Below are 135,864 nucleotides of genomic sequence, written 5' to 3' on the forward strand. Positions count from 1 at the left end.
AAGGAATTATGATGTTGTAGCCATTAGTGAGACCTGGTTGCAGGAGGGACAGGACTGGCAGCTGAATTTTCTGGGATACTGTTATTTTAGACGTGATAGAAAGAGCGAGGGACAGACAGATATCATGAGTGACAGAGAGAATAAAGAGCTATTGAAGAGGCAGTTTCTGGCATTATTCATTAGGGAAAATGTCACAGCAGTGCTCAGAGAGGACATATTGGAAGACTCACCTCTTGAAGTAGTATGGGTGGAATTAAGCAGAGAGAAAGGGATGAGCACATTCATGAGATTATGTTATAGACCTGCCAGTAGTCAACAAGGTTTATAGCAGCAAATCTGAAGCTGTTGTATTTAGCTCCCCAATTCCAAACATGTTTTGGCCACACTGATTTGGCTGATATTCATAAGTGTGAAACTATCTCCATAAATGTCACCGATTCCTTGCAATAAATTGTAATAAGTTGGGGCAACAGTATTACAGCTCGGGGCATTAGAGTTCTGAGTTCAATTCCAACATCCTCTGTAAGCAAATTCGTATGTTCCTTCCTGTGTGCATGTGAGTTTCCTCCGGGTGCTCCAGTTTCCTCCCACAGTCCAAAGACGTACCGGTAAGCAGGATAGTTGGTCAATGTAAATTGTCTGTGATTAGGTTAGAGTTAAATTGCTGTGTTGCTGGGTGGTGTGACTCAAAAGACCAGAAGATCCTGTTCCACGCTGTATCTCCAAATAGGTTAATAAATAACTTTCTAAAGTGACAGCAGACAGTTGCAAGAAAAATAAGGTTGTGATAGAAGATGAATTTACCTTTCCACGTATTGACTGGGACTCCCACACTGTAAAAGGTTTGGATGGAATAGAGTCTGTCAAATCTGTTCAGCAAAGTTTCCTTAACGATCAATGTGGAGAGGTCCCATTTAGAGAGGGGGCAATACTGGGATCTCCTATCAGAGAATGAGATAGGGCAGGTGACAGAAAATGTGTGTTGGAGAACACTTTTGATCTATTGATCATTATTCCATTACTTTCAAGATAATTAAGGCAAAAGATAATCATACCTTCAGTTCTTATGAACAAATTCCAAACTTTGGCCTCTGTACCTTCCTCTGCAAGTGGATTCTTCTCTTCCTCACTGGGAGTCCATAGTCGGTGCGGATCAGAAATAACATCTCCTTCTCACTGGCAACCAACACTGGTGCACCTCAACAGTGCTTAGCCCTCTGCTCTACTCTCTCTATACCCACAACCGTGTGGCTAAGCACAGCTCAAACACCGTCTATAAATTTGCCAATTGTCATTGTTGACAGAGGTTCAGATGGTGATGAGGAGACACACAGGTTTGAGATAGATCAGCTGGTTGAGTGGTGTCACAACAACAACCTTGCACTCAACATCAGTAAGAGCAAGGGATTGATTGTGGTCTTCAGGAAGGGGAAGTTGAGGGACACACATCAGTCCTCATCGAAGGGGTCAGCAATGGGAAGAGTGACCCTGGTTTTCCAGCTATATTGAGGCCCTGGTTAAGAAGAAAGAGGAGGTGTGTCTGCATTTACTTAGAAGTCAGTCACAGAGTCTACAAAACTGAGGCAAAAGATTAGTGATGTCATGTGCCATATCTGGATTACCAAGAGGAGATGCTTCCTGTCCAAGTCATGCTTTCTTCTCACTGCTACTTTCAGGAAGAAGGTACAGGAGCCTCAGGACTCACACCACCAGGTTCAGGAACAGTTATTAACCATCAACTATCAGGCTCTTGAACCAGAGGGGATAACTTCACTCAACTTCACTTGCCCCATCACTGAACATTTCCCACAACCTATGGACTTTCAAGGACACTTCATCTCATGTTCTTGGTACTTACTACTTGTTTGTTTATTATTATTATTATTATTATTATTATTACTTTGTTCTTTTATTTGCGAAGTTTGCTTGTTTTGCAGACTGGTTGAATGACCACGTTTAGGTGGTCTTTTATTGATTCGATTACTGTTAATATTTCATTATGGATTTATTGAGTATGCCCACAAGATAATGAATCTCAGGATTGTATATTTTGTGACATATATATATTTTGATAATAAATTTATTTTGAACTTTGAAGCAAGTTAGAGTGGACAGATGTCCAGGGCCAAGGTGACCCCTCAGAACTTTCAGGAGGCTATTGCAGAAATTGCAGGGGTACTTAAAATGGGTAGTTATTGAACATGTCTTTAGCCACAGATAAGGCACTGGGGGTTAATAAATTTTGTTCTGTCGTTCAATAATGCTCTAAGAATAAACTGGAAAATTATAGGCCAGTGAGTCTGATGTCAGTCTTTGGCAAATTATTGGAGGGTGTTCTCAGAGACAGGATATTTCAGAATTGAATAGAGAGGGTCTGAATAGAGAATCAACATGGCTTTGTGGGTGTGAGGTTGTGTCTGACCAGTCTTACAGAGTTTTTTGAAGAAATTACAAGGAATGTTGTTGATGGAAGGGCTGTAGACATTGTTTATATGGATTTTAGCAAGGCCTTTGACAGAGTCCTGCTTGAAAGAAGGGGCCAGAAGGTTGAGTTGCTTGGTATTCAGGATGAAGTAGTAAATTAGATTCAGCATTGGCTTTGTGGGAGAAGCCAGCGAGAACATGGTTATCTGCCTGACTGGAGACTGTTAACTGGTGGCGTGCTGCCGTATCAGTTCTCAGTAAGTTTAGATGACAATGTGGTAATCTGGATCAGCAAATTTGCTGATGACACCCAGGCTTGGGGTACAGTGGACAGCAAGGAAGGCTATCAAAGCTTGCAGTGTGCTCTGCACCAACAGATAAAATTGGCTTGAAAATGTCAGAAGGGGTTTAATGTAAACAAGTCTCAGGCATGGCAATTTGGGTTGTCAAACCAGGGTTGGACTTGCAGGGTAAACGTTAGGGCACTGAGGAGTGAGTTAAATCTGAGATCTGGGAATACAGACCCATAATTCTTTGGAAGAGATGTCACAGGTAGACAAGCCATAAACAAAGCTGTTGGCATATTGCCCTTAATTGTCTGCTGGTTCAGGATCACACTGTAAACTTTAATAATTCAAAGCATTTAATACAGGAGTTGGGGCGTTATTTTGAATCTGTCTAAGACACTGGTGAGGCCTAATTAGGAGTATTGTGTGCAATTTTGTTCAGCCACGTACAGGAAAAAATATCAATAAGATTGAAGGAATGCGGAGAAATTCCATAAGGATGTTGCCTGGACTTTAGAACTGAGTTATAAGGAAAGGTTGAATAGGTTTGGTCTTTATTCCTTGCAACGTAGGAAAACAAAGGGAGATTGCAGTGTGATCTGCACCAACAGATAAAATTGGCTTGAAAATGTCAGAAGGGGTTTAATGTAAACAAGTCTCAGGCATGGCAATTTGGGTTGTCAAACCAGGGTTGGACATGGTTACCCATGGTTAAATTGCATGAACTCATTCCATGTCTCATCAAGGGGAGCTATTGAGCACACTGGCTGCTAAGTTTTGCATTCCCAATAACGTCTGTTTGGTTGATAAGGTCAGCTGAGTTTGCTGAGCTTCAGACGCTATCTGACGACGAGTGCTCAGTGACAGCAGAGCTGTGGTTCTTCCCGTGTTCCAGTGCCACATCCTTTTTTTAGAAGCACCTTCTCCACTTACAGTCGGTCTGGTCTGGTGTATCAAGTTTGGGTCTCTTGCGGGCAGTACCACCCCAAATGGGTATCACTGATCTAAGTCAATCCTCACATATGCAGTTTACCGGCAATCTAATGGATAACCAGAGCTGTAGGACCAGAGTTCTAAGGAAAGATTTTGTAATCCTCTCACCAGGACTCTTATACAAAATTGGCTCGTTAGCTAATTCTACTAGTAGCCTCCTAACTAAGCAGTGAGAAGGGCACCTTTCGTAAGCAGTATACATCTAAGATCAGTATGATTTAGGATTCAACCAAAGAGGAAAGATGGGATGTTCGAAGGAGGAACACCGATTGCAGAAAATTGTCTGTATATATTTCTCCATGCAAAGTTGTCATTTACCAAAAAATTAACAGATCATTTTCAGGCATATAAGTACAAAGGGAATATAATTACTAAAGTTTCAAATTTAACCACAGTTGAAGAAAGGGAAAAGAAAATTAAAAGGGGTTGTTACTGTTAAACCAGTCCAATGTGCACATAAATGTTGGGGCTCATTTGTGGAGAAGTCAGGGATATTGCTTTATTCACGCGCTGAACCCATGTTCTGCATGAAGGACACCAACTGCAGGCCAACCTTCCCTCCAAGATCATCTCGAATGAACTGGCTCTCTCAAGAATATTGAGATTCCTCCTTGGAGTGATTCATCTGCACAAAGCACTTCTTACAATGGGGTGTCTCCTTTGAAGGGTATTCTGTGGCATCTTCCCTTGTGCACCTGCTTAAACGGCCCCAAACCAGCCAGATTTCTTTAGAAATCTTAACCCATCCAGTTCTCTCAAATCTTACTCAGTGTAGAGTTCCAACTCTTACTAAGACAATGCTGATTGGCTGAAACAACATACCGTAGTACAACAAAATCCCTCTTTACCTTTAGGTGAAGGCAAAACAATGTTACTAGCAGTACATGCTGCTTTTGCAGGCAACTGCTAAAATTTTTAAAAAAAGCACAGCATAGCAGTAGAAATCTTCACCAGAGTATTATATTCTCCCCGAACAAAAATAGTCATTTCCTCATGACTTTAGAACTTATTAATCCATTATGAATTAATTTTGAGATTTCAGAACCGCAAATCCATCTGTAAATGGAACTAACATATCTCACTATTGGGATGTACGCGACACTTTGTTTCTCCGGTGCATCATATGGCAGCCTATCTAGGGGTTTCCTGACTCTCTGAGACCTTTTTATCTCATTGTCAGCATCTGCACTCCTTGTGACTGTTTTTGTTTACTTTGGGATGCTTCCCCCTGTCTACCACTGGTACCTTCCGGTGACTCAGTTCCCCTTGCCCGCTGACTGAACTCAGCTTCCTTCAGTTTAAGCAGATGCTGCTGAACATCTTCAACATCCACTGGTGCTAACTGGCGAGACCTCTCTCAGAAAGGGGTGGGGGGGGGGGTTCTCTGTCACTCTAGCTACTCCTCAGGATGTAATTTGACAGGTTTAGACAGGTTTAAACAGTTCCTTGTTTATTCTCATCATTCTGCTTCGGAGGAACTCACACCTTCTCAAAAACTGCTCTGGATGGACAACGTTTTCAGAAAATTTTCTCCATTTCTCTCTTCGCATGTTCCCATGAGCCTTCTCACAATAGGGGTATTCGTTCCCACAATAATGGAAGCTTCACCTTTTTCAAACGGATCTGGTGAACATTGTTGTATCAATCGTCTCAGTAACTCCAACATCTCCTTCTGGAAACTACATTTTCAATGACAAGTAACCATCATACAAGTACTCATCAGTACTGAGCCCCCAAATCTCAAGGGCACTGAGTAGTGTCAATAGTAAGAGCATTAAATACCATTGTAAAAAGATCTGTAAAGCAAGGTAACTTGAGAACCTGTGTCAAGTATGGCTCCAGCAATAATGCCTTCAAACCACATGAGCACATCAGAGCTTGGTTCCACTGAATCTTGAGGAACAGGGTTTTACACTTTAGTATTTGCTTTGATACACTGATTGAAACGTGTTCTCTCCAAGATGCCAGGCTATTCCTTTACTTCCTTGTTTGATTAATCGCTGACTTACTTTCTGAAGATTTTTCTGTCCCTCACAGTCTCGCTTGAAATGTCCATTGTCTCCACTGTTGTGACAGAAAATAGCTGTCACCTATTGTGTACAAAAACCCTTCACAGCAGCATTGCTCCGCTAAGGAAGTCCTACAGGTGGATTGGGTTTCCCAACAGACGTGTCACGTTCAGCTGAAACATTGGCAGATATCCAACGAGTCAGATCAGCTCAAAATGCTTTTACCTTATTTCTCAAAAGCCCTATCTCTGTGGCATCAGGGGTCACTTTAGCAGCAAAAGCTACCACTGAAGACACTACTTAGGTTTTGGAAATGTTCCACTTCTCAGTCATGTTTACCCCTCTCTAAACTTTCACAGTAACTTGGTAAAAGATGGTACGGGTGCATTTTGTGGGTCATTCAAATATGGAGAGCAATCATGTCATGCGACAGCATGCCCTTCACCACTTGTTCCACCTTCAAGCAATTTCTCTCAGACAGTTGAATGTCCCCTTTGTGACAAAAACCGTGGAGCAGTTTCTCCAACCTGAAAAGGTAGGCAGACAGCTTCTCTCCTTCATCCTGAAATGTGTGCTAAACTTCATCGTAAGATCAGCTGAACTTTGAGTAGTGCCAAAAGCATCTTCCAGAACTTGCAGGTAATTAGCTGACATGGCTAATGCCTTTTCTGTCTTTAGGAAATTCATTCTACTTTGTATTAGCCAGTGGACCCCTTAAACTCTCTACTAGTCTCTTTTTTTCATATTATCTGACACTGTTTTTCATCCTTTAACTGCGATGTCTGCTCAGCCAAAGCTTCATATTCTTCTTTCCTGTCAGGTGTGGGCTTAACTCCAGAGAACATTCTCAGTGTATGATAACTTTGGCTCTCTGCAAGTACACTTTGGCGTTTATCAACCTGTGATGTAATAGCCAGATTATAACTTAAATTAACAGCTGATGGATGTATTAGGCCTCTCAGATCAGACAACTTATTTCCCTCTCTTCATAAAAACATGAAAAACTTGTCTTTAAAGTCTTCACCCTCAGCTACATTCCCCACTTCTCCAGTGATATGAACTGTCATGACCCGGCCTTTAAGGTGCCCCTATCCCATTGGGCAGCACAACTTCAGTCATGTCATGTCACTGGAAGTCTGGACTAACACAGCCTCGATACTAGCAGATTGGTCAAAACACCATTCAGTCAGGGTAACTTTCCCCTCCCCTTTTACAGAACTCAGCGCTCTCAGTTGCAGTTCGTTGGGAATTCGAATATCCACCCCACTCAGAACAAAAGAGTTACTTGTGGATATCTTCGTAAAATTGCAGCAAATTTTAATCCCTGTGACATCCCTTAATTACCACATACCTGACTTTCAACAAACACTAGTTTAAACTCTGGCTTAAACACACAAATAAACTGCTTAATTAATCCTTATACACCATTCAAGTATTCACACAACTTCTGAATCCCGGACGAGCCCTCACAAATATACCCCTCTAATTGGGTCTCATATGCAAACTAGACTCGTTAGTAATTCTGTTAACAGGGACCTGACTAAGCTGTGAGAAGGCCACCTTCCATAAGCAATATAAGTCTAAATTCAGTTGGTTTTGCATCAACCAAACAGGAAAGTTGGGATGTTCCAGGAGGAACAGTGATTGTCGCAAATGCTGCTCAATGCAAAGTTATTGTTGGCCAGGAAATTAGCAGATCATATTCTGGCATAAAATTACAAAGGAAATACCTTTACCAAATGTTCAACTGTAACAAACAGTTACCGAAAAGAAATAAAAACAAATTAAAATGGCCCAATACTGTTAAACCAGTCCAATGTGCACATAAACGTTTGAGCTCTTTTCTGGATAGTTGGGTGCTTCAATTTAATTACTCATATGCTGAATCCACTTACTGCATGAAGGGCACCAGCCACAGATTGAACTGCCCTCAAGGACTATCTCAGAAGTATTGGTACTTCCGCTTTGGAGCCATTCATCTGCACAAAGCACTTCCTACAATGGGGTCTCTCCTTCGAATGGCATTCGAGTGGCAACTTCCCTTGTGCTCTGCTCAAAAGACCCCAAACATTGCTACTATCCTTCAGAAATCTGATCCCACACAGCTCTCCTGGATCTACCACTGGACAGAAAATTAGAATATGTACCAAGATAATCCTGATTGGTTGATACAACATTCCTAATTTGGACAACGTGGCTTCTTGCCTTTAGCCAAAGCCAAAACACTATTACTAACAGGACACACTGCTTTTGCAAAAATAAAAGCTTAAATAAAAATACCTCACAGCAAAGCAGTAGAAATCTTAACCAGGGCATTACAATTGAATAGATTGGGACTGTATTCCGTAAAATGTAGAAGATTGAGAGGAAATCTGATAGAGGTTTACAAAATTATGAGCGGTACAGATAGCGTAAATTCAAGCAAACTTTTTTCACTGAGGTTGGGTGGGACTACAACCAGAGGTTATAGCTTAAGGGCGAAAGGTGAAGTTTAAGGGGAAATTGAGGGAAAGTTCTTCACTCAGAAGGTCATGAGTATAGAATGAGCAGCCAGCACAAGTGGTGCATGTGAGCTCGACTTTATCAAAGTTAACTCCTTGTTTCTGTTCACAGGTGAAAAATCTAAGAGAAGTTTGGATTCTTATGTAGATAGTAGGGATATGGAGGACTATGGTTATAGTTCAATGGGCGTAGGCAGTTTAAATGGTTTCAGCATGGGCCTAGAATGGCCAAAGGGCCTGTTTCTATGCTGTACTTCTCTGTGGCGCTATAACTGGAAATGCTTTTCAAACAGAAATTCAATGTATACCTAGCGGTGAATAGTGTTGGTGGGGCAGAGGGAAAATTGGAAGTGTCTATATTTCTACACATAGTTTATGAAGATGCTTTGAACATGTACAACACTTTCAAATTGATGAGACAGACTTTAAATTGGACATGCTGATGATAAAATTTGAGGAGTATTTTGTCACAAGTAAAAAAATCACATTTGAGAGACACAAGTTTTTCGCCTGTGAACAGAAAGAAGTTGTTAACTTTGACCAAAACTTAGATGAGCTTTGCACACTGAGTAAGTGCTGTGAGTTTGGAGAATTGAGAGACTCATGAGTCAGAGACAAAATATTTTGTGGAATCCCAGATAATGGGCTCAGAGAAAGCTTGCTCCATGAAAAAGATTTGATGCTAGAAAAGGCTGTGAGTATGTATAGGGAACTGGAGAGAACATGATCACAAGCTAAGGAGCTGCACAGAGCAGAAACAACAGTGTATGCTGTGAAAACAGAGGGGCAGATCACAAGGTATTTTCCAAAGCAAAAGCATAGCAAAGAGGGAGGCTCAAACAGCAAATGTGGAGTTAGGCACATCCCAAAGACATGTCCTGCTTAGGGTAAGTCCTGCAATAATTGTGGGAAGAAGAATCATTTTGCAAAGTGCTGCAAAGCTGGGGCTAACAAGCGGAAGGTGCACACTGTTAATGAGAAAATTGAGAAGGTCTTTGTAGGTTCTCTGCAGACCACTAGTGCTGGTAAGACAGAATGGATTGTTCCAGTGACTGTGAACGAGACAGTAATTCCATTCAAGATCGATACAGAAGGCTGGATGAATCTGTTGTCTATGGATGATTACAAGACTCAAAACATTTGAAACTTAATTTTATGTCAAAGTAGCCATGTACAATAGAACTCTGATATTTGTTTTCTCCAGATAACCATGAAATATAGAAAGACCATGAGTGTTGTTGAAAGAAAGGACATTTACTGCACGACCAGCATGAAAAAGAATAGAAACAGAACTCACAAACCCCAAATTCCCTAAACCCTCCCCCACAGAAGAAAAAACAGCGACAACAGCAACATACCTCAGCCCCTCCTCGCAGAAAAAAAAATCAGATAGGACAGCGGGTAGTCAGGGGAGACTCTCTTTTGTACAATGCCCTTCTTTTCATCAATCGGTTATTGAGTCGAATTGTCAGGTCCATGAGACTGACTAAATCCTCCACTAGGCCTGAGGCCACAAGGGCATCCCTTAGTTCATCATCCATTATGGAATAGATCAATCCATATTCCAACTGCTCTCTGTGATCAAGGTAAGAAACCCTATAGAATAATCGGCTACAGACTGATTCCCCAGCTCAAATTGAGGAGCTTTGTCACAGACCCATGTCCTCCAAAAGGGTGATACAACACCCTCCTCAATGTCTCTGAAAGATATCTGCACTGTTTTGATGGGGGAACACTTCTCCCAGAGTGCGGGGACCTGACAATTGTTCATCCAGGAAGCAGTGAGATGATACAAGCATTCTTACTGAGTTCCGACAGGATCTTGAACAGCTGTAACTTGAAGGCCAAGGAGCATTTTTTCCAGAACTCCACAGCATACTTTGGGGTTGCTGTTGCACCACCTGGGAGCCGGTAGGTGTAACGATCCCTCATGAGCATTAAATCACAAAAACAAAAAAGTTTGCAGAAGCTGGAAATCCAAAGCAGCACACACAAAATGCTGGCAGAACTCAGCAGGTCAGGCAACATCCATGAAAAAAAGAGTAAAAAGTATACATTTCAAGCCAAGATCCTAGTTCAGGAGAACAAAGGGGAGAAAATGCCTAAATAAAGCGTGGGTTGCGGGGAGGAAGAGACTTACATGGAGGTAATAGGTGAAGGTGGGTGGGTGGGAAAGGTCGGGGTCTGGAGAAGAAAGAATCCAATGGGAGATGACAGTAGGCCATAGGAGAAAGGGAAAGTGGATGGGCACCAGGGAGAAGTAATAGGCAGGTTAAAAGAAGTGAAAGGTCAGAGTGTGAAATAGAGGAAGGGAAAGGAAATTTGTTCACCAGAAGGAGAAATTGATATTCATGCCATTAGCATGCAGGGTACTCAGATGGAATATAAGAATTTTGCTCAGCCACCCGGAAGGGTAGCTTCATCTTGGCCCAAGAGGAGGTCGTGGATAGACACGTCTGAACGGGAATAGAAATTTAAATGTTTGGCCACCGGAAAGTACCGCTTCTGGTGGATGGTGTGGAGGTATCCCAAAATTTACGATGGCTGTCACCAACAGAGAGGAGGCCACATTGGAATAACCCTAGATGATATGCAGATGAAGTATTGCCTTATCTGGAAGGACTATTTGGGGTCCTGAATGTAGTTGAGGGCGGAGATGTATGGGCAGGTGTAGCATTTAGGCCGCCTGCAGGGATAAATGTCTGGAGGCATATTGTTGGGTTGGGTTGGGTTGAATAGACAAGTGAATCACAGAGGGAGTGATCCCTGCGGAAAGTGGAAAGCAGCAGATAAAGGTATGTTTACTGGTAGGATCCCTTTGAAGATAGCAGAAGTTGTGGAGGATGATGTGTTGGTTGCACAGGCTGATGGGGTGGTAGGTAAGGACAAGAGGAAGTTATCACTATTATGGCAGTGGGAAGTTGAGGTGAGCAAGGATAGATGAACTAAAATGGAAATGCAGGTGAAGGCAGCATCAATAATAAAGGGAGGGAAACTCGGTTCTTAAAAGGAGGACAACTCTGATGTCCTGGAATTCAAAGCCACTTCCTGGGAACAGATGAGGCAGAGGCAAAGAAACTGAGAAAAGGGAATGGTATTTTTAAAAGAGGCATTTTAAAACAGGTATAGAACATAGAACAGTACTACACAGGAACAGGCTCTTCAGCTGATAATGTTGTGCTGAACCAACTAAAATGCAAATCAAAAACACCCAAACACTAATACCTCCTACCTACACCATGTCTATATCTCTCTCTCTTCCTTACATCCATGTGCCTACATAAATGTCTCTTTAAAAACCTCTAATGTATTTGCCTCTACCAACATACCAGACAGTGCATTCCAGGCATCCACCACATTTAATAATAGAATTACCCCTCACATCCCCTTTGAACCTACCCCATCTCACCTTCAATGCATGCCATCTTTTTTCAACCCTGTGAAACAGATACTCTCTGTGTATGCCTCTCATAATCTTATAATTACCTATCAGATCTCTCCTTTAGTCTCTGCCATTCCAGAGGAAGCAACACAAGTTTGTTCTGAACAGGCAGCATCCTGGTAAACATCTTTTGCACCCTCTTCAAAGTCTCAATGTCATTTCTATAGTGGGGTGACCAGAACTTAATGCAATACTCCCGATGTGGTCTAACCAGAGTTTTATCAAGTTGCAACACTGACTTTTGCACTCAGAGCCTCGACTAATAAAAGCAAGCATTCCGTCAGACTTCTTAACCACTATATTGACCTGTGTACCCACTTCGAAGGAGCTATGAACTTGGATCCCCTGATCTCTCTGCTCAGCAACATTGTTAAGGATCTTGCCCTTAACAGTAAACTGTCTCCTTGCATTTGTCCAACCAAGGTCCAACAACTCACATTTATTTGGGTTAAACCCCATCAGTCATTTATCAGCCTGCAATGGATCTATATCATGCTGTGTTCTTTTCCAGTCTTCTACACTATCCGCAAGTCCACTATTCTTCATATCATCTGCAAACTTAATAACTCACCTATCTAAATTTTAATCCAGGTCATTTACTGTATATACATCACAGACAGCAGACGTCCCAGCACAGATCCCTGTGGAACACCACTAATTACGGACCTTCAGCTTGAGTAAATCCCTTCAACCATTACCCTCTGTCTCTTATGCTCAAGCCAGTTCTGAATCCAAATGGTTAATTTGCTGTGGACCCCATGCAACTTAAACTTCTGGATTAGCCTCCCAAGAGGGACTTCATCTTGTCAAAAAATCCATGAAGACAATATCGACCGCCCTACCCTCATCAATCTCTCTCTTCACCTTGTCAAAAAAAGTCAATCCAGTTAGTAAGACACTATTTGCCCCACAGAAAGCCATGCTGGCTCCCTCCGTTTAGGCCATGAGTATCCAAATGCTTATATATTCTATCCTTATGAATTTTCTCAAGCAATTTCCTGACAACCAACATGAAACTCACCACTCTATAGTTCCCAGGTGTTTCCTTTGTTCCCTTCTGTGATTGGCACCTGATTAGTTCCAAGGGTTTAGATGGGGCAGAGTTTGTTAAGTGTGTCCAGGACGGATTCCTGTCACAGTATGTGGGCAGGCCGACCAGGGGGAATGCCATACTAGATCTAGTACTAGGTAATGAACCAGGTCAGGTCACAGATCACTCAGTGGGTGAGCATCTGGGGGACAGTGACCACCACTACCTGGCCTTTATAATTATCATGGAAAAGGATAGAATCAGAGAGGACAGGAAAACTTTTAATTGTGGAAAGGCAAATTATGAGGCTATAAGGCTAGAACTTGCGGGTGTGAATTGGGATGATGTTTTTGTAGGGAAATGTACTATGGACACGTGGTCGATGTTTAGAGATCTCTTGCGGGATGTTAGGGATAAATTTGTCCCGGTGAGGAAGATAAAGAATGGTAGGGTGAAGAAACCATGGGTGACAAGTGAGGTGGAAAATCTAGTCAGGTGGTAGAAGGCAGCATACATGAGGTTTAGGAAGCAAGGGTCAGATGGGTCTATTGAGGAATATAGGGAAGCAAGATAGGAGCTTAAGAAGGGGCTGAGAAGAACAAGAAGGGGGCATGAGAAGGCCTTGGCGAGTAGGGTAAAAAAAACCCCAAGGCATTCTTCAATTATGTGAGGAAAAAAGGATGACAGGAGTGAAGGTAGGACCGATTAGAGCTAAAGGTGGGAACATGTGCCTGGAGGCTGTGGAAGTGAGCGAGGTCCTCAATGAATACCTCTCTTCAGTATTCACCAATCAGAGGGAACTTGATGATGGTGAGGACAATATGAGTGAGGTTGATGTTCTGGAGCATGCTGATATTAAGGGAGAGGAGGTGTTGGAGTTGTTAAAATACATTAGGACAGATAAGTCCCCGAGGCCTGACGGAATATTCCCCAGGCTGCTCCACGAGGGGAGGGAAGAGATTGCTGAGCCTCTGACCAGGATCTTTATGTCCGCGTTGTCCACGGGAATGGTACCGGAGGATTGGAGGGAGGCGAATGTTGCCCCTTGTTCAAAAAAGGTAGTAGGGGTAGTCCGAGTAATTATAGACCAGTGCGCCTTACGTCTGTGGTGGGAAAGCTGTTGGAAAAGATTCTTAGAGATAGGATCTATGGGCATTTAGAGAATCATGGTCTGATCAGGGACAGTCAGCATGGCTTTGTGAAGGGCAGATCGTGTCTAACAAGCCTGATAGAGTTCTTTGAGGAGGTCACCAGGCATAGAGATGAGGGTAGTGCAGTGGATGTGATCTATATGGATTTTAGTAAGGCATTTGACAAGGTTCCACACGGTAGGCTTATTCAGAAAGTTAGAAGGCATGGAATCCAGGACGTTTGGCCAGGTGGATTCAGAATTGGCTTGCCTGCAGAAGGCAAAGGGTCGTGGTGGAGAGGGTACATTCAGATTGGAGGATTGTGACTAGTGGTGCCCCACAAGAATCTTTTCTGGGACCTCTACTTTTCGTGATTTTTATTAACGACCTGGATGTTGGGGTAGAAGAGTGGATTGGCAAGGTTGCAGACGACATAAAGGTTGGTGGTGTTATACATAGTGTACAGGATTGTCAAAGATTGCAGAGAAACATTGATAGGATGTAGAAGTGGGCTGAGAAGTGGCAGATGGAGTTCAACCCGGAGAAGTGTGAGGCGGTACACTTTGGAAGGACAAACTCCAAGGCAGAGTACAAAGTAAATGGCAGGATACTTGGTAGTGTGGAGGAGCAGAGGGATCTCGGGGTACATGTCCACAGATCCCTGAAAGTTGCCTCACAGGTGGATAGGGTAGTTAAGAAAGCTTATGGGGTGTTAGCTTTCATAAGTCGAGGGATAGAGTTTAAGAGTCGCGATGTAATGATGCAGCTCTATAAAACTCTTATTAAGCCACACTTGGAGCACTGTGTCCAGTTCTGGTCACCTCACTATAGGAAGGATGTGGAAGCATTGGAAAGGGTACCGAGGAGAGTTAACAGGATGCGGCCTGGTTTAGAGAGTATGCATTATGATCAGAGATTAAGAGAGCTAGGGCTTTACTCTTTGGAGAGAAGGAGGATGAGAGGAGACGTGATAGAGGTGTACAAGATAATAAGAGGAATAGACAGAGTGGATAGCCAGCGCCTCTTCCCCAGGGCACCACTGCTCAATACAAGAGGACATGGCTTTAAGGTAAGGGGTGGGAAGTTCAAGGGGGATATTAGAGGAAGGTTTTTTACTCAGAGAGCGGTTGGTGCATGGAATGCACTGCCTGAGTCAGTGGTGGAGGCAGATACACTAGTGAAGTTTAAGAGACTACTAGACAGGTATATGGAGGAATTTAAGTTGGGGGCTTATATGGGAGGCAGAGTATGAGGGTCAGCACAACATTGTGGGCCGAAGGGCCTGTACTCTGCTGTACTATTCTATGTTCTAAATAGAGGTACAATATTAGCCACTCGCCAGTCCTCCAGGACCTCACCTGGGGCTAGAGAGGACATGAAGGTACTGGTCAAGGCCCCAGCGATTTTGCCTCCTTCAAGTACCTGAGGTAAATCCCATCAGGTCTTGGGGACTTATCCAGCTTAGTACTCATTAGGAGACCCAAAACTTCCTCATCCTTGACCTCTAAACATCCTAACTGATTTGTACACTCAGCACTGATCTCCCAGTCTTCCATGTCTTTTCTTTGGCAAATACTCAAGCAAAGTAGCAATTAAGTACCTCATTCACTTTCTCCTCATCCAAGCAAATGTTCCTTCCTTTATCCTTGAGTGGTCCCACCCATTCCCTAGTTATCCTGTTGCTCTTGATGTCTGTATAGAATGGTTTGGGATTCACCTTAATCTTACGTGCCAAGGACTTTTCATGGCCCCTCCTGGCTTTCCTAACTCCTTTCTTCTGTTCTTTTCTGGTTTCTTTATTCTCCTTATGTGCTTTATTTGATCCTAACTTCTGAGAGTTTACATTCTTTACCCTTTTCTTCTTAAATAAAATAATCATCTCTCTGGACATCCAAAGTTCTTTTATATTTCCATCCCCATCCTTCCTTCTAACAGGAACATGCCTTTCCTGTACTCTGTGCAATTGATCTTTAAGCACCCTTCACTTGTCTGATGTGGACCTGCCAGAGAAAGGGTATTCCCAATTGTTACATATCTCATGAATATCTTGTGACTGTCATATGATCATGATGTAATTGAGCATCTTATGATCATGAGGTAATGGTCATGTGATGATGGGGTGATGTAATTTTCCCGCCAGTGTGAGGTCACGTGATGACATGTTCACAACAGATATAAAAAGACCGCTGATGTGACGCAGTTAGTTTAAGTTTACTTCGTTATTTAATTCGTCAGACGCTCCATTATGCTGCGTATTCGTGACATACATTGGGGGCTCGTTGGATCATTCCAATTTTGAGTTTATGTGCTTGTTCAATTATCAGTCTGATTTGGAAAAGGGAAATGCCTGATTCTTTTGTTTGATTGGTCTCTGGGTGGGTGGTGTGGTAGCTTCTACCTTGAAAAAGGCACACTCGACAACTTCATGCCAAATAAACAACTTTATCTCGAACTTACTAACCATTATGTATATACAGAGGTTTTTTTTTTTACAACCCGTATGGCATGGCAGGCACACTATACACAGAGCCCACCGGAAACAAAAAGAACGGAAGTTGAACCCTCTCTCCCATTATCCTAATTAGTATTAACTTACTTTTAGTAATGCTCACGTTACAACACTTCTCCCCCTTTAAAATCCAACATCCCCAAATGTAAAAAAAAACTAGGAAATCAAAACAGTGGTGTTATTAACTTGCGTACCCCTGAAAACCTATACCAGTATCTCAGCAACAGTTTACCAATACAAAACATCTGGAAAATGTGACAGATTCAACATTCAATCTAACAACAACAAAAAAGAACTGTCCCATCAAAGATTCAGTCTGTCAGGAGGTTTACGTGTGCGCTGTCATCTGCGCACTACCCCCGGTGACCCAGCAGGTACCGCTGGTGAGTGTGTTTTGGGTGGATCTGGTTTTGGGGGCATGAGAGGGGTCTGTGTGGGGGCATGAGAATGTCCGTCCTCTTCAGGGGACCCCGACCCCTCTGTCAGCGTCTCGCCCTCTGGAAAAGTCACTGGTGGACATGCTTCCACCGTAGTCTGACTCACAAGTGGAAACTCCATGGAACTGTCAGCCTCTGAGCCGGTGTCATGACGCAGACGCAGATGGTCCTGATGTCTGCGGAAAACACGCCCATCAGTCAGCTTAACAACATAGGAGACCGGACCACTCTGCTTAATAATAACCCCAGGCAGCCATTGCTGATTATTTCTCACATAGACTGTATTGTCATCCAGTTTTAACTGCCTCTCTCGTGCATGTTGATCATGTCCCTCCTTCTGCTTTTCCTGCTTTCTCTCCACTTTCGCCTTCATGTCCAGGCACAGCAGGTCCAATCTTGACTTGGGCCTACGCCCCATCAGCATATCTGCTGGAGTGCAGGCAGTCGTAGTCTGTGGTGTGAGGCGGTATTTAAACAGGAAACGTGAAAGCCGTGTGCTAAGAGAGTCCCCTGTCATCCGCTTCAGGCCTTCCTTCACTGTCTGAACAGTCCGCTCAGTCAAACCATTAGAGGCTGGGTGGAAAGGGGCCGTCCAAATGTGACGAATGCCATTCTGCTGCATGAACTCACTGAACAGTTCACTGGTGAACGTCAGGCCATTATCAGTGACCAGAGAGTCAGGTAACCCATGGACTGCAACCACTTGCCTGAGTTTGTCTATGGTTGAGGGGGCTGTGATGTTGCTCACGATGTGAGCTTCGATCCATTTAGAATGCGCATGTACCATGACAAGAAACATCTGCCACATAAAAGGGCCAGCAAAGTCCAAATGTAGCCTAGACCAGGGGTGGTCTGGCCACTCCCATGGGTGCAAAGGAGCTGGTGGTGGTATATTCTGATTAGTTTGACATTGTGTGCATGTTTTTACCTTGTTCTCCAGATCCTGATCCATTCTTGGCCACAAAACATAGGATCTTGCAAGGCTTTTCATTCGAGACACTCCTGGGTGAGTCTCATGAATTTCCTCCACAATCTGTGAACAGCCAGGGGGAGGCACAATGACCCTCGTCCCCCAGAAAATGCAGCCATCCTGCAGACTGAGTTCTGTCTTGCGTTTGGCATAAGGCCTCAGTTCCTCTCCTTCCTGACATGCTGCACTGCCGCCGATTGTGAACCCCCCCCCACCCCCCACCCCTGTGTCCTTTCTGGCTATATTTGACATTATTAGCAGCCAAATCCATGCCTTAGGCAATCTCTAAGGCTTTCTTGAAAGTCAACGGTGGGGTTTCTCCTAACAGGCGGCGTTGTATGCCGACATTATTAATGCCGTGTACCAATCGATCACGGAGCACGTCATTCAACACCACTCCGAAATCACAATGCTCCAACAGCTGCCAAAGCTCAGCCACGAAATTGGCCACAGACTGACCTGGCTTCCTGACACAGCTGTCAAACTTACACCGTTGGACTATCACAGAAGGTTTCGAATTGTACTGGTTCCCCACGAGCTTGACCAGTTCGTCATATGGAATGTTCCCCAGTTTCCGTGGTGCGGCTAAATTCCTTATTAGCTTGTAAGCCTTTGCCCCACACACACTCAGGAGAATAGAGTGCTTCTTAGCCTCCTCAGTAATTCCATTAGCACAGTAAAAGTGTCCCAACCTTTCCTCATATTCCAGCCAGTCTTCGATTCCTTCCAGGAATTCACAGCTAGTTACAAACGTAGCCATCTGAACGCAAAGATCCCGTTCGAAAAACGTGCCGATACGTTCACAAAACCAGTTCACCTCGTCGCCAAAAATATGTGGTAACTTCTACCTTGAAAAAGGCACACTCGACAACCTCATACTAAAGAAACAACTTTATCTCGAACTTACTAACTGTTGTGTATATACAAAGGCTGTTTTACAACCCGTACGGCATGACGGGCACACTATATACAGAGCCCACCGGTAACAGAAAGAACGGAAATAGAACCACCCATTATCCTAATTAGTAATAACTTACTTTTAATAATGCTCACATTACAACAGGTCGTATTCGGCAGCAATGAATATTGACGAGTTTATGGAATCGTCAGACCCGGAGGTATTAGCGAAGGCGAAAAAGGGTGAGGTATCCGAGAGTGCTAGAAAGTTGGACCTTAAAGGAATTATGAAGATTACAAATGGCGGCACACTATAAAGAGTCGGGTGTTTTTGATGAAGTGTTAGATATGTTTCCATTGAGTATTCTAGAGATACAGTTACATATCGAAAAAATAACGTTCAAGCAACTAAAAGCCGATTTGGAATGAAGTCGGTTAGAAGCTGTAAATAAACAGAAGGAATTCAAGGTTAGAAAAGCGCATAGGAAGAGGGAATTTGAAGAAAGAGATGCAGAGAAACAGAGGAAATTTGATCTAGACATAGAGAAATCAAAGTCCGAGAATCAGTCCTCTGGTTCTAGGTAACAGTTTGTTACTAGTCGAGAAGTTATTTTTGCTACTCCAGCGGTCCCCAACCACCGGGTCACAGACCGGTACCGGGCCGCAGGGCATGCGCTACCGGGCCGCGAGGAAACGATATGATTTGGCGATAGGAGTCAGCTGCACCTTTCCTCATTCCCTGTCACGCCCACTGTTGAGCCATTACGCATGCGAGTTCATTACCCGTGTGTCATTCATTTCAGCGCGGGAAGAAGATCAACTCCTCGAGCTTGCAAATGACGGCGGGCTGAAAAGTATGTTTGACATAACATCTCTGCCGGCAATCCGGATCAAAGTCAAGACTGAATATCCTGAGATAGCCACGGAAGCACTGAAAATATTGCTTCTATTCCTAACTTATCTCTACAATGAATGCAACGAAAACTAAATTGCGGAATAGACTGGACATAAGGAACCCCGTTCGAGTATCGCTGTCTCTCATCACCCTTCAATAGGACCGTCTTGTTGCAGGAAAACAATCCCAGGGCTCCCACTGTTCCAGCGATATTGGTGTGTTGCAGTGATTTTATATGTTCATACGGGGAAAATATGTGCTGTGTGTTTAGTATCCAAACGATACCTAAAATGTTATGATGCTATTGACTTATATAACTATATAACAATTACAGCACGGAAACAGGCCATCTCTGCCCTTCTAGTCCGTGCTGAACACTACTCTCACCTAGTCCCACCGACCTGCACTCAGCCCATAACCCTCCATTCCTTTCCTGTCCATATACATATCCAATTTTTCTTTAAATGATAATATCGAACCTGCCTCTACCACTTCTACTGGAAGTTCATTCAACATTTACTTCAAGCTCCCTTGTCCTGCCCTGATAATTGCCTTATCATTATATTAATGCGAGGAAAATATGCGCTGTGTGTTTAATATTAAATTCGTTAGATAATCCCTTTTAGAAACAAAATTGAGTGTATTAGCTAATTATCATCTGTATTCCAGTCGTGATTAACACCCTCCCCGCCCCGGAAAAGATCGCCAAAAACGATTTGTGGGAAAAAAATCGTACACACAAGAGCAAGTTACGCATGCGCACTGGTGCCCGCGCAAGGCTTCATAGTCATTGTAGTCTTTCTCGGGGTAAACCCAGCGTATTTGACTGCTACTCTTGTCCATTGGCAACCCCCCACCCCCCAGTTGGCCGGTCCACAAGAATATTGTCAATATGAAACCGGTCCGCAGTGTGAAAAAGGTTGGGGACCCCTGTGCTACTCCATTTAATGAAACAGAAGTGGACAAATATATCCAACATTTTGAAATTGTTGCTCTGAGTTCAGGGTGGCCGAAAAATAAATGGCCAGTGATATTACAAAGTAAGGCACAACAGGTTTATACCACTTTAAATGCTGAGGAAGCACTTGATTATGATATTGTATAACAGCAGATATTGAAAGCGCATGAACTGCTTCCAGAAGCTTATAGAGAAAGATTCAGAAATTTGAAGACATCCGTGGCAAAACTTACGTGGAATTTGCCTGCGATAAATTTGTGAATTTTGAGAGATGGGTTTCCTCTAAAAATGTGAATGGGGAGTATAAAAAATGAAAAGAATTGATTTTATTGGAGGAATTTAAAAGGTGCATCCCTATTGAAGTAAGGACATACTTAAATGAGAGGGACGCTGCTACATTGCAGGAGTCAGCTAAATCAGCTGATGAGTATGCTTTAATCCATAAGAGTAAATTTTCTCCGGGTAGAACTTTTAAAAGGAAAAATAGCACAGAGAGTCAATGTAAACCAGAAATTAAGTCAGAAGTTAGTGAGAAAGGTAAGGATGAAGGGAAACATGTGAACAAGAGACATTCTGGTCCTATTTGTAATTATTGTAAGAAACCTGGACATGTAATAGCTAACTGTTTTTGATTGAAAAAGAAAGAGAAGGAAGCAGTCTCAGATACTTGTGTGCAACATATGGAAACACCTGTAAATCCAGAGAGTTCAATAAATACAAATGAAGCTTTGTCAGAGTCTGACCAAGTTAAGAGGGGAAATGAACATTTTCTAACTGAAGGATTTGTATCCTTGAAAGAGAGATCCACTCCAGTGGCAATAAAAATACTTAGGGATACTGGAGCTTCGCAGTCACTTACATTAGACAGTGTTCTAAAGTTTAGTGATGAGTCTGACACTAATGTGGTAAACTATATACGAAGTGTTGGGAGTGTCCTTATGCCTGTACATCTGCATAAAGTAAATTTAAGGTCAAGGTTAGTTACAGGACCTGTGAAAGTAGGACTACATTCCAGTTTACCTGTGAATGATGTTTCTTTTGTTGGGAAATGGTTAAGCTAATGGACAAGTTTTTCCTGATGTACATTTGACAATAAAGCCCATTTCTGAGGAACCAAAGGTGGATTCTAACACGGATTCCTCCTGTGTTGTATCCCAAGCTATGGCTAACAAGATTGATGTGCTGGAAGAGGTTGTTACCCCCGACTGTTCAACTCGGGATTCGGATTTTGAGGATGTGTCAGAAACTTTCTTACCTTCATTGTTTGAGCAAGATTCTGGTAGTAAGTCTGACCATGAAGATTTGTCTTTATCTCGGAAGGAGATGATAGCAGAGCAGAGTAGAGAGTCTGAGATTATCAAATTAAAGGAACAAGCTCTTCCAGATAGTGAAATTGGGAAGGTGCCAGTAGAGTATCATTTTGGAAAGGGAGTATTAATGAGGAAGTGGAGATCACCTACAATTCCTGCAAGCGAGGAATGGGAAGTTAATCACTAGGTAGTAGTTCCTAAAGTTTAATGGAATGAGATTTTGACTATGGCTCATAGTATGCCTCTGGGTGGCAATCAAGATGTAAAGAAAACTGTGAACAAGGTTTTAAAACATTTTTACTGGCCTAGTTTAAGAAAAGATGTGGCGACATTTTGCAGAATGTGCCATACGTGTCAGATAGTAGGTAAAGCTAATCAAGTTACTCCAGTGGACCCACTGCAACCTATTCCCGGTTTTGGGGAATGGTTTTCCAAAATTATTATAGATTGTGTAGCCCCATTGCTAAAAACTAAAACTGGGCATCAATATTTGCTGACCATCATGTGCACAGCGTCTAGGTTTCCAGAGGCAATACCACTTGGGAATGTAACAGCCAAAACCGTGACAAAGGCTCTTATAAAATTCTACACTTACTTTGGGTTGCCTACGAAAATACAATCTGATCAAGGTAGTAATTTTATGTCTGGATTGTTCCAGCAGATATTTTATAAACTGGGAGCAAAACAGATTACCTCATCTGCATATCATCCAGAATCACAATAAGCCTTGGAGAGATTCCATTCTACCCTCAAAATTATGATTAGAACGTTTGTGTGGAAAATGAAATGCATTGGGATGAGGGCGTTCATTTACCTCTTTTTGCAGTACGGGAGTCAGTGCAGGAATCACTAGGTTTTAGTCCATTTGAACTTGTGTTTGGGCATAAAGTTCGAGGACCTTTGGCCTTGTTAAAAGAACAGTGGATTAATAAAGAGGTACACACTAATTTGCTGGATTATGTTTTAAAATTTAAAGAAAGATTACATAAAGCTTATCGCTTAGCCAAGGAAAATTTAAAATCGGCTCATGAGAAGATGAAAATTTGGGATGATAAGGAAGCTTGAATGAGGTCATTTAAACCTGGAGATAGGTGTTGGTTTTTGTCCCCGTGCAAATGAACCTGTTACAAGCTAAATTTCATGGTCCTTATGAGATTATGAGAACCACAGTAGCTTCACATGATGTAGATGCTGGAGATGCAAAACCCATAAAGCAATATCCATATCGGATGCACAGGGAAAAATCTGAACTTGCTGAACAAGAAATTAAGTATATGTTAGAGAATAATATTATTAGACCTTCTAATTCAAATTGGAGGTCACTGTATGTAATGGTGCCAAAGTCAGATAATAGTATTCGATTTTGTACAGATTACAGGAACGTGAATGCTGTGACAAAACTGATGCGCATCCAATCCCTAGGTAGATGATTGTGTGGATAAAGTTGGAAAAGCAAAGTTCCCTACAGTGATTGATTTGTTAAAAGGTTATCAGTGTGTTCCACTGACCCGATAGAGGTAGATAAATTTCTGGGTTTGTGTTATATGAATAGAGTGTCCTTCAATTTGGAATGAAGAATGCACCAGGTACTTTCCAGCTGATGATTAATTATGTAATTCAGGGGTTAAAAGATACAGATGCCTATATTGATGATTTAGGTACAAGACGTGATACTTGGGAAGCACATAATACTGCGGTGGAGAAACTATTTGAAAGGCTTTCAGAATCTAACTTAACTATTAACTTAGCTAAAAGTCAATTTGGTCATGCCACAGTGACCTGTCTTCGTTATGCTGTAGGTCAGGGAAAATTAGCTCCTGTTCAGGCAAAAGTTCGGGCAATTATAGTGGTAACCATTCTAATTGGTAAAAAGACTCTCAGAAGATTCTTGGGAATGGTAGGATATTAACGTAAGCATTGTAAGCATTTTGCTAATGTTGCCCTTTCATTAACTAATCTCTTGAAGAAAAGTGGAAAGTTTGTTTGGACAGAGCCTTGTCAGGAGGCCTTTGATAAGTTGAAAACTATGCTATGTTATCAACCTGTGCTCAGATCCCCCGACTTTGGAAAACCATTTTCATTACCTGTAAATGCTAGTGATGAAGCTGCAGGAGCAGTGTTACTTCAAAGAGATGAGACTGATGAAGTTGATCTTCCGGTAGCTTACTTTTCTAAGAAATTTAATTCACATCAAAGAAATTATTCAACCATAAAAAAGGAATTATTATTTCTTGTTTTGACTTTACAGCATTTTGATGTACATGTTGGTACAACTCAGAAACCGCTCATAGTTTACACCAATCATAATCTGTTAGTATTTTTGAGTAAGATGAATAATAAAAATAGAAGGTTACTAAATTGGAGTTTGATGTTACAGGAGTATAATATTTTGATAACTCATTTTTCAGGTAAAGATAATGTGATTGCTGACTGTCTATCTAGATGTTGAATGTGCAATGAAATTTTTTTATGGAGTGGTATCCCCATTGTAACACTCCTACTCTATGTTAGTTTGTCAAGGTGCTGTATGATGATATTGTGTATGTTGTAGATTTTATACATTTGTATTTTTTTTGTAATTAATTGTTCAAATTTTGCTGCTAACAGACCAATTTTTTTTGTAGGGAGTTGTTACATACCTCATGGATATCTTGTAACTGTCTTATGACCATGATGTAATCAAGTATCTTATGATCATGAGGTAATGGTCATGTGATAGGAGGGTGATGTAATTTTCCTGCCAGTGTGAGGTCACATGATGACATGTTCGCAACGGGTATAAAAGGGAGACCCTTGATGTGACGCAGTTAGTTTAGATTTAGTTCGTTATTTAATTCATCAGATACTCCATTATGCTGCGTATTCGTCTCATGACGCAGTTTCGTTTGAAAGTGGAGTTCTCCTTTCTATTGTAAGTAGTCTGGAGAGTGAAGACCTTCCTAAAGTGTGAGGACCTGAAGAATAGAGTAAAGCTGATACCCTTCAGCGGTTTAATAAAAGATCGACCTTATTGAGTATTCATTCAGGAAATAGTTAACTGCATCTGAGGTAGCCTCTGCAAAAGGAGGAAGGCTTGTGCAGTGTCTATACTCCAGGGGAAAAGGTCAGTTCCTTTAACACAAAATAATCTGCAGATGCTGGGGTCAAAGCAACACTGACAACACGCTGGAGGAACTCAGCAGGTCGGGCAGCATCTGCTCGACCTGCTGAGTTCCTCCAGTGTGTTGTGAGTGTCAGTTCCTTTAAACTGTTTTATTTCTGTCATCGTGAATCCAGTGGACAAGGCAGATTCCAGCTGGGATCAGCAGTAATGTAAGGTCTTTGAGGAATACTTTACTTCAGGAAAGTCTCTCCTAATTGAATGTATAAATCTCTTTGACTTTTGAATTTACCACTTTAAGACTGTGTTTGAATTTACCACTTAAAGAACTATTTCTGAGTTTGAAGGTTTGTTAAATAGTCGTAGAGCAGTTTACTTCTGGTTAAGTTTTTCGTTTGTTTAGATTTTCATTATTGTTGAGCAGAGTTTAATAAATGTTTGTTTGTTTATAAAACCTGACTCAATTAAATATTCATTGTTGCTGTTGCCGGTCACGTGACACAATTAACTCTTCTTAGTTCCTGCCTAAAGCCCTTGTAACCTGCCTTACTCCAATTAAAAACTCATCCACAAGGACCATACCTGCTTTTATTTATAGCTATCCTGAATGTTAAGGAGTTTTGGTCACTGTTCCCTGACTGTTCACCCACTGAAAAGCCAGTCATCTGCCCAGGCTCATTATCCAACACCAGGTCCAGTGCAGCCCCTCCTTTCACTGGACTGACTACATATTGATTTAAGAAACCTTCTGACTACACTTTACAACATCTTCCCCATCTACACCCCTTATACTTAGAAGGTCCCAGTTTACGTTAGAGAAGCTGATATCCCCCATTACAACAACCCTATTACTTTTACACATTTTCTTACTCTGATTACATATCTGTTCCTCAATTTCCCGATGGAAATTAGGGTGTCTGTTGTACAATCCCATCAGTGTGGTTGCTCCCTTCCTTTTCCAGAGTTTTATCCAAATGGAATTCAGTTCTGATTGCTCCATTATGTATGCTCTGAGTTTAGCTTTGACCTGGTACATTAATTACAATTCCTGCCCATCTCTCAAGCAATGGCTACAACATCGTAGTCCCATGACTGATCCATGCTCTAAGTTCACCATCCTTACCCATAATACTTCTAGCATTAAAATACACACACTTCAAACTATCCGACCCATCATACCTGTTATTTCGTTTTTGCCTTTCAATACTTTCCCTGACATCTACCTTCTGGTCTGATGCTTCCCTTACAGACCTGATGCTCCGGTTCCCAGCCCCCTGCAAAAGTAGTTTAAATCCCGCCCACGAGTGGCATTAGCAAACCACATGTCCAGGATGTTGGTTCCCCTCTAGTTCAGATTCAGCAACTTGAAACCCATACCCCTGCCCAATCTCCTCAGCCACTCATTTATCTGTGCTATCACCCCATTCCTACCTACTCTAGCCCATGGTACTGCTGGTAACCTTGGAGATCCTTCTCTCCAGCCTCTTTCCTAACTATATACACTCACTAAGTAGGATCTCTTTCCACTTTATGCCTCTGTCACTGATGCTAATATGCACCACGACCTCTGGCTCTTCACACTCCGCCTAAACAATATCCTGCAGCCGCTCCGATATATCCTGGATCCGAGCAGCTGGCAAGCAACACACAATTCAGGTGTCTCTTTTGCACCACAGAATCTCCTTTCCGCCTCCTAACTATTGAGTCCCCTATCACTACCACACTGCCTGGCCTTCTATGTTGGCTGTTTACTCTTTTCTATAGATGCTGCCTAGTCTGCTGAGTTCCTCCAGCATTTTGTGTGTGTTGCTTTGTTTACTAGCATCTGCAGACTTGTTTCTTTTCTCTTAAGCCAAAGCCTTCCCACTTTATCTCTGGTACACTCCAATAATAGCTACTCTGCTTAATCCTATCTTCCCTTTATCTGTAGCTGAGTTTAGGCCTCTGATGTCAACACTTACCACACCTATGAAGCCGAAAAAGATTGGCCTTACCCGCATCTGCTCCTTTTATACCCTCTCCCTGCCAACTTCCATAGGGTTCTGACACTGACACTCACCATGCCTGAGCCACTATAAAAGTAAAGGTGAGCATAAAAGATGCCAGTTGTCAGTTTCTCTCAAGAGATGGAGACAGAGAGAGAGCAAGAAAGTGAAGGAAGGAGTCAGAGATGACCAAGTTAAATTAAGTGCAGAGTGGAAGTTCGAGGCAATATCGATAAAATTGCTGAGCTCAGCATGGGTGCACGAAGCAGCACCAACACAGTCATCAGTATAGTGGAGGAAGAGTTGGGGAGTAAAACTGGGTAAGGTTTCACACATCAACGGTTCTACATAGCTGAAAAAGAGGCAGGCATAGCTTGGACCCATGTGAGTGCCCATAGGCCTATTGGGTTTAGAGAAAGTGGGCATTCAAAGTTCAAAGTAAATGTATTATCAGTGTCACCATGTACAACCCTGAAATTATTTTCCTGCAGGAATATTTAGCAAACCTATGGAACAATAACGGTTAACATCAGGAACTGGAAACTGGAGGAGCAGAAGGAAAATAATTTCAAGGTGAGGACCAGTTCAGTCAGGCAGAGGAGGGTGCTGGTGGAAGGAAATTGCTTGTTTTTTTTGTCAAGAAAGAAGAAGAGAGCTTGAAGACCTCCCTGATGTGAGATAGACAAGTAATGACAGAGTCTCCAGCTTGAACGTGCCCGGAGCTGTCAGTCACTCTGGCCAAATGTAGATCCTACCGAATGTAATATGAGAGTTTCTGAACAGTGGTGAGGATCTTGCAAAGGATGTTGTCAGGTCTGCTTACAGTTGCTCCCTGGTAGGCCAATGTGGTTTGCAGACATTTGTACTCTGCTGAGTTTATGATGGCTCAAGCATTGTATAATGAGAGACCTATCGATGGTGGTTAATCCAAGTCCAGAGTAGGGCCCAGAATTAATTCAGACTCAAAATAAACAAGATGGTATAAATAAAATCCAAAGGTAAAATCACAAACAGCAGTAACAGAAGTGGAACTCCTATGACTGAGTACTGAGTGCTCAGCATGAGGCCTTTAAGTTATGTGGTCAGCAACCATGGATATATAATTGAGTCAGGATTTTATAAACAAGACAAACACATTTATTAAACTCCGCTCAACAATAGCAAAAAGTATTCAAATGACTAACTTAACTGGAAGTTAACCGCTATATGGCAACTCTGGTACAGTTCTTAAAGTGGCAAATTCGAACACAGTTCTTAAAGTGATAAATTCGAAAGTTCAAGTGATTTACACAGTTAATAAGGAGAGACTTCTATGTAAATGGATTGCTTCGCAGACGTGACATTACTACTGATTCTTCAAAGGATTCATGATGAAGGAAATAAAACAGCTTAAAGTAACTGACCTTTATCTTGTGAGTGAACACTGCAGAAACTTCCCTGATCTTGCAGGAGTTATTTCAGATGCAGGTCGCTATTTCTGAACCAGGACTCAATAAGGTCGATCTTTTATAAAACGGCGAATGACTCCAACTTTATTTGATCCTTCAGGTTCCAGTACTTTAGTAAGGTCTTACTCTCCAATACTAGATGAAAAGAGTAAATCAAATAAACCCCAAACAAAACTGGCAGCGATTGTTGAAACTAATGGCACAACGATTTTACCTTACAATAGGAAGTAAAACTCCACTTTAAAACTAAACTGCGTCATGAGACGAGTACGCAGCATAACGGGGTAACTGACGAACTAAACAACGAACTAAAACTTAAACTAACTGAATCACAGCAGGGGTTCTCCTTTTATACAACATTGTGAACATGTCATCACATGACTTCACACTGGAGGGAGAATTACATTACCACACCATCACAAGACCATTACATCATGCTCACAAGATACTTAATTACATCATAGTCATAAGACAGTCACAAGATACCTATGGGTTATGTAACACCTCCCTCCAAAAAAGGAAAACTTTGGTCTTTTATAAGCAAAACTTTTAACAACTATTTACGAACAAAAATACAAACGTATAAAATCTACAACTCACACAATATTATCATAAAGAACCTTGCAAACTAATATAGGAGTGTTACAAATGCTAAAGTACCACTCCATCAAAAAAATACATTGTATATTCAACATCTAGATAGACAGTCAGCAATCACATTATCTTTACCGTTAATATGAGTTATCAAAATATTATACTCCTGTGACATCAAACTCCAATTTAGTAACCTTTTACTTTTGTTTTCATCTTACTCAAAAACACTAATGGATTATGATCGGTGTAAACTATGAGTCGTTTCTGAGTAGTCCCAACATACACATTAAAATGTTGTAAAGCCAAAACAAGAGATAATAATTCCTTTTCTATGGTTGAATAATTTCTTTGATGTTTATTAAATTCCTTAGAAAAGTAAGCTACTGGACGATTAGTCACCCTCATCTCTTTGAAGTAACATTGCTCCTGTAGCCTCATCGCTAGCATCTACAGCTAATGAAAATAGGTTTTCAAAGTCAGGTGACCTGGGCACAGGTTGAAGACATAGCATACTTTTCAATTGAATAAATGCCTCCTGACAAGGCTTTGTCCAAACAAACTTTTCACTTTTGTTCAAGAGATTAGTTAAAGGAAGAGCAATGTAAGCATATTTTTTTTGCGAAATCCGCAGTAATAACCTACCATTCCTAAGACTCTTCTTAGAGTCTTTTTAGCAGTTGGAGTGGCTGCCTCTAAAATTGCCTGAACTTTTACCTGAACAGGACCTAGCTTACCTTGGCCAGAACATAACCAAGGTAAGTCACAGTGGCATGACCAAATTCACTATTAGCTAAATTAATAGTTAAGATAGCTTTTGAAAGTCTTTCAAATAGTTTCTCCACTGCAGTAATATGTACTTTCCAAGTCTCATTACCTGTAACTAAATCATTAATATAGACATCTGTATCTGTTAACCCATGAATCACAGAATTAATCATTAGATTAGATTACATTGGATTATGAGGACACGCAGTCCTCGTTTATTGTCATTTAGTAATGCATGCATTAAGAAATGATACAATCTTCCTCCAGTTTGATATTACAGAAACACAAGACAGACCAAGACTAAAAAACTGACAAAAACCACATAATTATAACATATAGTTACAACAGTGCAAAGCAATACCGCAATTTGATAAAGAGCAGACCACGGGCACGGTAAAATAAAATGTCTCAAGGTCTCGATAGCCCCATCATCTTACACAGACGGCAGAAGAAAGAAAACTCTCCCTGCCATAAACCTCCAGAGCTGCAAACTTGCCGATGCAGCACCCTGGAAGCAACTGACCACAGCCGACTCTTGAGTCCGTCTGAAAATTTCGAGTCTCGGACCAGCCCTTGGACACTAAGCGCCGAGCACCATCTCTGCCGAACGCTTCGACCCCAGCCCCAGCCGCCAAGCAACAGGCAAAGCCGAGGATTCGGGGCCTTCCCCTCACCAGATTCTCGATCACACAGTAGCAGTGGCAGCGAAGCAGGCATTTCAGAAATTTCATCAGATGTTCCTCCATACTTATCACGTCTGTCTCCATCAAATCAGACTGTGCACGGCACCCTACTTGACAAATAACAGATATTCATCGCGGAGCGGCCACTGCGCGCTGCATCACGCCGCCATCATCTCATGCTGGAAAGAACCTGGGGCATTCTTCATCCCAAATGGAGGAACATGATATTCATATAACCCGGATTGGGTTACAAATGCAGAAATCTCTTTACCTCTTATCTGTCAATGGAACACACCAGTACCCTTTTAACAAATCAATCTTTGTAAGGAACTTTGCTTTTCCAACTTTGTCCACACACTCATCTACCCTAGGGATTGGATACGCATCAGTTTTTGTCACAGCATTCACCTTCCTGTAATCAGTACAAAACCGAATCCTATTGTCTGACAGAGGCGCCATAACACACGGTGAACTCCAATATGAGTTAGAAGGTCAAATAATATTATTCTCTAACATATACTTAATTTCTTGTTCAGGATGTTCACCTTTTTCCCTGTTCATCCGATATGGATGTTGCTTTATGGGTTTGGCATCTCCAACATTTATATCATGTGAAGCTACAGTGGTTCTTTTAGGAACGTCTGGAAATAAAGCCTTATATTTAAAAATTAACTGCTTCATCTGCTCACGCTGCTCTGGCTGTAAATGAGCTAATTGCTCATCAATATTTTCCAGAACTGTTGAGTTTAGAAATCTGGCAGAAATAATGTTGAGTTTAGACTGAGTTTCAGATGAATCATCCATTAAGTTCCTAGTGGGATCAGACTCATTATTATTGACCACAGCAGTCATAGTAGCAGATTCTTTCTCATAATATGCTTTTATCATATTTATATGGCACAGCTGTGTTGGCTTTCTTCGATCTGGTGTTTTTATCACATAATCCACATCATTAACTTTAGATTTAATCTCATAAGGACCATAAAATTTAGCTTGTAATGGGTTCATTTGCACCGGGAAAAGAAAAAAAAACTTATCTCCAGGTTTAAATTACCTCATTCTAGCTTCCTTATCATACCAAATCTTCATTTTCTCCTGAGCCGATTTTAATTTTTCCTTGGCATAGCTTCAAGCTTTATGCAATCTTTCTTTAAATTTTAAAACATAATTCAGCAAATTAGTGTGTACCTCTTTATTAATTCACTGTTCTTTTAACAAGCTCTAAGGTCCGCTAACTCTATGCCAAAACATAAGTTCAAATGGACTAAAACCTAGTGATTCCTGAACTGACTCTCTTACTGCAATTAAAAGTAAATGAACGCCCTCATCCCAATCCTTTTCATTTTCCACATTATACGTCCTAACCATGGTTCTGAGGGTAGAATTGAACCTCTCCAAGGCTCCTTGCGATTCTGCATGGTATGCAGACAAGGTAATCTGTTTTGCTCCCAGTTTGTAAACTATCTGCTGAAACAATCCAGACATAAAATTACTACCAGGATCATATTGTATTTCCTTCGGTAATCCAAAATAAGTAAAGAATTTTATAACAGCCTTTATTACAGTTTTAGCCATTATATTCCTAAGTGGTATGGCCTCTGGAAATCTAGAAGCCGTGCACATGATGGTGAGCAAATATTGATGTCCAGTTTTGGTTTTTGGCAATGGGCCTACACAATCTATAATAATTTTGGAAAACGGTTCACCAAATGCGGGAACAGGTTGCAGTGGAGCCACTGGAGTAACTTGATTTGGTTTACCCACAATTTGACAAGTATGACACGTTCAAAAAAAAAGTTGCTGCATCTTTTCTTAAACTAGGCCAGTAAGAATGCTTAGAAACCTTGTTTATAGTTTTCTTCGCACCTTGATGGCCACCCGATGGCATACTATTGGCCAAAGTTAAAATCTCATTCCAATAAACTTCAGGAACTACTACCTGGTGATTAACTTCCATTTCCTCACTTGCAGAAATTGTAGGTGATCTCCACTTCCTCATTAACACACCATTTTCAAAATAATACCTTACTGTCACCTTCTTAATTTCACTATCTGTGAGAGTTTGTTCCTTTAATTTGATAATCTCAGGGTCCCTACTCTTCTCTGCTATTATCTCCTTCTGCAATAAAGACAAATCTTCATGATCAGACTCACTACAAAAATCTTGATCAAACAATGAAAGTAAGAAAGTTTCTGACATATCCTCAAAATTCGAATCCTGAGTTGAACGGTCATGGAGTAAAGACACATTCTGCACAGACCCATCCGACGCTGCAATCGTTTTGGCCATAGCTCGGGTTATAACACGGGAGGAATCCGTCTTCGGTTCATCAGCAGTGGGCTTGTCAAATGCACTTAAGGAAAAACTTGTCCATTTGCTAAGTCATTCCCTAACAATATAAAGAAACATCATTCACGGGTAAACTGGGTTGTAGTCATACTTCAACAAGTCTTGTAACTAACCCTGACATTAAGTTTACTTTATGCAAATGTACAGGCATAAGGGCACGCCCTTACCGTTTACCTCACCAATGTCAGACTCATCACTAAACTTTAGAACACTGTCTAACATTAGTGATTGAGAAGCACCAGTATCCCTAAGTATTTTTATTGGCACCGGAGTAGATTCCTCTTTCAAGGATACAAATCCCTCGGTTATAAAATGTTCATATCCCCTCTTAACTTGGTCAGACTCTGACAAAGCGTCATTTGTATTTATCGAACGCTGTGGATTTCCAGGTGTTTCAAGATGTTGCACACAAGCATCTGGGACTGCCTCCATCTCCTTCTTCTTCAATCGGAAACAATTAGCTATTACGTGTCCAGGTTTCTTACTGCTACATTCCTCATGGGTAGCTTGTGACTGTCTTCTGACTATGATGTAATTGAGTAGCTGATGAGCATGATTTAATGATCTTGTGAAAGACACATGATGTAATTTTCCCGCCAATGTGAGGTCACATGAGGACATGTTCACCACAGGTATAAAAGGGATACCCTGTGATGATGCAGTTAGTTTTAAGTTGACTTTGTTATGTAATTCGTCAAATACTCCATTGTGCTGCATATTCGTCTTATGACGCAGTTTCGTTTTAACAGTGGAGTTTCATTTTCTAATGCAAGTCTAGTCGTGGAGAGTGAAGACCGTTCTAAAGTATGAGGACCTGAAGCATCGAGTAAAATTGATATCGTTCAGCGGTTTTATAAAGGATCGACCTTATTGAGTATTCTTTCCAGAAATAGTGACCTGCATCTGAGATAACCTCTGCTAAAGCAGGAAGGGTTTGTGCAGTGTCTATTCTCCAGAGGAAAATGTCCGGTCCTTTAAACCGTTTTATTTCTGTTGTTGTGAATCCTGCTGACAAGGCAGGTTGCGGCTGGGATCAGCAGTAATGTCAAGTCTTCGGGGAATTCTTTACTTCAGGAAAGTCTCTCCTAATTGACTGTATAAATCTCTTGGACTTTCGAATTTACCATTCTAAGAGCTGAGTTCGAATTTACCACCTTAAGAACTAGTACTGAGTTAAGAGGTTTGTTAAATTGCCGCATAGCAGTTCACTTCTCGGTAAGTTTTCCGTTTGTTTATATTTTTACTATTGTTGAGCAGAGTTTAATAAATGCTTGTTTGTTTATAAAACCTGACTCAATTATATATTCATTGCTGCATTGTTGCCGGCCACGTGACACTTACAATAATTACAAATAGGGCCAAAACATCTTTCCTTCACTTGTCTCCTTTCATCCTTACCTTTCTCACTAACTTCTGACTTACTTTCAGGCTTACCTTGACTCTCTGTGCTATTTTCCTTTTAAAAGTTCTACCCAGAAGAAATTTACTCTTATGGATTAGAGCATACTCATCCGCTAATTTAACAGACTCCTGCAATGTAGCAGTGTCCCTCTCATTTAAGTATGTCCTTACTTCGACAAGGAGGTTCCTTTTAAATTCCTCCAATAAAATCAACTCTTTTAATCTATTATACTCCCCATTCACATTTTTAGAAACCCATCTCTCAAAACACACAGATTTCTCGTAGGCAAATTCCACGTAAGTTTTTTCCACGGATTTCTTCAAATTTCTGAATATTTCTCCATTCTTCTGGAACCAGTTCATATGCTCTCAATATACGCTGCTTCACAATATCATAATCAAGTGTTTTCTCTGCAGTTAAATCCATATAATATTGTTGTGCTTTCCCTTTTAATACATTTGTAACATCACTGGCCATTTATTTTTCGTCCACTCTGAAATCAGAGCAAAAGTTTCAAAATGTTGGAAGTATTTGTCCACTTCTGTTTCATTAAATGGAGGAGCCAAGATAACATCACGACTAGCAGCAAACTGTTTCTTAGAACCTTCAAATGATTCTCCATCTTTAACTTCTCCATCGCTAGCTCAAATTCCCTCTTTTTATCTACTTCTCTAGCCGCCACCTCCGTCTTAAATTTCTTTAACTTTATTTGTTCGATATGTAACTGCATCTCCAGTTTACTTATTGGAAACATATCTAACACTTCTTCATCAAAATTTCCCGAATTTATATAGTGATCCGCGATTTTTCTCTGAATTACTGGCTTTGTTGTAACCTTCGTAATTCCTTTAAGTTCCAACCTTCCAGCAATCTCGGATACATCACCCTTTTTTGCCATCGCTAATACCTCCGGATCTGGCGATGCCATGAAGTCGTCAATATTCATTACTGCTGAAAACCACCGGCTGAGCAATCAAAAAAAAAGAATCGGGTATTTCCCTTTTCCAAATCAGATTGATAATTAAACCAGCACTTAAGCTCAAAATCGGAACAATCCGGACGAACCCCCAATTTCTGTTATGTAGTCGGCAACCATGAATATATAATTGAGTCAGGATTTTATCATAAAACAAACACATTTATAGCGAAAAGTATTCAAACGACTAACTGAACTGGAAGTTAACTGCTATACGGCAACTCTGGTACAGTTCTTAAAGTGGTAAATTCGTAAGTCCAAGTGATTTACACAATCAATAAGTAGCGACTTCTCTGGAAACGGATTTCTTCAAAAATGTGATGTTATTGCTGATTCTCCAAAGGATTCACGACGAAGGAAATAAAATGGCTTAAAGAAACTGACCTTTTTCTGGCAAGTGACACTGCACAAATTTCCCTGATGTTGCAGGTGTTATCTCAGATGCAGGTCACTACTTCTGAACCAGGATTCAATAAAGTCGATCCTTTATAAAACGGCCGAACGACTCCAACTTTATTCGATCCTTCTGGTTCCCATACTTTAGTGAGCTCTTCACTCTCCAATACGAGACTGAAAATGGTAAATCAAAGAAACCCCAAACAAAACTGGCAGCGATTGTTGAAACTGCCAGCGCATTGATTTTACCTTACAATAGAAAGTAAAACTATACTTTAAAACTAAACTGCGTAATGAGACGAATACGCGGCGTAACGGATTTACTGACGAACTAAACAACGAACTAAAACATAAATTAACTGTGTCACAGCAGGGGTTCTCCTTTTATACTTGTTGTGAACATGTCATCACGTGACCTCACACTGGCGGGAAAACTACATCACCCTACCATCACATGACCATTACCTCAAGGTCATAAGATATTCAATTACATCATGGTCATAAGACAGTCACAAGGAAACCACGGGGCACGTAACAGTACAGACTTTCCATGAAGAATGCGGCAGGCAATAATTGGCAGTCTGAGTCGCGGAGGGACAGTGGCAGTTAATCATACTCTGGGGAATTGGAGCACGGGATCTTAGATGCCTGCTGCTGTTCAGTCAGGACCATGACAATATCACAGCAGATCATTTGGACTGAGTAACAGAAGGGTTTTTTGGGGTGTTATGTTATACAGCAATAGATTTCCAGGAGTGAGCTACAGGCTGATACCTAATCCAGGTGTTTTGATAGTTTATAAGTAAGAAAAAAAGGAGAAAAGGGGGAATGCTTTAGAGGCTTGGATCTAATGCAGGGATCTGTGGAGATTATATGTTGAATAATAGATTCCCAGGAATGAGGCCCAGGCCATCATCTATTCCAGGTGTCCAGAGGAAGTATATATAAAATAATAGAATTCTGGGGGTAATTTAGAGGCTGGAATACAATCTGTAGTATCAGGGGTGGGTATGTACTGTATATTACAGATCCCAGTGAGTAAATTAAAGCTTGGGATCTACTCCAGGGGCTCAGGATTGAGATGCCTGATCCTTGTTCATTCATGGAACCCTTAACTGTGTGTCATTTTTACAACTTATCCTTGTGTCATTTAAAAAAAATCTGACTTTATTCAAAGTCACAATATAAATTGTATATCGGCTCCAGTTGTGGTTTTACCAATTTCCTGTAGATTGGCAAGAGGAATTCCCTAATTCCCTAATCTTTTTCTCATTTGCGTAATGAGAGAGGGTAGCAATCTTGTAGTCAGAGATAATCTTGGAAAGGGTGATCAGAGCATCACTGAATTTCTCATACAAATGGAGGGTACAACAGTTCCATTCAAAACCAGTGTACTATGACAAAACAACGGAGAATATAACTGGATGAGAGAGGAGTTGGATAGTGTAGATTAGAAACACAGGCTACATAGAACATACAACATAGAACAAAACAGCACAGTACAGGCTGTGTGGCCCACAATGTTGTGCCGCCACTTAAAAAACCTGCCTCCCATATAACCCCCACCTTAAATTCCTCCATATGCCTGTCTAGTAGTCTCTTAAATTTCACCAGTGTATCTGCCACCACCATTGACTCAGACAGTGCATTCCATGCACCAACTACTCTCTGAGTAAAAATCCTTCCTCTAATATCACCCTTGTACTTCCCACCGCTTACCTTAAAGCCATGTCCCCTTGTATTGAGCAGTGGTGCCCTGGGGAAGGGCGCTGGCTGTCCACTCTAACTATTCCTCTTAATATCTTGTATACCTCTATCATGTCTCCTCTCATCCTCCTTCTCTCCAGAGAGTAAAGCCCTAGCTCCCTTAATCTCTGATCATAATGCATACTCTCTAAACCAGGCAGCATCCTGCTAAATCTCCTCTGCACCCATTCCAATACTTCCACGTCTTTCCTATAGTGAGGCGACCAGAACTGGACACAGTTATCTAAGTGAGGCCTAACCAGAGCTTTATGGAGCTGCATTATTATCTCGCGAGTCTAAAACTTCATCCCTCGACTTATGAAAGCTAACACTCCATAAGCTTTCTTAACTACCCTATCTACATGTGAGGCAACTTTCAGGGATCTGTGGACATGTACCTCTACATCCCTCTGCACCTCCATACTTCCAAGTATCCTGCCATTTACTTTGTACTCTGCCTTGGAGTGTGTCCTTTCAAAGTGTACGACCTCACACTTCTCTGGGTTGAACTCCATCTTGCACTTCTCAGCCCACTTCTGCATCCTATCAATGTCTGTCTGCCACCTTCGACAATCCTCTACACTATCCACAACAGCACCAACCTGTGTGTCATCTGCAAACTTGCCAAACCACCCTTCTACCCACATATCCAAGTCGTTAATAAAAAACACGAAAAGTAGAGGTCCCAGAACCGATCCTTGTGGGACACAGATAGTCACAACCCTCCAATCCGAATATACTCCCTCCACTGCGACCCTCTGCTTTCTGCAGGTAAGCCAATTCTGAATCCCCCTGGCCAAACTTTCCTGGGTCCCATGCCTTCTAACTTTTTGAATATGCCTACCGTGTGGAATCTTGTCAAATGCCTTACTAAAATCCATGTAGATGACATTCACTGCTCTACCCTTATCTATATGCCTGGTCACCTCCTCAAAGAACTCTTTGTGGATTGTTAGACATGATCTGCCCTTCACAAAGCCATGCCGACTGTCCCTGATCAGACCATGATTCTCTAAATGCCCATAGATACTATCTGTCTATCTTTTCCAACAGCTTTCCCACCTCAGACATAAGGTTCACTGGTCTATAATTACCCGGACTATCTCTACTTCCTTTTTTGAACAAGGGGACAACATTCGCCTCCCTCCAGTCCTCTGGTACCATTCCCATGGACAACGAGGACCCAAAGATCCTTCCAGAGGCTCAGCAATCTCTTCCCTCACCTCGTAGAGCAGCTTGGGGAATATTCCATCAGGCACCGGGGACTTATCCATCCTAATGTATTTTAACAACTCCAATACCTCGTCTCCCTTAATATCAACATGCTCCAGAACATCGACCTCACTGATATTGTCCTCACCGTCATCAAGTTTCTTCTCATTGGTGAATACCGAAGAGAATTATTCATTGAAGCCCTCCCTCACTTCCACAGCCTCCAGGCACATCTTCCCATCTTTATCTCTAATCGATCCTCTCTTCACTCCTGCCAACTTTTTGTTCTTCACATAATTGAAGAATGCCTTGGGATTTTACTTTACCCTAGTCGCCAAGTATTTCTCATGCCCCCTTCTTGCTCTCCTCAGCCCCTACTTAATCTCTGTTCTTGCTACCCTATATTCCCCCAATGTCAGCCTCAGGGTCGCTCAGCTCGCTGTCGTCTAGGGAAACAGCCCACGGCCCCGCCAAACTGGGTAATTAGTTTGTGGGGATGCTGTGTGTGGTACCCCACCCCGCCCAAATAACAGGCATCACACCGGATACGATTAAGTGATTTACAGTTTATAGATATTACTGGAACTATATAATTAATAGAGAATAAAATATAAAATGAAAATAAAAGGCACCACACTTATCAAAGTTCGATCTCTTCGTGCACAAACTGTTAGAGGTCAGGATCCTCCTTCATCACCCTGCGACCCCTCGGACCACCTCGACCTGCCGCCTGAGACCAACTGTGGTGGTCGACCAGACGCTCCACACGAGTCCGTCTCCGTCTCCTCTCCTCGCCGAACACCCTGGACCTCAGATTCCTGCTCGGGGTCCGACCCCGTTAGAGGATTCACAGCACCTGGTCCATGCTCTGTCTCTCTCTCCCGTCTTCTCCCCAAAAACCCGCGCATCACAGTATATTACAGACATACAGAAAGCATAACAACTATCCCACATGGTTCGTACAGACCTCTTATCAGTTACATGATCCAAGCAAACTGTTAGCGGGAGCACTTTCGCAGCAGTTAACATAACAAAGAAGCTATTTCAATTATAGCATAAAAGAGAAGCCATTTTAATTAGACTACACAGTAACATAAAAAAAGAAACCCTTTACACTGTCCCCCGCACCAAATAAAGTCATGTCCTCATGACTTCTAAATAACTCGCCAACCAGTCCTACCGACACAAAAAACCATCCAGCTTCACACAGTGACGTTGCTCCCCAAACGGTGGACCTTCCACCCATCCACGGGCGCTACATAGGCCAACCTATCTGGGAGCTTCCTGATCCTCCAAGACCTCCGTACCCCCTCAACTAAACTCTAAAGGCTCCTACACTACTAGGGATACTTCGGGTCTGCTTGCCAACTCCTCTCTCGCTCATGCCGCCACTAGAAATCGGAGCGCCCTGTCCCGTGTCCGGGGCCTCGCTTCTTTTCCTTCCGGGTCCTGCTGTAACCCAGGCTGCCCGCAGCTAGCCGTCCCCACTGCACCCGACTCAGTGGGAGAAGGGCCAAAGTTCTCTTCCTCAATCACGGGGAAGTTAGCGAAAGGCAGCATGTACCACATGTCCAGCACATCATCCTTCGAATCCGTATTTTTCCTCATTCCCTCGATCGGTAGCTGCTGTTTGAGATTCTCCAAACTGAAGCATTTAGCCAGGGCTACCCCTTCAGCCTCCTGCAGTCGAGACGTCAGCTTCTTCGGGGACTCCTTCAACTTTCGCCACAGCCTCCGGAGCTCTGACTCCTGCTTCCTGGCCATCTCAATCTGGGATGCAGTTACCCCACCAGCTTCTTCCACCCTGACCCGAAAAGCAGCAGTTAAAGAATGTTCAGCCTCCAGTTTTTTTCTTCCTGATGAATTCTTCCAGGTCAACTTTCAGTTTTTCTACTTCATTTAAACTGTCGATAGTCATTTTAGGTTCCATTCAAGCGTCCGCCTCCCTTTTCCGAGACCTGTCTTCCATTGCTTCACCTCCTCGGAAGCGTAGTCAATCTCCCCTCCCTGGGCTCTCGGTTTTCTGTTGGCCTTAGTCAGAACACTTCCTTGATCTTCCCCAACTCGTAAGTCTTCCAATCTTTTCTGGATCGACGTCTTGAGTTTCTGCCGATCCATTCGAAGGAGGTCATTGTCTCGTCTCGCTGGATTAATTCATCAGTACATGAACGCAGTGTCGGCTCGGAATTCTGTTGCTCCTTCTCCACTTTGAGGAGCGTGAATTCCAAGTCTGCAATGGTCGTCCCGCAAGAGCGGCACTCCGTCTCCGTCCTGAATTTCTGAGCGTTCAGTTCAGCGGTGCAAATCCCCTCTCTCCCCTGTGTCTCATTCCGATTGACGACTTGGGTTTCCATCCCCAGGTCCACTACCGTCTGTTCCAACACCAGGAAGTTCAACTGGTATGTCGGGTCATTTTTCTCACATTGCACCAAACTCCTCCACATTTGACACTTCGCTTCTGTCGCCCGGGCTCAGCCACTCGTCTCGTCTCATAGTCCTCCCAGGCGAATCCAAGCTCTAGGCGGTCATCCACATACGCCAAAACTCTACAACTTCACTTCCCCCATGGTCTTCCTCATGCCCCGTGGGAAGGTTGCAGGGGCTCCAGATATGCCCTTGGGCATCTTTTCGGATCGGAAGAATCCTAGGGAACTAATAACGGCCGTCTTCTGCTCATCAGCCGCACTCCTCGGGATCTGGCAACATCCACTCCGCAGATCCAGCACATTAAACTACGTCGCATAATCGGCACACAAGCTGCCTACGTCTTCCACGGCGCCAGGGTCCAGTCGCCGCGACCTCTCTCTCACTGAGCTGTCTTCAGCGGTCAACTCCACTCCCTCGTGGTATTTCGGAGCGTCTACTAAGAGGGTCTCACCCTCAGATACTTCCCCCAGGCCGTACCACAGTTGGGTCTCGTTTAAGTTCGGTACCGGCCCAAGGCTGCTACACACGTCCTCAGAAGCAACTCGACACGTTGGCTGCCCAGACAATGACCCCATGAACTCCAGGATCATTAACCAATCATCGTCTTCTGGATAATTACTGGCACTGGTGCCCCAAATCTCCGGTGCCCTTGCGGTTGTAAAGGACAAATGCTTCAGACACCGGTTGTAAAACGAACCGTACAACAACTTGACCTGCACCCCAGGGTCGAGGATGACTTTAGCATCGCTCCCCTCTATCCGTAACGACACACTGGGGGCGTGGTCCCTCTAAGCCTTCAGGAATAGGGTCTTTTCCTTTCGGAAGTTCCTTGGTACATTGCTGGGAACGTGCTTCCTCAGAGACCCCAAGCCGTTCCCCCACTGGGCCTCCACTAAATTTCCCGACACCTCTCCGATCAGCTGAACAACTGAGGGAGGAGCTAACCCCCTGAAATTATCCACCTGGCACTGCAAGCAGTTTAGCTGCCCTCCTAGCCAGAGAAGACACACTGAAAACTTTTCCCCCTCTTTCAAATAACTGGCAGTTGTCACAACGGTGTAATTGAACCTGACAGCTCTAACACCGTTACTAACCCGCCTACTCAAACTTTCAACCAATCTCTCTCAACCGAGCACTGCCACTCATCTAACAACTGAGAGATCCGCTCCGCCCACGCCTTGCACGCCTCCGCCCCTCTTGGGGTGGACACTGTTCCAAACGCCAGGCGGAGCCTGCCAGAGCTAGAACATTTATTCGAAGACACTACCTCCGAATCAGCCCACTCTCCCAACAGCATGGACAGCCCCGAGTCCCACTACCAAATCGTCAACGCTAGTCTGAACTCGAACAGAGATCTCAGCCACCACGCATGCAGCAATAACCAGCAAATAACCCACAGAAACACACATTACTGATTTAAACAGGGCAACCACACATCATACCATTGGATCCAATCCTGGACAAAAGCCTCCAAATGTAGCCCCCTGACCAGCCTCAGGGTCGCTCGGCTCGCTGTCGTCTAGGGAAACAGCCCACGGCCCCGCCAAACTGGATAATTAGTTTGTGTGAATGCTGTGTGAGGTACCCCACCCCGCCCAAATAACAGACAATACACCAGATACGATTAAATGATTTACAGTTTATGGATATTACTGGAACTATATAATTAATAGAGAATCAAATATAAAATTAAAATAAAAGGCTACACCCTGCTCCTGCAAGAGATCCCTAAACATCCACCACATGTCCATAGTACATTTCCCTGCAAAAGCATTATCCCGTTTCACACCCGCAAGTTCTAGCCTTATAGCCTCATAGCCTCATAATATGCCCTTCTACAATTAAAAATTTCCTGTCCTCTCTGATTCTATCCTTTTCCATGATCATGCTAAAGGCCAGGGAGCGGTGGTCACTTTCCCCCAGATGCTGACCCACTGAGGGATTGTGACCAGACCCAGTTTGTTACCTAATACTAGATATAGTATAGCATTCCCCCCTAGTTGGCCTGTCAACACACTGTGACAGGAATCCATCCTGTACACATTTAACAAACTCTGCCCCCTTTATAAGTATGCAGATGATACTAAGATAGGTGGAGTTGTGGATAATGAAGTAGGTTTTCAAAGCTTGCAGAGAAATTTAGGCCAGTTAGAAGAGTGGACTGAAAGATGGCAGATGGATTTTAATGCTGCTAAATGTGAGGTGCTATATTTTGATAGGACTAATCAAAATAGGACATACATGGTAAATGGTAGGGCATTGAAGAATGCAGTAGAACAGGGGGATCTAGGAATAATGGTGCATAGTTCCCGGAAGGTGGAATCTCATGTGGATAAGGTGGTGAAGAAAGCTTTTGGTATGCTGGCCTTTATAAATCAGAACATTGAGTACAGGAGTTGGGATGTAATGTTGAAATTGTACAAGGCATTGGTGAGGCCAAATTTGGAGTATTGTGTACAGTTTTGGTCACCGAATTCTAGGAAAGATGTCAACAAAATAGAGAGAGTACAGAGAAGATTTACTAGAATGTTACCTGGGTTTCATCACCTAAGTTACAGAGAAAGGTTGAACAAGTTGGGTCTTTATTCTTTGGAAAGTAGAAGGTTGAGGGGGGACTTGATAGAGGTATTTAAAATTATGAGGGGGATAGATAGAGTTGACGTGGATAGGCTTTTTTCCTTTGAGTGTAGGGGAGATTCAAACAGGAGGACATGAGTTGAGAGTTAAAGGGCAAAAGTTTACGCGTAACTTGAGGGGGGATCTTCTTTACTCAGACAGTGGTAGCTGTGTGGAACGAGCTTCCAGTACAAGTGGTTGAGGCAGGTTCGATGTTGTCGTTTGAAGTTAAATTGGACTGCTATATGGACAGGAAAGGAATGGAGGGTTATGGGCTGAGTCCTGGTCAGTGGGACTAGTTGAGAGTAAGAGTTCGTCACGGACCAGAAGGGCCGAGATGGCCTCTTTCCGTGCTGTAATTGTTATATGGTTATATGGTTATAAACCATTGGAACTAATCATGTGCCAATCAATATTAGGGAAGTTAAAGTCACCCATGTTAGCAACGCTGTTATTTATGCACCTTTCCAAAATCTGCCTCGCAATCTGCTCCTCGGTATCTCTGCTGCTACCAGGAGGGCTATAAAATACTCCCAATGGAGTAACTGCTCCCTTCCTGTTCCTGACCCACCCATACTGACTCAAAAGAGGATCCTGCTACATTACCCACCCTTTCTGTAGCTGTAACTATGAAAATGGCAAAGGGGAGCCAGTGGATGTAGTGTACCTGGACTTTCAGAAAGCCTTTAATAAAGTCCCACAGAGGATATTAGTGGGAAAAATTAGGGCACGTGGTATTGGGGGTGGAGTACTGACATGGATTGAAAATTGGCTGGCTGACAGGAAACAAAGAGTAGCGATTAACGGGTGCCTTTCGGAATGGCAGGCGGTGACCAGTGGGGTCCCACAGAGTTTAGTGCTGGGACTGCAGCTGTTTACAATATACATTCATGATTTAAATGAAGGGATTATAAGTAACATTAGCAAATTTGCAGATGACAGAAAGCTGGGTGGCAGTGTGAAATGTGAGGAAGAAGTAATGAGAATGCAGGGTGACTTGGACAGCTTGGGTGTGTGGGCGGATGCATGGCAGATGCAGTTTAATGTGGATAAATATGAGGTTATCCACTTTTGTGGTAAGAACAGGAAGGTAGATTATTATCTAAATGGAGTCAAGTTAGGAAAAAGGGAAGTACAACGAGATCTTGGTGTTCTTGTACATAAGTCACTGAAAGCAAGCATGAAGGTACAGCAGGCAGTGAAGAAGGCTAATGGCATGCTGGCCTTCATAACAATGGGAATTGAGTATAGGAGCAAAGAGGTCCTTCTGCAGTTGTACAGGGCCCTGGTGAGAGAACACCTGCAGTATTGTGTGTAGTTTTGGTCTTCATATTTGAGGAAGGACATTCTTGCTATTGTGGGAGTGCAACGTAGGTTCACAAGGTTAGTTCCTGGGATGGCGGGACTGTCATATGTTGAAAGATTGGAGCGACTAGGCTTGTATACACTGGAATTTAGAAGGATGAGAGGGGATTTGATTGAAACATATAAGATTATTAAGCAATTGGACACGCTGGAGGCAGGAAGCATGTTCCCGCTGATGGGTGAGTCCAGAACCAGAGGCCACAGTTTAAGAATAAGGGGTAGGCCATTTAGAACTGAGTTGAAGAAAAACTTTTTCACCCAGAGAGTGGTGGATATGTGGAATGCTCTGCCCCAGAAGGCAGTGGAGGCCAAGTCTCTGGATGCTTTCAAAAAAGAGATGGATAGAGCTCTTAAGGAGAGCGGAATCAAAGGTCATGGGGATAAGGCAGGAACTAGATAATGATTGTGGATGATCAGCCGTCATCACAGTGAATGTCGGTGCTGGCTCGACCGGCCGAATGGCCTACTGCTGCACCTATTGTCTATTGTAATAGTATCCCTGACCAGTAGTGCCACACCTCCTCCCCTTTCCCTCCATCTCTATGCCGTTTAAGACAGTGAAATCCAGGAATAGTGAGGTCCATTTTTGCCCTAGTGCCAGCCAAGTCCATAATGACCATAATTCCATGCATGTATCCAAGCTCTCAGTTCATCAGCCTTGTTCCTGATACTTCTTACATTGAAGTACATGCACTTTAGCCCTTCTACCTCACTACCTTTACACCCTTTATTCTGCTTCTCTTTCCTCAAAGCCTCTTTACATGTTAGATCTGGCTTTACTCCATGCACTATTCTTGCAGTTCTCACATGAGCTCTATCCTCACTATCTGCTCTAACACTCTGGTTCCCCTCCCCCAGCAAAACTAGTTTAAAAGCCCGGCGCAGCACTAGCAAACCTTCCCGCAAGGATGTTAGACCCCCTTCAGTTCAGGTGCAACCCGTCCTGTCGGAACAGGTCCCATTTTCCCTGGAACAAGGCCCAATTGTCCAGGAACATGATGCTCTCGCTCCTGCACAAACTCCTTAGCCACATATGTAGCTGCATTATCTTCCTATTTCTAGCCTCGCCAGCACGTGGCACGGGTAGCAATCCTGAGATTGCAGCCCTGGAGGTCCTGTCTATCTCCATCAACCTTGCACATAACTCCCTAAATTCTCTTTGCAGGAGCTCCTCCTTCTTCCTATCCACATCATTGGTCCCTACATGGACCACGACATCTGGCTGCTCACCCTCCCTCTGGTGGATACTGAGAACTCGATCTGAGATATCGCGGACCCTAGCACTAGGGAGGCAACAGACCATCCGGGATTCTCGATCTCATCCACAGAACCTCTTATCTGTCCCCCTAACTATTGAATTCCCCCATCACTACTGCTCTCCTCTTTTCTCTCCTTCCCTTCTGAGCTGAGGGTCCCATCTTGGTGCCAGAAACGCAACCACTGCTACTTGTCCCTGGCAGGTCGTCCCCACCAACAGTATCCAAAACGGTATACTTATTATTGATGGGAACGGCCACAGCGGTGCTCTGCTCATTCTGTCTGTTCCCCTTCCCTCGCCTGACAGTCATCCAGCTACCTGCCTCCTGACTTTTAGGGGTGACTATCTCCCTGTAACTCCTGTTTATTTCTGCCTCTGCATTACAAATGATCCGAAGTTCATCCAGCTCCTGCTCCAGTTCCCTAACTCCATTTGTCAGGAGCTGCAGTTGGAATCACCTTTTACAGGTGTAGTCATCAGGGACAAATGTGCTCACCCTGACTTCCCACACACTGCAAACGGAGCACTCGACTGCCCTAACTGCTGCCTCCATTACCTACTCCTAATTTAATTAGAGTTATTAAAGGAGCTTACCCAGCCTTACCTCACTGGGAGCAAGCTTGTCCTCAGCCTCTGCTCACCAAAGCCTCTCGAGCCAAAGCCTTCCTACTCTGTCTCCCACTACTCTGTTGCCTGCTACTACGTCGCCCACTCCGTTAATCTGCTCACTTTTTAAACTCTCCTGCTGTCTCACGGGCCGACATCTACGCGCTTGTGCAGTTGTGACCGGTTCAAACTGCCGAAGACAGTTTGGGACAGTGGCTGCAGGAGTGGGACTACAACATTTACGCCAATCATGGCTGAGGGTGATGAGAATAGAAAAATTTGGTGGGACACTGACTCCACTCGTGGGCAAAGTAAGAGTGCTCCAGTGGTTGGGGGGCCTCCCAGTGTTGCTGCTAGGGTAATGAATAGGGTAACAAGGAGAACACTGTCCATAATGGTTGAATTTTCTGTTCACAAGTGAAGGAGACTGAGAAGGAGGACAGAGATTAGATATGAGCGGCCAGTGAGTGAGTGGGCCAGTGAAGAAGTGGAGCTTTGAGGCATTGACTCTAGAGGCTTCGACGCGATGGGGCGGAGGACAAGCTTGCTCGCAATTAGTCTTTACAATGCCTCCTGAGACAGTGATGTGCCTCTCATGTGAGATGTGGCAGTCTTGTGGTAACGCCCCTCTCCCGCAGAGTCACATCTGCCAGAAGTGCATACGGCTGGGCGATCTGGAAGACCATGTAAGGAATCTGGAGCAGCAGCTGGATGACCTTTGACTCATAAGGGAGAATGAGGCAGTCATAGATAAAAGCTACAGGGAGGTAGTCACACCTAGTCTGTAGGAAGCAGGTCATTGGGTGACAGTCAGAGGGGGGAAAGCGAAGGTGAGCAGACAGGTAGTGCAGAGCACCCCTGTAGCCATTCCCCTGAATAATAAGTTTACCGTCCTGGATACTGTTGGCGGGGACGACCAACCAGGTGTGAGACACGGTGGCAGGGCCTCCAGAACTGAGTCTGACCCGACGGTGCACAAGGGTAGGACGGAGAAGAGGAGAGCTGTCGTCATTGGAGACTCTATAGTCAGGGGAGCAGACAGGAGATTTTGTGGATGTGAGAAAGACACCCGCATGGTTTGTTGCCTCCCGGGTGCCAGGGTCCGGGATGTCTCTGACCGGGTGCACGACATCCTCGAACGAGAGGGAAAGCAGCCAGAAGTCGTGATACATGTTGGTACCAATGACATTGGCAGGAAGCGGGATGAGGTCCTGAAGTGTGAGTTTCGGGAACTAGGCAGAAGGCTGAAGAACTGGACCTCAAGGGTGGCGCTCTCAGGATTGCTGCCAGTGCTACGTGACAGTGATGGTAAGAATTGGAGCAGATGGCTCTTGAATGTGTGGCTGAGGAGTTGGTGCAGGGAGCAGGGATTTCGAGTTTTGGATCATTGGAATTTCTTCTGGGGAAGGTGGGACCTGTACAGATGGATGGGTTGTACCTGAACCTGAGGGACCGCAATATCCTTGCAGGTAGGTTTGCTAGCACGGTTCGGGAGGGCTTGAACTAATTTGCAAGGGGGATGGGACCCGGAGTGATAGAGCAGTCAAAGAAGTGCATGGAGTTGTCATGGTCTGGATCGAGGTCCCTTTAAAATTACTTCGTTTATGTTACGATCCGGACCGTTGACTCCCTGCTTCCCTTTGGTTCCCTGTTTCCCCATCTCCCTCGGCCGTGGTGATTGGAGGCAATTAACTCTCAGCTGAACCGGTAGTTTACAGTCTCCGGCTTTCAGCCGTTCGGGCGAGAGCGTTTGGAAAGTCACCAAGGTACAGTATGCCAACGTTATCTGGCCGGAGCAAGCCTAGTCTCCGCCCGAAGCGAGTGCCGGTAATTTGCCTTTCCTCACTGGAGCAACCCTGTCAAGTTTCCTCGCCAAAGTGAGCCTGCGAAGTTCCTCACCGAGGTGGGTCCATTAGTTAACCCACTGGAGGGAATCAAAAACCGGTGTCTACTGTTCCCGGGCCGAGTCTAGAGCTCGCCACTACCCGGAGGCTCCAAGTCAAGTCCTGCCTCCGCAGGCATCCAAGTACTGAGTCAAGTCCCTTCCCTGGCGGCATCCAAGTACCGAGTCAAGTCCCGTCCCTGGCCGTTTGTGATTCCTGTCCTCCCCCACTGTCTGAATCCCTTCTCTGCCCCTCTCCCCTCTAGCCCTCGTGTGCAGCCCTTGCCTGCACTTCGGTCTAGTTCTATCGCCGGAGCTAGATAGATACTGTCTGGTATTCCTTCATGTTGGTCTTGTCTTGTCCTCGACTCCATGGGGTAAGTCAAGCCGTCTTGCCATTGACCCGCAGGGGTCACGTCTTGTCTTGTACTGTCCTGGAGAAGGTGATTCCCGGCCCTATGACCTGTACTCAAAGAGGGGTCCCGGCTCTCTGCTCTGTGTGTGAGTCCCGGCCCTATATCCTGTACCCAAGGAGGGGTCCCGGCTTTCTGTTCTGTGTGTGAGTCCCGGCCCTATGTCCTGTACCCAAGCAGGGGTCCCGGCTCCGTCCTGTGTGTGAGTCCCTGCCCTATGTCCAATACCCAAGGAGGGGTCCCGACTCTGTTCTGTGTTTGTCTCCGTGGTTCCATGTACGTGCTCTCCCAAGACCGAGGCTCTGTGTTCCCATGTTCCTCCTCTCCCTAGCCCATGTCATGTGCTTGCCTGGTTCTTGGGTCCGAGCCCGGGGCAAGACCCAGGTATTGGGTCCTTGCCCAGTCTCTGGCTCGGAGTCCATACCGTAGCCTCTTCACGTCGCCTCTTGTTTTCGTATCCGATTCCGAGTCCTAGCCCAGATCCTTAGTCCCAGCCTAGTCGTAGTCCTGGGTCCTCGTCCAGTTCGCTATTCCTGCTCCTGCCTTGCTCTCCTGGTATCGAACAATAAACTGAATTTAATTAACCTCACAAAATGTGTCTTGCATTTGGGTCCACCAATGCTCCCATTGTGAGAGGAGTAAAGCCAGATCTAACATATAGAGAGGCTTTGAGGAAAGAGAAGCAGAATAAATGGTGTAAAGGCAGTAAGGCAGAAGGGCTGAAATGTATGTACCTCAATGCAACAAGCATCAGGAACAAAGGTGATGAACTGAGAGCTTGGATACCAACATGGAATTATGATGTAGTGACCATTACAGAGACTTGGCTGGCACCAGGGCAGGAATGGATTCTCAATTATCCTGGATTTCACTGCTTTAAAAGGGATAGAGAGGGGGTGGAAAGGGGAGGAAGGGTAGCATTACTGGTCAGGGATACTATTACAGCTACAGAAAGGGTGGGTAATGTAGCAGGATCCTATTTTGAGTCAGTATGGGTGGAAGTCATGAACAGGAAGGGAGCTGCTACTCTATTGGGGGTATTCTATAGGTCCCCTGGTAGCAGCAGAGATACAGAGGAGCAGACTGGGAGGCAGATTTTGGAAAGGTGTAGAAATAACAGGGTTGTTATCAAGGATGACTTTAACTTCCCTAATATTGATTGGCACCTGATTAGTTCCAATGGTTTAGATGGGGCAGAGTTTGTTACGTGTGACCAGGATGGATTCCTGTCACAGTATGTGGACAAACCGACCAGGGGGAATGCCATTCTAGATCTAATGCTAGGTAATGAACTAAGTCAGGTCACAGAACTCTCAGTGGGTGAGCATCTGGGGGACAGTGACCACCGCTCCCTGGCCTTTAGCATTATCATGGAAAAGGATACAATCAGAGAGGACAGGAAAATTTTTAATTGGGGAAGGGCAAATTATGAGGTTATAAGGCTAGAACTTGCGGGTGTGAATTGGGAAGTTGTTTCAGCAGGGAAATGTACTATGGACATGTGGTCAATGTTTAGAGATCTCTTGCAGGATGTTAGGGATAAACTTGTCTCGGTGAGAAAGGTATGGAATGGTAGGGTGAAGGAACCATGGGTGACATGTGAGGTGGAAAATCTAGTCAGATGGAAGAAGGCAGCATACATGAGGTTTAGGAAGCAAGGATCAGATGGGTCTATTAAGGAATATAGGGAAGCAAGAAGGGAGCTTTAGAAGGGGCTAAGAAGAGCAAGAAGGGGGCATGAGAAGGCCTTGGTGAGTAGGGTAAAGGGAAACCCCAAGACATTCTTCACTTATGTGAAGAACAAAAGGATGACAGGAGTAAAGGTAGGACCGATTAGATATAAAGGTGAGAAGATGTGCCTGGAGGCTGTGGAATTGAGCGAGGTCCTCAATGAATACTTCTCAATGAGAGGGAACTTGATCATGGTGAGGACAATATGAATGAAGTTGATGTTCTGAAGTATATTGATATTAAGGGAGAGGAGGTGTTGGAGTTGTTAAAATAGATTAGGACGGATAAGTCCCCGGGACCTGATGGAATATTCCGCAGGCTGCTCCGTGAGGTGAGGGAAGAGATTGCTGAGCCTCTAGCTAGGATCCTTATGTCCTCGTTGTCCACGGAAATGGTACCGGAGGATTGGAGGGAGGCAAATGTTGTCCCCTTGTTCAAAAAAGGTAGTAGGGATAATCCGGGTAATTATAGACCAGTGAGCCTTACCTCTGTGGTGGGAAAGCTGTTGGAAAAGTTTCTTAGAGATAGGAGCTTTGGGCATTTAGAGAATCATGGACTGATCAGGGACAGTCAGCATGGCTTTGTAAAGGGTAGATCATGTCTAACAAGCCTAATAGAGTTCTCTGAGAAGGTGACCAGGCATATAGGTGAGGGTAGTGCAGTGGAAGTGATCTACATGGATTTTAGTAAGGCATTTGACAAAGTTCAACACGGTAGGTTTATTCAGAAAGTCAGAAGGCATGGGATCCAGGGACTTCTGGCCAAGTGGATTCAGAACTGGCTTGCCTGCAGAAGGCAGAGGGTCGTGGTGAAGAGTGTACATTTTGATTGGAGGATTGTGACTAGTGGTGTCCCACAAGGATCTGTTCTGGGACCTCTACTGTTCGTGATTTTTATTAATGACCTGCATATGGGGTTAGAGGGGTGGGTTGGCAAGGTTGCAGACGACTCAAAGGTTGGTGCTGTTGTAGATAGTGGAGATGATTGTAGAAGATTGCAGAGAGATATTGATAGGATGCAGAAGTGGGCTGAGAAGTGGCAGATGGAGTTCAACCCAGAGAAGTCCGAGGTGGTACACTTTGGAAGGACAAACTCCAAGGCAGAGTACAAAGTAAATGGCAGGATACTTGGTAGTGTGGAGGAGCAGAAGGATCTTGGGGTACATGTCCACAGATCCCTGAAAGTTGCCTCACAGGTACATAGGGTAGTTAAGAAAGCTTATGGGGTGTTAGCTTTCATAAGTCGAGGGATAGAGTTTAAGAGTCGCGATGTAATGATGCAGCTCTATAAAACTCTGGTTAGGCCACACTTGGAGTTCTGTGTCCAGTTCTGGTCGCCTCACTATAGGAAGGATGTGGAAGCATTGGAAAGGGTACAGAGGAGATTTACCAGGATGCTGCCTGGTTTAGAGAGTAGGCATTATGATCAGAGATTAAGGGAGCTAGGGCTTAACTCTTTGGAGAGAAGGAGGGTGAGCGGAGACATGATAGAGGTGTACAAGATAATAAGAGGAATATATAGAGTGGATAGCCAGCTCCTCTTCCCCAGCGCACCACTGCTCAACACAAGAAGACATGCCTTTAAGGTAAGGGGTGGGAAGTTTAAGGGGGATATTAGAGGAAGGTTTTTTACTCAGAGTGTGGTTGGTGCGTGGAATGCACTGCCTGAGTCAGTGGTGGAGGCAGATACACTAGTGAAAGTTAAGAGACTACTAGACAGGTATATGGAGGAAATTAGGGTGAGGAGTTATATGGGAGGCAGGGTTTAAAGGGAGACACAACATTATTGGATGAAGCACCTGTACTGTGCTGTACTGTTCTATGTTCTATGTTCTATGTTTCAATCCTGAGTCCCGGGAGTAGGTCCTAAACTTTAATTTTACTCAGTGGGATCTGTTATCTGAGAGTATATAGCAACCCCTCACACCATGGATTGTAACCCAGCCTCTAAATCACAGGATTCTACTGTTGTATAATATAACACCCCAAAGAAATCTTCTGTTAATACTCTAAGGGATCTGTCGTGACATTGTCATGGTCCTAACGGAACAGCAGCAGGCATCCAAGATCCAGCACTCCAATATCTTGGAGTATTGTTGTCTGCCACTGTCCCTTAGAGACTCAGACTACCAAATATTGCCTGCCGCATTCCTCATGGAAAGTCTGTACCTGAAGGCCTTTTGCCGAGTACTCAGTGCTGAATCATAGGAGTTATATTTCTCATACTTCTGTTTGTAATTTTGCTTTTGGATTTTGAACCCCCCTGACCTCCTACTAATTTCTGACCCGTGCCTGTAGTGATATTTCGCTGAACCCTGATCCCTAAGATGTGTCATGGACACACATGCAGAACACAGCGGCGAGCCAGATGCTAGTACTGGGCACAGTGAAGATGGCGACGCTGAACCTGTACCAGATGTTGTCCAGATCACTGGGGGAGGCTCCCTCACTAACCTCCACCAACACTCTCTGACAACTCCAGAAAGTGAGGGCACGGCGAAGGAAGGGCAGGGTGTGGAGGAGGGAGAAAAGAGGGGGGGAAAGACAGGAGAAGGAAGGACAGATGACAGAGGGAGATAAGAGTGATGAGGGAAGGCGAGTGAGAGAAAAGGGGTATGAGGAGAGAGGAAATGAAAGAGCAGAGGAGAAGGAGAGAGAGAGGAAAGGGAGGGAGAGTTGGAGGAGAGGGAAAATTAAAGCAGGGGAGAAGGAGTGCAGGTGAGTGGGAGGAGGGAGGGGAGTTGGTTGCTGGGATTGGTGAGAAGAAGGCTCCCTGCGGGATGCTCACCCATTCTCACTCTCCACCGACAAACTCCGGCTGCTGCAGAAGTCAGTGTGGTGGGGAGGTAGGGTGGAGGAGCAATAGAAGAGATGTGGGAGCAGAGGGAAAGGAGAGAAGGATAAAAAAAGCATGGGAGATGAGGAGAAGTGATGGAAGAGGGGGGAGGAGTGATGGAAGAGGGAACGGGGATGGAGAATGCAGGAAGGAGTGAGGAGGACCAGGAAGGAGAGTGAAGGGGGAAAACGAGGAAAGGGAGATGCAAGAGAAGGATGTCTACTTGCCAGAAGCTCATTTATTGCCCTCCACCCCCAGCCAACAGTTTCTGGCATTGAGAAGATAGGATATGCGTGGAGAGGAAGGGCAGTGAGGTAGGGAGGCAAGGGGGGAGGGCTGTTGTTGGAGGCGGTTGCGTGTAGAGGGAGAAGGAAGATACGGAGTAGCAGAGGAGAAGGAAAGTGGAGTAGGTGGGAAAGGGAATGGGAGGGAGAAGATGGAAGAGAGGGGTGGGTAGGGTGTGGTGGAGGGGAGTGGGGTGATGGGAGAAGAGGAAGTGGCCTCGCTACGGGATTCTCCCTCACTAACACCCCCACCAAAGATACCGTCCAGCAGCTCCGGAAAGTGGCCTGCATCAGCGGGGAGGTGGTGGGTGGGGGCGGTGGAAGGAGAGATGCAAAAAAGTCAGAAGAAAGGAAGCGAGGGTTAGAGACGGGAAAGGTGTGGGGGGAGGGTGTCAATGGGAGAGTAGATGAGTGAGGGTCAAGATGGGTGGGAGCAGAGGCGGTGAGGGAGGAAAGAGAAAACGGACAGATGGGGAATAAGGAGGGAAGAGGAGGTGAGAGAAAGAGGAAGAGGTATGTAGGGTGAGGAAAGAGGTGGGAGGAAGAAGAGTATGGGAAATTGTATCGTATGACTTCACCTGATCATTCCTCCTCTCTACCACTCCTACCGAACTCGGAATCGTCTGATGAAGTGAGGGAGGAGTTTCTCATTACCCCTGACCCCTACCCTCCAGAGACACGTTTTCTCCCCTTGACCCTCCTCAACCCCACCCCAACCCATAGTATCCTTTTAATGAAGTTTATTTCACAACCAGGAAATGTTTCCGTTCAATTGGTAGAGAAGAAATGCGTGAAAGTGAGGATGGTGGAGTTGAGGGAAGGATGTGTTGGGGCGAGTGTGAGCAGGGGCAATGAAGAATTTTCACAAAACCTGGGAAGAGGCGTGGTCATTGGGCGTGATTTTTGTGATAAACCCACCCGCCCCTACTCTACTACGCCCTATAACCACTGCTCCGCCCTCCGGCTGTCCCTCTCCCTACCCCAGCCTGTCACCCAATCTCTCCCTGCACATCTCCGGGCAGTTCTGCCTGGATATCTCAGCATCGGAGCATAATTAATCACTGAGTCTACTTAACCCTCAAAGTACCATACAATTAACTTAACCCCTACTGTCTGCAGAGTCTACTTAATTCCATTGACTTAAAATCTATTTAAAGCCTTCTGTCTAGATAATTTTCTTAATTCTATTTGTCTACAGAGTCTACTTAACCCCTGCTGTCTACAGAATCTACTTAACCCCATTGTACTACAGAATCTACTTAACCCCCGTTGTCCAAAGAGTCTACTTAAGCCCATTGTACTACAGAGTTTGCTTTTTCCCTGCTTCTCCAGAGTCGACTTAACCCCACTGTAATACAATGTCGTCTTAAACCCATTGCAATACAGAGTCCAATTTAACCCCTACTGCCTACAGAATCTACTTATGCCTTTTGTATTAAGAAATCCACTTAACCCCGAGACTGTCCACTTAACGGGATTATATTACAGACTTTAGTAATCTCCATTGCACAATAGTGCCTACTTAGCCTTCATTGTAGAAATAGTGTCTAATTGATCCCTGGTCTATTAGAGTCTATTTAAGCCCTCTGGCTGCGAAGGGGGCCGCCGTGGCTACTTGCTATGTACGCAGCTATCCGTAGTCTGCTTAACGTAGCATCAGTCAACAGAATATACCCCACAGAAGATCCTAACATTGACGGTGCAGAGTCTATTTCACCATTGGTAGAGCTGTGCTCCCCAGCCGGAAGACAGCGTGAGCAGGTGCTGACTGGGCCAGGGAAACAGCTCTGACTTGTCAAGGGAGCTCCAACCCCGCAAATCAGAAGTGATTCGAAACAGCTATTCCCTTTGGAGAGAGGGGACCGTGATGGGAAGGTTGGGGCTGGCTTCGAATCGGCTCACGAGGCAGCACAGCCACCCCCACGCTAGTTTTCAAATCCCCGAGTGTTAATGTATTGAACAAATTGGATGTGCTTTAGTGGGGTTAAGAAGGCGTATTGAGTTCAAGAGCATCAAAGATCCCACACCATTAGCGCCACACCATTTTCTCGCACCTTCCATCGGGCAGGAGGCATCGAAGCCTGAAGTCTCATACCACCAGGATTTGGAACAGGTACTTCCCTTCAACCACTCGGTTCTTGAAACATCTTTATACCTCCCTTGCATGATGTCCCTGTACTCGCGTTTAAAAAATCCAACCTAACGAAGAAAAATAAACAGCTGCATTAACTTCAGTGTTGTGCGGTGGGGGCGGGGGTTAGTGAGAGAGATGGATTAATATAAGGGGGATACAGACAGCTTTACGGCGCTGTGGAGAGGGACGGTGCGACAGAGCTGGTTTAATATCGATGCGGCTAGCTAAAATCAGCGAAACGGCGCTGGGAGAGGGCGGCCTGAGGGATGGGGTGTGGGAGCTGGATTAACGTCAATGGGAATACAGGCAGCCACGTAGTGCTGGTGGAGAGGGGTCTGAGGGACGGTGTGTGGGTGCTGGATTAACGACAGTGGGGAAACAGCAAAATGACGCTGGGAAGAGGGATCACTGTAGGATGCTGTGGGGATGCTGCATTAATGTCAGTGGGGATATAGTCAGTGACACAGGGCGCTGGGTAGAGGGATCACTGAGGAATGGTGTAAGGGAGTTGGATTAACGTCCGTAGGAATACAGTCGGTGACACAGCCCGCTGGACTGAGCGGCGACACTCCGAGAGCAGGTGAAATTCACAGCAAAATTGCGGCTAAAAGGAGACCTTGCAGAAAACAATCCCAACCAGGAGGAGAATTACGAATCCTACAACCGCCCCTCCGACGGTGTACAGCAGAAAATCCAATTCGACCAGAGGTTCAATGACGGTCCCAATATGAAAGGACAGGAGAACTCACAGTCAATATGAATATGATATCAGTGAGCCTGGAGTCTTCACAGGTCAGAGGGAGGTAGGAAGGGAGCGGGTCACGGTGTCGGAGAGGGTACAGGGACGGTGGAGTTGGTGGCTCACGGAGATCGGAAGGGGTGATTGGGAGGAAGGGGATCACAGAGTCGGAGAGGGGTATAGTGGATAGATTAATGCAGAGGATGGAGAGGGTTGGGAGACCAGGATTCATGTAGCAGACAAAGATGTTAACGGAGCCGAGGAGGAGTGTTAGATAAGGAACCGGTCACTAGAACGGGGAGATGTGTAGGGAAAGGAGGGAGGCAAGGAAATTGGGAGGGATATAGGGGAAGCTAGTGCGGGCACCGAGATTGGGAGGGGGTGGGTGCCGACAACTAATCCCGCCCTGTTATGTACCCAAGTGCGCTCGGAGCAGGGTCTCTCCCTCGGCTCCCTCCTCGCCTTTGTAGTACTTCCGCCTGTCGAAGTCCAGGATTCCCGAAGTACACAGCTCATACTTCCCCATCCTGTCTTGGAAGTGAAACAGGAGTTGGAGGGTGATTCCCTGCCAGGGTGTGTCCTTGCCTCCCCCTCTGGAAACAGGACTCACTGCGCCCAACCGCTACAGGCCACGGGTGTGTTGGATGTCTCCCCACTTCCATGCACACAGCACCTACCACGTTACCCATAGCACACTCCCGCTCTCCGCTTCCTTGGTGGTGGAGAGGGTGGGCTGGTGGGTGTAGTCCATACACACTGCAGACGCCGTGTAGAGTATCCAGTTCACCGTCTAAGGTCAGGGTTGTGATGGGAGATGTATAAGTTTGTGAGGGGAGATGGGGTGGGTTGAAGATACTGGGAATTACCACTCGCTCAGGAACTAAACCCCCGTTGATCCCTTCAGTAGTCACCAACCGCCCCACCCCTCTCCCGCTTTACCTTGTTCCGACCATCAATGTAGAGTTCCCCTCTGAGAACATGGGTTGGAGCCGCCTGATGGCTGAGCGGATCGACAGTACAGTTAATCACCTGATACTCCACTTGATCACTGCCCTTTGGGGAGAAGGAGTGCAGGTTGGCTCGAGATAGAAAGTACCCCATCCACAGACCCCATCCTCTTTACCCGTCACCGATCAATCAGCCATCCAATGAATACTCTCCAACAGCTCACAGACATTCTCGCTGACTCTGCCCCAGTCTACCGCATCCCCACCCACTCTCCACAGACACTCTTCCCCTGACTTTGATTCATCCCACCCATCCCACCAAACCCTTTTCAATAGACCGCGGACTCTCTCGACCAGCATCGTCTCTCCCGCCGCCCACCCACCGACTCCCCTCTCACAACCCATGGCCACTCTCCACATCACCGACTGTCCCCCCACCCACCGAATTCCCTTCCATACCCCATGAGCACTCTCCCCCACCTATCGAATCCCGCGCCAACATCCCATGGGCATTGTCCACATCGTCAACTATCTGCACAGACACTTTCCCCCATTACCGACTCTCGCCACCCACCAAATTTTCTCCCGCAGTCAACAGAAGCACACCTCCATTATGGTCTCTCCCCGTACCCATCCAATCTCCACCCACAGCTCAAGGGCACGTTCCACCATCACCGTCTCCCCCACCCACCGAATACCCTCCCACAGACCCAGGGACACCCTCCGCCATCACGTCTCTCCCACCCACAGCCCACAGACATTGTCCGCTATCACCGTCTCCCCCGCGCACCAAATCTCCACCCACAGCCCTAGGAAACCCTTGTCATCACCACCTCTCCGTGGGTTATTGGGCTGAACAATAGAAAGCGGAAATTAATTTAGATGCACGCGAGGTATTGCATTCCGGGGTGACAAACCAGGGGAGGGCTTTCACAGAGAACGATAGGACCCTGGGGAATGTTACAGAACAGAGGGACGCACGGGGTACAGATACATGGTTACCTGAAACTGGCATCTTTCGGTAAACCACATGCAGAGCATTAACAGGGCGGTGAAGAAGGCATTTGGCACATTGACCTTCGCCAGACAAGGGCACTGATTACAAGAATTGGAATGCTACTCTGGATCGCACTTGGGGCATTGTGTGCAGTTATGATCGCCCTGCTCTTGGAAAGATGCCGTTAAACTGGAAAGAGTGCAAAGAATATTTACCAGAATGTTGCCGAGACTTGAAGGACTGGGTTATAAAGAAAGGTTGGACATTGTTGGGACTTTTGTCTCTGCAGTGAATGTGCACCGTCTTTTCCCCCAGGGCCGAGATATTATGAACCAAAGGGGCACAGGTTTAAAGTGAAAAGAGAGAGACTTAATAGGGGCCTGAGAGGCAATACTTTCACCCAGTTGGAGGTCCATTTGGAACGAGCTGCTAGAGGAAGTAGATAAGGTATGTACAGCGGCATGCAAAAGTATGGGCACCCCGGTCAAAATTTCTGTTACTGTGAATAGCTAAGCGAGGTAAAGATGAACTGATTTCCAAAAGGCATGAAGTTAAAGATAACAAATCTCTTCCATATTTTCAGCAAGAAAACTTTTTATTACCATCTTTTACAGTTTCAAAATAACAAAAAAATGAAAAGGGCCCGAAGCAAAAGTTTGGGAACCTAACATGGCAGTAATTAGTAACACCCCCTGCGGAAAATATCACAACTTGTAAACGCTTTTTGTAGCCAGCTAAAAGTCTTTCAATTCTTGTTTAGGGGAGTTTCGCCCATTCTTCCTTGCAAAAGGCTTCTAGTTCTGTGAGATTCTTGGGCCGTCTTGCATGCACTGCTCTTTTGAGGTCTATCCACAGATTCTCGATGTTGTTTAGATCAGGGGACTGTGAGGGCCATGGCAAAATCTTAAGCTTGCACCTCCTGAGGTAGTCCATAGTGGATTTTGAGATGTGTTTAGGTACATTATCCTGTTGTAGAGGCCATCCTCTTTTCATCTTCGGCTTTTTTACACACGATGTGATGTTTGCTTCCAGAATTTGCTGGTATTTAATTGAGTTCATTTTTCCCTCTACCAGTAAATGTTCCCCGTGCCATTGGTTGCAACACAAGCCCAAAGTATGATCAATCCACCCCCGTACTCAACAGTTGGAGAGGAGGTTCTTTTCATGAAATTCTGCACCCTTTTTTCTCCAAACATACCTTTGCTCATTGCGGCCAAATAGTTCTATTTTAACTTCTTCAGTCCACAGGACTTGTTTCCAAAATGCATTAGGCTTGTTCAGATGTTCCTTTGAACCTTTGGAACAGAACATAAAAGAGACGAAATCACAACACAGTATAGGCCATTCGGTCAATAATGTGTGCCTATCTAAGAGTTTCTTAAATGTCCCTGAAGTATGTATCCAGTACCATCCCCGACAACGAGCTTAACGCACTCGCCACTCTATGTAATGACTTGCACCTGATACTCCTTCTCCATTTCGTCTTCCTCAATCAACTCATGTATAAACATCACGTAGTGTACAACTCCCAGAACAGATCCCTGTGGAACAGCACTGGTCACCGACTTCCAGGCAGAATTCGCTCCAACTACGACCAGCTCTGCCTTCAGAGGGCAAGGAATTTCTGAATCCACGCACCCAGCTGTCTTTCCCTGGATTGCATATCTCATCGCTTTGTGAATGAGCGCAGCATGGGGAATCTTACCAAACGCCGTACTGAAATACATATATACCACAACTACAGCACTACCCTCATAGAGTCATAAAGACAGTACAGAAAAAAATGTTTCTCGACCCACCTAGTCCGTGCCAAGCTATTTAAGCTGCCTACTCCCATTAACCTGCACCTGGATTATGGCCCTCCATAACCCTACCATCCACGTACTATTCAAACTTCTCTTACACGTTTAAATCGAGCTCGCATGCTACACTTGCACTGGCGTTCGCTACACATTCTCACAACTCTCTGAGTGAAGAGGTGTCTCCTCATGTTCCCCTTAAACTTTTCACTTTTCCTGTTTAACTAGTGACCTCGAGTTGTAGTTCCACCCAGCCCCAGTGGAAAAAAGAATCCTACTTGCACTTACCCTATCTATACCCTTCATAATTTTATATACCTCCATCAAATTTCCCCTCAGAGCTGGATCTTCTACGTTCCTAGGAATAATGTCCTAACAATCAATCTTTCCAAATAGTTCAGGTCCTCCAGACCAGCAACACACTTGTAAATGTTCTCTTCACACCATCAAACTTGCTTACTTCGTTTCTATCGGTAGGTGATCAAATTTGCGCGCAACACTCCAGATTAGGCCTCACCAACGTCTTTAACAACTTCAACACAACATCCTAACTCCTGTACCAATACTTCGGTTTATGAAGGCCAATGTGCCAAAAGCTTTCTTTACACCTATCTACCTGTGACGCCACTTTCAGTGAATTATGGTCCTGTCTTCTCAGATCCCTTTGTTCTGCCGCACTGACTATCTCAGTGATCAGATCTCTCTAAATGCTCGTAAATCCTGTTTCTAAGAATCTGCTCCAATAATTTGCTGCCCACTGTCGTAAGGTTCAGTGAGTCTATAATTCTCAGGGCTATCCCTTCTCCCTTTCTTGAACAAAGGAATACAATTTCCCACCCTCTAAGATATTCCTCTACTACTCAAGTATTACTCCTGTGGCCAATGACAGTGTGGTTAGTAATGGCCGAATGCGAGCAAATGAGCCGAGCTGGGATACGGGAAGTGGACCAGCAGGTAGGGGTGAGAAGGGATGACCTGCCTCCGTTCTGTTAGACCCCGGGTGTCCTGTTCCCTGGCAGATGGACACTTGATGACGGTATTTTCCACACTTCCCACCCTCCGTCCCATACCATCACCGCCTCAGTGACCCCTGGCGCTCAACAACCAACCCAGTAACGGGTCAGCCCTGACCATACCTGTTTGCCCTCGGTAACCGAGGAGTTGGTTTCCGACACTCGACCTTTGACCACAGCTAGAGGTAGGCAGTTGACGACATTCGCCAAACGTTCCTGGGGAGGTGAGAGCGGGAGAAAGTTATAACATCTGACCTAGTAGCATGAGTAGTGGGGAGAAGGTGTCATTCGATGTCTGACCCAGTACCTCAAGGATGCAGTGGTATCACGATGCTCCCTTCCTACACGGCCCTCTCCCTCCCTTCCTGTGCCCTCCCCCTCCCTTCTTGCGCCCTCTCCTCCATTTTTGTGCCCCTTTCTCTTCGCTTCACGCCCCTTTCGTCCCCCTCCTCGCAAAGTCTCTTCTTCTATGGTCCCTTTCCTACCTCGCCACCACTTGCTTCTCCATCTCTCCCTCCGCCTTCCATGCCCCTTTCGCACTGACCTCACCTTCTTCTCTTCTCGCCCCTTTCTCTCCCCTCCCAATCCACCCCTCCTCGCCCCACCCTCAAAGAGAGTTTGGGGGGGGGGAGAAAGAGAAGAGGGAGAGACGTGAGAGGTTGAGGGAAGAGGGAGGGAAGAAAGAGGGGGAGGGAGAGAGGGAAGGAAGAAAGAAGAGAGGGAGAAATGAGAGACGGAAGTGGGAGAGAGAGAAGCGGGTGTGAAAGGGAAGAGAGAGAAGAGGAAGAAAGGAAGGGAAGGGAAGAAGGGAATGTGAAGAGGGAGAGATATGGGGAGAGAAAGAGAGGAGGGAGTGGAAGGAGGAGACTGGGGAAGTAGGGGATAGAAAGGGAGGAAGGGAAAGAGAGGCAGAGATGAGCAGTGAGGGGGCAAAAGGTGTTACAGAGGGAAGTGGGGAAGGTAGAAAGGCAGAATCAGAAGGAGGCGGGGAAATACATGGAGAGGGTGGAGACGTGGACGTGGCGGGTGGGGAACAATGGGGGCGTGGGTTACCTGGTATTTGTGAATGAGTTAATACGTAGAGGTCCGTCCCAGAGTGAAGTTGAGATATCCGGGGGAATGCACGCTGGGGGCACAACAGATAGTCAGAGTAACACAACTCCAGTTTGCGGGAAGGCGGCGGGTGAGAGAGGATGATGGGTCACAGAGCGGGTGGGTAGAAAGGAAAGGGGAAGATGTACTCTACTGCAGGTCATGTTGTGCAATGGAGAACGCTGCGGGAGGTGGGGGGGGAGGAGACGAAGGATGAGTAAAGTACGGGGGTGGGGGATAACGGAGCATGAGGTGAGGACGGTAGTAGAGTCGGATATTGTGAGGGAGTGGGAAACGGCGGAGAAGTGGCAGAATGTGGGTGACGGGGGGAGATGGGTGATTCTGGATAGGTTCCCAGGATCGTTACCTGCAGACGGCGAGCTTCACTCGGTGATGGACACTGATGTTCAGACTCAGTCTGTTGTCCTCGAGCATCTCCGGTGCCTCATTGTCACTGCGGTGGGGGAGGGGAGGCATAAAAAGACAGAAAGATAGTGAGAGGGGGCAGGGAGCGAGAAAACTTGTTTGGAGAAGAAAAGGGCGAGAGAGATGTGCAAGAGAGAGTGGGGGAAGGAGGCGGCAGATGCAGGAGAGGGGGAAAGAAGGGAAAGGGCAGATGAAGCACAGGCGTGGGAGGGAGAGAGCAGAGGAACGAGAGTGGGGAAGAGAGAGAGGAAGGATGGAGAGAGGGGAGACAGAGTGAGGGAGGAGAAAAGGGAGAAAGACAGTAAGAGAAGGACAGGGAGGAGAAGGCGACTGGGGGATGGATGAAGAATAGGAGTGGGTCAAATCTGGGTGGTAGAGGGAGATAGAGAGTTTGGGAGGATTAAGAGAGGGCAAACGGGCGAAGCGAGATGGTAAAAGAGTAAGAGGGAATGACGTAGTGGGAAGAGTCTGGAGAGATAAGGAAAGAAGAAAGGGCTAGCAGAGAGATGGTGAAGGAGGGAAGGAGAAAAAGACTCAGAGAGGATAAGGTGATTGCAGAAAGAGGGGAGAGGGAGAAAATAAGGAGAGCATAAGAGAGAGGGAGAGAAGCTTTAATGAGAAGGGTGTTACAGAGAGGAGAGGGAGTGAGGGTACTGAGGGGAGGAAGACAGAAGGGGAAAATGGAAATGGGTGGGAAAGCAGCGGAGGAGGAGCGGTGAATTCATGTAGGGTGAGATAGACAAGAACCAAGCAGCATCCTTACCTGGAGAGATTCATATTCATCAGAAAAGAATCACTCAAATTCCCAGTGTCTGCTACATCAAAAGTCACCAACAGTGAAACCAAGAGAGGAAGAGAGAGTGAGAGTGTATTGTATACTGACCGGTGCCTCTCAGTCCCTCTCCCTCAGGGAGATCTGTACACCGACCTGTGTCTCTCAGTCCCTGTCTCTCAGGGGGAGTTTAGAACACTGACCGTTGTCTCTCAGTCCCTCTCTCTCCGGAGGAGATCTATACACTGACTGTTGCCTCTCCATCCCTCTCTGTCGATGGTCTGGAATGTTCAGCTCACCTCTGTTTTCTCTCTGAGGACAGGCTGACTGATGTTACATCTGGTGTAGACGTTGCCTGCGACATTCCCCCGTCTGTGTAGGTGACTTGAACTTTTCAGTTTAACTGGGGGAAGCAATGAATTTTCGTTAGATATGAGTGAATCAGAGGACGGAGGGACGGCGAGGAGGGAAGATGGCAAAGGGACGGCGAGGAGGGAAGATGGCAAAGGAACGGCGAGGAGGGGAGATGGCAAAGGGACGGCGAGGAGGGAAGATGGCAAAAGGACGGCGAAGAGGGAAGATGGCAAAGGGACGGCGAGGAGGGAAGATGGCAAAGGGACGGCGAGGAGGGAAGATGGCAAAGGGACGGCGAGGAGGGAGGTTGGCGGAGGGACGGCGAGGAGGGAAGATGGCAAAGGGACGGCGAGGAGGGAAGATGGCAAAGGAACGGCGAGGAGGGGAAATGGCAAATGGACGGCGAGGAGGGAAGATGGCAAAGGGACGGCGAAGAGGGAAGATGGCAAAGGGACGGCGAGGAGGGAAGATGGCAAAGGGACGGCGAGGAGGGAAGATGGCAAAGGGACGGCGAGGAGGGAGGTTGGCGGAGGGACGGCGAGGAGGGAAGATGGCAAAGGGACAGCGCAGCGGGATTATTGATGTTGTGTCGATGTTACCTTCACGACTGTAACTTTGCGGAGCGAAATTCTCGCTGGATATTGGAAATCCAGAACAGAGAGGCGGGCGAGTTCAGCTTTATTCTGCAACTGGATTGTCATCTCGAGCACATATCCCGGTTCTATCAATAAAACGCCCGAATATAGGAGATAGCGAATTGGTTTGCCAGGTCGCAAACAGCAGGAAATCTGCAGATGCTGGAAATCAAAGCAATACACACAAAATGCTGGATAGACTCAGAAGCCAGGGGGCCTCCATGGAAAATAGTAAACAGAGGACGATAGGGGCCGAGACTCTCAGGATGTCTGTCGACAGTTTACTTTTTTTTTATAGATGCTGCCTTGCTGTTCTGGTCCTCCAGCATTTTTGTGTGTATTAATTTACCAGGCGTCGGGCACCGTCCTGTATCCCTCTTTCCCGTCTGGGACCAGGCGTAGAGCACAACGTCGTCTTCCACCATTAAAGCCCGTGGAAGCCAGCATGAGATTCACTGCTCTGTCGCCCGCCCCCTTCTGGAATTGGGCGGCCTCTCGACCCCCCCAACTCTACCCTCTAGGATCAGGCATCGGGCGCATGTTCTTCCGACACCATTCTCTTTGGGATCGAGTTTAGGACACACGGTCCTCTCCTCACCACCCCCACCCCCGACACCGGGCATCGACACACCGTCTGCTCACCCCTGGGAGTGTTGTATGCACCTACATTGGTAAGTCAGCAGCAAGGCATCCGTGCGCACCTCTGCAGGTGTTGTTGAATGGGATCTGTGAGTTTAGACGGAGAACGTCTTATTTTCTGGGACAGAATTCCGGAGGGAGAGATGAATCGGTCCCCAACTTCCACGTTCCCATCTCCCACCTAACTCCCGATGTCTAGTTGTCCAAACATTCCTGTCTCATACTTCAAACAAGAGAAAATCTGCAGATGCCGGAAATCAAAGCAACACACACAAAATTCTGCAGGAACTCAGCAGGTCATCAGAACTCAGTCTCGGGCCGAAGCGTCGACTGAACTCTTTTCCATAGATTCTGCCTGGTCTGCTGAGTTCCTCCATCATTCTGTGTGTGTTAATTGCCCCATACCTTCTGACTCTGGACCAGTCACATCTATCTAGAAAACAGATCTCTCTGTCACGGAATTTATTCCTTTTCATCATTCACAGATTTGCACAGCAAGGCAACAGGCCCTTCAGTCCATATAGACGTTATCGACCCAGATTCCCATCTAAACTATTTCTAGTTGCCCGCGTTTAGCCAATATCTCTCTAAACCTTTCCTATCCACGTCCCTGTCCAAGTGTTTTGAAAATGTTTGTATTAAATCTGATTTAACCACTTTCTCCGGCAGCTCGTTCTATAAACTGATTACTCTTTGGGTTAAAAACTTGCCTACGAGGTTCCTGTTAAATCTCCCTCCTCTGATATTAAACATGTCCTTTAGTTCTTGATTTCCCACCCCTGGGGAAAAAGTATATGCACATTCACCCTATCTCTTCCGCTCATGGGCTTAGACATATCTGTACGGTCGCCTATCGGTCTCCTACACTCCGATAACTAAAGTCCCAATCTGCCCAATCTCTCTCTCTCTGAAACTCAGTTCCTCGAGTGCCGCCAACATCCTCGTAAATTTTCTCTGCATTCTGTCGAACTTAATTGCATCTTTCCTATAGAAGGGCGACCAACACTGAGCACAGTACTCCAAGTGCAGCCTCACCTGTGTCTTGTACAATGCAACGTCCAAACTCTTGTACTCAGTCTCCTGACCGAAGAAAGTCAGCATTCTAAACGCCTTCTTCACCACCCCACCCCCACAACATTCAATGATCTCTAGCAGCCCACGCTAGATAAGACCTACCATCTAAGAAAGGCCCTGGACGCACTTGAGTCTGAAGGCCGGCTGGACGCCGGGCGGCCCAGACCCGGCATCTTCCTGTATGCAGTATGCCAGCAGAAACTTCATAGGGTTGAGGAAATCTTCGATGCAGTCCTGCAGAGAAATAAAAGGAGCGAGGGACAACAAGAGGGAGGAAGAGAGTCCCATTCACAGATCTCCCAGGCTGTTGTAACGGTAGAGCAACAGTGAACGGGAACAAAAATGCATTCTAATGAGAAGAGAGCCCTGAAAAGTGCTCCCAGTGTGTTCCAATGATAGGGCAATTCCAGTGCGGTATTACAGGAGGAGAACTCTGACATGGCTCGCGATGTATTCTAACGGGAGGGAGCCGCAAACGGTGATCCGGTGTGCTGTAACAAGAGGATAACGACGATTCTGGTGCGGTCTAATGAAAGAGTAATCCCGAACGGTGCTCTCAGTGCGAAGGTACGGGAAAAGAATCATGCACAGGGCACCCGGTGCGGTCTAGGGAAGAGAACCGTGAACAGGACTCCTGATGCAGTCTAACAGAAGGAAAAGCCCGAATTCCACCCCCCCCCCAGTGCAGCGCAATTTGAGTGTGGGGTGGGGGAGAGGGAGGTGGAATCCGAAGGGCATTGATAAAACGGTCCAACGGGAGGGGCAAATTGAGCGGTCTACCTGGGATGGGGTGGAATCCCTTATAGTCCTCCTGAGGTGATGTAACGGGAGCTGAAACTCTGATAGGGGATTCCAGTTTGGTACATTCGGAGAGGCTCCTGCACGGGGCCCCCTGTTCAATCGAACCCGAGAAGAACCCCGAACAGTGTTCTCTGTGTTCTAAGGGAGATGAACAGACCGAACGGGACTCCTTGTGTGACCTTATGGGAGAATTGTGAATGGGGCTCCCGGTGCAGGGTAACAGTAAGGGAGCCCTGGACTGGGCTCTCAGTGCAGCGCAACGGGACAGGTGCTGGGGACGGTCCGTGTTAACTGCACGGAGATGTTTAGCGGGATGCATTTGCTCCATTGGGTGAGGGTGAGCTGCTGCACGATCTTCTTCCCTGACGTCGAGAACCACAGCCGGTTCTGCTGCCTCCCGAGATCGAGCTCTGCGGTGAACTCCAAGGTGACGTTCAGTGGACCTGCGGAGGTGGGGAGAGCAGAAACGGGTCAGAGGGGCAGGACAAAGACAGACCTGTCTCCTGCGCTGACCCCTGATCGCTGACGTCCTCGGACATGACCATAAGATGACCTTTCCGAACCCCTGACCATTGATTCGAATCCTGACCCGATCACTGACCTACCTCTCCCGAGCTGACAAACGTCCCAACTGCTGACCAAAACCCTGACCCCTAATCTGACTCTTGGACCGATTACTGACCTGCCTGAGCTTACTGCTGACCCGACACTTGTTCCAACCCTTGAAGCTTGAACAAACATTACTCTTAACATAACCCCTGATCTAACCCCTGACCCGATCACTGATTACATGACCCGAGCTGCCCCTGACATGCACCTCGCTGAAATTATCTTCGTCCTGAATCCTGACCGAACGCCTGATCTCTGATCGGTCGCGACACCGAACTCACCTAGGGATGGGCGGGAGCTGGGGCTGAGCAGGAAGCAGAGAAGGCCGAGGAGGCTGTAGGCATTCTCTCATTTCTCCCCGTCCCACAGTCCAGTTCTGGCCATGGGATCTGCGCCGGCAGGATACTTAACTCTAGATGCAGTTCCATAACCGGAAGACTCCTGGGGAAATGGAGGGAGGGAGCGGTGATTTGGAAGGTGGGAAGTGGAGAGGGTGAGGCGGAAAGGGAATGAGGGGAGGTAAAGAGAGGATAGAGGGTACGTAAGTTGAATGGGGAGGGCAGAGGATGGGAGGGGGAGGATGAGAGGGGGACGGGGCCGAGATATGGAGGGGGGAGTGATATGAACAAGTGGGAAAACAGACCGGCCAAGTCGTCCCATCCTGCTTTCCCAGTCCCCGTTGTCATCCTCTCCGTCCTACCCTCAACCCCTCCATCTACATTTTTCACGTCTCTCCACAAGCCCAAAATATGCCATAGGACGTCCCTCCCACCGTCCTTCCTCCTCCCTCCTCCATCCGTCCCAATCTTTACCCTGCCACACGCCCTCCCATGGGCCCTGCCCCTACTTCCGCCCTCCGTCTACCTCTATCGCATCCACACCCCTCAACCCCCATCCCTCCATTTTGTAGGAGGTATCTTAGGACGACAATCCCTCCACGAGCACCCACAACTAGATCCGTCATCCCATCTCCGTCCAGGTCCGCATCTCCGACGATAGAACCGCCAAAATACTCCAGTCCTGGGGCTACCTTCCTCCCCTCGATCCGCTATGTCAGGTGGGGGGCGAGGAAGGCTCAGGTTATTGTGTGTGGGGGCGGGCGTGTTATAATTGAGCGACAGGGTTCGCAGAGTGGAAGGGAGAGATGAAGAGAGGGAGAGAGGTAGAGAGCGAGGGACAGAGGCAGAGAGGAAGAGACATAGGGACAGGGAAGAGGAGAAGGGAAATCAGAGGGAAGAAGGGAAGGGGTAGAGAGGTGAGTGAGGGACGGAGTGAGACAGCAAGTGATCAGGCCTATTGGTGCATCAGTTCCCTGCCAGCCAACATTACAATTACAGATTGTCGCTTTTGCCCAAGTTTGACCCACTTCCCTCTAAAGTCGTTTTCCACAGTATGTAACTGTCCAGTGTCTTTTAAGTGTTATTAATGCAGCTGGCTCATCCACATCCTCTGGCAGCTCGTTTAATATACGGACTACCCTCTGGGTGAGCAAGTTGCTCCTCATATCCTGGTTAAATCTCTCATCTCTCACATTAGACCTTGGCCTCTGGTTCTTGATTCCAAACCCTGGGATAAAGACTGTACACAGTCACCCTGTCTTGCCCCTCATGGCTTTATGCACTTCTGCAAGGACACCCCTCTTTAGTCCCCTACGCTCCAGGGAATAAAGTCCCAACCTGCCCACCCTCTCTCCATAACTGGGTCCCTTCAGTCCCGGTAACATTCTGGTAAATCTCTTCTGCACTCTTTACAGTATTCACGGCATCTTTCCTGCAGCAGGGTGACCTAAACTGAATGCTGGGTCTCTTAAATTCTTCCAGTCCTACACATCGTTAATCTCCGAAACCCCCTCTGGCCCTTACACACCTACACGGGTCTAGACCCCCATCTCTCCCCTACGCCGCCACCGCATCTTCCCCTACGCCCCTGGTCATAGTAAATTCCAAGTATATGCCAGCCAACGTCTTGTACAGCAGCACAATAATATCCCAACAACTGTACTCAGTGTCCTGAATGAGGTGGGCCAATGTGCCCAACGTCTTCTTCACCACCATGTCTCATGTGCTGCCGCTTTCAGGGACCAATGTACCTGTGCCCCTCGGTCCCTCGCTTCGACAACAAACCCCAAGGAGGGAGCGCTGCAGGGAAGGCAAAACCAAGTATCGGCAGAGACAGAAGGATGGAGTTATTGGCAGAGGGACAGAAAGACGGAGGCAGGAACGGAGAGATGGAGGGAACCATGGAGGGTCAGAGAGAGGATCTGATGGAGAGATTAAGGAATATAGAACTCGGTGAAGGGATAGAGGGGCAGACGGAGAGATGGAGAAAAGGAAAGAGGAAGGGAGGGACAGAGATTGAGGGATGGAGAGATTGCACGAGAGATATGGAGAGGGCCGAGAAGGGAAATAGAGAGTGTACCGTAGACACAGGAAGTGAGAGCGGGAAGGTGAATTGATGGATGAAATGCTGGTTGGAGGGAAAGAGACAGACAGGGCGAAATGGAGGTGGGGGGCGGGAACAGACTATAGGATCAGTAGAGGGAGGCATGGTGCAGAGGTGGAGAGAAGAAAGGAAGGAACAATGGAGGGAGGGAAAGGTGGAGAGAAGATAGACAGATGGAGATCTGGAGTCGGGGGAGGTGTGGACAGAGAGGAAGAGGTAGTGAAATGGGGGATCACAGGGGGCAGAGACAGGCGAAGAGGAAGAAAGGGTGGATAGATGGAGGGAGGGAGGGAGAGACAGATGGAAAGCGCGGTTGAGGGATTGAAGGGTGAGATGGATTGATGGATGGAGGCATAAAGGGATAGAGGGAAGAAGACTGGTCATCCCGCACGCCTCCCGAGCCCTCATCTGACTGCAGCCCTCCTCTAGCCCACCGGAGACGCCCTGGTAGATGTAGACGCTGCCGGGATGGTCACTCTCCAGTGGGGCTCCCACGGCAACGTCGGACAATCCGTCCTCGTTCAGGTCGCGCAGGACCGCGATGGAGGCTCCGAAAGTGCCAGTCCATTCCCCCCCCCCCCCCCCCACGACGCCCCCGTTCACCTTGCAGCAGGCCGTTGCAGTAGACGGTATCCTGGGAGGGTGTAGAAGGGTAGGATACGGGGGGAGGAGGAGGAGTGAGAGGAGGAGATGGGTGGGGAGTGCGCGAGGTGAGGGAAGGCAAGATAGAGGGAGGGCAGGAGAAGAGGTTCACAGGCGGTAAGACTGGAGTGAGGGGAGAAAGAGGAGAAGAGGGAGAGATGGAGAGATAAAGGGGAAGGGATGGAAGAGAGGTGGAGGAAAGAAGAATTGAAAGAGAGATTTTGTCGCAGTTCTTTTCTATACCACTCTGCCTCATTCTCTGCAACACACATAAAAGTTGCTGCTGAACACAGCAGCCCAGGCAGCATCTCTAAGAAGAAGTACAGTAGACGTTTCGGGCAGAGACTCTTCCTCAGAACTAACTGAAAGAAGAGCTAGTAAGAGATTTGAAAGGGGGAGCGGGAGGGGAGATCCGAAACGATAGGAGAAGACAGGAGGGGGGAGGATGGAGCCAGGAGCTGGACAGGTGATTGGAAAAAGGGATATGGGAGGCCTAGTGAGAAAGAAAAGGGGGAGGGAGGAAGCCCAGACGATGGGCAAGGAGGATAGTGAGAGGGACAGTCGGAGAAAAAGGAGAGAGAGAAAAATAAAGTGTGTAAATAAATAAATAACGGAAGGGGTACGAGGGGGAGGTGGGGCATTTGCGGAAGTTTGAGAAGTCAACGTTCATGCCATCAGGTTGGAGGCTACCCAGACGGAATATAAGGTGTTGTTCCTCCAACCTTGGTGTGGCTTCATCTTTACAGTAGAGGAGGCCGTGGATAGACATATCGGAATGGGAAAAGGACGTGGAGTTAAAATTTGTGGCCACTGGGATATCCTGCTTTCTCTGGCGGACAAGGCGTAGGTGTTCAAAGAAACGATCTCCCAGTCTGCGTCGGGTTTCCCCAATATATAGAAGGCCGCATCGGGAGCACCGCAAGCAGTACATCTCCCCAGCCGATTCACAGGTGAAGTGTCGCCTCATCTGGAAGGACTGTCTGGGGCCCTGAATGGTAGTGAGGTAGGAAGTGTAAGGGCATGTGTCGCACTTCTTCCGCTTACAAGAATAAGTGACAGGAGGGAGATCAATGAGGAGGTATGGCGGGGGGGGTGGGTACGAATGGACAAAGGAGTCGCGTAGGGAGTGATCTCTGCTGAAAGCAGGGTGGGAGGTGAGAGAAAGGTGTGCCTAGTTCTATCTATGGCCTCCTCTACTGTAAAGATGAAGCCACTCTCAGGTTGGGGGAACAACACCTTATATTCCGTTTGGGTAGCCTCCAACCTGACCGCATGAACATTGACTTCTCATTCTTCCTCAAATGCCCCACCTTCACCATTTACACCTCGGACTTCAACTACTGCACAGAGTCTTGTCGTCTTCAGAAGTTTTCTGATGACTCTGCCATAGTTAGATGCATCAGCAAGAGAGATGAGGCTGAGTACAGGGCTACGGTAGGAAACTTTGTCACATGTTTTGAGCACAATTATCTGAAGCTTAATGTGAAAAAGACTAAGGAGCTGGTGGTAGACCTGAGGAGTGCTAAGGCACCGGTGACCTGTGTTTCCAACCAGGGGGTCAGTGTGGACATGGTGGAGGATTACAAATACCTGGGCATACGAATTGATAATAAACTGGACTGGTCAAAGAACACTGATGCTGCCTACAAGAAGGGTCAGAGCCGTCGCTATTTCCTGAGGACACTGTGGTCCTTTAACATCTGTCGGACGATGCTGAGGATGTTCTACGAGTCTGTGGTGGCCTGTGCTATCATGTTTGCTGTTGTATGCTGGGGCAGCAGGCTGAGGGTAGCAGACACCAACAGAATCAACAAACTCATCAGTAAGGCTGGTAATGTTGTGGGGATGGAACTGGACTCTCTGACCGTGGCGTCTGAAAAGAGGAAGCTGTCCAAGTTGCATGCCATCTTGGACAATGTCTCCGATTCAATACATAATGTACTGGTTGGGCACAGGAGTACATCAGCCAGAGACTCATTCCATCGAGATGCAACACTGAGCGTCATAGGAAGTCATTCCTGCCTGTGGCCATCAAACTTTGCAACTCCTCCCTTGGAGGGTCAGACACCCTGAGCCAATAGGTTGGTCTTGGACTTATTTCCAGGCATAATTTACATATTACTATTAAATTATTTATGGTTTTATTACTATTTAATTATTTATGGTGCAAATGTAACAAAAACCAATTTCCGTCGGGATCAATAAAGTATGACTATGACTACGACTATGACTATGACTATGACCTCTCCCTCGTATCCCTTCCGTTATTTATTTATTTATTTATTTATATACACGCTTTCTTTTTTTCTCTCTCTCTCTCTCCTTTTTCTCTGTCTGTCCCTCTCACTATACCCCTTGCCCATCCTCTGGGCTTCCCCCCTCCCCCTTTCCTTTCTCCCTAGGCCTCCTGCCCATTATCCTCTCATATCACATTTGCCAATCAACTGTCCAGCTCTTGGCTCCATCATTCCCCCTCCTGTCTTCTCCTATCATTTTGGATCTCCCCCTCCCCCTCCCAATTTCAAATCTCTTACTAGCTCTTCTTTCAGTTAGTCCTGACGAAGGGTCTCGGCCCGAAACGTCGACTGTACCTTTTCCTAGAGATGCTGCCTGGCCTGCTGCGATCACCAGCAACTTTTATGTGTGTCGCTTGAAATTACAGCATCTGCAGATTTCCTCGTGCCTGCTTCATTCTCTGCTTCCTTTCCTCTCTCTCTCTTCCCTCCTTACCCCAGAGAAGGGAGACACTTATAGGGCTTCTGTCCTGGGACGGTGCCTACACCAACCGCTACCCGTCACACAATACTTTCTCCCTTCCCTTCCCTCATCTCCATCTCACCCCGTCCCCATATCCTCCCTCTCTCCGTCTCTATTTTCCTCATCTCTCCCCCCGCCCTAAATCTCCCTCACCTCCCAGGTCCCTCACCTCTTCTCCCCCAACAAACCACCCCCGTCGCTATCTCCACCCTGTTCTGTCGCCCATATCTCCCCACACTCTCCTCGTCCCTCTCTCCTTTATTTTTATCCTGTCCCCAATCACCACTCCCCACCTCTATCCTCCTCTGTCCTCCACCCGTCTCTGTCTCATCATACTCGTTCCCCACCCTGCTCCCCGCCCGCGTCCTGGAAGACACCTGCTCGGTGAGGTTACACACCCTCACTACTCCCCCGACACTGGAGCTGTGATATAGTATGGCGACAATTAGTAACAAATCCGACTCCTCTCTTCGATCAGGTCGACTGAGCAGACCACCGCCCCGAAATACGATCCAATCTGCGGACACAGCGGAGCACAGAGGTAAATACTAGCCCCTCGAGAAGCAGACGTTGGACACACTGTCTTCCCCCGACCCTTCCAACCCCCCCCCCACCCCCCACCACAACCCCGCCCTGCCTCGTATCTTTCTCACCTGCTCTCCCGGGATGAGTTGGCCCTCGTCCCATGCCGTTCCATTGTTTCACCTCCCCCCAAAAAAGACGCTTTTCCTGTGTTTGTAATGTAGGGCTCTCACGTTACAAACACATTCCGGTCCCATTCCCATTCTGATATGTCTATCCACGGCCTCCTCTATTGTAAAGATGAAGCCACACTCAGGTTGGAGAAACAACACCTTATATTCCGTCTGGGTAGCCTCCAACCTGATGGCATGAACATTGACTTCTCAAACTTCCGCTAATGCCCCACCTCCCCCTCGTACCCTATCGGTTATTTGTTTACTTATTTATTTATATATACACATTCTTCTCTCTCTCCTTTTTGTCCCTCTGTCCCTCTCACTATATCCCTTGCCCATTCTCCAGCCCCCACCCCCTTTTCTCTTCTCCCTAGACCTCCTGTCCCATGATATTCTCACATCTCTTTTGCCAATCAACTGTCCAGATCTTGGCTCCATCCCCGCCCCCCCCCCCTCCTGTCTTCTCCTATCATTTCGGATCTCATCCTCCCCCTCCCACTTTCAAATCTCTTACTAGCTCTTCTTTCAGTTAGTCCTGAGGAAGGGTCTCGGCCCGAAACGTCCACTGTACCTTTTCCTAGAGATGCTGCCTGGCCTGCTGCGTTCACCGGTAACTTCTATGTGTGTTGCTCCCCACCACTATCAGGTTCTCACCCCTTCTATGTATCCCTGTGACAGGGTAGCCTAGGGGAGAAGGCAGAGGATTGTGACCATTAGTTCAACGGGAGAATGGTACAAAGAAAAGGACGGTAGAGCGTTCCTCCTTCCTTGCCATCCTTCGTCCCTCTCTCCTCATACCGCTCCGTCCTCTTCGCTCCCCTCCTTCCTGAACACTCTCCCTCCCTCCTCGACGCCCCATTTTGCCTCCCTTTCTTCTCTCCCTCCCTCCTCACCGCACCTTGGCACACTGCTTCTTTCCCTCCTCGCTACCCTCCTTCTCTCCCTTATCGAACTCCTCCATCTCCCCCTCTGTCCCCTCCGCACCTAATCCTCGGTACTCTCTTCCGCGGCTCCCTCTCTCTCTCCACGCTACGCATTCGGCATCTCCTTTGAATTAATGAAGCTCTCCATCCCGTTGCGGATCTCTAGGTTCGCCCCGGACTAATCGTTGGACCCCACCGCGCCCAGGAAAATGGCTTCGTGACCACAGAATGCACAACATGAGTTCACGGTAAAGATCCTTCAGCCTCTTAGGGACGGGAGTGTACAACACTCCTCGACACCGCCCGACCGCTCCCCCCGCCCCCACCACCCCGTTCGCTCCTGCCATCCCCCGCCCTGTTCCATTCCCGATCACAGGCCGGGATCTCGCACCTCCCGGTTCACTCCCATCATCCGTATATCCTATGGGACCGTACCGAGGGAAAGTGTGAGCTAAATCCAGTCTGTGCCAGTTCATGTCGGAAGGAATTTCTCTTCGAAGAACTCCCTGGGGTCACAGAGACAACAGTCAATGAACCAGAGATAGAGAAAGGAGGGATTGCTGAGACAGAGTTGGGTGAAGAGTAGGGGCGAGGAAGGATAGAGGGTTTACGGAGAAGGTACGGAGGAGTAGGTAAGGGAGGGAGTCAAACAGATGAAGACGACTGTAGGGGATAGACGGGGTCACAGAGGAGCGCAGGGGAGAAAGGGATAGTCGAGTAGGAAGGCTGGGGTCTAGGGGTGTACAAGGGTGCGCGGAGACGGGTAGGGTTCTACGGGTTAGAAAGGTTCAGGGTTGTAGAGCAGAGAAGAGGGTAGGAGAAGGGGTGAGGGGAGGGAAGAGAGTGAAGTAGAAAGGTGAGATGTATGGGATGAAGGGAGTCACGTAAACGTGGTGGGGTGTAGCGGAGGGTGGGGGATTAATGGGGGAATATAGTGGAGCAAAAGGGTCACTGAGACGGGGTAGTGTTGTACTGGAGAATGGAGTTCTCGGAGAGCGGGAGTGATGTAAGAGAGAAGGGGGTCACGGAGATGGGGAGGGGAGTAAAAGAGAGAATGGGGTTCACAGAGAGGGAAGGGTTGTAGGGGAGAGAATGGGATTCACGGAAATGCGGAGAGTTGTAGGGGAGATGATGGGGTTCACAGAGATGGTGGTGATGTAAGAGAGAGAAGAGGGTTCACATACATTGGGAAGAGTATAGAGGAGAGAAGGGGGTCAGAGAGATGTGGAGGGATATAGGGGAGAGAAGAGGGGGTGTTCGGAGAGATGGGGAAGGGAGACTACAACTTGCATTTCTAGTGCCAGTTAGGAATATCAGTTCTCAGGAGGAAAGCAAGGAGGTAGAAACATAGGGGGTGTGGAAGAGGTGCAGAGGGGGGAAGAGGGGTCCGGAGACTGGAATGACATGGAGATCGCGTGGAGATGGTTGCGATTGGAAGATGGCAGTGGGTGGGAAATGGAAAGATAGAGCCATAAGACCCTATGATATAGGAGCAGAATTAGGCCATTTTGGCCCATCGAGTCAACTTTGCTGTTTCATCATTGCTGATCCATTTCCCTCTCAGCAGCTATCTCCTGCCTTCATACCCTGACTAAACATGATCTATTAACCTCTGCCTTGTTATATCAATGACTTGGCTTTCAAGGCAATGAATTCCACAGATTCACCACTCTCTGTCTAGAGAAATTCCCCCTCATCTCTGTTTTAAGTGGACATCCCTCTGTTCTGAGGCTGTGTCCTGTGATTCTGGACCCCCCGCCACCAGAGGCGACCTCCTTTCCACATCCACTCTATGGAGGCCTTTCAATATTGGATAGATTTCAGTGAGATCACCCCCATTCATAACGGGGTGACGGAGACACGAGAAGAAAATAGAACATTACAACACAGATGTAACACCTTCAGCTCATGATGTTTTGCTGCCAACATTTAAGCTACTCTAAAATCAATTAATCATTTCTCTTCCACTTAGCTCTCCATTTTATTTTCATCCGTGTGCCTACTCAGTTCCCCTCTACCACCACTCTGCTCCGTCTAGCGGAATTGGTCCTTACGCTTAAAAATTTCTCCTTTGGCTCCTCCCACTTGCTCCAAACTAAAGGTGTAGCTATGGGCACCCGTATGGGTCCTAGCTATGCCGGCCTTTTTGTTGGCTTTGTGGAACAATCTATGTTCCATGCCTATTCTGGTATTTGTCCCCCACTTTTCCTTCGCTACATCAACGACTGCATTGGCGCTGCTTCCTGCACGCATGCAGAACTCGTTGACTTTATTCACTTTGCCTCCAACTTTCACCCTGCCCTCAAGTTTACCTGGTCCATTTCCGACACCTCCCTCCCCTTTCTAGATCTTTCTGTCTCTGTCTCTGGAGACAGCTTATCCACTGATGTCTACTATAAGCCTACTGACTCTGACAGCTATCTGGACTATTCCTCTTCTCACCCTGTCTCTTGCAAAAACGCCATCCCCTTCTCGCAATTCCTCCGTCTCCGCCGCATCTGCTCTCAGGATGAGGCTTTTCATTCTAGGACGAGGGAGATGTCTTCCTTTTTTTAAAGAAAGGGACTTCCCTTCCTCCACTATCAACTCTGCTCTGAAACGCATCTCCCCCATTTCACGTACATCTGCTCTCACTCCACCCTCCCGCCACCCCACTAGGAATAGGGTTCCCCTGGTCCTCACCTACCATCCCACCAGCCTCCGGGTCCAACATATTATTCTCCGTAACTTCCGCCACCTCCAACGGGATCCCACCATAAGCACATCTTTTCCCTCCCCCCCCCCGCATTCCGCAGGGATCACTCCCTACGCAACTCCCTTGTCCATTCGTCCCCCCCATCCTTCCCCACTGATCTCCCTCCTGGCACTTATCCGTGTAAGCGGAACAAGTGCTACACATGCCCTTACACTTCCTCCCTTACCACCATTCAGGGCCCCAAACAGTCCTTCCAGGTGAGGCATCACTTCACCTGTGAGTCGACTGGGGTGATATACTGCGTCCGGTGCTCCCGTTGTGGCCTTTTATATATTGGCGAGACCCGACGCAGACTGGGAGACCGCTTTGCTGAACATCTATGTTCTGTCCGCCAGAGAAAGCAGGATCTCCCAGTGGCCACACATTTTAATTCCACATCCCATTCCCATTCTGACATGTCTATCCACGGCCTCCTCTACTATAAAGATGAAGCCACACTCAGGTTGGAGGAACAACACTTTATATTCCGTCTGGGTAGCCTCCAACCTGATGGCATGAACATTGACTTCTCTAACTTCCGCTAGGCCCCACCTCCCCCTCGTATCCCATCTGTTACTTATTTTTATGCACACATTCTTTCTCTCACTCTCCTTTTTCTCCCTCTGTCCCTCTGAATATACCTCTTGCCCATCCTCTGGGACCCCCCCCCTTGTCTTTCTTCCCGGACCTCATGTCCCATGATCCTCTCGTATCCCCTTTTGCCTATCACCTGTCCAGTTCTTGGCTCTATCCCTCCCCCTCCTGTCTTCTCCTATCATTTTGGATCTCCCCCTCCCCCTCCAACTTTCAAATCCCTTACTCACTCTTCCTTCAGTTAGTCCTGACGAAGGGTCTCGGCCTGAAACGTCGACTGCACCTCTTCCTACAGATGTTGCCTGGCCTGCTGCGTTCACCAGCAACTTTGATGTGTGTTGCTTGAATTTCCAGCATCTGCAGAATTCCTGTTGTTTGCCTCTGTAAGAGTCTGTTAAATATCCTTGCTTCTACCACCACCTTTGGAAGCGTATTCCATTCACCCACAACTCTACTCCTGTCTTTCCCCACCCATAGTTTCCTCCAATCTCCTTAGAATTGTATGCCCTTTCGTACTAACCGTTTCTGCGCTGGGGAAGAGTCTCTGGCTGCCGACTGTTTTTGTGTTTCTTGCCATCTTATGCACCCCTATAAAGTCGACTCTTATTCTTTTTCGCTCCCGAGTGAAAAGCCCAAGTTCCCTCAACCTAATCTCTCAAATCCGGACAATACCCTGGTAAGTCTTCTCTGCGTACCCTTGAAGTTTACACGTCTTTCCTATAATGAGCCGACCAGAACTGAACAAAATTCTCCGTGTGGTACAGCTAGATTTTATAGACCAGCGATGTTCCCTCACGGTTTTAGAACTCAAGATACAATAGGGCGGATACAATCTTAGGTAGGTGGAACTTAGAAAAATAGAAGGCTATGCAGTAGGGAAATTCTAGTGAGTTTCTAGAGGTTTCATGGTCAGCACAAGATTGTGGGTCGAAGGACCTGTAATGTACTGTAGATTTCTATGTTTTATGTTCAATGTTCAACCCCTGACTAATGAATGACAATGCCTTCTTAACTAGCATCTAGACGTGGACCACACGAATTCACTGTTCCTTCACACTACTAAGAATCCTACCATTAATCCTATACTCTGCGTTCTAATTCGACCTTTCAAAGTGAATTACTTACAATCTTCCAAGCCGCACTCAATCTGCCACTTTGCAGAGCAGTTCTGCATTTTATCAACGCCTTCTTGTCAACCTTACACACTATCCCCAGCACAAACACCCTTTGTGTCATCTGCAACCCTGCCCTTCCACTTCCTCATCCAAGTCATTTATAAAAATCAAAAAAGAGTAGAGGTCCTAGAACACCACTAGTCACCGACCAACAGGCAGAATACTCTCCATCTCCATGAATCCCATGACTCCCGACTTTCTGAATGAACGTACCATGAGAAACCTTATCAAAAACCTTACTAAAAGCCATATACTCCGCACTCATGACTTTTGACACACCCTCAAAGAATTCAATCAAATTCCTGAGGCATGATCTGCCCCTCACAAAGCTGACTATCCCTAAGAACCATCCGTTGATATAAGACTCAATGGTCTATACTTCCCAGAAATAGCCCGATTATCCTTCTTCAACAGATGAATAACATTCGCTATCCTCCAACCTTCCGCTATTACTATTATGGCAAAGATTATTGGCAAAGACAGTCTCTTACCTCGCTTCCTGGATAAACCCCGGGTATATCCAGACTGGCCCCAGGGCTCTATCTATCCAAATGTTTTGCAGAAGTTCCAGTTCATCTTTCTTAACGTCGACACGTTCTAGCACATTAGCCTCCATTCAAGATGCCTTGACATTCCACAAAATCCTTCTCGCTTGTGAATACTGAAGCAAAGTATTCATTAAGGACTTCCCTTACCTCCCTCGACTCTAGGCACGTTATCCCTCTTCTTTCGCAGATCAGACCTGCCCTCACTCTAGTCATCTTCCTGTTCATCACGTGTGTAGAACGCCTTGCGGGGTTTCTTAATCCTACTTGCCAAGACCTTCTCAGGTTCCCTACTGGCTCTCCTCTCCATTACACAGCTCCTTCCTGGCTACCCTGTAACTCACCAGAGACCTGTCTGATCCTTGCTTCCAGAAACGCATCCTATGTTGTTCTGTTCTATGTTTTCTCCATCCTCTTGACTAATGTTCCACGTGTATAAGCTGATGAGAGGCATTGATCATGTGGATAGTCAAAGGCTTTTTCCCAGGAATGAAATTGCGACCACGAGAGGGCACAGTTTTAAGGTGCTTGGAAGGAGGTCTAGAGGAGATGTTAGTGGTAAGTATTTTACGCAGAAAGTGGTGAGTTCGTGGAATGAGCTGCCGGCGATGGTGGCGGAGGCGGATACGATAGGGTCTTTTAAGAGCCTCCTGGATAGGTAGATGGAGCTCAGAAAAATAGAGGGCTATAGGTAACCCTACGTCATTTCTAAAGTAAGTGCATGTTCGGCACAGCATTGCATTGCGGGCCGAAAGGCCTGTATTGTGCTGTAGGTTTTCTATGTTTCTATGTTTCGATGTCTTTTGTTAACCACGGTCCCTTCACCCTACCGTACTTTCCCTTCCTTAGTGGGACAAGCCTAGCTAGAGACTACGGCGAGTGCCCCCTAAACAACATTCACATTTCTGTTCTGCATTTTCCCTGAGTACATCTGTTCCCAATTTAATCTCCTGAATTCCAGCCTAATTGCATCTTAATTCGCCGATCCCCAATTAAATATTTTCCCATACCCTCTGCTCCTGTTCCTACCTAAGGTTATAGTAAATGATTAGGCGTTGTGGTTATTGTCTCGGAAATGATCACCGACCGATATATCTGTCACCTGACCAGGTTTACTGCCGAGTACCATAGCTAGAATGAAATTTCCTTTAATCGTCTGTGTACATATTTTATCAAGAAACCTTCCTGGGCACACATAACAAATTCTGTCCCATGTAAACCTTTTGCGTTAATCAATATCAGTAATGTTGAAGTCGGCCATGACAGCAACTCTATTATTTTTGCATTTTTCCAAAATCTTCCCCCCACCCCGGTATGCACTGCAATGACCCTGTTGCTACTGGGGGTGTATCTATCGAGTACCCCCAATCGAGTGATTGCTCCATTCCTGTTTCTGACTTCCACCCACGCTGACGCAGTGGATGATTCTTCCACGAGGTCCACTGTCGCTGCAGCTGTGACTGTATCCCTGATTAGCAATGATACTACCCACTACTTTTACATCGCTCCATGTCCTTCCTGAAACACCTAAATCCTGGAATCTCCAGCAAACATCCCTATCCTTGGGACGGCCAAGTTCCTTTCACGGACGCAACATGGTAGTTCCACGTAAGGACCAACGCTCTAGGTTCATCACCACTGTTTCGGATACTTCTTGCATTAAAATAGACACATTTCAACCCATCCAACTGACTGCATTTATGCCGTTTCCACTGCCTGCCCTTCCTCAGTTTCTCCCCAGGCTCCATCTGTTCTGTATATCAACTGCACTATTCTCTGACCTCTCAGTCGGTTCCCATTCCCCGGCCAAACTATGTTTAACTAGGAGAAGGGTCATAGATGGAGAGAGAGGGAAAGAGAGGGTAGATGGATGCAGAGAGCGAGAGTGGAAATGGAGGAAGGAGGAAAGAGGGGAAGGGATATCGTGACGGGGTGGGTGAGAGGGAGGAGAAAGAGAGAGTGTGGGGAGATAGGGGTGAAGTGGGGGAGACAGACAGAGGGAGAAGTGGAAGAGGAAGTCGTGGGAAAAGAGGGTGGAATGATGAGATGAGGAGATGGAGAGTGGGAAGTGAGGGGAGATAAAATCAGAGGGAGAGGGAAGATATGGAGACGGGGAGAGAGGGGTCAGATGGGGTTGAGTAGGCAGAGAAGGACCGAGAGGGGGGAAGACGGTGATGAGGATGGAGGCGCGGGAGAGAGGTAGGAGGAGAAACTATCAGCGCAACATCTCATAACTTCAATAGCAAAAAAAATTCTCTTTCAGAGATTCCTCGATCTCCTTCAGAGCCGTGTAGCTATTCACTTGGAAGACAAAACCTTTGGATGGACGTGACGCTATGATTTTCAGATTCTTCTTTCCGCGATGATGGTCGAAAACGTCACCAACCTGAGGAATATAGCAAGGAGGTTGTGTGCCCGACGCCCGGTTCCAGCGACAGAGAAGTGCCGGGGTGGGGAGAGACGACCGTGTGCCTGGGGTCTCAGACCCGGGGAGAGGTGGCGTTGGGGGAGAAGCTGGTATGTCGAATGCTCAGTGCCTGGTTGTGTGCCTAGTGTGAGGAGAGCACAGTGCGACCGACGTCCGATGCGTGGCCGGGGTGGTGTTGGTTGGGAGAAGGTGGTCTGTTCAACGCCCGGTGTCTCACCCCAATTGCGTACCGAACAATATTCTTGGACTCTGCCGCTTGTATGGCCGCGGCAAAATTAATGTCCGGGTTATTAGATTCACCGTCTGCGATTACAATCATCATTCTTTTTGCCTCGGGCCTGGCGCCAACTACTTTTTGAAAGATCTTTTCCCTGACAGAGTGGGACACAGGAATCAGAAACATTCCCGATTCCGTCTGAGAAACCCCGTGCCGCCCCCACTACCGCCGACTCAGTAAACTCCTCCCTCCCCTACACCACTCCCCGTCCCAGTGACCCCCTCGCTCATCTACACGCCTCCCGTTTCAGAGACCGTTCCTCTCCTCCATCCATCCACCTCTTCGTAACAGCACCCTACATTATACCCCACTTGGTCCTCGAAGGCACCCCCTTTTACACTATTTACACCTTCCTTCTCACATAACCCCGGAGTTAAACTTACGCAGGTATTTGATCCCGCTGAGTGTATAGGTGAGGCTATTGATCTGCTGGATGCGTCGAGCAAGCCATTCCTGATTTGTGCTCTAGCGAAAGTCCTTGAAGCTGAACTCAGTCCGCACCTCCTCCGAGAATTTCAGGAGGGCAAACTGTGCGCAGGATTGGATGAGTGCCACGGGGCGCTGGATAGATGTGTGACTGGGAGACGGTGTGAGGGAGCTGCACTTATGTTAGTGGGGATACAGTTAGTGACACGGTTTTGGGGAAGAAGAGTCACTGAGGGACGGGGTGAGGGAGATGGTTTAACGTCAGTGGGGATAAAGGGCTCTGAGGGAGCGGGATCACTGGGCAACAGTGGGAAGAATTTGCAATAAATTCAACGAGGACACGGTTAGTGACACGGCGCGCTGAAGGTGAAAGACAGACCCACCTGTGCGTTCTTCCCTTTCAACTGTTTAAAGACATTCAGGATAAAATCGTTCATGACCCCGAAGTCATTGTTGTTGATGCTTCCAGAGCCATTGATCAGAAAGGCCACGTCTACCTTGACGTCGCGAAAGCCTGTATGTCAAATATGGTGGTAAGGAAGTCCTGGTTCTACAAATCCCTACTTCTCTTACATCGCTACCCCCACCCCCCGTCTCCGAGACACCCTCCCTCCCCTACACTTCCCATTTCGTTGTGAGCCCTACCCTTCCCTACACTTCTTTCTCTGTGTCCCCTTCCCCCTTACTCCCAACTCCGTCAATGTGACCGTTCCCTCTCATAAGCCGCTCCTGATCCATTCGCTCTCCCCGATTTCATAATCCCTTCCCTCCCCGTTCCCGTCACCCCTTCCTCCCCTACACCATTTCCTTTCTCTGTGACCTGCTCCTTCCCTGACGTTGCTATGGCTACATTCGAATGCTGGTGTCCGGTATTGGGTGTCGTCGAGGGTCCCGTCGAACTGGTAGCACATTCCGTTCACGTGGGTATTCTCGCCGCATCTGCAGGACAGGGCGGGTGAACATACCTTTCCGGGAGAGAGGGAGAATGGTCAGGATGTGACAACATAGGTAGTGCAAGGGTGGGCGGCGAGGATGAAGTGAGAGAGAGTGGCGACGTTGTGGGTGGAATTGAGAGAAAGGATTGTTCGCGAGGAGGGAGGAGCGGCGATGAAAAGGTGATGGGAAGAGCGGTGAGCCGGGAAGGGGAGGAGGGATGGGCGACGAGGAACGATGGAAAGGGATGGGCAATGAGGAGGGTGGTTCTGCAAGGGGGATATAGGGCGTAAAGGGAGGGTCCGTGAGGAGGGCGTGGTTGCCTGATCGCACCTACCAGTAGCTGTGGTTCGCTGGCATTGAGAGCGGTGGACACTACTAGACCCAGCGCACGGACATGGACGCCCGGCGAACATGAGGAATGAGTCACAAACACGTGGCGTGTCAGCAGCAGCCGGAGGGAACAGGCGGCTACTCGAATGCAGAGGCAACACCGCGCCGCACCCCCACACCACGAGCAAACTTCAGATTAGAATCTTTAGGGCCGACGAACAGGTCAACAAGACGGCAAGGTGTAACTGTTTGAGGATGGAGGGGAGGGAAATTGGAAAGATGGATTTTGGAGTTTGAAAGGGAGGGGCGTGAGATTTCGGATGGAAGGGAGCGGTCGTTTAGTCAGAATGTGTGGGGTGTTGGACGGGGGGGCGTGGGTATTGAGGATGGAGGAGATGGGTGTTGGACCGAGGAGGTAGTTGTTGGACGGATGGGCTAGGTGTTGGGCGGTGGGGAGGTTCAGGATGGAGGAGGTGCGACTCCTGTACGGGAAGTTGTGATTTAGACGGAGGGTCTGTGTTCTAGGACGGACGGTTTTGATGGTTTGGATGGAGAGGGGTGCGAATTTAAGGATGGAAGGCGAGGTTTTAAGGACGGTTGGTGTACTGTGCGATGGGGCTTTGAGGACCGATGGGGTGAGGTGGGGGCTTTGACGAATGATGGTTGTGTCTTGGACGTAGTGGAATGGTATTCTGGTTTAGACAAAGAGGTGGTGGTTTCACAAGATGGGAGGAGGATTGAGGATGGAGAGGTTAGAGGTTTTGAAAAAGGGTGTTGGAGACGGCCGGAGTGTGATTGGGGTTCGACGTAGGGTGGCGTGGTTTGGACAAGGGTTGCTTTGGATGTGTGGAGGTTTTGACTGAGGAGGTGGCTTTTTCAGTACGGGGTAGAGTGAAGAATTGGACGGATGAAGGTTTGAACTGTCGGGGGCGTGAGTGTCTATACGTAGGGCGTTTAAGACGCCGGGGTGTGCGAATTTGGACAGACGGAGTGGGGGCTTGGTCGGAGGGGTGGGGCTTGTGGATGAGAGTGCTGGTGGTTTGGACGGAGTGTTTATGGGTGACGGAGGAGGTGGGGATTCCACACCACTAACCTGGGGTGCGGAGGAGGTCACACACCCTGCTCCGGACATGACAGCTGTACACGGCGCCGCTCCCTATTCCGGATGAGTCGGCCGCGGGGGGGGGGGGGGGGCTGTAAAGATTATCTTATCGCTGACTGAGGGGGAAGAGGAACAGATCAATCGGTGTTGGCGATGCTTGCGCAGGACGCAATCCACCCCTCCTCCTTAGCGCCCATCTTCCTCACCGCCACTCCCTCACTCTCGCTACGCACCGCCCCTAGTACTGACCCTCCACCCCGCCCTCCCCACCGCCCCATCCACAACACCTTCTCTCTGTTCACCAACCCCTCAACGTTCCTCCGCCTTGAATGCCCCTACACCTTCACCTCACTCCTTCCCTCCCCCTTCCTTCATCTTCACCAATCCCTCAACGCCCCTCCACCCATCCCACCTCACTTCCCCTACCTCCCTCTTTTCCCTCCTCTGTCTTCACCACTCCTTCCTCGCCTTCCCTCCTGCCGATGGATCGTTGGGTTTCGGGAATCGATATTGAAACCTCTGCAGAACAGGAAGACTGTGAGAGATGGACACACCAACAGGTACTGGATGCGTTAATCATTGCGCTTTCCCCGACCCCTATCCTTCTCCACTTTCCCCGCAAAATACCCCCTCCGTCTGCTCCACTCTCACTCATCCTCACAATTCCAAGCAATCTCGTCACCAAACTCGTCAACCTTGGTCTCAGCACCTCTATCTGCAACTGAATATTTGACTTAAGAGCCATAGAGCACTAGTACGCGGAAACGGGCCCGTCAGCACAGCTATCCCATGTCGGCCTCGAATATCTGGATCTATTTATCTGCAGTATGTAAGTCCATACCCCTTCATGGACCGAACCAAACTTTTCTTAAATGTTTCAGTTGAACCTTTACCAGTACTCTCACATCTGTACCACCTCTAAGTGAAGTTCCCTCTCAGATTTCCCTCAAATATTCCACCTTTCATCCTACACCTGTAGCTTCTAATACTAGTCTCTCCCAGCATCCGTGGAAGCCTGGTAGTACTCGTCCTATCTACTCCACGAATCACTTTCTACAGGTCTATTAGATCTCCCTTCATTCTCCTCCGAACTAGGGAATAAAGTCCTAACTTATTCAATCCTTGGAATCAGAATCATGTTTAATACCATCGACATACTATGACTTAAAATAAGAAAAATATATATTAGCAATTAAATTAAATTAGTGCAGAGAAAGATGAAATACTGAAGAAATGTTAATGTGTTCATTGCTCATTCTGAAATCTGATGGCGATGGGGAAGAAGCTGCTCCTAAAACCTTGACTGTGAGTCTGCAGGCTCCTGTATCACCTCCTTGATGGTAGTAATGAGAAGAGGGTATGTCCCTGGGCGATGAAAGTCCTTTATGATGCATGGCACCTTTTTGAGGCATCGCCTTTAGAAGGTGTCCTGGTGAGGAGAGGCTAGTGGCCTTGATGGAGATGGCTGTGTTTACAACGTTCTACAGCTTTTTCTGATCCCATTCAGTGGCCCCCCTCCGTATTAGGCGGCGAGGCAACCAGTTAGAATGCTCTCCTCTAAACTTCGGATGAAATCTTCGAAGTGTCTTTGGTGACGTACTGAATCTCCTCAAACGTTTCCGTTTACGTCAGATCCACGCCCCGATAAAATCCTTGTAATTCTTCTCTGCACTGTCTCAACTTTATAGATTGCACAAGACGTTGGTGTTCGAGTACTGTTCTGGTCACTCCATTGTCTAGCACAATTTCAATATAACACTTCAACTCCTGTACTCAATACTCTGATATACAAATGTCAATGTGCTAAACGCTTTCTTTATGACTCTATCTACCCATGACGCCACTTGCAAGGACCTATGGATCTGCATTCCCAGATCTTTTCGTTTTACTACACCCAGTGTACCCCCCCCCCACACACACCCCCACCCAACCTATCAGTATATAGGTCCTAACCTGGCTTGTCCTCCCAGATTGCAATATCTCATCTTCTCTGCATGAAATTGCATCTGCCATTTTTCAACCCATTTCCCCATCTATTCCAGATCACTTTGTAAGCTTTGATGGTCTTTCTGTCATAAACCACGGATTCGGCAGCGCAGTAGATACGGCAATTGCGCTTGTGGATTTGCACGTGTCAGCTACTTATTATTTAATCGTGATAGTATTTAACTCCACACTTGTCGTCATTGTGCTTGTCGAGATTTGGTCAGAGCATATCAAACGCTTCGCTTTTGCCTTGGCTGAGAAATTGGACTGTGGGGTCAACTGGCTCTGAAGGCTCGTGGTATTCGTTTGAAAATTAGATGTTCTTTTCAGCCGCAGTGTAGGCTTTGTTGTCCCGCTTGAGAGTTTTAGTTAACGGCCCCGTTTGGCCTAGCGTTTATTGTTTTATTTTCCCTTGAGCACTGTTCGCATTAAAGTTTTGTGAACTATCGATCGGCTTCAGTGTCTCTCACTCCGCACTTTGGCCAATCCGAACCACGGTGACCGTTTCTCGATGTCCACTATGCACTCAATACAACACAATCAATAAGAACAGGCAGCAGCACCTCCGCCAGATTATTTTTGACACTGGTGCCCACCGCAGCTAAGATTCCGCCACTCCCACTAAATTTAATTCCTGTACACGCATAACTACAAATGCTCTAACTTCACATAAGTTTGCGGATGACTCTGCCTTAATGAACTTTATCTTAAATAACGCTGAGTTGGTGGACAGGAAGGCGACAGAAAGCTTAGTGAAACGGTGTCCTTACAGCACAAAAGAGCTGCCCATTGGTCTCGAGACGTCATAAGGGGATGTTGGGAGCGGACCTAAATGCAAGACGCAGATCTGAAGTACTAGGAACAGGACAAGGTTTATCAAGAACGTAAAGGGAGTCAGGAAGAAACGACGCTGGACATAGACACAGGCCATGGACGAGACAAGGACATCGGGCCTGGGCTAGGTCCAAGTCTAGGAAAGCGGAACCAGGACAAGGAACTTGGAACTAGGAGCATGGGCTAGGATTCCGAGCCAAAGACTGGACAGGGATCCGGAACCTGGGTCTTGACTCGGGCTCGGATCCCGGAATTAGGCGAGGACAAGACGTGGCTACAGGACTGGACGTGGCTAGGCTACAGGACTGGACGTGGAACTCCTGAACAGGACGAGACACATGGGCATGACGAGAACACAAAGCGTTGACTTGTACAGGACGAGATTCCTGGACTAGGCTTAGACAAGACGTGGTTCTAGGGCTTGGCTTGGACTAGGCGAGGTACTTGAACGTGGCTTGGACTGGACGAGGTTCTTGGACGTGGCTTGGAGTAGACGAGGTTCGCGGAGGTGGCTTGGGCTAGACGAGGTTTTTGGACGTGGCTTGGACTCGACGAGGGACTCCTGAACAGGAGGAGAGACTCGTTGACAGGACAAGAGACTCCTGGACGGGACGAGGGAACTCCAGCACAGGACGAGGAAACTCCAGCACAGGACGAGAGAACTCCAGCACAGGACAAGGGAACTCCAGCACAGGATGAGGGAACTCCAGCACAGGACGTGGCTCTTGGACTAGGTTTGGCTCGATTCTTGGGCTCGGTTTGATTAGGCTTTTGGGTACAGACCCTGGACCCTCCTAGGGCGCAGGGCCGGGACGCTTTCTGAGAGGCAGGGCCGGGACGCTCTCTAGGAAGCAGGGCCGGGATGATTTCTAGAATGCAGGGACGAGGCGACTGGCGAGGAAACCGTCGAGGAAACTGTCATGGATTCAGATGGGGAGGGGATGGGAACAGTCCAGCAGGGAATCTTTGGTTTGAGAGGTATTTATGTGCCAGCCCAAAACCAGAATCGGGTGCCTCAATTAAGGCACCCAATGGAGCAAGGGAAATCAGGAAAACCCGGACTAAGGCTTGATGAACCGGACCGTGAACCGGAATGCGGATTTAACGGACCGGACCATGATACAAGACGAGGGCTGGATGCACATGTTCCTGTCTACGTCAATGATGCTGAGGTCGAAGGAGTTCAGGTTCAGGTTCCAAGGAGCAAATGGCTTGTCTTCGTCCAACAGGTCGCCGCCATGGCCAGGAAAGTTCACCAGTGCCTCCACTGACTCAGGAAGCTAAAGGAACATTCTCCCCAAATTGTCACGCATGGATTTTTAAACAATCGATACACCAGAGAAAGCATCCTATTATGGCTTGATACGGCAAGTGCTCTGCCAGTGATCACATGAAAACACAGATCTGTGGACACAGTTCAGCACATCGCGTAAATCAGCCTCCCTTCCAAGGTCCGGTCCACACTGCCCGCTGCCTCGTAAAAGCAGCCAACAACATAAACCTCCCACCCCGGACATTCTCTCTTCACCAGTCTCCCATCGGGCCAAAGATACTGTTGAAAAGTCGGGAAAGCGCGTCCCACAGGCTCAGGGATAGCATCTATACCGCTGTTAGGCGGCGGGGAACGGAAAGAAAGGACGGCAAGTAAACATACTCTCTCCGGCTGAGAGGCGTTCCACGGCTGACAAGCTGGAGAAACGGAGTCGCTGTTTCTTCCTTTGCGAAACCGAGCTGAGACCGGCCGGAAAACTGCAACAGAGGAACAGAGAAAGGGAGGGTCGTAGGGAGGGGAGGGACAGAGGGAGAAGGGGAGGGTAATGCTGTAGTAGGGAGAGAGGGGCGAGAGGAGGGAGTGGGAAAGAGAACCTTGGGAGGGAGGGATGGAGGGAGAAGGTGAGGAAAGGGGTGGGAGTGAGGGGGAAGGCGAAGGGAGGAGAAGTGGGTGGCGAAGTGACCGAGAGAGATGAAACAGGGAGAGGGGAGAGACGGCCTTGGGTGAAAGGGGATGAAAGAAGAGGGTGAGGGAGTAGGGCATGAAGAGAGAGAGAGAGAGAGCGAGCGAGCGAGAGAGAGAGAGAGAGAGAGAGAGAGAGAGAGAGGAGCGAGAGGGGGATGGATGGGGATGGACTGAGGGTGAGCGGTGGGAGAGGTGGATGGCGATGGAGAAAGGAAGGGAAAAGAGAGAGAGAGAAACGACGGGAAGGGGAGAGAAAGAGATGGAGGGAGGGAATGGAGAGACGAGAGCGAGGGTGGGGGAATAGGTGGAGGGAGAAGGAAGAGATTGGAGGGAGGAGAATGATAGGAGAGCGGAGGGAAAGGAGAGGGGAGGAAGCGGAATAGAAGGAGGGTAGAGCGACGGACAGGAGGTAGGGAGAAGTCAAAATGGGGAAGACGAGAGGGGACCGTGACTAGATAGTGGAGTAAGGGTAGCGTGAGGGCATGGGAGAATGGGAGGGGAGAAACGAGCACGGGAAAGGATAGAGCGAGGGTGGTGAAGAGGTAAGGGCTTTCCTGATATGAGACATCATTAAACGTCCACACTGTCTCTCCGTTAACAGAATCAACCTGCCAAGGCTCTCCGATTTCCCACCCTCTCTCCCAGCGCCTTTCCCCAAAGGTGGGGGAGGTCAAAGACTCACGGACCAGCAGGTATGGAACAGAGACCCTGCAGCGAGACATTCAGGTAGGATTCCGGCAGCAAGACTCAGGAAGACTGGGGCGGAGGGGAGAGTGAGAGGGAGGGGCGGAGGAGAAGGAGGAGTCATATCCACAGAAACCGCAGACTATGAAATAAGATGAGGGTGGCAAATTGCTGAGCAGATCTGGTATGATAATCGCTCTCGAAATCGTAGGATGACTTTTGGATAAGTGACGAAGTTCTGCATAGAGATTTCTGGGCGTTACTTACTAAGTTAAGGGGCAGAACATCCAGGGTTGTGATCTCAGGGTTACTACCCGTGCCACGCGCTAATAAGGCTAGAACTAGAAATAATATACAGATTAATACGGCGCTAAGGAGTTGGTGCAGGAGTGAAGGCATAAGATTCTTGCATCACTCCAAGAAAGGCAGAACCTCTACAGAGGGTCTGGAAGAGGACTAATATCCTAGCGGGAAGATTTGTTAATGCTGCAAGGTAGGATTTAAACTAGATGTGCGGGGGGGGGGGGGGGGGATGGGAACCAGAGCGCCAGAACAATTAGTGGAGAGTTTGTGGAAGGCAGATGTTGGTAAGACTTCAGACAAAGTTAGGAATCAAAAGGTTGAGCATGGTGCGACAAAATCGAGAAATATCAATACAGGACTAAGGGTACTGTACTGAATGCGTGTTGTACTGAAGGTGTTGTACTGAATGCGTGCAGTAATGAAGGTGTTCTATTGAATGCGTGTTGTACTGAAGGCACGCAGTATATGGAATATGAGAGATGAACTTGCACCACAGTTGCAGATCAGCAGGTATGATGTTGTAGGCATCCTGGAATCATGGGGAAAAGATTATAGCTGAGAGCTTAGTGTCCAAGGATACACATCGAATCCAAAGGATAGGCAGGAAGGCAGAGGGGGTGGAGTTGCTTTGTTGGTAAAAAATGAAATCAAATCATTAGAAAGAGGTAACATAAGGTGGGAAGCTGTCGATTAATTGTGGATAGAACTAAGGAATTGCAGGGGTAAAAACCCTGATGGGAGTTGTATACAGACTTCAAAACAGTAGTAAGGATGTTGCCTAAAAATTACAATGGGGATAGAAAATGCATGCCGAAAGGGCAATCTTACTATCAATAGTCATGGGAGATTTCAATATACGGTAGATTGGGAAAATCAGGTGGTGCTAAATTCCAGGAGGGGTAATTCCTTGAGTGCGTAAGAGATGGCTTTTAGAACAGTTCGTGGTTGAGCCCACAAAAGGATCCTCTTTTCTGGATTGGGTGTTGTGCAATGAGCCAGATTTGATTAGAGACTTTAAGGTACAAGAACCCATAGGGAAAGTGATTATAATATGATCGAACTCACCCTGAAATTGCAGAGGGAAAAGCTAAGGTCAGATGTATCAGTATTACAGGGGTATAAATGGAATTACAGAGGCTTGAGAGTGGAGTTGGCCAGAATTGACTGGAAAAGAACACTGGCAGATCAGCAATGGCTGGAATTTCGCGAAGCAATTCGGAATGCACAGGATATATACATCCTAAAGAGGAAGTATTCTAAAGGAAAGATTACACTACCATGGCTAACATTACAAGTCAAAGCCAACATAAATGCCAAAGAGAAGGAATATAATAAAGCAAAGACTAGTAGGAAGTTAGACGATTGTGAAGTTCTTAAAAGCCAACAGAAGGCAACTAAAACGTCTTTAAGAATGTAAAGATGGAATGCAAAGGTAAGCTAACCAATAATATTACAGAGAATACCAAAAGTGTCATAAGGGTGCGTTGGCAGCGGACCCAAATGCAAGACACAGACACTGAAGTACTAGGAACTGGATTATGTTTATTCAGAATTCTAGGGAAGTCGAGAAGCAAGGATTAATCAGAGGGAAATCAAGGAGAGAGCAAAGCAGAAGCGGGAAGAAGCGTAGCTGGACACGGACACAGGCCCTGGACGAGACAGGGACTCAGGGCCTGGGCTAGGACTTGGACTAGGGGCACGGGACCCGGACGTGGAACTTAGAACAAGAAGCCTGGACTAGGAACTCGGAACTCCGGAACCAGGACCTAGGCTGGGACTCCGAACCAGTGTCTAAGCAGGGATTCGAAACCTTGGTCTTGGCTGAGACTCGGAACCTGAGTCTTGACTGAGACCCAGAACCTGGGTCTTGACTCGGACTTGGAAGCTGGGTCTAGGCTAGGACTAGGGACTAGTATCTTGGGTTGGACCCGGGTCTTGAATCGGATTTGACACTCGACTGGGACGTGGATCGGACTTGACACTGAACTGGGACTTGGATCAGGCTTGACCCTGCACAGGGACTAGAACACGAAGCCTATACTTGGATTGGGCTGTAACACAAAGCCTAGACTTGGACGGGACCGGAACCCGAAGCCTTGATTTGGACTGGACTGGAAACCAACGGCTTGACTTGGACTGGACTGGGACATGAAGCTTTGACTTGGACTGGACTGGAACACGAAGCCTTGAACTTGGTCTTGGAACACGGAACACAGAGCCGGGACCCTTCCTTAGATACAGGACTTGGGGCTGGGACTCCTCTTAGACACGGAACACCGAGCCAGAACCTCTCCTTAGGTACAGGACATAGGGCTGGGACTCTACTTATACACAGAACACTGAAACACGAACTGACAGTACTCTACTCAAGGTAGCGGCAAACGGCCGGACCTACCCAGCGGAGACACGGACACAAAGAGACTGTTCCCAACTGAAAGTAGCAGAAAACGGCTGGACCTACCTAGCGAAAGTGAGGACCCAAAGAGACAGTTTTCAACTCAAGGTAGCGGCAAATGGCCGGAACTACCTAGCGAAGGCGAGGACACAACGAAACAAAACGACAGAACGATATACTGTTCCTTGCCCTGACGCGACAAGGCTCCAGTTTCACTCCAGCAGGTTAACGACGGAGATTCTGACGTGGTTGCAGACGAAGTGTCTGGCGAGGTTATTGGCGAGGTGACTGGCGAGGTGACAGGGGAGGTGTCCGAGGAGGTTACTGGTGAGGTGACTGGCAGGTGACCAGCGAGGTTACCGACACCGAGCTACTAGAAGTGGGTTTCCGACGGGATTCTGACGAGATTGTGACAGGGGCGATCCGCAAGGAAGCACTGGAATCCAGAGCTATTTGTGTTGCCAGCCCCAGACGAGAATCAGGTGCCTCAGTTAAGGCGCCCAACGGAAAAAGGGAAAAACGAAATAACCGGAGTACGGAATCGACGGACTGGACCGTGAACCAGAATGTAGACTTCACAGACAGGACCGTGACAAAAAGTTTCTTCAGATACATGAAGTGTAAAAGAAGTGGATACTGGTCCATTGGAAAACGATGCTAGAGAAGTAGTACTGGGGGAAAATGAAATAGCAGACAATCTGAAAGAGTATTTTGCATCAGTCTTCATTGTGGGAGACACTAGAAGTATAACGGAAGTTTCAGGTGTCAGCGCATGAAGTCTGTGAAGTTACTGTAACTAGAGAGAAGGTTCTTGGAAAACTGAAAATTGCGATGGTAGATAGGTCACCTGGGCCAGATGGTGTACACCCTTGAGTTCTGAAAGAGGTGGCTCAAGAGATCGTGGAGGCATTATTAATGATCGTTCAAGAATCACTAGAAGCTATAGGCCAGTTTATTTGACCTCAGTGGTTGGGAAGACATTAGAGTCGATTATTAAGGATGGGGTCTCAGAGTACTTGGAGGCACATGATTAAAAAAAAGGCCGTAGTTAGGGAAAATCTTGCCTGACCAATCTGTAGGAAGTCTTTGAAGGAAAAGGACTTGGGAGTCCTAGTGAAAGACCCCCAGAAGGTTAATTCAGAGGTTGAGTCTGTGGCAAGGAAGGCAAATGTAATATTGGCATTTATTTCAAGGGGAATAGAATTTAAAAACAAGGAGGGAATGCTGAAGCTTTATAAGACACTAGTCAGACCACATTTGGAGATTTGTCAACAGTTCTGGCCCCCTTATCTCAGAAAGGATGCATTGCTATTGGAGAGAGTACAGAGGAGGTTCACGAGGATGATTCTTGGAAGACTTAAGGGAGTGGTAAAGATAGATAAATTAGAAACAATTCACATAGAGAGCCTTACAGATGAAAAGAATGGGTGGGCAATGTGGGAGGGAAGGCGAAGATTGATATAATACTACCCGTTAGGCCGTATGCATTTAGAGCAACAATGAAGGTCCCCCATTTCTGACGCAAACAACAGTAGAAGGATTCTTCATTACTATTTCCATAACAAATTTTGACCAGTCAAGGTTGTTAGCCCTGAGCTGAACTCCCGAACCTAGAGAACAGGTGCACCGTTCTTACTGAGACCTCCATCCTTTGATCTGTTTGGCATGGGTGACCCTATGAAGAGACCAAGAACAAGTCCATAACACCAGCCAACGTAGCTCTCCAGGTTATTGAGGCACACAAACCTCCAAACCCTAGGCTGTGGTCCTCCTGGAGGAGAATGATCTAAGAATAAGTTAAAAGGTGGGCACATCATGGGCCGAAGAGCCTGTACTATGTTGTACTGCTCTTTGTTCTATGTACCAAGGTACAGTGAAAAGCTTGCCTTGCATACTGTTAATGCAACTCAAATCATTACCCTGTAAATTGAGGTAGACCATTATTTTATCTATGTGAAACATCAGAAAGCAGAGGGAAGTGTTACAATTACAGAAAAATTGTTGTGCACACAGACAGTAAGTTGGGCTATGTAAAGATAGTCCAACGTATTATTCTCGGGAAGCGTTAAATAGCCTTGAAACAGCGGGGCAGAAACTTTCCCAGAGCCTGGGGGTTTGTGCTTTCAGAATTTTGTATCTTCAGCCCTACGGGTGAATGGAGTATTCGATTATGCTGGCTACGTTATTGATGATGTAATACAAGAAACTTTCATCCAGCAACCGCACCCACCCCCACCCCCACAACCTCAGCCCGGATATGTGCTCAGGAGCGTAGGCACCGCCCCACCCTTCTGGAGCCAATATCCCAGGTGCTTGTTCCTGACATTGAGAGAAATGTAGCTATCATGGCACCATGCCACTAGGCTCTCTTTCTAATTTCTGTACTCTGAATCGTCGTTATTTTATGAGCACAAGTGCAGATAACTGGAGGGCAGACAGAGGGAGTGCTGTACTGAGGGAGTAGGAAGGACTTTTCCCTCAGACTGCGAGTCGAGAAATTGTGTCGGAGATAGTGTCAGTGGGCGGAGGGGTGGGTGGACTTCCACTATGCAGAGGACGAAAGATCCTTGGAATTCCATCAGAGGACCCTCGTTGTGAATTGTGTAGAAGGTTGCAGTAGGTTACAATGGGACATTGACAGGGTGCAGAACTGGGCTGAGAAGTGGCAGATGGCGTTCAGTTTGGGAAAGTATGATGTGGTACACTTTGGAAGGTCAAACTTAAAGGTGGAGTACAGAGTTAATGCTGGGAATCTAAGCAATGTGGGGGAGCAGAAGCATCTTGGGGTCCACATCCATATATCGCTCAAATTTAGGGTGCTAAGAAGGCGTATGGTGTGTTAGCCTTCATTTTTTGAGGGGATGAGTTCAAGTGTTGCGAGGTGATTTTGCAGCTCTATAATGCACTAGTTAGATCATTCTTGGAGTAGTAAGTTCAGTCTGATTTCCTCATTTTGGGAAAGATTTACATCGATTTTTGTAAGTTGTGTGATAAGGTTCTCCATGGAGCACTCATCCAGAAAGCTGGCAGTGGTGAGATCCGTGGAAACGTGGCTACATGGAATCAGAATTGGCTTGTCGAAGGCAGTGAAAAGTCGTAGATGGAGCTTACTCTGCGTGGAGGTCTGTGAACAGTCGTGTTCCATTAGGGATTTGTTCTGCGAACCCCGCTCTTTGGGATTTTTATAAATGACTTCGATTAAGAAGAAGACGAGCGGATTAGAAAGTCTGAGGATGAGACAAATGTTGACGGAGGCGTGGAGAGTGTAGTACGTTATCATAGGTCATAAAGGGACATTGACAGGATGCAGAGCTGGGCTGAGAGGTGGCAGATGAATTTCAGTTCGGAAAAAGTGAAGAGCTTGATTTTGGAAGGTCGAACTTGAAGACAGAATACAAGGATAATACCAGAATCTTTAGCAATGTGGAGAAACAGAAGGATCTTGGGGTACGCGCCCACAAATTCCTCAAAGTGGCTGCGCAACTTAAGAAGGTGTATCAGTTGTTATTCTTCATTAGTCAGAATCTGATTTCAAGAGCCGTGGGGTTGTATTACAGCTCTGTTGTGTTCACTTCTTTTTCTCCTCCTCCTCCTCCTCCTCCTTCTTCTTCTTCTTCTTCTTCTTCTTCTTCTTCTTCTTCTTCTTCTTCTTCTTCTTCTTCTTATCACCCTCCTCCTCCTCATTCTCCTCCTTCTCCTCCTCCTCCTCCTCCTTTTTCTTCTTCTTCTTCTTCTTCTTCCTCCTTCTCCTCTTCTTCTTCTTCCTCCTCCTCTTCTTCTCCCCCTCCTCCTCCTCCTCCTCCTCCTTCTTCTTCCTTTTCGATCCATCACCTCCTAGGGCATAGGCCGCCGACAGCAGCTCGCCAGAGTCCTGAACCAATAGAAGGTTGATTGTCTATATGGCTTCCACTTTCAGTACAAGACTTCATACATCTTTGAGTGAAGATCCTTCTTTTCCCAATAATGAGATCTTTGAGGCTTCTGTTGGCGTTCCTGTATCTCTGTTTTTATGAGATGGGGTTGCTATACCCATATCCAACCGTCCTCCTTTCGCAACAACTCGAAAGGTCTTGGCCCGAAACGTCGCTTGCTTGCTCTTTTCCTTAGACACTGCCTGCAATTGTGTTCCTACAGCATTTTGTTTGTGTTTCCTTGGATTTCCAGCATCAGCAGATTTTCTGTTGTTTGTGGGACCGCTATGGCAGAGCTGAGTTCATTTCTGCTCGCCTCCTTATAGGAAGGATGTGGAAGCTTTAGAGAGCGTGCGGTGGAGATTTACCAGAATGCAGCTTGGATTAGACAGTATGTCTTACGAGGAAAGGTTGAATGAGCTAGATCATTTGCGTAAACAAGGAAGGGAAACTACATCGGAGCTCGCTGTAAGTGCTCGCAGCTTGCAAGTACAAAATAGATTTATTATCAATGTCCTCCTATGTTACCATATGCTGCCTTAGATTCACTTCCTTGCAAGCATTTACAGGCAGAATGCAAAAGAAATTTGCATTCACATAGTTGTAGAAGTGTAATCTGCAGTAATAAAGAGTATAGAAGAATGTAAGCCTTCTCTCCCACATAGCTCTGCATTTTTCCATCATTCGTGTACCGATCTAACAGTACCCATTCATTACCCCCAATGTATCAGACTTTACCATTACCCTGGCAGTGCGTCCCACACACCCACCACTTTGTGTAAAAAAAATCTGCCTCTGATATTCTCCCTGGTCTTTCGTCTAATCAACTTAAAAATTTTTCCATCTCGTGTTAAATTGTCGCTCAGTTGTCTGTGCACTCCACTTACGACTCTTATCATCTTATACAAGTCTGCCAATTCCCCTCTCATCCTCCTTCGCTCCAAGGAGAAAAGACCTAGCTCGCACAACCTTCCCATATATGGCATGATCCCTAATCGAGGAAGAATCCTGGTAAATTTCACCATTAGCTTTTCTAAAACTTTCACATCCTTCCAGTAATGAAATGACCAGAACGGAACATAATTCTCCCGTACATTAGGGGACATTTAAGAGAAATAAACAGTTGAAGTTTATATACCAGTTGAAGATTCTGGATTAATTACTGAGGATTGGAGAGTGGCTAAAGTAACCGCGCTTTTTAAAAAAGGAGGGCGAGAGAAACCGAGGAATTATAGACCCGTAAGCCTGAGATCGGTGGTGGGGAAAATGCTAGAGTCAATTATCAAAGATGTGATAACAGCACATTTGGAAAGCACTGAAATCACCAGACAAAGTCAGCATGGATTTGTGAAAGGAAACTCATGTCTGACGAATCTCATAAAATTTTTTGAGGATGTAACCAGTAGAGTGGATAGGGGAGAACTAATGGATGTGGTATTTTTGGATTTCCAAAAGGCTTTTGACAAGGTCCCACACAGGAGATTAGTGTGCAAACTTAAAGCACATGGTTTTGAGGGTATGGTATTGATGTGGATAGAGAATTGGTTGACAGACAGGAAGCAAAGAGTGGGAATAAACAGGACCTTTTCAGACTGGCAGGCAGTGACTAGTGGGGTACCGCAAGGCTGAGTGCTGGGACCCCAGTTGTTTACAATATATATTAATGACTTAGATGAGGGAATTAAATGCAGCATCTCCAAGTTTGCGGATGACACGAAGCAGGGCGGCAGTGTTAGCTGTGAGGAGGATGCTAAGAGGATGCAGGGTGACTTGGATAGGTTAGGTGAGTGGGCAAATTCATGACAGATGCAATTTAATGTGGATAAATGTGAAGTTATCCACTTTGGTGGCAAAAACAGGAAAACAGATTATTATCTGAATGGTGGCCGATTAGGAAAAGGGGAGGTGCAACGAGACCTGGGTGTCATTATACACCAGTCATTGAAAGTGGGCATGCAGGTACAGCAGGCGGTGAAAAAGGCGAATGGTATGCTGGCATTTATAGCGAGAGGATTCGAGTACAGGAGCAGGGAGGTACTACTGCAGTTGTACAAGGCCTTGGTGAGACCACACCTGGAGTATTGTGTGCAGTTTTGGTCCCCTAATCTGAGGAAAGACCTTCTTGCCATAGAGGGAGTACAAAGAAGGTTCACCAGATTGATTCCTGGGATGGCAGGACTTTCATCATATGGATCAACTAGGCTTATACTCTCTGAAATTTAGAAGATTGAGGGGGGATCTGATTGAAAAGTATCAAATTCTAAAGGGATTGGACAGGCTAGATGCAGGAAGATTGTTCCCGATTTTGGGGAAGATCAGAACGAGGGGTCACAGTTTGAGGATAAAGGGGAAGCCTTTAAGGACCGAGATCAGGAAAAACTTCTTCACACAAAGAGTGCTGAATCTGTGGAATTCTCTGCCACAGGAAACAGTTGAGGCCAGTTCATTGGCTATATTTAAGAGGGAGTTAGATATGGCCCTTGTGGCTAAAGGGATCAGGGGGTATGGAGAGAAGGCAGGTATAGGGTTCTGTGTTGGATGATCAGCCACGACCATACTGAATGGTGGTACAGACTCGAAGGGCCGAATGGCCTAATCCTGTGCCTATTTTCTATATTTCTATGTTTCTAAGTTACTGGTTGATAATTTTCATTAGCAGGGAGGTACTACTGCAGTTGTACAAGGCCTTGGTGAGACCACACCTGGAGTATTGTGTGCAGTTTTGGTCCCCTAATCTGAGGAAAGACATCTTTGCCATAGAGGGAGTACAAAGAAGGTTCACCAGATTGATTCCTGGGATGGCAGGTCTTTCATATGAAGAAAGACTGGATGAACTGGGCTTGTACTCGTTGGAATTTAGAAGATTGAGGGGGGATCTGATTGAAACGTATAAGATCCTAAAGGGATTGGACAGGCTAGATGCAGGAAGATTGTTCCCGATGTTGGGGAGGTCTAGAACGAGGGGTCACAGTTTGAGGATGGAGGGGAAGCCTTTTAGGACCGAGGTTAGGAAAAACTTCTTCACACAGAGAGTGGTGAATCTGTGGAATTCTCTGCCACAGCAAACTGTTGAGGCCAGTTCATTAGCTATGTTTAAAAGGAAGTTAGATATGGCCCTTGTGGCTACAGGGGTCAGGGGGTATGGAGGGAAGGCTGGGTTCTGAGTTGGATGATCAGCCATGATCATAATAAATGGCGGTGCAGGCTCGAAGGGCCGAATGGCCTACTCCTGCACCTATTTTCTATGTTTCTATGTTTCTATTAAGACTGGAAAGGAAGTAGCAGAAGCCAGAATAAGAAGGTTGTGCAACCGGAGGATTAAAATCTGATGGGTGTAAAGTGAGACTAGGAGATTATATTTGACCATGGAAGAATGGGGTGGAGAGATTAACCAGAGGGAGTCGATGGGCATGTGAAGAGAATGGGTGAGGCTAATGAGATCAGTGAAAGGGAGAAAAGACAAAGGGTGGATGTTGAAATTTTCGGAGGTTAGAGAAATCATTAGGCATGCTGTTAGGAGGCTACTCAGACAAAATATGAGGTGTTACTCCTCCAATTTGAGTTTGGCCTCATTGTAGCAGTTGAAGCAGCCACAACGATGGGTTTTGGCTCGAAACGGCGAGTGTTTATTCCCCTGGATAGACTGAGGGCAATGTGGGGGGAAGAGTTAGATTAATCTTAGTGTAGGTTAAAAGACTGGCACGTCATTGTGATCCGAAGGGCCGGTATTGTGTTGTACTGATCTATGTAGGAAGAGAAATGCCCAAGGCTGCCAGGATAGGATTCCCTGTCAGAGGTCACACAGGTCTAGAACGTAATGAAGGATCTTCGTCGTAGAGGACACTAAGTACCAGGAGTTGCAACGTTATGTAGCGTGCAAGACCTGCCATCCCCATTACAATGGGGGTATGATTATTGGAGAGGTTTAGAAAATATTAACGGAGATCTGACTGAGACTGGGGGGCTTGAGTTATAAGGTGGGACTGAAAAAGCCGGGACTGTTTTCTCTGGAGCGAAGGAAGCTGTCGGGGTGACATGACAGAGGTTTATAAAACCAGGAGGGGCGTAGATCAGCTAGGCCATCACAGTCTACATCCTGCATGCTTGGGGAGTCCAATCCGAAAGAGCACAAACTGAAGGGAAGTTTTAAAGAACCCGGAGGCGGGGGAGGTGTTGGTCGGGGGGGGGGTGCAAATTGGTAGGGTGAATTAGATGCTGAACGGTCTGCTGGTGTACGTTAGTCGGGAAATTGAGCTCAAGAGCCAGAGTGACTCTGCTCAGCTCTCCAGATCGGGCAACATCCTGGTGAACTGTTTACTATGCTCCCTGCAGTCGAAACACATCTTTTCTGTAGCAGGACAACTAGAACCGCAGACATTTCTCCAAGTGAGATCTCTTCAGCGTCTGAAACACCTACAACATAACCTTCCAGTTTCTATACTCAGAGTCCTCTCCGACGAAGTGTCTCTCCACAGCCTATTGACCTGTGTCAGTACCATCGGGGAACTTGCAGGCCATGATATCTCCATTCCACAACAGAGATCCCAAATACAAGATAAACTATGAGATCTTCAACTCATAATCTCCTGCCGACCAACGAAACCGACTGCATGGTCTAAACCTTGCCTCCTACACAGACCATAGTTCCAGTTGATCCAGGTCGTTGTGTAACTTTTGTCAACTTTCGGAGGTGACAGAACGGGAAATGAGCCATCACGAAAGTGGTCAGAGAGATGGCGGATCCAGTTTAATCTTCAGCAGTGCGGGTGCTGGAATTTGGGGGGGGGGGAGGGATAGGGAGAGAAAATGTACTGAAAATGGAAGTGATCGATCATCCGATAAGGAGGGGAATTTTGGTTTTGCTGCGTCCTCAGTTCAGAGCTTGTGTGTGTAACTTTTTTTCTCTCTAAAGAAGAAAATTACAGAATAGATTTCAATCTGCGAATCTGACGATTGAAACATGACAGAGATGGCATTACATTCGGGCACAGCGAAGATATCTACGTAGAGCCTCCGAGAGGGACGGTGATGGGGAGTAGGTAGAAGGGAGGGAACTGGGAGATGAGTGAGGAAGGAGCACTACAGGAGGAGTAGTCAGCATCACGCCGTAGGATGGGTGCTGAGATGACCACCGCAGCAGGATCAGTCAGGAGAGAGGAAGCAATATGGGAGAGGCAGTGCGGAGAGAGCGCTTCAGAAGGAGAGTAAGGAGGGAAAGGTATTGAGAAAGGGGCCGTGATGAAGGTGCGGGAAATTAAGGGTTATGGAGAAAAGGAAGGTAGGTGGATCTGAGTCCATGGCCGGATCAGTCATAATCATATAAAATGGCAAATCATGCTCGACGGGCCACCGGCCACGCCTGTTTCTAGTTCGTAGGTTTCGGGTAGGGTAGGGTGTTATGCTGATGGGGAACCATGAGTTATGGAAAAGGGAGGATTCACTGTAAACGGTATCAGAAACTTTTATTATCGGCTTCAAACTGAATTAGTTATTTACTTCCTCTATGCCGTCCTACTGCAAACCTCCGGGTCAGACATTGAGTTGAAGTTCCCTCCACCCCGTCCCATCACACACTACAGGGGTCAGACACAGAGTGAAGCTCCCTCATTTTCTGTCATCTCATACTCTTGGTGTGATACACAGAGTGAATCCTCCTCAGCACAACCCGAAAGCGTGAATGTCCTCGCGTCTGGTGCGAAGAGTAGGACCGGTCAGGATATCTCACTCTCCAAGACACACAATGTCCCTTCATCGCACTTGGGGCCGAGGTTCAGCCATAAATTAAGAGGATAGTTCCCTTCATATACTCCGACGGAGGCTGAGTCTCGCTGCAAGTTACACGCCTCTTCGAGCAGACTGAGACAGAAAACCCGCGATTAGGGTCAACCGGAGTCGAAAATAAGCGGTTCTAGCACCTCTGCACCTTGATCGGCACCTCCCACTACTACCCCTCACATCCCCGAACTCGGCTGAGCCCTGATGGAGCAGGCAAGGAGCCTTCGTCATCTTTAACAGCAGAAGGCTTATGGACAAAAACTAACCACAAATTCTGCGAATTTTTCTTGCGGCTAATAAGCAAGGTCACTGGAAGCGTCAATAAGGAAGCGAAACTCGCAAGCTTGCAAGCTCAAAGTAAACTTATGATGAAAGTACCTATATGTTACCATTTACTGCCTTGAGATTTACTTCCTTGCAAGCACTTACTGGGAAACTACAAAGGAATTTCACATAGACATAATTGTGCGGCTGGAGACTGGGTTAATAAAGACGAATGCAGACGAATGAAGATATTGTGTATGTGGCTTCCCTACACAACAATGCTGTTAATAAAAACGATGGAGACGAGAGCTAAGTTTCATGGTCTTTTACTGGCAGAAGTCCGAACTCGGCACACGCGTACAGATCAATAGGCACCTAGTAGCGCATGCTCAATATGTGCCTAATAGCGCATTCAACAACGTCTTACTAAAACATAAAGTAGTCTCTGATTATAGAAACATAGAAAATAGGTGCAGGAGTAGGCCATTCGGCCCTTCGAGTCTGCACCGCCATTCAGTATGATCATGGCTGATCATCCAACTCAGAACCCTGTACCAGCCTTCCCCCCATACCCCCGAACCCTTTAGCCACAAGGGCCATATCTAACTCCCTCTGAAATATAGCCAATGAACTGGCCTCAACTGTTTTCTGTGGCAGAGAATTCCACAGATTCACCACTCTCTGTGTGAAGAAGTTTTTCCTAATCTCGGTCCGAAAAGGCTTCCCCTTTATCCTCAAACTGTGACTCCTCGTTCTGGACTTCCCCAACATCGGGAACAATCTTCCTGCATCTAGCCTGTCCAATTCCTTTAGGATTTTATACGTTTCAATCAGATCCCCCCTCAATTTTCTAAATTCCAACGAGTATAAGCAGTCTTTCATCATATGAAAATCCTGCCATCCCAGGAATCAATCTGCTGAACCTTCTTTGTACACCCTCTATGGCAAGGATGTCTTTCCTCAGATTAGGGGACCAAAACTGCACACAATACTCCAGGTGTGGTCTCACCAAGGCCTTGTACAACCCACAACTGCAGTAGTACCTCCCTGCTACCGTACTCGAATCCTCTTGCTATGAATGCCAGCATACCATTCGCCTTTTTCACCGCCTGCTGTACCTGCATGCCCACTTTCAATGACTGGTGTATAATGACACCCAGGTCTCGTTGCACCTCCCCTTTTCCTAATCGGCCACCATTCAGATAATAATCTGTTTTCCTGTTTTTGCCACCAAAGTGGATAACTTCACATTTATCCACATTAAGTTGCATATGCCATGAATTTGCCCACTCACCTAAACTATCCAAGTCACCCTGCATCCACTTAGCATCCTCCTCACAGCTAACATTGCCGCCCTGCTTCGTGTCATCCGCAAACTTGGAGATGCTGCATTTGATTCTCTCATCCAAGTCATTAATATGTATTGTAAACAACTGGGGTCCCAGCACTCAGCCTTGTGGTACCCCACTAGTCACTGCCTGCCATTCTGAAAAGGTCCCATTTATTCCCACTCTTTGCTTCCTGTCTGCCAACCAATTCTCTATACACATCAATACCTTACCCCCAATACCGTGTGCTTTAAGTTTGCACACTAGTCTCCTGTGTGGGATCTTGTCAAAAGCCTTTTGAAAATCCAAATATACCACATCCACTGGTTCTCCCCTATCCACTCTACTAGTTACATCCTCAAAAAATTCTATGAGATTCGCCAGACATGATTTTCCTTTCACAAATCCATGCTGACTTTGTCTGATGATTTCACTGCTTTCCAAATGTGCTGTTATCACATCTTTGATAACTGACTCCAGCAGTTTCCCCACCACCGATGTTAGGCTAACCGGTCTATAATTCCCTGGTTTCTCTCTCCCTCCTTTTTTAAAAAGTGGGGTTACATTAGCCTCCCTCCAATCCTCAGGAACTAGTACAGAATCTAAAGAGTTTTGAAAAATTGTCACTAATGCATCCACTATTTCTTGGGCTACTTCCTTAAGCACTCTGGGATGCAGACCATCTGGTCCTGGGGATTTATCTGCCTTCAATCCCTTCAATTTACCTAACATCATTTCCCTACTAACATGTATTTCCCTCGTTCCTCCATCTCACTGGACCCTCTGTCCCCTACTATTTCCAGAAGATTATTTATGTCCTCCTTAGTGAAGACAGAACCAAAGTAATTATTCAATTGGTCTGCCATGTCCTTGCTCCCCATAATCAATTCACCTGTTTCCGTCTGTAGGGGACCTACATTTGCCTTAACCAATCTTTTTCTTTTCACATATCTATAAAAGCCTATACTGTAGGCTATACGGTACACTCCTCCCCTTTTATTTTAATAGTGTATCAACTGTTTTTTTTTACTGGGACGCGATGCTAAACAAATATGTTTACCCTTAACATACCATTTGTTTACTTCGTAACTTAATAATATCAAATCATAACAAGTAGCGTAATAATATCAAATTATAACAAAGTAACGTAATAATATCAAATTATAACAAGCTTTTTTTTTTACTTTTGGTCTAAGACCCATTTAAAACTCAAGTTTCTTGGGGGATCATCTCTAGATTGTCCGGCACAGAAGCAAATAGGTCTTCACGCTATTGTCTGGAATAAATTAAACAATCCACAAACTGGAAGGTTCCAGCCATGAAGAGTAATCACCCCCATCTTGCAAAGATGACGAAAGCAAATTGAATTCTGTGAAATTATTCTTAAAATATGTACAATCATCAAAAGTGAAGGTTGCCAGGAGCCCTGATACGGAACCTTAACACGGAGCCTTGGCTCAGAGTGACGGAGTCTCATAGATAAACCTTGAAACTGGAGCTAAATTTAGAACAAACGGTTCTAAGCGATTGGGAAATGTAGTTATCTCACAGGAAACAGACCAAAGAACTGGCGACTAGTGGCTGTGATGCCGGGGTTCTTATACTGTAATTCTTGATGGAAACCAGGTGTGCCGTCATCAAAGAGAATTAGTAGTAAATGGGAAATTAACGGTCGGAATCAAGGCATAATGAAAGGAAATTAGGAGCAAAATAAGGAATTAATGGTCGGGACCATGACACTGAGATGGCACTGGAAAGTGTCTTCAAATAGTCTGTTCTTCAAGTCAATAAATTTGTTTGTTTTAATACAGATTTCCACATAACAGTCATGAAAAGTTGACCTCTGAGCATAGAGAGTTAAGAAGATGTGCGCCTCCAACTTGCTAAGAGTTCTAAGTAGCCAGTCGCCTCCGTATAATGAGACTCCTCTGTGCAGCTGTCCTAGATATATAGGCATCTTTGTTCTATAACTTGTCTTCCTTACCTATATCTCATTTGTTCCAACTGAGCTAATTACACAGCCAATCTTCGTATTCTCCTTAGATTCCGGATAGATAGCCTGACTTTTATGTTACCATCTCTTATCATAATATAACTTTGCATCTTTTATTCGTGCTTCATATCTTTGTGCTGGTGATTCAGCAGGACTGCTGGGAAGATGCTCAGGTGAAGACGGAGATGCTGGTCTTTTTGGAGATTTAAGCTTATTGAGAGTTTGCAGATCTTCCATTATCTGTTCATCTGTTAACAAGTAATTTAACTGCGCAGGTGCAGGTTTTCGTCTTTTGTCTGGAATTGGAACAGGGTCATTGGGTCTTCCCCTTAGTTTCCGAGTCATTAATGGTTTTACCTCCATAGAATATCCTATGAGTTCCATTGTTAGCCTCTCATTCTCAATCATCTTTTTCCTTTTCTTCTAACTCAATCTTTTATCTTCAAATTCCTCCACTGCTGCTTTCTTCTCTTTAATATAACTCCTTTCAACTTGTTCTTTCTCCAGTTGCAGAAAAACTTCAGCATTTCATATTCTTTCCTTGTATTGTTGATCTAGTTTCTTCATCCTTTTCTGATACTCCTGCAAATTGCCTTCCTGTAACTGCTGTTGCTGTCTTTTGAGAGATGTGAATTTCTCCTGGTACATCTGCTCTTTTACTTCCAGGTAGTCTTCATCATCTTGCTTATTGGCAATATCTGTCTCACTAGCACCATCTGTATCTTCATCCGAGTCGTGGCCATGGATACTGCATTCTTCCTCATTGTCGACGCTGTCTAGCTCCTCCTCGTCATTGTAATAATTGACAATGGGTGAGAGGAGAGCTGCGGACATCTTCCCCTCTGAGCTGTCCTCCTTTGTGACACAACTAGTGTCTTGATGATGTGCCAATCCAATTGGATTTTCCTAAGCCATTCACGTCCCAGCAATGGTGGTCCTCCATTTTTAAGTACCTAGAGGTTCAGCTGCTGTGTTTTGTCTCTGTAGGTCACTGTCACTTTAATTTTACCTTTGGGACGCACTCTCCGTTCTGTGTTCTCTTTAGCAGTAGTTTAATTTAGATTAGTTTGCTTCAGAGTCATGTGAGAAAACAGTCATTTATAGTCGTGTACAGAGATCAATGTTAAAGCTGAGCCTGTGTCCAACTACATTTTCAGTCTCACGCCTGCCGTTTGAGGAGTGATCCATATCACTCTTCGATCATCTGTCTATTTCACGCTGTGAAGTTGCAGACAAGTCAATTCACTTTGGTCTGAGTCGTTTTCATCAGAACTGCTTTCTTTCATTTTGTGTACATTGCTGTATTTTCCTTTCTGGGGTTTGTTGTTTCTCTGTGTTTCGTGCTTTTTATGCTCTTTACTAGCTTTGCATACTCGGCCAATATGGCACTATTTGCCACAGTTTCTGCATTCTTTGTCTTTAAACCAACGCTCATTCGGGTCATGAGACATGTTTCCACAACGGTAATATTTCTTTCCTTCATTTCTGTTCAGTGACATTTTATTTGTAGCATATTCCAGAGATTTTTGTTCTATTTCTGAAGCACCCCGTGCTGCTGTTTCCCATGATATTGCAAAGTTCAGCGCCTTCTCTAATGTAAGGTCTTTTTCACACAGGAGGTTCTGTGTGGTTTCATAGTGCATGCCACACACTAACCTGTCCCTCAATGCATCCGATAGACCAGCTCCAAATTTACAATGTTCTGATAATTTGTGCATTTCAGCACAATATTCAGATATGCTTTCATTTTCGCTCTTATTCCGTTTGTGAAATTTAAATCTTTCAGCAATGACCAGTGGTTTGGGGTTTAAATACTGTTGGAAGGTGTCTACTACTTGCTTGAGCGTTTTTCTACTTTTTCTATTTTGTTGACATCTTTCCCTTAATTTGGTGACCAGAACTGTACACAATACTCCACATTTGGCCTTACCAGTGCCTTGTACAATTATAACATTACATCCCAACTCTTGTTCTCAATGCTCCGATTTATAAAGGCCAGCATACCAAAAGCTTTGTTCATCACCCTATCCACAGGGTATTCCACCTTCAGGGAATGATGCACCATTATTCCTAGATCCCTCTGTTCTGCTGCATTCTTCAATGCCCTACCATTTACTATGTATGTCCTATTTTGATTAGTCCTACCAAAATGTACCACCTCACATTTATCAGCATTAAACTCCATCTGCCATTTTTCAGCCCACTTTTCTAACTGGCTTAAATCTATGTGCAAGCTTTGAAAACCCACCTCATCATCCACAACTCCGCCTATCTTAGTATCATCTGCATACTTACTAATCCAATTTACCACCCCATTATCCAGATCATTAATATGTGTGACAAACAACATTGGACCCAGTACAGATCCCCGAGGCACACTGCTCGTCACCGGTCTCCAATCTGACAAATAGTTATCCACCACTATTCTCTAGCAACTCCCATCCAGCCACTGCTGAATCCATTTTACTACTTCAATATTAATACCTAACGATTGAACCTTCCTAACTGACCTTCTGTGTGGAACCTCGTCAAAGGCCTTACTGAAGTCAATATAGATAACATCCACCGCTTTACCCTCATCACCTTTCCTAGTAACCTCTTCAAAAAATTCAATAAGATTTATCGAACATGACCTTCTACGCACAAATCCATGTTGACTGTTCCTAATCAGACCCTGTCTATCCAGATAATTATATATACCATCTCTAAGAATACTTTCCATCAATTTACCCACCACCGACGTCAAATTCACAGGCCGATAATTGCTAGGTTTACTCTTAGAACCCTTTTTAAACAATGGAACAACATAAGCAATACGCCAATCCTCTGGCACCAACCTCGTTTCTAATAGCATTTGAAATATTTCTGTGAGCACCACTGCTATTTCGATACTAACTTCCCTCAAGGTCCTAGGGAATGTTTTGTCAGGACCCAGAGACTTATCCACTCTTATATTCCTGAAAAGCGCCAGTGCTTTCTCTTCTTTAATGATCATAGTTTCCATAACTTCCCTACTTGTTTCCCTTACCTTACACAATTCAATATCCTTCTCCTTAGTGAGTACCGAAGAAAAACAATTGTTCAAAATCTCCCCCATCTCTTTTGGCTCCACGCATAGCTGTCAATTCTGAATTTTTAAGGGACCAATTTCATCTCTCACTATCCTTTTGCTATTAATATAACTGTAAAAACCCTTTGGATTTATTTTCAACTTAATTGCCAAAGCAACCACGTATCTTCTTTTAGCCTTTCTAATTTCTTTCGTAAGAGTCTTTTTACATACTTTATATTCCTCGAGCACCTCGTTTACTCCATGCTGCCCATATTTATTGTAGATATCTCTCTTTTTCCGAACCAAGTTTCCAATATCCCTTGAAAGCCATGGCTCTCTCAAACTCTTAACCTTTCCTCTCAACCTAACAGGAACATAAAGATTCTGTACCCTCAAAATTTCACCTTTAAATGACCTCCATTTCTCTATTACATCCTTCCCATAAAACAATTTTTCCCACTCCTTCTAAATCCTTTCGCATCTCCTTAAAGTTAGCCTATCTCCAATCAAAAATCTCAACCCTGGGTGCAGACCTGTCCTTCTCCATAATTATATTGAAGCTAATGGCATTGTGATCACTGGACTCAAACAATCTCCCAGATGTAATAGTGATCGGAGGACCTATGGTAACGGAGGAACTGAAAGAGGTTCACATTGGACAGAAAATGGTGTTGGATAAACTGATGGGACTGAAGGCTGATAAATCCCCAGGGCCTGATGGTCTGCACCCCAGGGTACTTAAGGCAGTGACTCTAGAAATCGTGAACACATTGGTAATCATTTTCCAATGTTCTATAGATTCAGGATCAGTTCCTGAGGACTGGAGGGTAGCTAATGTTATCCCACTTTTTAAGAAAGGAGGGAGAGAGAAAACGGAATTACAGAACAGTTATCCTGCTATCAGTGGTGAGAAAGATGCTGGAGACAATTATAAAAGATGAAATTACGACACATCTGGATAGCAGTAACAGGATCTGTCCGAGTCAGCATGGATTTACGAAGGGGAAATCATGCTTGAGTAATCTTCTGGAATTTTTTGAGGATGTAATTATGAAATGGACAAGGGACAGCCCATGAATGTAGTGTACCTGGACTTTCAGAAAGCCTTTGATAAGGTCCCACATCGGAGATTAGTGGGCAAAATTAGAGCAGATGGTATTTGGAGTTGGGTACTGACATGGATAGAAAATTAGTTAGCAGACAGGAAACAAAGAGTAGGGATTAACGAGTCCCTTTCAGAATGGCAGGCTGTGACTAGTCAGGTACAGCAAGGCTCAGTGCTGGGACCGCAGCTATTTACAATATGCATTGAAGATTTAGATGAATGGATTAAAAGTAACATTAGCAAATTTGCAGATGACACAAAGCTGAGTGGCAATGTGAAATGTGCGGAGGATGTCGTGATAATGCAAGATGACTTGCACAGGTTGGGTGAGTGGGCAAATGCATGGCAGATGCAGTTTAATGTGGATAAGTTTGAGGTTATCCACTTTGATGGAAAGAACAGGAAGGCAGATTACTATTTGAATGGTGTCAAGTTAGGAAAAGGGGAAGTACAATGAGATCTAGGTGTCCTTGTTCATCAGTCACTGAAAGTAAGCATGCAGGTACAGCAGGCAGTGAAGAAAGCTAATGGCATGTTGGCCTTCATAACAAGGGGAGTTGAGTATAGGAGCAACGAGGTCCTTCTGCAGTTGTACAGGGCCCTGGTGAAACCACACCTGGAGTATTGTGTACAGTTCTGTTCTCCAAATATGAGGAGGGACATTCTTGCTATTGAGGGAGTGCAGCATAGGTTCACGAGGTTAATTCCCGGGATGGCGGACTGTCATATGTTGTAAGATTGGAGCAACTGGACTTGTATACACTGGAATTCAGAAGGCTGAAAGGGAATCTGACTGAAACATATAAGATTATTAAGGGATTGTACACGTTAGAGGCAGGAAACATGTTCCTGATGTTGAGGGAGTCCAGAACCAGAGGCCAGAATATGAGAATAAGGGGTAGGCCATTTAGAACGGAGTTGAGGAAAAACTTTTTCACCCAGAGATTTGTGGATCTGTGGAACGCTCTGCCTCAGAAGGCAGTGGAGGCCAAGTCTCTGGATGCTTTCAAGAAAGAGTTAGATAGAGCTCTTAATGATAGCGGAGTCAAGGGATATGAGGAGAAGGCAGGAACGGGGTACTGATTGTGGATGATCAGCCATGATCACAGTGAATGGCGGTGCTGGATCGAAGAGCCGAATGGCCTACTCCTGCACCTACTGTCTATTGTCTATTGACATAACGTCCTGACTCAGAGAGGGGAATGTCAGAGAGGATGTGAAGATGCAGCAAGGATGAGAGCTGGTATCAGAGACGGGAAGAGGGTTGGTCTTGTCTGAAGACAGGGGAGGTTTGGGGTGTTCAGGGACGGCTGGGTGAGAGGAAGATGTATTTCTGAGGACCCAAGAGAAGGCAGTGGTAGCTGAGAGGCACAGGACTACAGAGTGGTGGGGGAAGTGGTGGTGGGGTTCCAGAGGCAGCGCGCAAAGACCCAGCCTGCAGGTGCCATCGGTCAAGATCCAGGCAGGGGTCGGTGTTTGAGGATGTGCAGTCAGCACTTTGGTATCCGGCGTCATTGGAAACTGCATTAATGGCGGTGGAGTCCTGGTTCTGAATCAGCTCGGGATTGTTATAACCGTTGAGGTTGGCAACAGGGATCGCTGTCTGAGGACATCCGTGGCTGCGGAGTTGGAGACTGCAGGTTCTGTAGTTTGCAGACAGATCATCTTCCGATCCACCGAGCACCAGGAAAAGCGGGATCTCTCGATGATCACCTATTTCAATTCAACTTCCCATTCCAATTCCGACATATCAGTCTACTGCCGCGATGAGGCCAGACTCAAATTGGAGAAGTAACGCCTTAAATTATGTCTGGGTAGCCTCCAAACTGATAGAATAGACATCGATTTCTTGAACTATGGGCAATGCCCCCCTTCCACATTCCCATTTCCCTCTCTCACGTTATCTCCCTACCTGCCCATCACTTCTCTTTGGTGCACCCCCACCCCCACTTCTCTTTCTTCCATGGCCTTCTTTCCTCTCCTATCAGATTTCCCGCTTATCCAGCCTTTTATCTTTTTCACCAATCAACTTTTAAGCTCTTTACTTCACCTCTCCCCCTCACCCGATTTAACCTATCACCTTGGACTTCCTCCCTCCTCTCCTGCTCCCATTTTCTTACTCTGACTTCTAATTTTTTTCCTCCAGCCTTGATGAAGGTCTTGGCCCGAAACGTCAACTGCATACTCTTTTTCATAAATGCTTCCTGGCTTGCTGAGTTCCTCCAGCACCTTATCTGCATTGCTTGGAGCTCCCGCGTTTGCAGACATTCTCTTGTTATAAATTTGTCTGAAGTTACCTTGTTGTGTTTATATGATGATTACTAAAGCTCCTGGACACTCAGATTGTTTGGGTCTGGTCAACGCAGCCCATTACAGCTGTTGACATATCAGAAATCTGTCCCGCAACCAGTGCAGAAGCACAAAGAAATTTGCTCAGAGTTAGCATGTCACCAAAAATATTGACACACCTCTGTAGATGTGCAGAGTTGAGTAGCATCATGGCATGGTATGTAATCAGCAATGCCCAGGAATGCACCAAAAATCTATAGGAATTGATTGATACAGCCTAGTTCATCACAGACAAATTTACATCATGTGCTGCCATAAGAAAGCAGTATCCATCTGCAAAGATCTCCCCTGAACTATTATCATAGGGCAGGAGGCAAAAGTGCCTTAGGTCCCACGCTATTAGGTTCAGGAAAATATATTACCCTACACCAATCAGACTCCTGATACAGAAAATAAAAATGTTGAAATCAATTTACCTCCTAGTGTTTTTGAGGAAATTGGAAATCTATGCTTTTTACTTCTGGAAACAAATAATTTAGATTGTATCTGGAGGCAACGGCGAAGGGAGGGGTTGGTAGGAAGCTGCTCCCAGTGGAGGTTGGTTATAGGGGATTCATAGCCCGTTCCTTAGTTAGAGCCTTCAGCATTTTGGGCTTCGAGGGAGAGAGGAAGAGGGGAGCCATCCGCAGTACCACCAATGCGGCAGAGAGGGCCTCAAGATGGCTGTGGCTCAAAAGAGGGGAGCCACAGACTCATAAGTAGCTAGACATCTGGACACAAGCTGGGGTCTGATCAGCCCCGGCTGGGTCACCTGGAGGAGGCTGTATGATGTTGAAAGACCCGAAACACCCAATGATTCCAGGAACATCACTGAAGATGTGTCCATAAACATCAATGGATGTATGTACACAGCTGCAATTTTTGTTTTGCAACTGGATAAAACACCTCAGGCGTAAGTGCCACTATCAAATATATCATATAGTAACTAGGGCCATAGAATATAAAAAAGAATATTACTTATAACAAGTTATCACATAGTATTTTTGAGGAAAGTGGCAATTTATGTACAATACACTCATTTAGTTTACAGAATGAGCAGTTTTGTTATACAACTGGATGGAATTGCCAAGATTTAAGATGCACATTCAAATAACTGATTCTAAAACACTCTACAGCATGTGATACATAAATTAAAACTAATTAAAGCAAATTACCACTTCATGTTTTGAGGACATTGGAAATATATGCTTATTTGCTTTGAACACGATATATTAGATTCTGTGCACTTTTTGTTATGCAACTACATATACCTTCTCAGAAGTGAGTGCCACTATCTAATATATAGCTGTGGAATAATCAAGACCATGGAATACACAAAATTGTTTATAATAAGATATCATATAGCATCTTTGAGAAAAGTGGCAATATACAGCATCTGTTTTGCTCTGGAAACACTAAACGTGAAATTGTGTGATACCATGAGACCATATGGAGAAGAATTAAGCCATTCAGCCCATCAAGTCTTCTCCGCCATTCCAGCAAGGCTAATCCTCGATCTCACTCAACTCCATACACCTGCCTTCTCGCCATATCCTTTGTTGCACTGACCAATCAACTTCCACTTTAAATATACCCACGGGCTTGGCGCTTTCACCGCAGTCTGTGGCAGAACATTCCACAGGTTCACTACTCTCTGACTAAAAGCATTCCTCCTTACTTCTTTTCTAAAAGGTTGCCTCTCAATGGTGAGGCAGTGCCCTCTAGATCTGAATACCCTCACCATTGAAAACATCCTCTCCACATCCACCTGATCTAGTCCTTTCAACATTCAGTAGGCTTTAGTGAGATCTCCATGCATTCTTCTAAATTCCAGTGAGTATAGGCCCAAATGTGCCAAACACTTCTCATACATTAACACTTTCATTCCCAGAATCATCCTTGTAAACCTCCTCTTGAATCTCTCCAAAGCCAACACATCCTTTCTGAGACATGGGGCCTAAAACTGTCAACAATACTTCAACAGCAGCCTGACTACAGTCCTAGAAAGGCTCAGCATTATCTCCTTGTATTTATATTCTATTCCCCTTGAAATAAATCCCAACATTGCAGTTGCCTTCTTTACCACAGACTCAACCGGCAAATTAACCTTCTGGGAGTCTTGCATAAGGACTCCAAAGTCTCTGCTCCTCTGATGTACAAACTTTTCTCCCCATTTACATAATAGTCCACACTATTGTTCCATTTATCAAAACGCAATATTGTACATTTCCCAACACTGTATTTCATCTGCCACTTTTTTGCCCATTCTTCCAACTTATCTAAGTCCTGCAACAATTGCATTGGTTCCTCAGCACTTGCTACCCCTCTGCCTATTTTTGTATCATCCACAAACTTTGCCACAGAGCCATGAATCCAATTATCCAAATCATTCACAAACAATGTGAATAGCAGCTGTCCCAATACTGACCCCCGAGGAACACCATGATTCACTGGCAGCCAATTTCCACTCACAGACTCCTGCCTGTCAGCTGTTCCAAGTAAATGACATCCTCTGCCTTTCCCTGGTTCCCCCTGCTTGTTACTTCCTTGAAGAACCCTAACAGATATGCAGGCCAGATTTCCCCTGACAGAAACCATGCTGACTTTGACTTACTCTATCATTAGTCTCCAGTTATCGAGGCACGACTGCGAAAGCGCGTGGACCTCAGCAAGTTTGATCAGCGAGAAGAGGCTAAAAAGAAGCATGCGTCAGAGTAGAAGTAGACAGAATAGGAAGGCTTTTCCTCAAAGTGGCTTTGGCAGTAGCGGATCGAGGCGATGTAGGTCACCTGTGTAGAGTAGAGACGGGAGTTATGTGTGTGAGGCCAGTGTTCTTTGCTGCGAGTCAGATGTTGGAAGTCCTGGATAATCCCAGCCTCCCTGATGGCCACATCTGCACCAGGTGAGTTGAGCTGCAGTTCCTTAGGGACCATGTTAGGGAACTGGAGATGTAGTTTAATGACCTTGGTCTGGTCAGGAAGAGTGAGGAGGTTATAGATAGGAGCTATAGGCAAGTAGTCACACCGGTGCCTTGGGAGACAGGTAAGTGGGTAACAGTCAGGAGAGGGAGAGGGAAGGGCAAGAGTCAGATACTAGAGAATACACCAGTGGCTATCCCCCTTAACAATAAGTACTCCTGTTTGAGTACTGTTGGGGCGGACAGTCTACCTGAGGGAAGAAACAGTGTTCGCGCCTCTGACACAGAGTCTGGCCCTGTGGCTCAGAAGGGTAGAGAGAGGAAGAGGATGACAGCAGTGATATGCGACTCTATAGTCAGAGGGTGAGATAGGCGATTCTGTGGACACTGGAAAGACACACAGATGGTAGTTTGGCTCCCAGGTGACAGGGTCCAGGATATTTCTGATCGTGTCCATAATACCCTGAAGTGGGAAGGAGAACAGCCAGAGGTCGTGGAACATATTGGTCCCAATGACTTAGGTAGGAGAAAGGAGGAGGTCCTGAAAACAGTGTACAAGCAGTTAGGAAGGAGGTTGAGAAGCAGAACCTCAACTGCCTGTGCCACGTGACACTGAGTATAGGAATAGAATGAGGTGGGGGATAAATGCGTGGCTGATGGATTGGAGCAAGGGCAGAGATTCAGTTTTCTGGATCATTGGGAACTCTTTTGGGCCATGCGTGACCTGTACAAAAAGGACGAGTTGCACTTGGATCCAAGGGGGACCAATACCTGGCAGGAAAGTTTGCTAAGGCTATTCGGGAGAGTTTCAACTAGAATGGCTGGGAGGTGGGAAACGAACTGAAGAGACGGAGGAAGGGGCGGTTGGATCACAAATAGAGAAAGCTTGTATACAGCATGAAAGAGAGGATAGGCAGGTGATAGAGAAGGGATGCACTCAGACCAATGGTTTGAGATGTGTCTATTTTAATGCATGGAGTATTACGAACAAAACGGATGAGCTTAGAGCGTGGATCAGTACTTTTGGAGCTGTGATGTTGTGACCATTACAGAGACTTGGATGGTCCAAGGAAGGAATGGTTACTTAGAGTGCTAGGCTTTAGATGTTTCAGGAAGGACGGGGAGGGAGGCAAAAGAGCTGGGGGCGTGGCACTGCTGACCAGAGATAGTGTCCACAGCTGCAGAAAAGGAGGAAGTCATGCAGGGATGTCTACGGAATCTCTGTGGGTGGAAGATAGGAACAGGAAGGGGTCAATAATTCTGCCGGGTGTTTTTAATACAGCACCCAACAGTAACAGGAACATAGTGGAGCAGATAGGGAGACAGATTCAGGAAAGGTGTAATAATAACAGGGTTGTCGTGGTGGGAGATTTTATTTCCCAAATATCGATTGGCATCTCTGTAGAGCAAGGGGTTTAGATGGGTTGGAGTTTGTTAGGTGTGTTCAGGAAGGTTTCCTGAAACAATATGTAGATAAACATAGAACAGGGGAGGCTGTACTTGATCTGGTATTGGGAAATGAAGCTGATCAGGTATCCGATCTCTTAGTGGGAGACCCTTTTAGAGGTAATACTAACAATTGTACCTCCTCTACCATAGCATTGGGGAGGGATAGGAACAGACAAGTTAGGAAAGCATTTACTTGGATTAGGGGGAAATCTGAGGCTATCAAGCAGGAACTTGGAAGCATAAATTGGGATCAGATTTTCTCAGGGAAATGTACGGCAGAAATGTGGCAAATGTTCAGGGGGTATTTGCAAGGAGTTCTGCATAGGTAGGTTCCAATGAGACAGGGAAAGGATGGTAGGGTAGAGGAACCATGGCATATAAAGGCTGCTGTAAAGCTAGTCAAGTAGAAAAGAATATCATATGAAAGCTTCAAAAACTAGGTAATGACAGAGATCTGGAAGATTATAAGGCTAGCAAGAAGGAGCTTAAGAATGAACTTAGGAGAGCCAGAAGGGGCCATGAGAAGGCCTTGGCAGAGAGGTATAAGGAAAACCACAAGGCATTCCACAAGTATGTGAAGAGCAAGAGGATAAGATGTGAGAGAATAGGACCAATCAAGTGTGACAGTGGAGAAGTGTGTATGGAACTGGAGGAGATAGCAGAGGTACTTAGTGAATACTTGTTTCAGTATTTACAACAGAAAAGGATCTTGGCGATTGTAGGGATGACTTACAGCAGACTGAAAAGCTTGAGCATATAGATATTAAGAAAGAGGTTGTGCTGGAGCTTTTGGAAAGTTGGATAAGTCACCGGAACTGGACAAGATGTACCCCAGAATAGGACCGATCAAGTGTGACAGTGGAGAAGTGTGTATGGAACTGGAGGAGATAGCAGAGGTACTTAGTGAATACTTGTTTCAGTATTTACAACAGAAAAGGATCTTGGCGATTGTAGGGATGACTTACAGCAGACTGAAAAGCTTGAGCATATAGATATTAAGAAAGAGGTTGTGCTGGAGCTTTTGGAAAGTTGGATAAGTCACCGGAACTGGACAAGATGTACCCCAGGCTACTGTGGGAGGTGAAGGAGGAGAGTGCTGAACCTCTGGTGATTATCTTCGCATCTTCAATGGGGACAGAAGAATTTCCAGAGGATTGGAGGGTTGTGGGTGTTGTTCCCTTATTCAAGAAAGTGAGTAGAGAGAGCCCAGGAAATTATAGACCAGTGAGTCTTACTTCAGTGGTTGGTAAGTTATGGAGAACATCTTGAGAGGCAGGATTTATGAACATTTGAAGAGGCATAATATGATTAGGAATAGTCAGCATGGCTTCGTCAAAGGCAGGTCGTGCCTTACGAGCCTGATTGAATTTTTTGATCATCTGACTAAATGCATTGATGAAGATAGAGTCATAGATGTGGTGTATATGGATTTGAGCAAGGCATTTGACGAGGTTCCCCATGCCAGGCTTATTGAGAAAATAAGGAGGTCTGGGATCCAAGGGGACATTGCTTTGTGGATCCAGAATTGACTTGCCCACAGAAGGCAAAGTGTGGTTGTTGACGGGTCATATTCTGCATGGAGGTTGGTAACCAGTGGTGTGCCTCAGGGATCGTTCTGGGACCCCTTCCTTTTGTGATTTTATAAATGACCTGGATGAGGAAGTGGAGGGATGGGTTAGTAAATTTGCTCAAAGGTTGGGAGTGTTGTGGATAGTGTGGAGGGCTGTCAGAGGTTACAGTGGGACATTGGTAGGATGCAAAACTGGGCTGAGAAGTGGCAGATGGAGTTCAACCCAGATAAGTATGAGGTGGTTCATTTTGGTCGGTCAAATATGATGGCAGAATATAGTATTAATGGTAAGACTCTTGGCAGTGTGGAGGATCAGAGGTACCTTGGTGTCCGAGTCCATAGGACACTCAAAGCCGCTACGCAGGTTGACTCTGTGGTTAAGGCATACAATGCATTGGCCTTCATAAACTGTGGGATTGAGTTTAGGAGCTGAGAGGTAATGTTACAGCTATACAGGACCCTGGTCAGACCCCAGTTGGAGTACTGTGCTTACCTCTGGTTGCCTCACTACAGAAAGGATGTGGAAACCATAGAAAGGGTGCAGAAGAGCATTATGAGAATAGGGTGACTGAACTCGGCCTTTTCGCCTTGGCGCGATGAAGTTTGAGAGGTGACCTGATAGAGGTGTATATGATGATGAAAGGCATTGATCATGTGGATAGTCAGAGGCTTCTTCCCAGGGCTGAAGTGGCTACCACGAGAGGGCACAGTTCTAAGACGCTTGGAAGTAGGTACAGAGAAGATGTCAGGGGTAAGTTTTTTTTTATGCAGAGAGTGGTCAGTGCGTAGAATGGGCTGCCAGCATCAGTGGCAGAGGTGGATACGATAGGGTCCTTTAAAAGTCTCCTGGATAGGTACATGGAAATTAGAAAAATAGGGGGCTATGGGGAACCCTGGGTAATTTCTAAAGGAAGGACATGTTTGTCACAACATTGTGGGCCGAAGGGCCTGTATTGTGCTGTAGGCTTTCTATGTTCGATGTTCTATGATCGAGCAGGCCTCTCCTTAGAAGTGTGTCTGAATATGAAGCCTATTGCATGTTTTTGCTGAATGAATTTCTTCTATACTCACTGGCCACGACTTCAGTGTCTCTCGAGCAACTGTTCACACTACAGCACTTGGAGGCTATTCAGGATATGTCTGTAACCCATCTTGTGGCCAGCAATTTCAGCAGTCTGAGTGAGTGAGTATTTTTAAAGTTCGCACTCACTGGGATCTGTTTGAGTCGGTCACCAGGGTGTCACAAAGTATCACAAACGTGGCAGAGAATTGACCTGGTTCTCATTGTAGTGTGAGTGTTTGTTGGTCAAATATCTGGAACAATCTCTGCTTAGAGTTTTCTAGGTAGCCAGTAGGGATGATAGTGAAGATGTAGATCTGGAATAGGGAAATGATAGGGAAAGGGTTCCAAAGCACAGGGCAATTCTGCTGCGCAATTTGATTAGACCCTCCTTAAGGTTTGGCCTTTCCTGGAACAAATTTCTTCTTGTCCCAATGGGACAAGAAGGGACTGTAAGAACCTCTTCTCGAGAATCGTCCTACTATTATCTTTGATCTTTAGTATATAAAAACATTATGCATTATTGGATCAAGCAGTCCTCTTCTTCCAAGAGTGTTTTCATAAACACCCCCGAACCCACTCCAATGTCAGCACATCTTTTTTTTTAAACAAGGGCCCCAAAACTGCACACAATATTCCAAGTCAGGCCTCACCAATGCCTTGTACAGCCTCAGCATTACATCTTTGTTTTTATATTTCAGTCCCCTTAAAATGAATGCTAACTTTAACTTCCTCACTAGCATATCAACCTGTAAGTTAACATTTAGGGGATCTTAACCTATGGACCCATCCTATTTTCCTCCATGTCTATTCAAACATAAAAACTGATTGAGTAAAGGTCCCCATTGCAAAATGTTCTCAAATGACACTTCAGTTACTTGTCCCATCTCATTCCCTAAGAGGGGTCCAGTGTTGCACTCTCTCTGTATATTGATTAAAATTTCTGAGATACATTTCACAAACTCCACACCGTCCAAGCTCTTCGCCCTTTGAGTGTTCTATTCCATGTGGCGCCTGACCTCCCAATTCTTTCTGATACAAACCTCACTTTTTTTTTTACTGAATCATTCAATGCCTGCCTGTCTTTCCCCAAACATTTAATGCACCTGGAATTGAAAAATCCATCAGTCTCAACATTAGAAAAATTCACCTGGGTCTCAGAGTTCTGAAAGGGGTAACATATGAGGAGTTTTTGATGCCTTTGAGCCTGCACTCAATGGGAGAGTGGAGGCTTGAGAGCGGTGGGGTCTCAGTAAAACTTAAAAGATACTGAAAGGCTGGACACCAAGAGGTTTTTTTTTCTTCAGCAGGAGTGTTTAGGATCTGAGAATTTAAAGGAACATCCACTTAGATCTAAGGTTAGGAGGAATCTGATGTCAAAGATGGCCATGGAGGCCAAATTATTGGGTGTATTTAATGCATTAATTTATAGGTCATTGATTGGTTAAGGGTTGCAAGGAGTAGCAGAAGAATTGGGTTGAGAAAAAAAAATCAGCCATAGTAGAATGGTGGAGAAGACATGATGTTTCTATTGTCATGGTCCAGTCCATGAAGTCCACGTTCCATTTCACTGTCCAGTCCGTGGACTCCAGACTCCGGGTCTTCCGGCTGTCCCTTGTTTCATCTGGGCTTAATCATAGGCACCTGATTCTCATCTTGGGGCTGGGAATATAAGTGGCCCTGGGTCGAGTGTGGTTGCTGGTTCGTCTCGTCATGATCCTGTCCTCACATCTGTGGGGTAAGTCAGGCCATCTTGCCGTTACCCTGAGGCTGGACTGTTCCCTTCCCTTCCCCTTCCTTCTGGAGCCTTGCCCCGTAACCAGTGTCTGGAGCCTTTCCCTGCAACCTTGTCAAGTTCTACCACTGGAGCCTTGTTGTGTTAAGATAAGGAACTGTCTATCATTGAGTTGGAACAGTCTCTGTGTCCACGTCTGCGCTAGGGAGGTGCGGCCGTTTGCTGCTCCCAAGACCACGTCATGTCTTCGCCTAGTTCTGGAGTCCGAGCCCGAGTCAAGACCCGGGTTCTTGGTCCTTGTCCAGTCTCCTGCTCGGAGTCCAAGCCCAGGCTCCTAGTTCCCAGTTCCTTGTCCTGGTCCCGCTTGCCTAGCCAATGTCCTAGCCCAAGTCTGTGTTCTTGTCCCAGCTCTCTAGTCAAGTCCTGTTCCTGGTAATTCAGTGTCTGTGTCTTGCATTTGGGTCCGCTCCCAGCGCCACCCTCATGACATTTATATCGCATTGTCCCTTCTAATGAGAATCCTAAGATCCACAAGAAAAAAAACTTATTTGTCTCTCTCTGAGCTGAGCTGACCTGACCCTCATACCAAGATGATGCCCACGGTTCTGGATCTTCCTCCTACCATGGAAAACATCCCATCAAGGCTGAAGAAATCATTGTGGTTTGAAAAGCTTTGTCCCTAAAATGGCGTCAGTGTACAACGGCGACTATACTCCTTTTGAATTACTTCCACTGTAAACTGCAACATGTAAATCTGCTCCTAACAATGGACTGCGAAACTCTATCAATGATATTCAGATCTCACATTCGACGGTTAAATGCGCAGCCGTTAGAAGAGGCGCCTTTAAGGGCCAACGCCATGGTCACGACCGAAAAGGCTGCAAGAGAGGCGGGATTCAAATCAGGCTGATGTTTAGGAGGATTAAAAGCTTTTGCAATTAAGTTTGAAATCTCATAGGATACAAGTAAACCTTTTGTCATTACATGTTTGCTTTACTGTCTGCCTTGAAAATTATCACGTAGTTTTTTTTTTAAGTAATCCAGTGACTTGTCCCCTTTTGCGCTGCCTCCAAATGTTTCGTCGGCTCAAATGGTCGCATACTTTCAGTTGACAGTGTAGTCATACAAATTAGCCCCAGTGGTATCTCTTTGTCCTGTGCGGATGGAATAAAACCATCGGTTAGATACTCAATACAATATTGCTGATTGCATTAAAATTTTCTACAGTAGCCATTGGTTATTTGATGTCAAAAAATTTAAAAGTAATAATAAAGGTGGAGAAGGGACGAACCACCACATACTGTGATTTTAGTCTTGTAGTAATTAAACTAATATCTTATAAAAGGTATTAAATCAACAGTATTGAATATACATGCAGAATAAAACTAGCCTTTTAGTCAGTTCTTAGATACATCTTTAAAAATGCTATTATATATGCAAATTTCTGGTGGGAATAAAGAACAGTGCATTGAACTTCCTTTCAAAATAGGGTAAATATCAGGGATTTAATGGAAGCTGTAGTGGTAGATAGTGATGCAATGGTAGACTTCATGCGTTCTCGCCTCACTGCAGGTTAGCCGTTTCTCGTAGAATACCCGAGTACACTAACTGCAGCCTTTCTGTCACGTTTTATAAGTATTATAATACACACGGGTTAGAGGAAGGCATCCATGCCGGCGGTGCATTCCCTTGTTGGGAAAGCCTCTACCCACCAGTTGAAGTGATCCATGATCATCAGACAGTCGTTTTTTCTCCCTGCTTTTTGACGAGAGCCCCGTGAAGTCCATCTGGATGTTTTGTCGGTGTCCTCTCGGCAGTAGCTGGTTTGCCAGCCTCACTTTTATGCCCTTCCCAGGGTGATGCTGGGCACAAGTATACAACAGTGACTGAATATCTCAACATGGTCACCCATCCCTGGCCAACACCAGTCCTGCCAGGGGGTGTGATCCTGCTCTGCCTTCCCTGATGCATCACCCAATGATATGACTTCAGTAGTATCTGCTTAATACTTGGTGAGGCCATGACGACTCCTGCTTCTCCATGGGTCCAGCTCCCATCTGGACCCTCCTTTGCTCCCTTTCTCCTCTCCTCCACCTCTCAGTAGTTTCTTCCTGCACACTTGCAATTCTAACTGCCTCTTGTTCATCTGCTGCCCCCTTCACACTGATGTCTACCCATTCATTTCCTTTCTGTTCCTTACTCTCCCCTTTCTTGTGAGCCCTTACTTCAATCAGTTCAAACTCTGCTGGAAGCCTCACTGCTTCCAGCAACTCTTGTATTAGGTGCCCGTACTGAATTCCTGCCCCTGTTGATGTTACAAATCCTCGTCATGCCCACACCATCAGATAATCATGCACCACCCTGAAGGAATACCTGCTATCTGTATATATATTTACTTGTCTGTCCTTACAGTAGTGCAGTGATTCCATCAGGGACATCAGTTCCATCACGAGCTGAGAAATCTCCTGGCTATTCTCCTACAGCTAAATCCTCATTTTAACTTCACCACAGTCCATCCAGCCCGTGGCCTCCCGCCAACAGTGTGTACCCCTGAGACCCACCTATAAAAAATCCTCTGTTTCCCCTTCCACGGACAGTTCTCTTTCACCACTACCTTCCTCCTGTTCTATTTCCATTCATGTGCCTTCCCTTCTGTTCGGATGGTTCTTGTGGGATTCATTCTGGCACCCATTACTATTCTCACTGACCAATACTCACAACGCGCTGGAGGAACTCAGCAGGTCGGGCAGCATCCGTGGAAAAGATCAGGCGATGTTTCCGGCCGAAACCCTTCGTCAGGACTGAAGAGGGAAGGGGCAGAGGCTCTATAAAGAGGGTGGGGGTATAGTGAGAAGACGACTGGTAGGTTCCAGGTGAAAAACCAGTGAGGTGAAAGACAAAGGGCTGGGGGAGGGGAAGCAGGGAGGTGATAGGCAGGAAAGGTGAAGAAGGAATAGGGGAAAGCACAAGGGGTAGTAGAAGGAGGCGGAACCAAGAGGTAGGTCATAGGCAGCTGGGGGAGGGGGCAGAGTTAAATAGGGATAGGGGAAGGGAGGGGGAGGGAATTACCGGAGGTTGGAGTATTCTATGTTCATACCAAGGGGCTGGAGACTACCTAGATGGTATATGAGGTGTTGCTCCTCCACCCTGAGTTTAGCCTCATCATGGCAGTAGAGCAGGCCATGTATGAACCTATCCAAATGGGAATGGGAAGCAGAGTTGAAGTGGGTAGAAACCAGGAGATCCTGTCTGTTCTGGCAGACGGAGCGGAGGTGCTCGTCGAAGCAGTCCCCCAATCTGCGTCAGGTTTCACCGATGTAGAGGAGGACGCACCGGGAGCACCAGATGCAATAGATGACCCCAACAGACTCAAATGTGAGGGGCTGCTTCACCTGGAAGGACTGTCTGGGGCCTTGAATGTTGGCATGAGAGGAGGTGTAGGGACAGGTGTAGCAATTACACTTACAGGGTTAAGTGCCAGGTGGGAGATCCATGGGGAGGGACGAGTGGATCAGGGAGTCGTGGAGGGACCGATCCCTGCAGAAGGCGGAGAGGGGTGGAGAGGGAATGATGTGCTTAGTGGTGGGGTCCTGTTGAAGGTGGTGGAAGTTGCGGAGGATGATATGCTGGATCCGGAGGCTGGTGGGGTGGTAGGTGAGGACAAGGGGAACTCTGTCCCTGTTGTGGTGGTGGGAGGATGGGGTGGCTATTCTCACTGACTTGACTGTGGGGGCGAGAATTGCCTCCCAAGCTACCCTTTTGCAGTCAGTGACTGTTCTCAGTCTCCCTGTGTTCAGGAGCTCTGCCATAGTATGGGGAGTGTGTCGTATGTGTTGTGCCTTCATCATAATTGGTTCGCTTATTCATAATGCCCACACTGTGCTATCCAAAGCTGGTATGCAGTGGGGAAGTTCTGCTACAATGCGCATCTGGTTCATCAAATAATATACTGCTGGCCTTCTTGTGTCCCCATGGTCCTACGCCACCACTGCATTGTAATTCCCTCCCTCATTGCTGCAGTGGAGGTGAAAGGGGTGAATCATATTTGGTAATGCAAATGCAGGTGCAGAGACCAGGGCTTTTGTGATAATTGTAAAAGCATTTTCCTCATCTGAACCCCATCATACTTCTTCCATGCAAAGTTTGTCTTTGTTAAAGAACAAACATAACATGGTGTCAGAAGTTGGCGTGAGGTCTAAATACAAAGCATACCTGAATACCATGAAGGACTAAGAAGGAAACATTAGAATGTTCAAAAGTTTTTGACAAGGTCAGGCCATTCGACCCAAAGCTTGCCAAAGTTCTGTACACGTAGTGTGTTGAAATAACTATCAAGTTTAGATTTGAAAGTCTCTAAGCTACTACTCACTGTGTAAAGAAATGCTTCCTGATGTTGACTGAAATCTCCCTTTAACCAGTCTCCACCTCTGGCCCCGTGACCTTGATGATGGATTAATTTTGTAGTAGCTGGCATCCACCTTACTTACACCCTTAATGATTTTGAAAACTTCTATCATAACTCCTCTCATTTGCATCTGCTTAGGCTACAAAGATTTAATTTTTCCAAATTTTCTTAAGAAGTCATACCCATCAGACCTGGAATGAGTCCAGTGCGTTCACATCCATCACACAATATGAAGACCAAATTTGTACACTGTATTCAAAGAGTTGCCTTACAAGCACATTATACAGCTTAAGTACGTCTTGAGACTTGAACTCCACTGAGCACAATAGATATCCCAACATTCTATTAGCCTTCCTAATCACTTCTGTGCATTGTCTAGATGCTGAGAGTGATGAGTCTACCTGGATGCCCAAATCCTTCTCATACAGTGCATTTTCTAACTCAAGACCCCCCATTATATATTTATATCTAATATTTCTACTTCTTTTATGGTGGCTATCCCTCGAGGTCAGGGATGATAGTCTTCATTCTGAAGAAGAGGCCCACAGACCGAAGATGCCTGTGCATGTATTTAACGTGTACTTGATGTTGCACTCCAAGAAGCACATGATACTTCAGAAATCAACCTACTGAATACAAGGGCATGGAAACCACGATCATTGGAGGTGATGGAATTGTGGCAGCCTTCATCTGTCTTCACAGCCATTGAGTTCAAAGTAACTTCATCTGCCTGTTCCACCGTTGAGATGTTGGTTGGATTGTTCATTGTCAGGGACCTCACCCTCGACCTTACCACCATGGGTGACCCTACCAGGAGCACAGCTCCAGACGGTATTGCTCTCGGGATCACAGGACCACACAAGCTTCTCCACCATGACAAGGTGACAATCCAGAGAAGGCTTCATATATGTAATACTTTAAATTTCACCTGCCATTTGTCTGCCCACGTCTGGGTTTTGTTTAGCTCTGCTGCCTGAATGTTATCAGCCCATCCTTCCAATTTTGTGTCAACGGCAAACTTTACTAGTTTATTTGTTATGTGCTTATCCAAATCATACTGTAAATTAAAAACAGCAGTGACCCCAAAACTGATCCCTGCAGAACCCTGCTTTTAACATCTTCTAGGTGTGAAAATGATCCTCCCACCATATCTTGTTGTTTTCTGTATTTTTTGAGCCAATTCCGCACCCATTCACACAGCTTACCCAGAATCCCTATCTCCTGTAATTTGATTATTAACCTCTCATGGGATACCTTGTCAAAAGCCTTCTGAAAGTCAAAGTAAATATATCAACCATTCTATTGTTGTCAAAAAATTTAGTTGTGCCTTCATAGAAGTTCAGCGTATTAGTAAAACATGATTTCCCCTTTCCGAATCCATGCTGGCTTTCTGCTAACATGCTTGTTCTTACGAGCCACTTTTCCCATCTCATTCTTTATTATTGTTTCCATTATCTTACCTACACATTAAGCTCACTGGTCTATAATTACCAGGTCAGTGAAGGTATCCTTCTTAATACCGGGACAATGTTAGACCATTTCTGGTCATTAGGGATTTAACGAGTCTTTACTGCCTTTGAAAACCATGTCAGGGGCTTGTACACATAATCACAGACCTTTTTAAGTACCCTTGGATATATATTATCTGACCCTGGATATTTATTAACTTTCAGCCCTTTCAGTTGAAGCAGGATGTCACTTGCTAAGATCTTTAAGTCACATAAAACCACCTTATTTTTCTTTACCCTTACTGGCATATTGTGACTATTTCTGCAGGTGAATACTTCTGCAAAATATGAGTTAAGAGTATCTGCTATGTCCTTCTCTGCATAATTTATCACCCCACTATTATTTCTAATGCACTTAATTTCCGCCTTGACTTTTCTTTTACTGCAAAGTATTGAAAGAAAATCCCTTGGGTTAACCTTAGTATTATCAGCAATATCCTTCTCAACCTGCTTATCTACTTATCCAGATAAGTTTCTTACTTGTGCTCCAGGTAGGCAACACATCATACGAGACTCCTTGTCAGTACACATCTGATTCTCAACCCTGCTGACAATTGAGTCCCCCCTACTATCACCACTTCCTTCTTACGAGGGTTTGGTTGAGGATTAGGGGCCCTATGGGGCTCCTTTGCCCTGCCTGCCACCTCAGAGGCTTCATATTCATTGTGGAGCATCGCTAGATGTTCAAAATGATTGGACACTTCCAACTCTGTAGTTGATGCCCCAGCACAGTGTGCATCTTACCCAGCGGTCACCTACCTGTCTCTTTCTGGTCTGGAGTCTCAACCCATGGTGCTCTTGGGGTGCACACTATCTCACTAAAGGATATCTGGAGCACATCTGCCAATTCTCTACAACAAGGCAGGTCAGCTACCTCCTCGCCTTCAGTAGCCTTGTTCCAGAATTTAATTGACTTGACTTTATTTCTTCTGTCCTTCACAAACATGAGGAGTAAAAATCTTTACAATACGTCTCTGTCTAAATCTGCAATCACAGTAATTTATAATAAATAGAAGTCTCAAATTACTCAGATCAGCATGAGTTAATCAGTCTGATGGCCTGGTGGTAGAAGCTGTCCCGGAGACTGTTGGTCCTGGCTTTTATGTTGCAGTACCATTTCCTGGATGGTAGTAGCTGGAATAGATGGTGGTTTGGGTGACTCAATTCCCCAGTGATCCTTCGGGCCCTTTTCAGGTGTTGGATGAGCTGACATTTCTCGCATATGCACACTCCAGGGAGCAAGCGTCCATGAATCTGAAAATTGCAGAGACTGACATTGCAGATGCTGCATTGTTATACTTTTGTGGGGAGTGGGGAGGAATAAGTACAGAAGATTAAGTGATTGTATTTATATAAATTCTTAAAAGTAAACTACTGCTTATACTACTATTCCTACTTTGCTCCCGATGTGCTAGAGAATGCCGAGCGTGTGCTTGGACCTTCCAGATTTGCGTTCCCTGATCGATTCGCTTTCTCCGCCGGTAAACTATACCGCGGAGCTACTCCTGGTTCCACCGAGTTAGGCCAACAACAACTTCACCATCTAAATATTGGCAACACACATAAAAGTTGCTGGTGAACGCAGCAGGCCAGGCAGCATCTCTAGGAAGAGGTGCAGTCGACGTTTCAGGCCAAGACCTTTCATCAGGACTAACTGAAGGAAGAGTGAGTAAGGGATTTGAAAGTTGGAGGGGGAGGGGGAGATCCAAAATGATAGGAGAAGACAGGAGGGGGAGGGATGGAGCCAAGAGCTGGACAGGTGATAGGCAAAAGGGATACGAGAGGATCATGGGACAGGAGGTCCGGGAAGAAAGACAATCACCTGTCCAGCTCTTGGCTCCATCCCTCCCCCTCCTGTCTTCTCCTATCATTTTGGATCTCCACCTCCCCCTCCAACTTTCAAATCCCTTACTCACTCTTCCTTCAGTTAGTCCTGACGAAGGGTCTCGGCCTGAAACGTCGACTGCACCTCTTCCTAGAGATGCTGCCTGGCCTGCTGCGTTCACCAGCAACTTTTATGTGTGTTGCTTGAATTTCCAGCATCTGCAGAGTTCCTGTTGTTTGCGTATCGAAATATCGGCTCACTTTTTCGTTGAAAACCTGCGAAACGCCTCTATTACTAGCGCTAGCGAACTGCTTATGCAAAGGCCAAAAAAAAACGGCCGCCCAAAACGAGGGATAGACCGAAAACAATCCTCTGCGGCTCCTGTCAGGCAACCAAACTCAAGTTATATAAAGTGCCGCGTCTAAAATTTAAAACAGAATGAAAGAACTGTCTGTCTGTATCTTGTTTTACGGCGGTTGGCATCCAGCTTAATGGTGCATTACCGCCACCCTCTGCTCCAGAATGTGCACTAGACATACATTCTAAATCCCTTCTCCCTAACACACACACACACACACAAACCTACACTTCACCCTCCCATCTTTGACCATCCTAGTATCCTATTCCTGTTTATCCGTCATATCCTATAAAAAAACCCCTGTACCTCTTAAAAACGCTAAAAATACCCAGACTTGTGCTCTCTCACCCATGCCCAGCAACCCTTTTAATGTGAATTCCTGCATCCCCAACTCCCTTAATTTATTTCTCATCATCTCTCTCTGTATCCTGCAACACAAAACTACATGTTCTACTGACTCCTCTTCCTGACATTCCTCACACAATCCTGTCTGGTGTTTCCCTATCATTTTCAATGTTTTGTTTAATGCACAATGCCCTAGCCTTAACCTAGTCCACACAATTTCCTCTCTTCTGTTTCCATTACCTACCCTAGTATCTGCAACACTCTTTTGTATTTGATATAAATGCCTCCCTTTCCCCTCCCTGTCCCATCTTTCTTGCCACATTCGGTTGACTTTTTCCCAGATTACACACTTAACCTCTGCTTTACTGATACTAATGTGCATTTCCACATTTTCTTTCTTTAACACCCTCTTTGCCAACTCATCCACCCTCTCATTCCCCTTCACCCCTACATGTGCTGGAACCCATAGAAATTTTACCTGACCTCCCTGATTTGCAATTCTTGTAACTAACTGAAGGACTTCATAAAGTACATCTTGCCGACTGTTTGTGTGAAAAGACCTTAAACTTGCTAGAACTGAGGATGAATCTGAACATATCAATGCTTTGGATGGTCTGGCTTTCTGCACCCATTGCAACGCAACCAACACTGCCAGCATCTCCACTGTAAACACCCCTAACTTATTAGATGTTCTTCTGCTGATTCCAATTTCTTTTGCTGGTATTACCACCCCAAACCCCGTCACTCCTGTTTCAGGTTCCTTCGCACCATCCGTATAAATGTGAGTATAATCACTATACTTTTCCATCACATGACAGTTAAACGCATTTACCAAATCTGTTTTATATCTTTCTTTCCTTTTTACCTCTAACAAATGCCAGTCTATGTCAGGCCATACAAGCTTCCATGGAGCTACAACCGGAAAAACTACTGAAGGACTTATCCTCAGATCAAACACTCCACATTCTTTCGCGATATCATTCCCTACCCGACTAAAGGTATCCCTCTGAAACCTCCCATTTTCCCAGCACTCCTGCAACACCCCTTTAGTAGGGTGAGAATCATTGTGCCCCTGCAAGTTAGCCCAGTAGTTTGCCATCAGTTGCATCCTTCTTAGTTCCAAAGGCATTATTCCCATTTCTACCTGTAGGGCTGACACTGGTGACGTTTTAAAAGCCCCACTGCACACTCTCAAGGCCTGAGCCTGAATCACATCCAGTTTCCTTACAAGAGACCTAGCTGCTGATCCATATACTATATTTCCATAATCCAATGCAGATCTTATTAAAGCCACATACACGCTCTTCAAAGCTGAACAACTTGCTCCCCATTCCCTACCAGTCAAACATCTCATCACATTTATTACTTTTTTACATTTCTCCTCAACTTTCCTGATATGGTCTGCCCATGTTAATCGTGAATCAAATATAACTCCCAGAAATTTAAATGATGCAACCCTTTCTAATTCAACCCCATACATCCTTAACTTCTTCCCTAACTCAACCCTTTTCCTGGTAAAAAATACAGTTTGAGTTTTATCTACTGAAAATCTACATCCCCAATCATAACCCCACTCCACCACTACATCAATTGCTTCTTGTAGTTTCCTGATTATATAGTCCATGTTCCTGCCTCTTTTCCACAAGGCCCCATCATCCGCAAACAGTGACCTACCTATATCCACTGGTACCTTTGTGAAGACATCATTGATCATAATCATGAAAAGTAATGGGCTAATCACACTACCTTGAGGTGTGCCATTTTCCACGATGTACTGTTTTGATAATTCTGATCCAATCCGAACTTGAATTTTTCTACCAAACAAAAAATCTTTAATCCAATTAAAAACTCTCCCACCAACCCCCATCTTGTGCAGTTTAATTAATAATCCTTCCTTCCACATCATATCATAGGCTTTTTCAATGTCAAAGAACACTGCCACTACTGACTCTCTATTTGCCTGGGCCTTCCTTATTTCAGTCTCTAACATAATCACTGAGTCCATGGAATTCCTTCCCTTTCTAAAACCACTCTGATAACTTGCCAGCATTCCCCTTTTCTCAAGCTCATATGATAACCTTTCTGTTATCATCCTTTCCATTATCTTACATATACTTGATGTTAATGCAATTGGTCTGTAGCTAGTGGGTTTTGACAGATCCTTGCCAGGCTTCCTTATTGGAATTACTACTGCTTCTTTCCATGCACTTGGTAATCTTCCCTCCTCCCACACTCTGTTATAAAAATGCAGCAACTTCAAGAGCGCTCCTTCTCCTAGATTTTTTAGCATCACAGAGCATATCAGATCTTTCCCTGGGGAGGTTGGTCTCGATCTCTTTATTGCTCTCACCATTTCTGCTAATGTAAATGGATCATCAATTATATCATCTGTTCCTTCCCTCCTGCTTAACACACCTGGGTGTTGGCTCATTATTCTTCCCTTCTTCAGACAAATTTTCTGAACTGTATATCAGTACAAATGACTTGGCCATGATCTCAGCCTTATCCCTACTGGAGACTGCCGTTTCCTCCTCAGATATCATTACTGGATATTCCCATTCCCTTCTATCTCCTCCCATCCTCTTAATCATTCCCCATATCTTTCCCACAGGTGTTGTTCTTCCTACCTTGTCGCAAAAACTCCTCCAACTTGCCCTTTTAGCTTGACGTATAGTTCTTCTCACCACTGCCTGTGCTTTCTTATATTGAACCAAATGCTGCATATCATGGGTTCTTTTAACTAGCCTGAATGCTCTATTTCTGTTTTTTACAGCCTGACAACATTCCTCTGTCCACCATGGTACCAGTTTTCTATTCATCCTATTTTTACTCCTAGGTATAGATCCTTCTGCTGCCATGATAATTGCTGAAGTCACCTGACTGTTTAATTCATCTACATTTCCAGAAATATCAATCTTTGTCAACCCTTCTTCACTCAACTTCTGGAACTTACCCCAATCAGCTTTTTTAAACACCCACTTTGGGGTTCCGCCACCTGGTCTTACTTCAACTCTTTCACCCACTGAACACAAAACTGGGTAGTGATCACTGCCTACTGTTGAAGCAGTCCAAACTCCCCAGTTACTAATGCCAGCCAAGGTATTAGACACTAACATAATATCTAACACTGACTCAGTTCCTGTTGTTATATCTATCCTTGTGCCGCTACCATCATTCATACACACCAAATCCCTTTCTTCCATCAAATCTTCAATTATCTTTCCATTTGGATCTGTAATCTGATTCCCCCCCCATATTGTGCTATGAGCATTGAAATCTGCACACCACACTACTTTATGTCTGTTTTGTCCTTGTATCTTTAATAGGCTGTCCAAATCCAACCTTTTACATGGATTGTAGTAGTTAATTATAACCACTCCCTCCCCTCCCTCCCACACTTCCACCACTATGTATTTCCTGATCACCTCCTTTCTCCAGTACCCTATATGGTATATCTTGCTTGATTAACATAGCACAAACCCCTCCTCCCCCTAGATTTCTATCTTTCCTTATCATTGTATACCCATATACCACAAAGTCTAAAGTTGGTTTCAACCAAGTTTCCTGAATACACACTACATCCGGTTTTACAACCATTTCTTTAATAAAGTGCTTGAATTCCTGGCTATTGGCCAGTAAGCTCCTTGCATCCCATTGTAAAAGAATCACCATAATTAGTATTAACCAACACATGACACTTCCTGGCTTGACTGATTACTGAGGTTCTCCCTCACTTCCTCCCATGTCAGTCCTACTAACCCTAAATGGTTTACTGCTGCTTTTACCACCAGCTGAATTTTGTCACTTTTTGACTTTACCTCAGCCGTACTATTAATCACTCCTGCAATGAATGTTACTAGAGCCTTTTTGTCTACATAAATTCTGTCATTTGTTCTTTGTTGCATCACTCGTATCCCTATTGCTCCCTGTTCATTAGGAACATTATTCTGTTCTCTTGACATTCTTACAGCTTCTGCATAAGGGATCTTTCTTTTCACTCTTATTTCTTGAAATTTAGTCTCCCGTCTCACAACCTCACACCCACTATATGCAACATTATGAGCTCCTCCACAATTGCAGCATTTTGGTTGAACTCCTGTTCCGCACTTTCCATATTCATGATCACCCCCACATCTAGCACATCTCCTCTGCCTTTTACAGTTTTTAGCCACGTGTCCAAACCTTTGACAATTATAGCACCTCAATGGCTTTGGCACATACACCCTTACTGGGTAACTCATGAAAGCCAGGAACACCTTCCTAGGTACTCTTTCTTCTTCAAATTCAATCAATACAGATTCACTTTCCTTTTTCACTCCCTCCTTTGTTGTTTTCAGTCTTTGAACATTCATTACTTTCCCTCCTTTGATATTCCTCTTTATCTCCTCCATATTTATACTCATTGGTACCCCGTGATCACTCCTTTACAACCACTGTTTTGTGCTCCCACCCTCCCAGTGTATTCCACCTTGCATTTTCCTATCTCTTTTAGCTTGAGTGCTTTCTCAAGTTGTTCCTCATTCGCACATCTTACCAATAAGTTGCCATCATTAAGGACTTTTGCAAATACTATTTCCCCTATCTTATTTGTCAGAGTTGTTGTTAGCACAAACGGGTTAATTTTCTTCATATGTACCTGAGCCTTCTCATTAAACCTAATTATGACAACACCTCCTCTCTGAGCTTGTTCATCTTCCTCACTTTCAGAGTTTTCTCCACTATCATTTCTTATTCTTTTATTCCCTTTGTCATGGTTTTTATTCATCCGACCCCTCACTACCTCCTCATTCCCTTTATTTCTCCCTTCACAATAATCCACCCCTCCCCAGCTGCCTACCTCTGGTCCCAAGTCTCTATCCCTCTCCTTCTCC

The 135,864-nt window shown here is 45.9% G+C and overlaps 2 pseudogenes; both read right to left on the minus strand.

Moving 5' to 3' along the window:
• Positions 1-26,478: 26,478 nt before the first annotated feature.
• LOC134353501 (integrin alpha-M-like) lies at positions 26,479-94,680 on the minus strand (annotated as a pseudogene).
• Positions 94,681-94,781: 101 nt separating this feature from the next.
• Positions 94,782-108,170, minus strand: LOC134353502 (sin3 histone deacetylase corepressor complex component SDS3-like; annotated as a pseudogene).
• Positions 108,171-135,864: the final 27,694 nt, after the last annotated feature.

This window comes from Mobula hypostoma, chromosome 11 (assembly GCF_963921235.1).
Source record: "Mobula hypostoma chromosome 11, sMobHyp1.1, whole genome shotgun sequence".
Taxonomy (NCBI): domain Eukaryota; kingdom Metazoa; phylum Chordata; class Chondrichthyes; order Myliobatiformes; family Myliobatidae; genus Mobula; species Mobula hypostoma.